General features: G+C 41.0%; 14 protein-coding genes across 15 annotated transcripts; all 14 read right to left on the reverse strand.

Annotated features, from left to right (window-relative positions):
* Positions 1–8,324: 8,324 nt before the first annotated feature.
* LOC103663852 (protocadherin beta-15-like) lies at positions 8,325–11,189 on the reverse strand. The gene is given in 5 exon segments (XM_008691650.2): positions 8,325–9,160; positions 9,163–9,228; positions 9,230–9,297; positions 9,300–9,381; positions 9,384–11,189. Coding segments are annotated over 5 exon segments (2,385 nt in total). The 5' UTR covers positions 11,079–11,189; the 3' UTR covers positions 8,325–8,686.
* A 1,659-nt stretch (positions 11,190–12,848) lies between these two features.
* On the reverse strand, positions 12,849–16,390 carry LOC103663853 (protocadherin beta-15-like). Its single transcript, XM_008691651.2, is given in 3 exon segments — positions 12,849–14,204; positions 14,206–14,839; positions 14,842–16,390. Coding segments are annotated over 3 exon segments (2,259 nt in total). The 5' UTR covers positions 16,349–16,390; the 3' UTR covers positions 12,849–14,086.
* Positions 16,391–18,563: 2,173 nt separating this feature from the next.
* LOC103663736 (protocadherin beta-18-like) lies at positions 18,564–22,121 on the reverse strand. Its single transcript, XM_008691485.2, has one exon. It carries the CDS (start codon positions 21,983–21,985, stop codon positions 19,595–19,597), a length of 2,391 nt encoding a protein of 796 aa, XP_008689707.2. The 5' UTR covers positions 21,986–22,121; the 3' UTR covers positions 18,564–19,594.
* A 6,709-nt stretch (positions 22,122–28,830) lies between these two features.
* On the reverse strand, positions 28,831–31,691 carry LOC103663735 (protocadherin beta-14). Its single transcript, XM_008691484.2, has one exon. The coding sequence runs from the start codon at positions 31,608–31,610 to the stop codon at positions 29,211–29,213; it is 2,400 nt and encodes a 799-aa protein (XP_008689706.1). The 5' UTR covers positions 31,611–31,691; the 3' UTR covers positions 28,831–29,210.
* A 5,828-nt stretch (positions 31,692–37,519) lies between these two features.
* Positions 37,520–40,411, reverse strand: LOC103663737 (protocadherin beta-11-like). Its single transcript, XM_008691489.2, has one exon. The coding sequence runs from the start codon at positions 40,244–40,246 to the stop codon at positions 37,850–37,852; it is 2,397 nt and encodes a 798-aa protein (XP_008689711.2). The 5' UTR covers positions 40,247–40,411; the 3' UTR covers positions 37,520–37,849.
* A 6,913-nt stretch (positions 40,412–47,324) lies between these two features.
* On the reverse strand, positions 47,325–50,838 carry LOC103663734 (protocadherin beta-10-like). The gene has a single exon (XM_008691482.2). The coding sequence runs from the start codon at positions 50,361–50,363 to the stop codon at positions 47,964–47,966; it is 2,400 nt and encodes a 799-aa protein (XP_008689704.2). The 5' UTR covers positions 50,364–50,838; the 3' UTR covers positions 47,325–47,963.
* A 1,575-nt stretch (positions 50,839–52,413) lies between these two features.
* On the reverse strand, positions 52,414–55,301 carry PCDHB16 (protocadherin beta 16). Its single transcript, XM_008691481.2, has one exon. It carries the CDS (start codon positions 55,159–55,161, stop codon positions 52,771–52,773), a length of 2,391 nt encoding a protein of 796 aa, XP_008689703.2. The 5' UTR covers positions 55,162–55,301; the 3' UTR covers positions 52,414–52,770.
* A 5,183-nt stretch (positions 55,302–60,484) lies between these two features.
* Positions 60,485–62,948, reverse strand: PCDHB8 (protocadherin beta 8). The gene is given in 4 exon segments (XM_040621929.1): positions 60,485–61,200; positions 61,202–61,224; positions 61,226–61,265; positions 61,267–62,948. Coding segments are annotated over 4 exon segments (2,391 nt in total). The 3' UTR covers positions 60,485–60,554.
* Positions 62,949–65,966: 3,018 nt separating this feature from the next.
* Positions 65,967–68,563, reverse strand: PCDHB7 (protocadherin beta 7). The gene has a single exon (XM_008691480.2). The coding sequence runs from the start codon at positions 68,502–68,504 to the stop codon at positions 66,006–66,008; it is 2,499 nt and encodes an 832-aa protein (XP_008689702.2). The 5' UTR covers positions 68,505–68,563; the 3' UTR covers positions 65,967–66,005.
* A 9,567-nt stretch (positions 68,564–78,130) lies between these two features.
* Positions 78,131–86,421, reverse strand: PCDHB6 (protocadherin beta 6). Of its 2 annotated transcripts, XM_040622334.1 has the most exons (2): positions 85,895–86,421; positions 78,131–80,787 (listed from the first exon to the last, which is right to left on the reverse strand). In XM_040622334.1, the coding sequence occupies exons 1-2, from the start codon at positions 86,318–86,320 to the stop codon at positions 78,760–78,762; spliced, it is 2,454 nt and encodes an 817-aa protein (XP_040478268.1). In that variant the 5' UTR covers positions 86,321–86,421; the 3' UTR covers positions 78,131–78,759. The 2 variants fall into 2 exon arrangements, with proteins under 2 accessions (XP_040478268.1, XP_008689701.1); XM_008691479.2 differs by lacking the exon at positions 85,895–86,421 and having other exon boundaries at positions 78,131–81,247.
* Positions 86,422–97,232: 10,811 nt separating this feature from the next.
* On the reverse strand, positions 97,233–100,304 carry LOC103663729 (protocadherin beta-5). The gene has a single exon (XM_008691477.2). It carries the CDS (start codon positions 100,117–100,119, stop codon positions 97,729–97,731), a length of 2,391 nt encoding a protein of 796 aa, XP_008689699.1. The 5' UTR covers positions 100,120–100,304; the 3' UTR covers positions 97,233–97,728.
* Positions 100,305–108,504: 8,200 nt separating this feature from the next.
* PCDHB4 (protocadherin beta 4) lies at positions 108,505–112,521 on the reverse strand. Its single transcript, XM_008691704.2, has one exon. The coding sequence runs from the start codon at positions 112,364–112,366 to the stop codon at positions 109,976–109,978; it is 2,391 nt and encodes a 796-aa protein (XP_008689926.2). The 5' UTR covers positions 112,367–112,521; the 3' UTR covers positions 108,505–109,975.
* A 9,702-nt stretch (positions 112,522–122,223) lies between these two features.
* PCDHB3 (protocadherin beta 3) lies at positions 122,224–124,688 on the reverse strand. The gene is given in 4 exon segments (XM_040622335.1): positions 122,224–122,800; positions 122,802–122,836; positions 122,839–122,917; positions 122,919–124,688. Coding segments are annotated over 4 exon segments (2,334 nt in total). The 5' UTR covers positions 124,620–124,688; the 3' UTR covers positions 122,224–122,281.
* Positions 124,689–126,700: 2,012 nt separating this feature from the next.
* On the reverse strand, positions 126,701–130,224 carry LOC103663739 (protocadherin beta-2). The gene has a single exon (XM_008691496.2). It carries the CDS (start codon positions 130,222–130,224, stop codon positions 127,828–127,830), a length of 2,397 nt encoding a protein of 798 aa, XP_008689718.1. The 3' UTR covers positions 126,701–127,827.
* Between the last annotated feature and the right edge of the window lie 13,631 nt (positions 130,225–143,855).

Below are 143,855 nucleotides of genomic sequence, written 5' to 3' on the forward strand. Positions count from 1 at the left end.
AATATGGGGGTGATTTTATTATCAGATTAACAGTATTACCAGAGACTAAAAGGGATGCTTCATAATAATTAGTGTCAATTCATCAAGGAGATAAAATAATCCTACCTATGTGCACGTCTAATAACAGAGCTTCAAAATACATGAAGTTTTAAAAAGTGCTACACCTGAAGGGAGAAATAGACCAATTCACAATCATAATTTAAGAATTTAACATTTTATCTCAGTAATTGTTAGAACAAGCAGGAAAAAATGGTGGGAATAAAGAAAATTTAAAATTATCAAGCAACTTGGTTTAATTGATATTTACAGAACGCTACATACACATTTATTTCAACTACACATGAGAAACTCATCAAGATAATCCATATGTTGGATAACAACAAAACCCAATAAGTTTTAAAGGATTGAAATCATTCAGAGTATGTTCTTAGAGCAAAACAGAGTTATTTTGAATATGAAAATGTTATCTCTGGATATTTGGAAATGAAGCAACATACTTCCAGTTAACCAATAGATCAAATAAGAAATCAACAGAGAAATTATAAGTAAATTCAAACTGAACAGTAAAAAACCACCATGTATCCAAATTCATGAAACGCAGCTTGAGTAATGCACAGAAAGAAATCTTTAAGTTATATATTTATGTATTTTCATCTATAAAAAAAAGCTTAGTGTCAGTGAACCAAACCTTCAGAGAAACTAGAAAAAGAGAAAACTAAACCTAAGGTAGGTATAGAAAAAGAAATAAAAATATAAGAGTGGAAATCAATGAAGCAGAAAACAGAAATGGGAAAATGACAAAGAAAAAGATTTTTTTAAAAAAAGATTAATAAAATTGATACTGATAAAGTAATACTGATAAAGACAAAAGGAGAGAAAATGTATTTTACCAATACCCACAATGAAAGAGGGGTATCACTACAGATCCTAAACAGATTGAAAAGATGATAAAGAAATATTACCAACAACTTCATGTCAATAAATTTAACATCTTAGACAAAATGGACAAATTGTTTAAAAAACATGTTACCAACTGACACAAGAAGAAACAGAAAACTGGAATTATAGGATATCTACTTAAACAATTTATTTGGCAATTCGAAATTTTTCCACAAAGAAAATGTTAGCCACAGATGGTTTCTGTGGTAAATTCTATCAAATACATAAAGAAGAAATAATATATATCTTACACAAACTCTTTCATAAAAGAAAGGAGGAAACAACTGCCAAATCATGTTATGAGACCAGTATAATCCTCAAACTAAACCTGATAAGAGTATAACATGAAAAAAATATATAGATCGATATCCCTCATGAACATAAATGTAAAATTCTCAACAACATTATTAGCAAATTTAATCTACCTAATAAATGTATTTTTCACACAGCTGCATGCCACCTGGAAGAAAAACAATTTGCCTGGTTAATCACAGCCATAGAGGTGCTCTTCTCTTCCCAGTCTGCAGGACTCCAGTTCATTGGATCTCCTTAGATACCTTTGTATTCTTCTACTGTTGCTGCTGCTATCCCATATTCAGAATGGAGGGGGACTTGATTCAGATTTTGGTGGTCAGATTCCAGTTGTGATGGCATCACTAGTACTATAATGACCACTTGAACTTGCAAGTTGGAAACAACCAATAGGACCAGGACTAGGGTAAGGCAAGTGTCTCAGAAGGAAAATTAATGGATCTCTCCAACACTTAGTATTAAAGATAGATACTGTTTAATGCAATATTCTAAAAAAACAAAACTTCATGAAAACAATATATTATGAACTATCCAAATATTAGATATTATATCCAAATATTAGATATCCAAATATTAGATAAAGAAAGCATCTAACCCTATACTTGCACAACTTGGCCTCACCCTAATCCATCCTGATGTCACATCCTGTCACATCCTGATGTCAACTTTACTGTTTTCTGATCTCACTGGGGGGAGAAAACGACCATACCTACAGCATAGTTTCCTCTCCTGGGATGCTCCTTCAAGGACAAGAAGGCTATCAAACATGTAGATTCAACAATGCTGGCATTGTTAAATTTACAAAAAGAAAATTCCTTTAGTTTGCAAATATTATCTCTTCTAGAATATGTTATTAATGCCAAGTTTATTACATATGTTTATGCATTAAAGGAAAAATATCTTTATAATGTGGAAAAGCAATGTTACTCTGGTATATATCTGTGCATGCTGGGTATCTCCACCATCTACTAAAGCTACTCCTTCCCACACATATTCAAATGCACACATATACAAACACACACAGATACACAAACACTCTGGGTGCAGCTGTGGAGTTCTAAAATTGCTCGAGGCATTACCATTAGTGCATCATGGAAGATTTTTATTGCTTTTTCATGACTATGCTGATCGATTGGAAGTAATGCTCTTTTCAAGGCATGCCAGGTCAATTTGAGAAAGACATAAGTATTCATCCTTTGGAGATGGCTTCGAGTTCCACCCTTTACCAGTAAAATATTTGTGAAGTAATAGGGAGAGGAATAACAGATACTAACATGGGGGGGGGGGTCTCTGAGCTTGTTACAAAACACACTTCTGTGTATATTGAGAAGATTGCTAGGAATTTCTGATCCTTCTACCAGGCACATTTTATCAAAACATGTAGATTAATGATATGCTTATGAAGATTTTCAGGACACATATTTTGGCAATTTATTTTACTAAGTAAAATTTTTGGCCCTTCTACTTCCCTGCCTGAGATGGAAATCAGTTCTGGGTTACTTCATAAACAACATAGTCATTTTGTCAGCACGCCCCTCCCACAGGTTTAAAGAGTAGCTTATCAGTTCAACTTTTCATTCTATTCTTCACAACTCAACTTTTGGGTTGCTACTAGCCAGGAATATTCTTTTGAAAGCTCAGTTATTGGGGCACCTGGGTGGCTCAGTCATTAAGCATCTGCCTTCGGCTCAGGTCATGATCCCGGGGTCCTGGGATCGAGTCCCGCATCAGGCTCCCTGCTCAGTGGGAAGCCTGCTTCTCTCTCTCTCATTCCCCCTGCTGATGTTCCCTCTCTTGCTGTGTCTCTCTCTGTCCAATAAATAAATAAAACTTAAAAAAAAAGTTCAGTTATTTGTGTATGTTTGTATTAGCCTGATTAAAATGACTGAATAAAAATATAAAGTCAGCCACGGCAGATCAGAGTATTCATCTCATGGCTGCAAGCTGGCTGCTGGCTTACTCCCCAATACCCACGCTGGTTATGAAAAAGGAAAATGGGCAAAAGACCCTAGGAACATGCCACCTCAGACTAGCCCTTTGAAAAATATTTGCCTTAATTTTACCCAAATTAAAAGCTTTTGCACAGCAAAGGGAACCATCATCAACAACAACAAAGGCAACCTACTAAATGGGAGAAAGACATTTGCAAATGATATATCCAATATGGGGTTAGTATTCAAAATATATGAAGAACTTATACAACTCAGGGCATCTGGGTGGCTCAGTTGGTTGAGCTTGTCACTTTTGGTTTCAGCCCAAGTCATGATCTCAGGGTTGTGAGATGGAGCCCTGGGTCAGGCTCTTGCAGGAATTTCTGATCCTTCTACCAGGCACATTTGTCTTTCTTTCTTTCTTTGCTTGTCTTTCTTTCTTTCTTTCTTTCCTTCTTTCCTTCCTTCTTTCCTTCCTTCCTTCCTTTCCCTCTCTCTCTCTCTCAAAAAACCATACAACTCAACACCAAAAAACAAATAATCCAATTTAAAAATGGGCAGAGGACCTCAAAAGACATTTTTTCAAAGAAGACATACAGATGTCCAATAAACATATGAAAAGACGCTTGACATCACCAATCATCAGGGAAATGCAAACCAAAACCACAATGAAATGTCACCTTATACCTCTCAGAATGGTTGGTATCAAAAAGACAAGAAATAGCAAGTGTTGGCAAGGATGTGGAGAAAAGGGAACTCTCCTGCACTACTGGAAGGAATACAACTTAGTGCAACCACTGTGGAACAGCATGGTGTTTCCTCAAAAAATTAAAAATAGAAATACCATATAGGGGCACCTGCACAGCTCAGTCGGTTAAGTGTTTGACTTCAGCTCAGGTCATGATGTCAGGGTCCTGGGATTGAGCCCTGCATGGGGCTCTGCACTCAGTGGGGAGTCTGCTTCTCCCTCTTCCCCTGCCCCTCCCCACACTTATGAGCTCTCTCTCTCTGTCTCTCTCAAATAAATACATAAAATCTTAAAAAAAAGAAATACCATACAATCCAGTAATTACACATTGGTTATTTACCCAAAGAAAACAGAAACACTATTCGAAAAGATACATGCACCTCTATGTTTACTGCAGCATTATTTACAATAGCCAAGGTATGGAAGCAACCTAAGAGTCCATCAATAGCTGAATGGATAAAGAAGATGTGGTATAAATATACAATGGAATATTATTCGGCCATAAGAAAGAATGAGATTTCATCCTTTGCAACAACATGGATGGACCTAAGGGTATTAAGCTAAGTGAAATAAGTCAGACAGAGACAAATACCATATGATTTCACTTACATGTAGAATCTAAAAAAAAAAAAAAAAAAAAAAAAAAAAAAAAAACCAACGCCAAACAAACAAACCAACCCCAGAAATAAGAAGAGACACAAATACAGGGAACAAACCGATGTTTGCCAGAGGGAATGAGCAGAATGGGTGAAGAAGAGTGGGGAGTGGGAGACAGGATTCCAGTTATGGAATGTGTAATTCATGTGCATGAAAGGTATGGCACAGGGAATGCGGTGGAATACGGTATAGTAGCAGTGTTGTAAGGTGAGAGATGGTAACTACGCTTGTGATGACAAAGCATAATGTAGAGTTGTTAAATCACTATGTTGTACATCTGAAACTAATATAACATTGTGTATCAACTCTACTTCAATTTAAAAAGGAAAAAGAAAAAGCTAAAAATAAAAAAGGAAAGAAACAATTTCCCTTAAGCATAATGCCCCCATTGCACTTTTAAAGCACTAGCAATAGCTGAGTGCTAGGATACTCCGACCTGCAAGAGATTATGGGAACGTGAATATTTTGGCCGAGAGTAGGGGCAGGCAAAGAAAAAGGGGTTCAGAAGTGGCTTTTTAAGAAGTCATTTGTATTCGTTTCTGATCACTGCTATAACAAATTACCACAAACTTTGTGGCTTAAAAACACAAGTTTATTATAATCTTATAGCTCTAGAGGTCAAGTCTAAAATGGGTCTCACTGGGCTACATTTAAGGTAGGGCTGTGTTCCTTTATGGGGGCCCTAATGGAGAATTCATCTTTGCCTTTTCTAGCTTCTAGTGCCTGCCCGCATGCCTTCACTGGAGGCTCCCTTCCATCTCCAAAGTCAGTAAAACATCACTCTGACACGGACTCTTCTGCTTCTACAACCTCTTATTAAGGACCCTCGTGATTACATTGGCCCACCTGGATAATCTAGGGTAATCTCTTTGAGGTCAGCTGATCATTAACCTTTTTTCTATCATCAAATCCAATTCCTCTTTGCCACATAGCAAATGATACATTTCCAGAGATTAGGACTCTGATCCTTTGTAGGACCATTATTCTCCTTACCCGAAGTCCACTCTCCGGCCCCCAAAGATTTACATTCATCCCAGAGATCTCATTCATTACAGTATCAACTCAGTTCATAATTTCATCTAAATTTCATTAAAAACTCAAAATTTCACTATTTATATCATCTAAATTAGGTATGGGTGAAACCCTAGGTACTACTCATCCTGGGCATAATTGCTCTCCATCTGTGGACCAGTGAAACTAAACAAATTTTCTGCTCTCCAAACTATATCATGGTGGGATAGGCACAGGGTAACAGTTAATAGCCATTCCACTTCAAAAACAGAAAATAGAAGTAGAAATAGTCATACGCCCCAAGAAATGTTGAAATCCATCCAGGAAAACTCTCTTTCCTTTCAAGGCCTGGGTTTGGACCTCCACACTCTGGGCTCCAGGCTCTGTCTTATGAGCCATCCTTCCTTTTTCATGAAACGGTAGTATATTTTTTGGCTAGTATTTTTTTTCAATCATTTCTGGCTTATAGAATTGTTCAGTACAATAGGTTTCTTTTATATCATTCTGTCTCTTCAATTCAAGCTGCTAATACTTCTGTTGGTATAACATTCTCAAGAACTTTCTGAGTCCCTTGTGTATGTCACAGGGATTCTCTCTCCTTGACAATAGGTTGCTTCACCGTTCTTTCCTGGGTAATCTCATGTCTGTTCCTGACTTCTGCTGGAATTTCCATGAATCACATGCCTAACCTCTTTAAAGAACCTGCTGTGTGACTGAATGCTCTTTTAATCCTTTCAAGGCACTAGCAGAAGTTTGTCCTATGACCCCTTGGCTTTCAATCTAGAACATACTTTCCTTATTTGAGCCCTTTGTGCAATCTGAATAGTCAAAGAATTTACCACATTACCAAATTCTAGTCCCTTTTAAAAGCTTAACAGTTCTTCCCTCCATCTATTTCATTCCTCTCACATTATAAGCAGCAAGAAGAACCCGGGCTGCACCTCATTTCTGTCTGATCCCTCACCATCAGTGACTTTAACATCCATATTTCTACCAGCATTCTCTTTACAATGATATAGGGGTTTTTTGGGTTTTTTTGTTTTGTTTTTGTTTTGTTTTGTTTGAAGAGAGAGAGAGCGCTGGCACTGGAGAGTGAGGGCAGGGGGCAGAGGGAGAGGGAGAAAAGGAATCTTAAGCAGGCTCCAAGCTCAGCCTGGAGCCTGACGTGGGGCTTGATCTCACGACTTTGAGGTCATGACCTGAGCCAAAACCAAGTCAGACACAACCTACTGAGCCACCCAGGCACCCTGATTTAGGTAGGTATTCCATATGGCAACATATGTTTTCTCCACCATGCTCCTTACTTCCTTTTGAGACTTTGATAGCAGACTTGTTAATATCCATATTTCTACTTTTCAAAGCAATGTATTTTTCCATCACGCTTTTCAAAATCCTCCAGCCTCTACCTACCTTCGAGTTCCAAAACAACTCCTATGATTTTAGTTATTTGTTACAGTAGTAGTCCACTTCCATGTACCAAAACCTGTATCATTTGAGGTTCAACTGGGAAAACAGAACCAGCAGAGATACATAATGAGAGATTTGTTGCAAGGAAGTGACTTACTCAATTGTGGGAGCTGGCTAGGCAAGTCCAATATCTGTAGGACAGGCAATTAAAGGGCTGGCTGGAACTCTGGCACACGAGCTGAAGCCCCTGCCCACAGGCAGAATTTCTTCTTTATTTCAGGGAAAACTCGGATCTGCTCTTAAGGCCTTTCAGCTGATGAATCAGGCCCACACAGAGCATCTGGGATATTCCATTTTCGGGTTAACTAATTAGCAACCTTAATTCCATCTGAACCTTAATTCCCCTTTACAATATGGCTTAATATCTTACAAGTTCCAGGAATTAGGATGCCGATGTCTTTAGGGAGCGTTTATTCTGTCTACCACACCATTCCATAGCATCTGCAAAACTAAGAGGCTTCCTGGAGATAGAGGAATCCTGACAATAGAGCTGATTACATCTTCAAATCATTCAACACCCTCACCAACATATCCTTTAGTAAGTTTTCTTTGGTTAACTAATATTAATTATGCAATATATATTCTTTCAAATCCCTAATAACAAGTACAATGTCATCATCCAAAGGCAAGTAGATATTGGCATGTTGTGCCATCAAAAGCTTCTCTAGGCCTAGAACTTGGAAGCCACTTGAGAACTACTCTGCAATCATAGCAGATAATTGCAAGCAATGCCTTACCTGGCACTAGAGCTGTTAGAATATAAAAACACCGTAAATACAATCTGGGTATCAGTAAATCTATCTGGACTCTTATCAGGATCATAACTTAAGTTACATGTAAGAACCCATATGTTTTTTCAACATGAATTTCTGAGAAAGAATGCATGATAAAGATGTATTTTCATGATGTGACGTGTATCTCAGAATGAAAATCTAATGCTTACAAGTGTGACTTTTTGAAATAAATAGCATGAAAACATACACATTGCTGTCTATTTGTAAAACAAAAATCAAAAAAAGGGCTTGGAAAAACTGGGCATGGGTAAATACAAATTGATTCCACCTCAAACACGTAAGGGGCTATGCAAAAGTCATAGGTGTGTTACTAATAAAACCTAAAAGGCTTCCAGTAATTTAAAAATGAGTATGTAAAGAGAAATCACACATTCTTTCATTTTTAAGTAGGCTCCACACCCAGCATGGAGCCCAACACAGGTTTGAACTCACAACCCTGAGATCAAAGCCTGTGCTGTGATCAAGAGTCAGTTGCTTAACCAACTGAGCCAGCTAGGCGCCCCAGGAATCAGGCATTCTTAAGTAGTGTCATATCGTTAGTAAGATACTTTGAAAATAAGAATTGTTTATTCTGAGAGGTTAATTTTCATATTATTCTTTAGGAACGAGCATGAAAATTTTAATCAGAAATATGAATTTCCTGATATAGAATTTCTACTAATACTACAATAATTGGAAAAATAATAATAGGATAATCAGGCCAACAAACACAGTAAATTTACTATGGAAAAGAAAGGGGGAAAGTACAACTAAAATTACTACTGGATTAAAAAAAGAAACAGAAAGGTGAAGGAGACATAACTGATGGAAAAGTAAACAGGAAAGTTTCAGATACCTAAACTATTCCGGAAGGTTGGACTTCCCTCTGACTTACTCCCAAGGTCCTGGCTCAGAATATTGGGGAAGATAGGCTTCAAGAATTTGAACTCATTGGTCCCAGATCCTTCCCTCAGACACACCTCATACTGGTAGCTGTGGGACAAGGTCCCCGTACCGCTGACGTCCACCAGGTGGCCCGCAAACGGGCCCTCGGGCACCGAGCAGCCGCCCCCCGACGCCGCCCGGCTCCGCCTGCACAGCCGCACCGCCACGAACACCAGCACCGACACCAGGAAGAGCGACGACACCGACGCCAAGGCGATGACCAAGTAGACGGTGAGCGGGTCGGCCCGGGCCTCGGCCGCCGCCACGTCCAGCAGCGGCAGGTAGGGCTGCGAGAAGCCGTCCACCAGCAGCACGTGCAGCGTGACGCTGGCCGACAGCGGCGGCTCGCCATTGTCCTTGACCAGCACCAGCCTGTGCTACGGGCGCCGCGCCGTTCGCTCAGCAGCCGGGCCGCGCGCACTCGCCGCTTGTGCGCCCACACGCCCGAACAGCCCGGGCTCCGTGGCCTTGAGCAGCTGGTGACGACAGCCAGGCGTTCTGGCCGAGTCGCCTCCACCGCCACCACCTTGGTCACCAGGTAGCCCGCCTCGGCCGCCCTGGGCACCAGCTCGTGTAGGGACGCGAGCGCGTTTCTGCAGCGGGTACAGCACGGCGCGGCGCGTTGTCGTTGGCGTCCACCACCAGCACGCGCACCAGCGCCTGGCTGCTGAGCGCCGGCGAGCCGCGGTCGGCCGCGCGCACGCCGAACTCGAACGCCTGCAGCGCCTCGTAATCCAGCGCCCTGAGCGCGAACAGCTGCCCGTTGTCCGCGTTGATGGACACCAGCGAGGCCAGGGGCAGGTGCGGGTCGTGGGGCGGCAGCAGCAGCGAGTAGGTGACCTGCGCGTTGGCGCCCGCGTCTCTGTCGGTGGCGCTCACGCTGCCGATGTGCAGGGCGGGGCTGTTGTTCTCGCGCACCCGCAGGGTGTAGGAGCTTTGGCTGAAGGCGGGGGCGTTGTCGTTGACGTCGGACACCGTCACGGTTAAGTTGTGCTGGGTTTTCAGCTTGGGGGTCCCCAGGTCGGTGACGGTGATAGTGATATTATATAAGGCTTTGCTCTCTCTGTCCAGCGCCCCATTTGTAACCAGAGTATAGAAATTCTCTTCTGATGGTTTCAGGAGGAAGGGGAGATCATCCTGGATGGAGCAAATCATCCTTCCGTTGTCCCCCGAGTCTCGGTCTCGAATTCTAAATAGGGCCACTTCTGTCTCAGGAGAATTTTCAGGAATGGGACTGGTGAGTGATGAAATAGTTATTTCTGGGTAGTTATCGTTAACATCCACTACCTCAATGGAGACGGAGCATCTTCCAGAAAGCCCCCCACCATCAGACGCATCTATTTCCAGCTCATATGAAGATCTTGTTTCAAAATCTAGTTTTTTAATTAGTCGAACTTCTCCTGAAAGATTGTTTAGCTCAAAAGTTGTGCTTATCTCCTGAGAACTATAAAAATAGGAATAAGATATCTCCCCATTTGTCCCAGTGTCTAAATCTCTAGCGGAGACCTTGACAACTAGCATGCCCACAGGGCTGTTCTCTGGAACCTGCACCTGGTAGAGTGTCTTTGCAAACTCAGGGGCATTGTCATTGACGTCCAAGACCAAGATGCGCACCTGCGCGGTGCCAGACCGGGGTGGAGAGCCGCCATCCAGCGCTGTGAGGGTTAATCTGAGCTCCGCCTGCTTCTCGCGATCCAGCTCTTTATCTAGTACCAGTTCTGGGTATTTCCTACCATCCCCCCGGGTGCGGGTAGAAACATGGAAATGAGAGTTGGGACTGATACTGTAATTTTGGATGTTGTTGTTGCCCACGTCCAAGTCCTGGGCTTTTTTCAGAGGAAACACGGTCCCAGGGGGGCTATTCTCTGAGATTTTCAGAGTCATTTCTCCTTCAGGAAACTCTGGAGAATGGTCATTTATGTCTCTCACCAGTAGCTCAGCTCGAAATACTCCCAATGGTTTTTTCAGTAACACTTGGAAATGCATTACACATGGCTCTGTGGGGCCACACATCTCCTCCCGATCCAGTTTCTCATTTAATATCAACTCCCCGGTCCGCAGATCAAGCTGCAAGCGGGGTTCATTATCCTCAGAGACCACCCGGGCTCCTCGCGCTGCTAGCTCACCCACTCCCAGCCCCAGGTCCTTGGCCAGGTTGGCCACAGACGAGCCACTCTCGGTTTCCTCCATCACGGAATAGCGACGAGATTCCCAGCCTGCCAGAGCCACTCCCAACACGAGAAAGAGAATCAGGACTTGCCTTTGTTTAGGAAAGCACTCCCCTCCGGCCTCCATCTTTACTTCCACAAATGCCTTTTCAGAAACAGGGCCCAGTTCTACCTTAGGCAGTGATGGATCTCTCGGTTACCTGTCCGGAAATGTTGGTGAGTAGCACGACGTACTGGTCCTGAACTCTGCGTACAGGCTTTTGTTTTCAGCTATAAATCGGAAGTACAGTTCGTAGCAGTTCCTGGGCTTTTAAAAAAAAATTTTTAAGCCTTAGCCTGCAGCGCCACCATGCGTTGTCTTCCAAAAGAATCGCTACAGTTGTATTCTCTGATAATCCAGGGGGCTATTAGGAGTTTGAAAATGGTTTGAAGGAGGTGATGTAATCAGAAAACCATGTAATTATAATTATTCATTCCTTCACTCAAAGAAGTGTTATTGGTATCTATGTACTCAGTTCTGATAGATCAGTGAACAACCCAAACATGATCCCTACTTTTTACAACCTGTAGTCTGGGTGAGGCACTAGGAAAGTTGAGAAGTGAAAGAAGACAATTGTGATAAATCATGTTGTGAAAATAACAGTATATACCTATGTGATTTCTTAAAATTCCCTCAGCAAAAAGGACGAATTCCTCTAGATTTTCTTTCAAATTCTAGGCAGTGTATGTGACAGAACGGCGGTTCCCATTAGTTGAATCACATCAAAGAAAAAGCTACCAGTTAACTAGTTTATGATATCATTTGACATAAGGTCAGAGAATTATGATTTTATAAGACTTTCAAACTATGGGAAAGTGCATATGAGGGCTTTCCTATATCTCTTACCCTGCTTTTCCTCCATAACATTTATCTGATATAGCATATATGTCCATATTTAATATTTTCTTTTCTGTGTCTTTCTTGTGCTTGAGATCTTTGTTTTGTTCATGTCCGCATCTCCCAACATCTAGAATAGTCCCTGGCACATGGTAGATGCTCAACCGATATTTGTTTAATAGATCAATCAATAAATCACAATTAATTTTAAAATTCTGATAGATGGATTCTCCTCCTAATGTAGGAGCCCCCTTTTTTGCTGGGATCCTAGTACAGTATATGAGCTGGATAAACCAAACACCATGTTTCCAAGTAGCCATTTTCTATGCTCTTTTTTTTTTTTTAAGATTTTATTTATTTATTTGACAGAGACAGCCAGCGAGAGAGGGAACACAAGCAGGGGCAGTGGGAGAGGAAGAAACAGGCTCCCAGCGGAGGAGCCTGATGTGGGGCTCGATCCCAGAACGCCAGGATCACGCCCTGAGCCGAAGGCAGACGCTTAACGACTGCGCCACCCAGGCGCCCCTCTATGCTCTTTTGAAAAGTAATTTGCAATACTTCAGAATGATCTAAATGTTTTTCATTAAATGGCAAAATACTCTGGCATCCCCTATGTAATGGAATAGATTCTTAAAAAAAAAAAAAAAACAGAACATAAATGCCAGGCTATAAAGATCCTAAAGTATACATCTCTTTTAGAACACATTTTACATTGTCAATGTTATTTCACACTAATGCTATTATGACAGTAATAATATTCAAAACTTTCTTACATAGGATAATTTTCAAAGAATTTCCATAAGACACTCAAAAAACTGTAGGGGAGCCTGGGTGGCACAGCGGTTAAGCGTCTGCCTTCGGCTCAGGGTGTGATCCCGGCGTTACGGGGATCGAGCCCCACGTCAGGCTCCTCCACTATGAGCCTGCTTCTTTCTCTCCCACTCCCCCTGCTTGTGTTCCCTCTCTCGCTGGCTGTCTCTATCTCTGTCGAATGAATGAATGAATAAATAAAATCTTTTTTAAAAACTGTAAAATTTTAAAATAGCCATCAGTTCTTCTCAAAATCATATATTTTAACCAAAGCCTATCTATGCTTGTCCCTTACAGACTACTAATCCACAAACTTTTGATCCCAAATAGTATTATACTAGTATAAAAAGCCCAATTTAAAAATCTCCAATGAAGAGTAAAGTTCTATCCATGCAAGAATCTAAACATGCTTTTGACAAGGGAAAAATCCATGTGGTTATCATAATTAAAGGGAGATTTCTTAAAAGCCCACATACTTGTTTCCAAAAAGCCAGGGGAGAAAGCAGACTTGGGAGGGACCTGAAAATCCATAATGTTACTTTTTAGGCATCTCCTTTCTTCTTGTCTCTAAGTGCACTGACTTTCTGTTTTTCCTTCCATGTATTTAGCCAACACGTTACTACTTTCTTGTTAAGTTCCTAACAGAAAATATTTTAGATCTGATTTCTAAAGCTATTTTTTAAACAAAAGAGATTTACTCAGTTTGGATTAGCAATATCATCTTGTCTGATTGTCTGAAGACAGAGGGAAATGGGTCAAATAAAATAAACATGGCTGCAACCATGCACTTCTTCTGAAGAGAAAAGTTTCCTGAAAATTATGGCGTGAGCTAGACAGATACCACAAGGGATCTATCACTTAAATATCTTGAAATAACTAATAATCTTTTGACAATACTCATATATATGGTATACTGAAGGTTGATATAGAGGAAAAGCCCTTAAGTATGGGAGAAATTGTAACCTTTCTATTTAATACTACTGTGAAACAAAAACATGCAATTTTTGCAGACATTTCTCCATTTAAAAATTTAAGACAAGTAGGCTTAGTATCAGATTACACAGAAGCTATACTAATACTTCATTATATTAATATCATGGTGCTTTCTAAGTAACTGCAACATCAAAAATTTAGAGTCTCCATATAACTATCAAATAGAGGATGGGGCTGGGTCCTCTTCAATCAACAGTGCTTGATAATGAAAGGTTGATAAACTCAACACATGTTCATGACTTTTCAGTAATGCAACGAAGTTAAAAATTCTTTGTCTCCATCAAAATAGAAATGATAAAAAGAGAGTAAATATGAGTATATACTCAAAGAATATTTCTAATCGCCTTAATAGGAATATGGAATCAGCAAATCACCCAAGAAATTCTATACTGACCAAAAACAGTAATGGAGACCTATCATATTCAGAAAGAACCCAAATTCCTTCACCCAAATTCCTAACTGAATCCAAACCTATTTACAAAATTTGAGTTTTCCTCCACATTGTTCACAGACCTCTGTTGGGTGGAGACAACAGACTTCAAAAACTTAAATTCCCTGGTCCCAGATTCTCCCCAGACACACCTCGTACTGGTAGCTGTGGGACAGGGTCCCCGTGCCGCTGACGTCCACCAGGTGGCCCGCAAACGGGCCCTCGGGCACCGAGCAGCCGCCCCCCGACGCTGCCCGGCTCCGCCTGCACAGCCGCACCGCCACGAACACCAGCACCGACACCAGGAAGAGCGACGACACCGACGCCAAGGCGATGACCAAGTAGACGGTGAGCGGGTCGGCCCGGGCCTCGGCCGCCGCCACGTCCGGCAGCGGCAGGTAGGGCTGCGAGAAGCCGTCCACCAGCAGCACGTGCAGCGTGACGCTGGCCGACAGCGGCGGCTCGCCATTGTCCTTGACCAGCACCAGCAGCCTGTGCTTGACGGCGTCGCGCTCGCTCAGCAGCCGGGCCGTGCGCACCTCGCCGTTGTGCGCCCACACGCCGAACAGCCCGGGCTCCGTGGCCTTGAGCAGCTGGTACGACAGCCAGGCGTTCTGGCCCGAGTCGCCGTCCACCGCCACCACCTTGGTCACCAGGTAGCCCGCCTCGGCCGCCCTGGGCACCAGCTCGGTGCAGGGCGCCGAGCCGTTCTGCAGCGGGTACAGCACGAAGGGCGCGTTGTCGTTGGCGTCCACCACCAGCACGCGCACCAGTTGGGGGCCAGGAGGGAGGCCAGGGGCAGGTGCGGGTCGTGGGGCGGCAGCAGCAGCGAGTAGGTGACCTGCGCGTTGGCGCCCGCGTCTCTGTCGGTGGCGCTCACGCTGCCGATGTGCAGGGCGGGGCTGTTGTTCTCGCGGACCCGCAGGGTGTAGGAGCTTTGGCTGAAGGCGGGGGCGTTGTCGTTGACGTCGGACACCGTCACGGTTAAGTTGTGCTGGGTTTTCAGCTTGGGGGTCCCCAGGTCGGTGACGGTGATGGTGATGTTGTACTCAGCCTGGCTCTCTCTGTCTAACTCTCGTTCTGTCACTAGCTTGTAGAAATTCTCAACGGAAGGTTTCAGAGTGAAGGGAACATCTTCCTGGATGGAACAAACCATCCTTCCATTGTCCCCAGAGTCTCGGTCTTGAATACTGAAAAGAGCTATCGTGGTCTCAGGGGAATTTTCTGGGATGGAGCTTATAAGTGAAGCCACCGTCAGTTCTGGGGTGTTGTCATTTATATCCACCACCTCTATTATGACAGTGCATTTTCCAGAAAGACCTGCCCCATCAGAGGCCTTAATATCCAGCTCATATGACATAATTTTTTCAAAATCTAGTTTCCTAATTAAGTTAATTTCTCCTGTGAGTTCATTAAGTGCAAATGTCCTACTAATCTCTTCATCGCCATAAAAGAATGAATAGAATACTTCGCCGTTTGTTCCTGTGTCTAAATCTCTAGCTGAAACAGTGACAATAAGAGATCCCAAAGGACTGTTTTCTAGGATCTGCACACGATAGAGTGGCTGCACAAACTCAGGGGCATTATCATTGATGTCCAAGATATCAATGAGGACCAAGGCAGTCCCAGTTTTGGGAGGAACTCCACCATCTACTGCCAGGAGAGTTAACCTAAGCTCAGGCTGCTCCTCTCGATCTAGCGCTTTGTCCAGAACCAGTTCCGGGTATTTTCTGTCCTCACCGCTATTGCGTGTAAAAACGTGGAAATGGGAGTTGGGATAAATGATGTAGTTTTGAATATTATTGATCCCTACATCCAAATCTTGTGCATTTTTCAGGGGAAACACAGTCCCTGGAAGAGTATTTTCCATGATTTTCAAAATCATTTCTGCTTCTGGGAACACAGGGGAATTGTCATTTATGTCAGTAACCAAAAGCTTATACCTATATACCTCTAAAGGTTCTTCCAGTAACACTTGGAATTGCAGTACACAAGGCTCACTGGAGCCACACAATTCCTCCCGATCCAGTTTCTCATTTACTCGTAAATCTCCAGTCTGAAGGTTCAGCTGAAAATATTTTTTGTCATCTGTAAAAATGATCCGAGCCCTCCGCCAAGAGAGCTCTCTTACCGCTAGCCCTAAGTCTTTTGCTAGATTGGCCACAAATGAACTACTCTCTGTTTCTTCAGCAATACGATAATCTTCCTGCTCCGCCCAAGTGTGAGCTAGCAAAACAAAGAGAAGAACTTGCCTTAGTCTAGGAAAGTGCTCCTTTTCAGCCTCCATTTCTCCAACGCCACAAGTCTTTAGAATCTGAATGCCTGTTTGGTCTTTAGGCAGTCCGCTCCGGGAGTCAATTCCTGCCGCAAGGTAATTCCGTAAAGAATTATCCTCCCTTGGATGTTTGTATGACTGCTAGAACAGTAACCATCCGCAGGTCTGTTTTTCGAAGCCTTAGCTTACAGCGCCACCATGTGTTGTACTTAAACCTAGTTTGCTGAATTTGCTACAAAACACACCACGCTTTTATTTACGCACACACAAAAACAAACCACAGATTACATATGGGATGGTTTATAAATAAAATAACTTTTGTTTTCCTGTGAGATTATGGATTTGGAAATGGTGCCAGACACGTTGGGAAAGGATGCAAAAACAAAGCCAACTGTATTTGTTTATTCAACAAATGCTTATCAATTTCATGTTATGTCAGGCACTGTACTAAGTGCTGGGATTGCAAATACCTTCTCTGACCTCATGGAGTTTACAATATAATGTCTACTATGTTGTATAATCTCTGCTGTCCAGGGAAATTGACTAGAAAACGATGTGTAGCTATCACTCTATTCCTAAACAAAGAATATACACAATTAAACTCTTAACTCACTGCCAGCACACGAGACGAACAGATTCATTCACATATTTCAGGAGTATAAACTTAAGTGATAGACCAGCTAGAACTAGTTTACTATGCAAACTCAATAGAAAGCTTAAGGGGTTGTGGATGACTTATTTGTAAATACTGTCTAAGGAGAATATCGCTGTATCTCTGTGAGGATGTTGTATTGCCTGGTTCCATTGTCCAAAACAATTTATAAAGACATCTATGTTTATTACTAAAATAAAGATACTCACATGTTGAAGCAGAGATTCACTGAGATCTTGAAAATTAGGATAGTCAAGATAATAAAAATAAAGGGCTGAAGTTAATAAATAAAGTGCTGAAGAAAATAAGTTGGATGCATCTGAAAGAGCAGGTAAAACTTATCAAGTAAGGAAGATCGCAACTCATTTTTAGCAAGCAACTCCTGTATCCTTTGTGGATAGCTTGAGATCCTGGCACCCTAGCATGAAACTGAAGTTCTTTTACACCTATCTATGGGGAAAATATCTGTAGTGGGGGCCTGGGTCACCCCAGTTGTATCAAACTTTAGCCAACATTTTAACAATGTTTAAATAATAGACAGTATCATGTATTCTGGCACACTAATACCTAGCTAACTAGGAGAACAGCATGCGCCAAGTGTAAAAATTGTGTTGCATTTTAGTTTAACTCTATTAAAGGTACAAATCACTCAAATCGACATTCTATTTTAGAACGTTTTCCTCTGAAACAAATTTGATTATGTAAACTCAAAATATGAGGACACGCTGTTGACAGTTAAAATCTAATAGATAATTTCCTTGTAGGAAGATTTTGGTCATGGAACAGATTATTTATTACGGAATCAAATGTCCAAGAAAATGTGCCCTTAATGTCCATGCATTTTAATATTATATTTAAATATTTAATAATATTAAATTATTAATAGGTAGAAGCTGGTACCTATATCAGTAAGTGAATGGATCAAAATCAGTTTTTCATTCCCATCTGCATCTCTCAGATAAATTTTCTCTTTACTTTCTCTTCCAAGGAGAAAGTTTTAAGCCCATAAACTTGGCAGAAAGCTTGAATTTTTTTTTCCTGAGTGTTCTAGTAATAGAGTATGTGTCAATCAAATTACTATTAATGAAATCATGATTTAACCCATATGATCTATAAATTGGATTATAGATCCTGAAGATTTTACAGTTGATGATAAAATAATTCTGCTCACATTGAACTCAGTTATTTTTAAAAGAGATAATAAAGAGGGTATGATGCATGGACATCCAAACTATAACAATTTCAGTGTTACTTTTTAAAACTAATTCTGGAAAATATAAAATAAATGGAGGGAAACCTGTTAACAAAATATTCCATTCCATAAAATCTTTTGTAGTATCTTTCTGTTGAAAGAGCTCATAAAATGTTTACAAAATTAAGTTTTGTAACAAAATTCTCTAGTATATTTTAGTTATCTCTAAGCTTGTACATTTTTTATTCCATTCATTGATTACATTAATATTAAAAGCCTGCAATAAAAGACCTAGGTTTTATGGTAAATAGTCTAATTGAGTACTCAAGATTGCATGTATGTTTTCTGTCTCTTTTGGTTTCAAGAAATGCCCTTTCCCCAAGGTAGGTTAAATAAAGGAGTTTTATTGTTAGGAAACTGGAGTTTTACTGTAGAGCTCAAGGACAATCAGACAATGGGGACTTAGGAACACTGGAATCAGGAAATGACAGGTCTACAACCAAGTGACTCTTAGTCTCTTCTGTTTCTTGGGCTTCTGCCTCTACCTTTCTACATGCCATTCTGTGCTGCTAACCAACACAAGTGTAAACATGGCTACCTCAGCCCACACTTAATATTTACTTCCTAGTTACAAGCAATCAAGAAAAAAAATAGATGAACTACATCCTAATTACAAACCTAGGGACTTGGAGAATGTGACTATTCCTTCTTTAATCAGGAGTCTATAACTAGACCAATAAAAAATGACCAAGAAAGGTAAAGAAAAGTATAATAAACATATCAGTAGTGATTACTTCCCTTGGGGACTCCCAGGAAGTTCTCGGACAACAAGCGTGGGCTGGATATATATCTTAATCCAAACAAGATTAGAATTTATTTTAATACAACATCTACCAGCAATATATACCGTTCTCAAAATGTTTACAAAGAAAAATACCTCAGGGCAGAAAAATCACTCTGAAGTATTTGGCAGAAAAGTAGAACGGCAAGATTGATTATGCTTTAAAAAAAAATCTAAGTAAGACAATATCTTAGAAACGATGCATGGTTTTCATTTATACCATGCATTTACCTCTATCAGACATATAAAAACTGTTTCAGTGAGAGAATCTAGAGCTCAGAAATTCAAAGAATATGGCTGAGCCTAGTGTGCCATTAAGCTTGAAGGGAAAATGCTGTATATTTGAATAAATTATTTAAGGTAGCATTTTGGAAGAAAGACCAAGCAAATCCTAGCTCCCTTAGTTTTTTCACAGTTAATATAAAAAAGCAGAAAACAGACAAATCATTAAAACTTCTGAAAACAATCTTAAGTAAAATGAAGTTACCCAAAACACTGAATTTTACATTACAATGAATACATTTTACAAAGAAATAGCTCTCATTATAAAAGTTCTGCACAATAATCAAATCCCTAAAAGAACTCAAAGCCATTCAGAAAAGTGTGGCTTTCCTCCTTTTTACGTTCCGGTGGAGGGAGGTTGGGGATAGCGGGTTTAAGGAACTTGAACTCGTCGGTCCCTGAGCCTCCCCTCAGACACACCTCATACTGGTAGCTGCGGGACAGGGTCCCCGTGCCGCTGACGTCCACCAGGTGGCCCGCAAACGGGCCCTCGGGCACCGAGCAGCCGCCCCCCGACGCCGCCCGGCTCCGCCTGCACAGCCGCACCGCCACGAACACCAGCACCGACACCAGGAAGAGCGACGACACCGACGCCAAGGCGATGACCAAGTAGACGGTGAGCGGGTCGGCCCGGGCCTCGGCCGCCGCCACGTCCGGCAGCGGCAGGTAGGGCTGCGAGAAGCCGTCCACCAGCAGCACGTGCAGCGTGACGCTGGCCGACAGCGGCGGCTCGCCATTGTCCTTGACCAGCACCAGCAGCCTGTGCTTGACGGCGTCGCGCTCGCTCAGCAGCCGGGCCGTGCGCACCTCGCCGTTGTGCGCCCACACGCCGAACAGCCCGGGCTCCGTGGCCTTGAGCAGCTGGTACGACAGCCAGGCGTTCTGGCCCGAGTCGCCGTCCACCGCCACCACCTTGGTCACCAGGTAGCCCGCCTCGGCCGCCCTGGGCACCAGCTCGGTGCAGGGCGCCGAGCCGTTCTGCAGCGGGTACAGCACGAAGGGCGCGTTGTCGTTGGCGTCCACCACCAGCACGCGCACCAGCGCCTGGCTGCTGAGCGCGGGCGAGCCGCGGTCGGCCGCGCGCACGCCGAACTCGAACGCCTGCAGCGCCTCGTAATCCAGCGCCCTGAGCGCGAACAGCTGCCCGTTGTCCGCGTTGATGGACACCAGCGAGGCCAGGGGCAGGTGCGGGTCGTGGGGCGGCAGCAGCAGCGAGTAGGTGACCTGCGCGTTGGCGCCCGCGTCTCTGTCGGTGGCGCTCACGCTGCCGATGTGCAGAGCGGGGCTGTTGTTCTCGCGGACCCGCAGGGTGTAGGAGCTTTGGCTGAAGGCGGGGGCGTTGTCGTTGACGTCGGACACCGTCACGGTTAAGTTGTGCTGGGTTTTCAGCCTGGGGGTGCCCAGGTCGGTGACGGTGATGGTGATGTTGTACTCGGCTTGTCTTTCTCTGTCCAGTGGTAGCTCTGTTACCAGGGTGTAGAAATTCTTGAAGGTAGGCTTCAAGAGAAAAGGGAGGTCATCCTGAATGGAGCACACCATCCTCCCGTTGTCCCCAGCGTCTTGGTCTCGTACGCTAAAAATAGCGACCACCATTTCAGGTGACGAATTTTCAGGTATGGGACTGGTAAGAGATGTCATGACTATTTCTGGTGCGTTGTCATTCACATCCACAACCTGAACTAAAATTGCTGATTTTCCGGAAAGGCTACCCCCATCAATGGCCTGAATATTTATTGTATATGACTGAATTAACTCGAAATCCAGAAGCGCTTTTAAATGGATTTCACCAGAAACTGGATGGATTTCAAATGTTTTCCTTATGTCTGTGGAGACGTGGGAAAATGAGTAAGATAGTTCTCCATATATTCCTGCATCCAAATCTGTAGCAGACACCCTGACGACCAAGGAGTCAACAGGGCTGTTTTCTGGTACCTGAACCTCATAGACAGGCCGCTGGAACTCTGGAGCATTGTCATTGATATCTAAAACCAAAACGCGAACCAGTGTAGTTCCAGACCTAGGCGGAGACCCGCCATCCAAGGCTGTTAGTGTTAATCTAAACTCAGGCTCCTTTTCTCGATCCAGAGATTGGTCCAGCAACAGCTCTGGGTATTTTCTGCCGTCATCACTGTCTTGTAATTGAAGGTGAAAATAAGGATTGGGACTCAGTGTATAGTTTTGGACACCATTCTTTCCTACATCCAAGTCCTGAGCACTGTCCATTTGGAATGACGTTCCTGGAGCAGTACCTTCTGAGATTTTCAGAAGTATGTGTTTGTCTAGGAAGGCAGGGGTATGATCATTTATGTCTTTAACCCAAAGTTCAGCCCGAAAAAATTGTAAAGGATTTTCAAATAATACCTGGAAATGCAATATACATGGCTCTGTGAGATGGCAAAGTGCCTCCCGGTCCAATTGCTCATTTAAGAGCAAGTTGCCAGTCTGCTGATCCAACTGTAAATATGGTTTATAGTCGTCAAAGATGACTCTCGCTCCTCGCGAAACCAAGTCTTCCACACCCAAACCTATGTCTTTCACCACATTGGCTATAAAGGAGCCGATCTCCATTTCCTCTGCCACAGAATAGCGCCAGGGCTCTGAACACACCAAAGACCCTCCCAGGAAAACAAAGAAAAGCAGCACTTGCCTTTTCTGCTGAGGGCGAATCTCTCCTGGCTCCATGGCTCCTTAGCCAAAAGTGTTTCTGCAGGAATGTTTCAACTCAGTCGCAAACAGCTCCTAAACTGCTCTCTCATCTATCAGCCTGGACCACTGGGAATCTATAGACTTGTAATCCTGTCACGAGGGTGTTGTTGGCTCCCTAGCTTTCTCTTGAAAGCTTCTTTCCCTTCCTCCGTCTCCTGTGCTCTCGTTCCACTGATTAATGGAGACCAGAGCATTGGATGGTACAAAAAAGTCCCCATCTTATCCTGCAGCGCCACCACGCGACTCTGCAGCTTCTCAGGTTTTAAACAGTCAAATAAGTTTGGGACAAAATATTGATTTATTTTGTGTATTTGTTGATTAATTTAAATTATACTTTCTCCATGTTCTTATTTTCTGAGTTGCATTCTTTGTGATATGTGATGCTATTATTATTCAGTCTTTAACACAATAAATCACAACCTGTTAGGGCTGTGGTGATATAAAAATCATATTTAAAATATAGCCCCAACTTCAAATGAGTTATGATTTCTCTTTGAAGACAATATATAAAACAACTAAAAATAGTTAAGAGAACTCTTTCACATAATTGACTTTGTGAGCAAAATGTTGCCAGGAAAATTGGAAAGGGGAACCAGAGGTTTTAGTCTTCTCTAGCTATCAATAAATACTCCTAGAAAAGACAATAAGAGGGGCGCCTGGGTGGCTCAGTCATTAAGCGTCTGCCTTCAGCTCAGGGCATGATCCTGGAGTTCTGGGATCGAGCCCCACATCGGGCTCCTCTGCTGGGAGCCTGCTTCTTCCTCTCCCACTCCCCCTGCCTGTGTTCCCTCTCTCACTGGCTGTCTCTCTCTCTGTCAAATAAATAAATAAAATCTTTAAAAAAAGAAAAGACAATAAGAATAAGGTCATGCATTTGTAACTGAACCTAGTATATGAAAATAGTTGCTTTGGGGTGACTGGACATTTCAGGCTGGGTAAATAGTACCATTTACATAGGGACACTCCACAGGAGACTCACTGGCAGAAGTAGAAAGTAAATGCTCAATAGTAGTGAATAAAACAAGATATGTCCAGTTTTTGACATAAAAAATATTGAACAAACTAGAACCCAGTTTAGTTGTGGAAAAGAAATCTGTTTTGCAGACCCAGGCCTTCCAGAGGCATAATCATAAACATTTTATTCATCCATTCATTACTCTGACTAGCAAATATTTATTGACCATATACTTTGTGCTAGGAATGGTAACAAGTGTTAGGGATAGAGTGGTAAGCAGTTTCTGTCCTGAGAGATGGAGGCAGAAAAGTGATTACACATTTAAAAATAGAACATAATGAGGGGTGCCTGGGTGGTTCAGTCAGTTAAGCATTCAACTCTCGATTTGGGTTCAGGACATGATCTCAGTTTTGTGAGATTCAGCCCTGAGTCCACTCCACACTGAGCATGGAGCTTGCTTAAGATTCTCTCTCTCCCTCCTCCTCTGCCCCTCCCCACTAAAACTAAAAATAAAAATAAATTTAAACTTAACAAAATAGAACATAATGAATACCATGATAGCAAAAGTTCATGCTATTCTAAGCACATAGATAAAGGTTATCTAACCAGAATTTGAAAGTACAGAAAAGACTTTTCTAGACCAAAAACTGGGTGTTGGGTAAAATTTCCAGATAATCCCAACATCTGATTGTGCAAATCTGAGGTGAGAGAAGTGTTTTTGGAAGAACTGAAATAGGATCAATATGGCTGAGCCATAGAGCAAAAGGAAAGAAATAAGAACTGAGACTGGAGAGATAAGCAAATAATTCTATAAGTCCTCTCCATCAATGGAAATGCAAGATTATTAAAGGCTTTTAAATAGAAAAGGAGAGGACATTGACCTCAACTAGAAATGCAGTAATAAGCTTATATTAAAATGATAAAGATACAAGACGTGGTGACAGATTAGACATGAAGGGAGTGGGATGAGAAAAAGTGAAAAGAAGTGTACTTTTTTTTCAGGCTTAGGAAACTGAGTGAGTGTTGGTGGTATTAACTGATAGAGGAAACAGGAAAAGGAGAAGAGAGGGACCGGTGAGAGTTGGAGAGGATGTTTAGTTTTAAGGTAGGGGCCATTTACATTTAAAACATGTTGAATCTGCATTGTCGATAGAGCAGTCCATATAAGTAGTTATATAATTGATCTCCCATGACATAAACGCAGTTGAGAAAAAAGGTTTGAGTGGCAGAGACAAATCTGGGATTTATTGATATAAATGGTGGTTGAAGCCCTTCAAGAAAGAAGGTAAGTTGTAAATTAAGAGGAGTATGCTTGATGTTGCAATTTCAGAGATGATGTAGCTCTAAGAGACTACCATCTCCAGAAGGTGGCCATGGTCTCAGGTGACTACGACTAGAGTATACGTGAATGTCACCAGAGATGAAGAAGCCTAGAAACAGGATAGGTCAAACTCCTGGACTCACAATTGTGGTAAGGGATAGACAGAATAAAACTGTAGGAGTTATATTTGAGAAATCAAATGTCTTTACACCACTTCTCTCCTATGATCTTGTTTAATTTAAAGCCAAACTGATAGCTCTCATTTGATTCTCTCATTTAATGACTCTTATGTGCAGAGTATTTAAGGCAGGAAGATTTTCTAATCTCTTCCAGCATATTGAAGATATTTTGCTTTTAATTTCCAGTGCTACTGTTGAGAAATTGTCAGCATGGAACATAGCTGTCTGTCTAACTGCTATGTGTTTAAAGATTACATGTCTTTTTCCTATGCCTTTTCATTAAAAAAAAAAAGATTTCTCTTTATTTTTGGCTTTTTGAAACTACACAATGATGTTTCCAGGCATAATTATCTTTTATTTATCCTGTCAGGTTTATTTGAGTCTTCTGAATCTGTTGACATTTTAATCAATTCTGGAAAAATCTCATACCTATATGTATTTTTTTAAGTAGGCTCCACGCCCAACATGGGGCTTGAACTCATGACCCTGAGATTAAGAGTCACATGCTCCACCAACTGAGCCAGCCAGGTGACCCTCCAACATTTTTCAAATATTGCTGCTGATCCTATCTTAAACTTTGTACTCTGTCCTATGTTTCTAACCATCTCCTCCATATTTTTCATCTTCCAAACTCTCTGAGCTGTATGCTAGATAAATTATATTATGACCTTTCACTTCACAAATTATTTGGTTATATCTACTTTCCTGTTAAACCTTTATTCAATTTTGATTGAATTTAAATTTTGGTTATATTTTTTAGTTCTAGGAGTTCTATTTGGTTCTTTAATAATCTATCATATTTCTTATTCTCTTTACATCTTTAAGCATAACTTTTATTTCAATTAAAGTGTTTAGCATATTATTAGATTATGTCTGCTAATTAAAATGTTTAAAGTATATTTCTGTATTCTGTTTTTTTCTGCTGGCTCTCACTCATGGTGTCATGTTTCCTTGTGTATGCAGTTATCTTTGTGTTCAAGTTAAGAATATAAAACTTATTTACATGAATATTTTTAGCCTTAGGGTGAACTTTCTTTTATAGAAAGTCTGCATTTGCCAGGGGTGTACTGTATGGTGACTAACATAATAAAAAAATATTATTATAAAAAAAAAGAAAGTCTGCATTTGTTTCCATCAGAATCTGGAAGCACTACTTTGTCAACAATCATGTTAAATCAAGTTCAGTGCTAACAAATTAAATTCAGAGCTAAATTCCACACAAGGGCGCATCCATTTCCCGTTTACTTTCACCTTAAAGTTGTAGTTCTTAGGGATCCATATTTATTAATGCAAGGGTCTTCTATGAACTTCACTTTGTTATGTTTTGATTTCCTCCTTATTATATAAACCATCAAAATACACTTCCCAGGATTCCAAATATTCTGGGGAAAAAGTAGATTTTAAGCTCGTTTATCTCTCTGGGTTATCCTTAGACATTAATTGTGACCTGATAATATATTAGTGTCTTATTGGCTAATTGTTTTCAGTGGAAGCACTGGTCTACATAATCTGTACCATCCTTACCAAAAATAAGTCTCGATGAGACTTGTCTCGAAATTACAAGTAAACTCTTAGCTTCCTGGAGTATGAGCAATTGACCTCAAGAAGATGGAGAAATAATATGCATTTTTTACCACTTCAGCTGATCAATACTAAAGAGGAGTACTCTATAATGCTGCAATCAACTTAAACAATCTCTTGGAAGAGACAATTTCTGTCATTGACATTGGTATAGCTCCCACTTCTCTCTGCATTCTTTATTCTCCTGTATGTAAATACATCTTCTTTTCTACATCTGTTCCTTCTTCTCTCCTTCCAATATGTTTATTTATATATTTGTACAAATATAAGATATTATGTATTATATGGACATTTACAACACTGTACTCTAAATCTCAGTATCTTTCTTCCTTTTAAAACATTTGGGATTTATCCATGTAGTTGTATATACACCTAGTTCACTCCTTTTGGTAATACTGCATAATACACCTTCAGAAACATTTTACACATTTATCAGTTGCTTTACTGATGGATATGTAGGGTTCACTCCTATTCTTTGTTCCCCCGAGATGAACATTTTTAGGCATCTCATTTGTGAAACTGTGAAAGAAATCTTTGGGCTTATACACTTGAAACTAATATAACATTGTGTGTCAACTATACTTCAATTAAAAAAAAAGAACTTTCTGGCTTATATACCCCAAAGTAGAATTGCTGGATCACAGGGTATGTTCACTTTAAATTTCACTAAATACTATTAAAAATCTCTCAAAGTGGGCTGTACATGTGATTTCCTATTGTTCCACTTGATGTTATGCAAACTTCTCATCTTTACTAATGCTCTGGATATAAAGTAGCGTCTTATTCTAGCATGTTTTTCACCAACTAATGAGGTCAAGCATCATTTCATGTTCTTTTCAGACTTTGCTTTCCATTTTTTGAATTTCCTATTCCTTTTAACCTTAAAAAAACTTACTGGCTCTCTGACTTTTTTATTTTTGCTAATCTGCAACAGTTATGTGAATAATCTGAATATTAATCCTTCTTAGTTAAACTGCTGCAAGTAGCTTCTCCCTGCCTTTTGGCTTGCCATCTTCTGGTTTTGAGGTAGTAATATTTGTCCATTTTTATCCTTATTTTTTATAATTTTAAAGCCTTGTTTAAGAAATTCAAACTGATAGGGGCGCCTGGGTGGCGCAGTCGTTAAGCGTCTGCCTTCAGCTCAGGGCGTGATCCCAGAGTCCTGGGATCAAGCCCCACATCAGGCTCCTCCACTAGGAGCCTGCTTCTTCCTCTCCCACTCCCCCTGCTTGTGTTCCCTCTCTCGCTGGCTGTCTCTCTGTGTCAAATTAATAAATAAAATCTTAAAAAAATAAATTCAAACTGATTGTAGGTTTATAAAGATATTTTTACCTAGGTTTATTATATTTTCTCAATTAAAATACTTTAACTTTGCTCTCCCAAAGAGATCTTAGGCCCATAGAAAGTTTATTTTTATATGGCATAAGATGAGGATTTTCTTTATACAGTGAGCCAAATTTCCCAATAACATTTGCTAAGTGATATGTTTTGCCCCTAAGCACAGTGATTTTGACACCTCCTCTATCACAACCACATTATCTTATATAAGAGGATTTGACTCTGGATTCTATCCTATATGGTAGTCTACAAGTCTCTTCCTAAATTATTCAAATAGGATATTCTGTTCTTATCTATTCTTTTCTTAAAAGATTTATTTATTTTAGAGAGAGAGCAGGGAGGGGCTGAGGGAGAAAGGGGTGAAGCAAGGGGAAAGGGAAATAATCTTCAAGCAGATTCCCTGCTGAGCACAGAGCCTGACATGGGGCTTGATCCCTGGACCCTAAGATCATGACCTGAGCTGAAATCAAAGTCCAATGCACAACCAACTGAGCCACCCAGGTGCCCCTGTTCTTATCTATTCTTATTAGTGCATAATAAGCATAAGATTTACTTCTTATGAGACTGAGGGATTAAAAGGGCCCAAACATTTTTTTTCAAAATTTTATTGTTTATCTATTTATATGAAATTCTCATAGCCAGTAAATAGCTACTGCAAAACAAAATAAAACCAGTAAAAATTTCATGAGGGAAAGAACAAAAAAGAATTCTAGGGAAATTGAAATTTGTTGCACCCATTTCTCAATGTCAAATTCTATTTTATTACACCATCTAGCCTATATCTAATTTTATGAGAAAAATTACAAAAATGCAAGGCACACTAGCTCTATATCCACACTACATTATAGCTATGAAAATACCTATACTCTTCCATTAAACTGTCTACTTATATATTAGAGACATAACCTGTAACACCATAAGATATCTATAAACCATAAATACAGACCCATTCCTTCTTGTGGATATCAGAGAGAGGCCACAAATTATTAAGGATTACAAATCAATGGAAAAGTGAACCTAATTCATTTCCTTAACATTTTGAATTTTCATTTCAATTTAAGAAGTTTTTATACGTACTCTTCTGATAGAGAGTTATTTTGCTCAGAATGATACCTTGACCTACATTCTAGTTAAGTCATGAACAATGTAATATAAACTAGCGAACATGGTATTGAAGAAAACAAAACAGCCATATCAACAAAACACAGGATCTAGAGTTCCTTCCCCACAAAGCATAACAAAAACAACAAAGGAAAATTACTTAAGAAATCAATAATTTTCAATGTGCTCACTTTTATTTTGTCACGTGGTGAATTTTTGAAAAACATTACAAGACAAAAAGCGAGCAAATAGGTATCCTAGTACTAAATATGGAGGGATATCTTTTTTTAACACTTTATGATGAAAACGAGCACAGTAAGTGCAAAAAAATCCAATATACTTCCACCCAGATCCAACAGCATTTTTTATTTTTGCTTTCTGCTTTGATAAAATATCCAGAAGTTACATATACTGTAGCATTCACTCTTAATACTTCAGTTTGTACCTCCAAATAATTAGTACCATTGTCTTGCATAACAATGCCATTATCACATTAAAAATTAGCAACAACTCCATTAATATAACATTTTTGACCAAACAATTGAAAAAAAAACAGACAACACACAGATTATATTTCCACTTCATTATGGCCGCTAATAAAGATTTGTGAGGAGAGCGGGAGAAATGCATGCAGCTGTAGTACAACCTAATATCCGTTAGATTGGCAGAAAAAGAATCCACACGTTGTCAAGAGTAACAAAAGATTCAAAGTTTAAATAAATTATTTTATTGAATGTTGAATCCAAAACTATTCCTAAAGTTCTCATTTCCCCCTATATCTCTACCAGTGTCAGGGACTGGAAGGCTGGGGATAATGGGTTTGAGGAACTTGAACTCCCCGGTCCCTGAGCCTCCCCTCAGACACACCTCATACTGGTAGCTGTGGGACAGGGTCCCCGTGCCGCTGACGTCCACCAGGTGGCCCGCAAACGGGCCCTCGGGCACCGAGCAGCCGCCCCCCGACGCCGCCCGGCTCCGCCTGCACAGCCGCACCGCCACGAACACCAGCACCGACACCAGGAAGAGCGACGACACCGACGCCAAGGCGATGACCAAGTAGACGGTGAGCGGGTCGGCCCGGGCCTCGGCCGCCGCCACGTCCGGCAGCGGCAGGTAGGGCTGCGAGAAGCCGTCCACCAGCAGCACGTGCAGCGTGACGCTGGCCGACAGCGGCGGCTCGCCATTGTCCTTGACCAGCACCAGCAGCCTGTGCTTGACGGCGTCGCGCTCGCTCAGCAGCCGGGCCGTGCGCACCTCGCCGTTGTGCGCCCACACGCCGAACAGCCCGGGCTCCGTGGCCTTGAGCAGCTGGTACGACAGCCAGGCGTTCTGGCCCGAGTCGCCGTCCACCGCCACCACCTTGGTCACCAGGTAGCCCGCCTCGGCCGCCCTGGGCACCAGCTCGGTGCAGGGCGCCGAGCCGTTCTGCAGCGGGTACAGCACGAAGGGCGCGTTGTCGTTGGCGTCCACCACCAGCACGCGCACCAGCGCCTGGCTGCTGAGCGCGGGCGAGCCGCGGTCGGCCGCGCGCACGCCGAACTCAAACGCCTGCAGCGCCTCGTAATCCAGCGCCCTGAGCGCGAACAGCTGCCCGTTGTCCGCGTTGATGGACACCAGCGAGGCCAGGGGCAGGTGCGGGTCGTGGGGCGGCAGCAGCAGCGAGTAGGTGACCTGCGCGTTGGCGCCCGCGTCTCTGTCGGTGGCGCTCACGCTGCCGATGTGCAGGGCGGGGCTGTTGTTCTCGCGCACCCGCAGGGTGTAGGAGCTTTGGCTGAAGGCGGGGGCGTTGTCGTTGACGTCGGACACCGTCACGGTTAAGTTGAGTTGGGTTTTCAGCCTGGGGGTGCCCAGGTCGGTGACGGTGATGGTGATGTTGTACTCGGATTTTGTCTCTCTGTCTAGTGCTTTTTCCGAAACTAGAGTGAAAAAGTTCTTGAAGGTTGGCTTCAGAAAAAAGGGGAGCTCATCCTGAATAGAGCAAACTATCCTCCCATTGTCCCCAGCGTCTTGATCTCGGACACTAAAAAGAGCAACCAGAATCTCTGAGGCATTCTCTGGAATTGACTTTGTAAATGATGAGATGGTCACTTCTGGTGGATTATCATTTATATCTATTACTTTAACCAGAAGAGTACATTCTTCTGAAAGACCCCCACCATCTGTTGCCTGAATACTTATAGTGTAGAACTGTATTACTTCAAAATCCAGGCATGATCTCAAATGAACTTCCCCAGATATTGGATTGATTTCAAATGTTTTACGAATATCTTCTGATGCATGCAAAAAGGTGTATGATATTTTCCCATAATTTCCTGCATCCAAATCGTTAGCAAAAATGGTGATAATCCAGGAGCCAACGGGTGTGTCCTCCAGAACATGAACTTCATAGAGCTTCTGAGCAAACTGAGGGGCATTGTCATTGATGTCCAAGACCTTGATGAGAACCAAAGTTGTCCCAGACCTGGGTGGAGATCCACCATCCAGTGCTGTGAGTGTTAATATGAGCTCAGGCTCCTCCTCATGATCTAATGCTCTGTCCAGGACCAGTTCTGGGTATAACTTTCCATCACTGCTGTCTCGGATTTTAATGTAGAAATGAGAATTGGGGCTAATTGTGTAGTTTTGGAGACTGTTGGTTCCTACATCCAAATCTTGGGCACTCTCCATTAGGAATGTGGTTCCAGTACTGGTACTTTCTGATATTTTAATAAGTATTTGCTTGTCTAGAAACATAGGGGAGTGATCATTTATGTCTTTGACATGCAGTTCAGCCCGAAAAAACTGTAAAGGGTTTTCTAATACCATCTGAAAATGCAGCACACAGGGCTCGGTGGAGCCACAGAGCTCTTCTCGGTCCAATTTCTCATTTAGGAGCAAATCCCCCGTCAGTAAATCAAGTTGTAAGTGCTTTTCATTATCATCCGACACTACCCGGGCTTCCCGTGATGATAGCTCCTCCACCCCAAGCCCTAGATCCCTCGCAAGATTGCCCACAAAAGAACCAACTTCTGTTTCCTCTGCCACAGAATATCGCACAGATTCAGGACCTGCCTGAGATAATCCCAGCAAAACAAAGAGAATCAGGACTTGCCTTTTCTGCAGAGCGAGCTCCCCTTTGATCTCCATGGATCCTTCCAGCAACCTCTTTTGCAGAAAAAAATCTCAGCCCTAATTTTGGGAACTGAAACTCAATTTTTAAAAATAAGAACCCCCTGGAAGGTATATAGCCCTCCAGCAGCTTTAGTAGATGAAGCTCCTTTACTACCTCTCTTTTCATTGGCTTGGAATGGTCTCTGTTCCCCTGAATAATGAAGCCCACAGAGTTGCCCATGCACTAATTTCATCTTATCCTGCAGCGCCACCATGTGTTTCTATGAATTTTTTTCAGTAAAAAAAATTTTTTTCTCTTTGAACAAATAATTCATGAATACAGCAGGAGTATTTTAAAGCAAATCCCAGATATCATATATCTTTACCTCTAAGTACTTGATCACGTATCTCTGATAAAGACTTTAAAATATAACGATACCATTATCAAATCAAAGTAGCAATAATTCCTTGATATAACTTATACCCAGTCTGTATATTGTTTTCCTCATTTTTCTCTAAAATGTTTTTTACTGTTGGTTTGTTTGAATCAGGATCCAAACAAGGTCTATACAGGGCATGTAATTAGTGCTGTTTTGAATGCCGACAAGACTCTATTAAGATGTCCTGAACCAAAGAGGTATGGGAGGGCAGATGCCCTGAACTGAAGTAATAATATTTTATTTAGACCATTTGTTTTTTAAGTAACTTCTTAAAAAAGATTATTTATTTTTTATTTATTTGAGAGAGAGATCACAGAGGGAGAGGAAGAAGCAGACTCAGCGCTGAGCCAGGAGCCGAGGTGGGGCTGGATTCCAGGACCCTGACATCATGACCTCAGCTGAAGGCAGTCGCTTAACTGACTGAGCCACCCAGGTGCCCCAAGTCCATTTCTTGAGAATTTCAAATACATGCTCTCCTCCACTCTTGTAAATACTTTTAAATTCGGTCAATTATAGTTAGTAATGTCATTACTTTTTTCACTTACATATTTTTAAAACACTCATGTAAGAATACGGAATAAATAAGATGTATTTAATCCTTGCCTTTATGAAGCTCACTGGCTAAAAATTTGGCAGACAAGTAATTGAAATATTTCACAATGTATGCATAAGTAAAGAGTAATATAGAATCATCTAGAAGAGCCATCTTGTACCTAGGAGGCACCATAGCCCATGAACATGGATTCTGGAACCAAAATATTTATATTAGAATCCTAGTTCTACTACTCATTATCTTCAGTATTGGGCAAATTATGTAGCGTGTTTCCTTACCTGTAAAATAGGGGTGATAATGGTAGGATTATAAGATTATTATCACAGGAATCTAATGAACTAAAATTTACAAAGTTCTTAATAAGTGCTAAATATCTATTAAAAAATAAATAAAATCTAGCCCAGATTTTTGAACATCAGTAAAAGCTTTCCTAAGGTCATAAACTATAAGTTATGATCTGAAGGAACAAGACAGGAGGAGGAGTGTTTTAGGCAGACATTTTGAGGAACAGAGAGAAGTTAAATATGCCTTAAACTTTAAAGCATAGAAGGGGAAAATTTAAAAATGAGACTGAAGGAAAAAAGCAGGGTGAGGACTTAAATTATTATGCAGGTTGTGTCACAAATTTAAAATTCTATTTTATGGGCAACCAAAATACATTGTAGGGTTTTAAACATTTGATTAACATGATTACATCTGTATTTTTTTTAAATCAGTTTAGAAGAAGTATAGAGAATCAATTTTGGGAGGAATGACTGGAATCAGAGACTCTGGTTAGAAGATAATGGCAGCCCGGTTAAGGCTAATGCTGCTGTGGATGGAGAGAAGAGGGATGATTAGAAAGATACGTAGGATCTGGTGACTGATGGGTTGCATGGGGAGAAAAAGAGGAAAGACACAAGGATGATTAAAACACCCCTGGATTAGACAACTGGATAGATAGTCATGTCATTCACTAAGACAGGGAACACTAAGGAACAAAAAAGATTGAAGTGAAAAAAGAGGAAGTCAATTTTGGATATGCTGAGATTGAGGTAAGTGCCTCTGGGATATATGTATGTGTGTTCACACATGCATGTGCCTATGTTAGAGTTGTATGACATATATAACTGAAGCATAGGATACAAACTGGGGTAGTTATGGACTTTGGGTTTCACCAGCATATATACAGTGGTTGAAACCATGAGAACTCTATGATAACCAAGCAAAAGTATGTCAGGTAACAACTGAAGAGGCTCAGCATAGAACTCTGAAAAAAACACCTTCGTTACAGGAGAGAGCAAATAAAGTATCTTTAAAAAGACAAAGAAGGCCCTGGGTTCAGAATCATGAAGCCAAAAGCAAATAGCACTTCAAGGAGATGAGGAAGATCAATGGTAGTAAATGCTTCAGAAACTGTCCCCCCCCCAATAAACGCTAAAATCGTCGATAGGATTAAGAAGATGGTCATTGTGGAGGATTCTAATAGACATCTGCCAAAACCTGCTCCCTTTATAGTAATAGCATTGCATGCAGGCACACATACAACTACTCATAGATTGCCTGTCCCAGTCTCCCTTGTAGTTATGTGTGGCCAATTGAATGAAGTTCTCACTAATATTATGAATCGAGTTTTTGTTTGCCATTCCCGGGTCTAGAATAGAAGACATCTGGATGGGTTTCCTCCCTCCCAGCCAACTAGAAGCTAGATGTGGCAGTGACGAGGCTACAGTCATGAGGATTATGATACTGCATTAGGGAATGTAGGAACAATTACTTGCAACACAATTTGGTTCTGGAAGGATTGTAATGAGCAAAGCTGGCTCATCTACCCAGTCATTTACACTTGAACTGTTAGAAGGAGATACACACTTTTACAAGCCACTGGGTAGTTATAACCTTACCTAACTTTTACAGAAAATGTCAGTCTCCTTTACAATAGCAGTTTTGGAGTGCTCACAGTGAAATCAGATTGTGCTTGGTTGAAAAGCAAGAAGGATAAAGAAGTAAAAATGACAATCCTTTCAAATTTAGCTAGAAAAGAAATTGATGGTATCTTTAGGAAAATTGAGACTCGATAGGGTTGTTTGTTTTTTTTTTTGAGCCTAGAGAAATTTGAACTTATTTAAAATGCTGATTTGTAATATTCAACAGAGAGGAAGAAAAGTGAGATACCAAAGAGAGGATTAACTCGATGTGAAGCCCCTAGAAGGTGGTTAAAGATAGGACCTGGAAAATAAATGAAGAGATTGGACTTGGGTAGAAAGTGACCACAGCACAGGTCATTAGAAGTACATTTGCCATCCAGTGTGTGGGTTTGGGGACAGAAAATTGAAAGAACTCCCATTTGATAGATTCTATTTTCTCAGCAAGGTATGAAGCAAGTTGTGCAATTATCACCGCAGTCTAATTTCAGAACATCGTGCCAAAAAGAAACCTCTCACTCCTTAGTCACTGTCCATCCCCTACCCTCCCTACAGCTGTAGGCAACCACGTATCTGCTTTCCGTCCCTAGAGATTTGCCTGTCCAGAACATTTCATATAAATGGGATCAGACAATGTAAGATATTTTGCAACTGGCTTCTTTCACTTAGAGTAATGATTTTCAGGTTTGTCCATGTTGTAGTCTGTATTAGTACTTCATTCCACTTTGGTGTTGAATAATAACAATCCCATTGTATGGAGATACCATATTTTGTTTATCCATTCATCAGTTGATGGACATTTGGGGTGTCTCCACTTTTGGTAATATTATGGATAATGCTACTGTGAACATGCATGTATACAATTATTGTGCATGTGTGAACATGTGCTTTTATTTCCTTTGGATACATAGGAGTTGAATTTCCATGTCATAAGGTAACTAGATGTTTAACATTTTGAGGAACTGCCAAGCTGTTTTCAAGTAAATGTGCCACTTCACATTCTTTCCAACAGTGCAGCAATTTCTCTGCATACTTTCCAACAGTTGTTATTGTCTTTTTGATTATGGCTATTCTGGTGTGCACAAAGTGGCCATTTATATTTTTCACCTTCAGTAGTCTGTATATCTTGTCTGGCACGCTGAGGTGCTATAATGCTTTTTATCTTTTTAAGCTAGTGATCACACATCTTTTCCCTACTGAGTGCAGTAAAGACAGAAGGTAATCTTAATACTTTACTTTGATTTATGGATTTTGTATGAATTTTTGTTCTCTATGTAAAGCAGCTTTCACTTAGGGGGAAAGGACTTGCTCCTGGTTCCACTTCTAAAAATAGAAAACTAGAATTTAATTAGCCTGCATGGAGAAACTCCTGTTCCCTCTATTTTTCTTGAATTCAAAGAATAATTAATCACTTCATGCAGTTCAGAACTGGTAGTGAAATCTCAGCTTTCAGAAAGTGCAAACATTAGATTATTTGGGATATGCTGGAGTAAAAGATTCTACTTCCTGACGTTATTAACTAACTAATACCTAGCCCTGCTATAGTGTTAAGATAAAGTTTTTAAATATATTGAAGAGGCACTTTCTGGCATTGATTCTAGTCTATGGTACTAGAGGCAACATTGCCATCATGTTCCTTACCCTCACCCATTTCATCTTTTATGTGCTTACTCTCTCACACACATACTTCCTTTCCTCTATACCCTCACTCATTTTGTTTCTCTACAGTTTCCTTCCACAACATATAGACTTTGGGCTTATTGATGAGATTCACTGGAAAACTCTTGTCCCAATCATGAAGGCTTTTTCTTCTGTAATGTAGTCAGATTACTAAAGTCAAGAGTAGTTGGTTGGTGCCCATGCTACATGAGACAAAACTTCCTCTTACAATGGTTTGAAAACGTTTTAAAAGATTAGAAACTTAAAGGATTCTCTTTGATACTTCTCAATGCTCTATATACACTTACATATATCTCTGAGAAAAGTGTTTTTCAAACTTTGGATTGCTACCCATTAGCAGAGCCATGAAATCAATTTAGTGGATCATAACCACACTTGAAAATTAAAGAGAATGGAATAATATGGGCAATTTAGGCTTCATCCCAAAAAAACTAAGAATTGTTCATAAAACATTTCTATTATGTTCATATATTACATAATATATACAACATAATTTTTCTGTTGGCTGCCATTTTTTAAGTTTTGGGTGCGTTTTTTTTTTTTTTTTTTTGGCTTTTTGGTGTGGTTGTTTTGTTTTGTTTTGTTTTTTTAGAGAGAGAGGAGGGGAGAGTACAAATGAGGGAGGAAGAGCAGAAGGAGAGAGAGAATCCCAAGCAGGCTCCACACTCAGTGCGAGCCCAACAGAGGGCTCGATCTCACAACCCTGAGATGGTGACCTGAGCCAAAATCAAGAGTTGAATACTTAATTGACTGACGCACCCAGGCGCCCCTTAAGTTTAGAAATTAGTGCCTACTATTTCTATTAGGGCCCACTGGGCACTATATCTATGTATTTATATATACATGTATATGTATTCTATAGGCATATATATAATAAGTGTATATACATATATATGTATTTTATATATACATGTAAAATTCTGGGAGAACACAGAAGGTAAAAGTTATAAACATTAGCATACAAGTCCACTTTATGCTATACAAATTATTATTCAGGTAGATTCAAGTGGGTTGCATTATAGCTTTGTAATATCAACAAGAAATCTGAAAAATTATAACTTCATTATCCAAGACTTTCTGGGTAGCTACACTATTTATGTGCCTTCACAATCACTCTACAGGATGAATAAAGAAGAGATGTTAACAAAATTGCCTTCTGGCCCTTTCTAACAAGGTGATTACACTTACAGTTGTATTATAGGACATGATATTTCAGGTGTATTTTCAACAGTGCACATTTTAAAGTGTTAATAAAAATGCAGTGAATTTAACAGAAGAAAAATGACATTTCTGAATAGCAACCGTTACTACACAACAAGAAAAACTGCAAGAAAAACGTGAAATTAAGAAATACTTAAATACTAGAAATACTTTGAAAGTGGTCTGCTTTATTTTACCAAAAGTATAATTGTGGGTGAAATTCAATTGGAGAGAGGGCCATGGACAAAAGTGATTTGGTGTTGTTACTTAAGGATGCAAACTACCCATTAAGACTTGGATTACAGAATAAAGTACCATCTAATTACAACCACAAATAAAGATAACATTCACTTTAAAGTAAAGATGGGTAGAATTTGTGAAAATATAAAAGTACACTGAATGCAATTTAAAATACACACAAATTGGGGGATATAACATTGATTTGGAAGTGGCACAAAAAAAGTGGCATATATAGAATAAGAAACTTAATTGTGGTCTCTACATATTGAACCCAAAGCTATTGTGGAAGGTAGGATTTTCTTCCCTTTCTTTCCCAGGGCACTGGGGTGGGAAGTTGGGGATAATCGGCTTCAAGAACTTGAACTCATTGGTCCCAGATCCTTCCCTCAGACACACCTCATACTGGTAGCTGTGGGACAGGGTCCCCGTGCCGCTGACGTCCACCAGGTGGCCCGCAAACGGGCCCTCAGGCACCGAGCAGCCGCCCCCCGACGCCGCCCGGCTCCTCCTGCACAGCCGCACCGCCACGAACACCAGCACCGACACCAGGAAGAGCGACGACACCGACGCCAAGGCGATGACCAAGTAGACGGTGAGCGGGTCGGCCCGGGCCTCGGCCGCCGCCACGTCCGGCAGCGGCAGGTAGGGCTGCGAGAAGCCGTCCACCAGCAGCACGTGCAGCGTGACGCTGGCCGACAGCGGCGGCTCGCCATTGTCCTTGACCAGCACCAGCAGCCTGTGCTTGACGGCGTCGCGCTCGCTCAGCAGCCGGGCCGTGCGCACCTCGCCGTTGTGCGCCCACACGCCGAACAGCCCGGGCTCCGTGGCCTTGAGCAGCTGGTACGACAGCCAGGCGTTCTGGCCCGAGTCGCCGTCCACCGCCACCACCTTGGTCACCAGGTAGCCCGCCTCGGCCGCCCTGGGCACCAGCTCGGTGCAGGGCGCCGAGCCGTTCTGCAGCGGGTACAGCACGAAGGGCGCGTTGTCGTTGGCATCCACCACCAGCACGCGCACCAGCGCCTGGCTGCTGAGCGCGGGCGAACCGCGGTCGGCCGCGCGCACGCCGAACTCGAACGCCTGCAGCGCCTCGTAATCCAGCGCCCTGAGCGCGAACAGCTGCCCGTTGTCCGCGTTGATGGACACCAGCGAGGCCAGGGGCAGGTGCGGGTCGTGGGGCGGCAGCAGCAGCGAGTAGGTGACCTGCGCGTTGGCGCCCGCGTCTCTGTCGGTGGCGCTCACGCTGCCGATGTGCAGAGCGGGGCTGTTGTTCTCGAGGACCCGCAGGGTGTAGGAGCTTTGGCTGAAGGCGGGGGCGTTGTCGTTGACGTCGGACACCGTCACGGTTAAGTTGTGCTGGGTTTTCAGCCTGGGGGTGCCCAGGTCGGTGACGGTGATGGTGATGTTGTACTCGGCCTGTGTCTCTCTATCCAGCATTCTCTCCGTTTCCAATGTGTAGTAATTCTCAACAGAAGATTTTAGCATGAAAGGGAGATCTTTTGGGATAGAACAAATCATCCTCCCATTGTCCCCAGAGTCTCTGTCTCGGATGCTAAAAACCATAACCACAGTCTCAGGCAAATTTTCCGGAATTGGACTGGTAATTGATGACACAGCGATTTCAGGAGCATTGTCATTCACATCCATCACCTGAATTCTGACTGTTGATTTTCCAAAGAGGCCGCCCCCATCTGTAGCTTGAATTATTATTGAGTATGATTTAATTGTTTCAAAATCCATGGATGCGGTTAAACTGACTTCTCCAGACTTTTGATTAATTTCAAATGTCTTGCGAATATCTTCTGAGGCATGTGAAAAAGAATATGATATTTCTCCATTTTTTCCTGAGTCTAAATCCGAAGCTGAGACGGTGACAATGATTGAGCCCAATATGCTATTCTCTGGAACCTTCACCTCATAAAATGGCTGCTCAAACTCAGGCGAATTGTCATTAGTGTCCACAACCACCACCCGAACCAAGGCAGTCCCCGACCTGGGCGGAGACCCGCCATCCAGAGCAGTGAGGATGAAACTGAGCTCGGACTGCTCTTCATAATCCAGTGGCCTGTCCAGAACCAACTCTGGATATTTCCTATTGTCTGGATTGACTCTCATTTTAATGTGGAAATAAGAGTTGGGGCTTATTGTGTAGTTCTTTAGAGCATTGATTCCTACATCTAAATCCTTCGCGCTTTCTAGTAAGAACACAGCACCAACAGGACTGTTCTCTGGGATTTCTAAGAGCATTTCTTTTTCTAAGAAGACTGGAGAATGGTCATTTATATCCCTGACCTGGAGCTCAATCCGTAAAAACTGCAAAGGGTTTTTCATTAATACCTGGAAATGCAACACACAGGGCTCCGTGGAGCCACAGAGCTCCTCCCGGTCTAGCGATTCGCTTAAGAGCAAATCTCCGGTATTTATGTCCAGCTGCAAACGCCTTTTGTTATCATTAGAGACCACCTGAGCCCCCCTTGAGAACAGCTCACCCACTTCTAGTCCCAGGTCCTTTGCCAAATTGCCTACAAAGCTCCCGCTCTGCATTTCCTCTGCCACCGAAAAGCGCCCAGACTCGGAACCCGCCTGAGACATTCCTAGCAAAACAAAAAGAAGCAGGACTTGCCTTATCTGCAGAGTGTCTGCCCTTCCGTTCTCCATCGCTCCTTTAAGGAAAGCTTCCCGCAGAATCGCTTCAGCTTCTCTTCGCAGTTCTGGGAAACGTGCCTCTGCTAATGTCCACCGAATCTTCGGAGGCCTAAGGATTTTAACCCTGTTAAGTAGCTTGTAGTTCGCCCCTTGAAGGCGTGTTCTTTCTGTCTTCCCACCGCTCTGTGCGCCCTGGGTAACTGTGTCCGGACCATCATCCAGTGTAGTTTTTTACCCCCGCGATGTTATCCTGCAGCGCCACCATGCGTCTCCAAAGATTTTCAGTTTGGTGAAAGCTACCTACATTCCATTAATATCAATGTCCTTCAGAAACTAATGTTGTTTTATCATTGTGTTTAAGTGATTACAAATATATTCTATCTTCCATAAGAACTGTTTTATACTCTTTAAAGTTCCTGATGCTGTTAGTATTGTTTTAAATACACGATGTGATTCCTGGCCCCCAGGAGTTTGTAATCTTTCTGAGAAGATTGAAACCGGAAACAAGATTGCATCACTACTTGGCCTTCATTCGGTTGTAATGGAAAGGGAATGTATACACGAGTGACTTCGGGAGTGCTCTCAGAGGATATGAAATGGGTAAACCGTGAGATGAAACACAGATAGTTGTTACAGGGTGAGAAGGCATCTCTGTAGATTTCCTTCACAGCAGTGAACTGTGAACTTGGGAGAAAATGAAGTAAAATACTGGGGTGGAACACATTAGGCAAAGTCATAATTTAGTTCTAGTTCCTCATAATTTACACAAAGTATTTAATAAGTACACAAACATGTTACTTTCGTTTAAAGCAGGCTTACTCCTAAAACCACGTTCCCTCAGGTTCACAAGATTTATTCAGCTACAACTATGGTCACCTGTTTTCTCTTTCAGCCTCAAAAGAGAGGAATTCGCTTTCCCAGTCATAGAGCAAAAACTTAGTTTTACTCTGATTAGACAATTAAGATCATATACCTGCTTTTGAAGCAATCATTATTTCAAAAGGTATAAAGGTATATAATTATAGGCGGAGATTTTAGTCTCGGAATCCGAAGATCCATCTTTGGCCTTTGCTTTGTTTTAAAACTGTCTGGAACCATCTTTTAAGCTTTGGGGGGTTTGAGTCCTAGCCAAAGTGCAAGGTTGAGGGAAATTGTTTGAAATAGATGATAGAAGCTCACCAATGATGTGAAGTCTCAGTAATGCTCTCAAGAATGGATCGAGGAGGTATCTAAAATTTTTGCATTTAAAAATGGTAAGTTCAAATTACATTTTTAAAAATATAAGACACATTATTGAAAAATTGATCACTACAAAAGGGTAGAAACTGAAAAGTAGGTGGATTGACTACACTCAGTTATCCTCCTTCCTTTTAAAATACTCACTAAATGACAGGGAAAAAAACCCTAAAGTGGTATGAACTCATAAAGACTAAGAATGCACAAGTGAACACCCATAATTTGGATGACAGATATTTTAAAAAAGAGCAATTGATTTAGCAGTTCCAAAAAAACATCTAAAATAAAGTTCCTGCCTTTGAGATATTCACACAAGACTAGTGGGTTTGTTCTATAATATCCCACTTAGGTACAAGATTTAGAAGAGCTAAGCATGAGTTAAGAGCTAAAAACGCTATATGCAAAAGAATGAAACTTGACCACTGTCTCATACCATACACAAAAATAAACTCCAAATGGATGAAAGACCTCGATGTGAGACAGGATTCCATCAAAATTCTAGAGGAGAACATAGGCTGTAACCTCTTTGACATTGGCCACAGCAAATTCTTTCATGACACATCTCCAAAGACAAGAGAAACAAAAGAAAAAATGAACTTGTGGGACTACATCAAGATAAAAAGCTTCTGCACAGCCAAGGAAACAGACAAAAAAAACTAAGAGGCAGCCCACAGAATGGGAGAAGATATTTGCAAATGACACTACAGATAAAAGACTGGTATCCAAGATCTATAAAGAACTTCTCAAACTCAATACATGAGAAACAAATAATCAAATCAAAAAATGGGCAGAAGAGATGAACAGACACTTCTAATGAAGACATACAAATGGCTGACACATGAAAAAATGTTCAAAATCGTTAGCCATTAGGGAAATTCAAATCAAAACCACATTGAGATACCACCTTACACCAGTTAGAATGGCAAAAATCAACAAGGCAGGAAACAACAAATGTTGGAGAGGATGTGGAGAAAGGAGAACCCTCTTACACTGTTGGTGGGAATGCAAGTTGGTACAGCCACTTTGGAAAACAGTGTGGAGGTCCCTCAAAAAGTTAAAAATAGAGCTACCCTATGATCCAGCAACTGCACTACTGAGTATTTACACCAAAGAGACAGACGTAGTGAAGAGAAGGGCCATATGCACCCCAATGTTCATAGCAGCATTGTCCACAATAGCGAAATTGTGGAAGGAACCGAGATGCCCTTCAACAGACGAATGGATAAAGAAGATGTGGTCCATATATACAATGGAATATTACTCAGCCATCAGAAAGAATGATTACCCAACATTTACAGCAACATGGATGGGACTGGAGGAGATTATGCTAAGTGAAATAAGTCAAGCAGAGAAAGACAATTATCATATGGTTTCACTCATTTATGGAACATAAGAAACAGCAGGGAGATCGGTAGGAGAAGGAAGGGAAGAATGAAGGGGGGTAAACAGAAGGGGGAATGAACCACAAGAGACTATGGACTCTGGGAAACAAACTGAGGGCTTCAGAGGGGAGGGGGGTAGGGAATTGGGATAGGCCAGTGATGGGTATTAAGGAGGGCACGTATTGCATGGTGCACTGGGTGTTATACACAAATAATGAATCATGGAACACTACAACAAAAAAGGATGTACTGTATGGTGACTAACATAATAAAAAATTTAGAAAAAAAAGAACTAAAAACGAAGTTACCAGGTGACAGTATGTAAATGGGAGAGTTGACTACTCTGATCCTCTCATCATCCTACATAGACAGGAAAGTATCTCAGAGGCAGAAAATGGGAAGTTAGTTCTTTGGAGAAATTAAATGGGACTCTCCCTAGTTTTGGAGGCCTTAGGCAGAAATGAGTGCAAGTTGAGGTGTGAAACTAAAAAGAGGGAGGTTAAACAAAATTTTGCATCTTGAGTGATGAGATTTCCATATTACCCGTACTATGCAATATTCTCTCGTTGTAGGACACAAGGTATACACCTGACCTTCTCTCTAACTTTCCCTCACACAGAAGATACTGTAGAATTCTAACCTGGAGAATATGAGAAGCTCAGATAAAGACTTACACACTGATATTTGGAGGGGTCAATAGCCCAAGTTAATAGCCCTATCCTAGCATGGTTACATTAGAATGAATTCCTACCATCAAAGGCCTCATGTTTTCACAAAGAGCTGACAGGATGGTATCTCATCAATTTTAAATATGAGAAGATAGCTCAAGACCACAAGACATTTGAGAAAATGCCTACAACATGAGTAGAAACATCAAACCACCATCACCAAAAAACAAAACAAAAAGGAACAGGAAGAAACAGATATAATAGAGAAAACAGAAGAAAGTATTTAAAAATGTCTGATTAATATCCCCGGAATAGTAGAATCTAATAAGAGCTAATACTTATTGAGAATTATTATGTGATACCCATTGTACTAAGTGACATATATGCATTTACTCACCTAACAGTAACTGCATGAAGTATGTATTCTTATTGTAAGATTGAGAATAGATTAGGGCTTAAGTGCCCCTTACTAGCTATATAACCTTGGATGTGTTCTTAACTTCCATGTTACTCACTCTCATTTTAATAATGGGTGTGACAGTAGTTTTTACTGCATAATGCTTCTTTGTATAATGTATTTTAAAATAATAAATTAATTATAGATGAGAAAAGATAATACATTTACAAATCTATAACAGTATAATAAGGAAAACACTCAGAGAACCAAAAAGGGCTCTTAAATATACAGGCTGGGTGATAAAATAAATTGTTCAAAAAGTAGAGCAAGAGACAGAGAAAATAAGGAAAAAGATTAGTGTTTTAGAGTATCAGTCCAAGAGATCCAATATGTAACTAATGAACTTCCAGTTAAAGTGAGAATGTAGAAAATTCAAGGGAGAAATTATGATAAAAACATAACAAGAAAATTTCTCAGAACTGAAACTGAGAGTTTAAACGTTAATAGGGTACACCCTTAAGACCAGATAAATATATAAATAACTGATACTCTGATATTTTCATACTTCCAGAATGAAAAAATGGGGGTGACATTAAAAGAGCTAAGAATCAGAAGGGAGGGGCACCTGTATGGCCCAGTCAGTTAAGCTTCTTTTTTTTTTTTTAAGATTTTATTTATTTATTTGACATAGAGACAGCTAGCGAGAGAGGGAACACAGGCAGGGGGAGTGGGAGAGGAAGAAGCAGGCTCCTAGTGGAGGAGCCTAATGCGAGGCTCGATCCCAGAACGCTGGGATCACGCCCTGAGCCAAAGGCAGACGCTTAACAACTGTGCTACCCAGGCGCCCCAACAGTCAGTTAAGCTTCTAACTCTTGGTTTTGGCTCAGGTCATGATCTCAAAGGTTGTGAGATTGAGCCCAGCTTCGGGCTCTCATGCTCAGCAGGAAGTCCTTGAAGATTCTCTCCCTCTGCCACTTCCTCCACTCATGTGCTCTCTCTCTCAAAATAAATAATAAATCTTTTTAAAAAAGAATCAGAAGGGAATCAGTCTTCTGAACAACAACTCTATATGCAATCAGTAAAATGAACAGTGCTTTCAAAATCTGAGGGAAAATTAGTTTCAAACTAGAATTTTACAGCCAACTATCAATCAGATGAAAAGAAAAACAAGAGACCTTTACCAAACAAGTTTTCAAAATTTTTTACCTCCTCTAAATCATCTTTATGAAACTATTGAGAGATGTGTGTCAGTTAAATAAGGGAGTAAACTAACAAAAAAGAATATATTGGATCTTGTAAAACAACACAAGAAAGTATTAAAGGAAAAAGTCCCAGGGTGCCTATAGAAGACACTGGTAGTGTTGGAAACAATGAAACTAAAAGGCAAACTTATGGGAAGGGAGAAGATATTTGCAAATGACATGACAGATCTGATGAAGACTCAGTATCCAAGGGGTACCTGTGTGGCTCAGTTGGTTAAGTGTCTGCCTTCAGCTCCGGTCATGATCCTTGGGTCCTGGGATTGACCCAGCATCTGCATCTGTCATTTGTTGGGCTCCCTGATCAGCAGGGAGTCCGATTCTCCCTCCCTCTCTGACCCCCTCCGTCATGCGCTCACTGGGGCGTTCTCTCTCTCTCATGAATAAATAAAGAGTTAGCATCCAAAATATATAAAAAAAACTTATACAACTCAACACCCAAAAACAAATTATCCAGTTTAAAAATGGGCAAAAGACATAAATTGACATTTTTCTGTAGAAGACATACAGATGGCCAACAGACACATGAAAAGATGCTCGACATCACTCATCATCAGGGAAATGCAAATCGAAACTACAATGAGATACCACCTCACACTTATCAGAATGGCTAAAATCAACAACACAAGAAATAACAGGGGTTGACAAGGATTAGGGGAAAGGGTAACCCTCTTACACTGTTGGTGGGAATGCAAGCTGGTGTAGCCACTCTGGAAAACAGTATGGACGTTCCTCAAAAAGTTAAAAATAGAACTACCTTATGATCTAGCAATTATACTACTAGGTATTTTACCCAAAGAATACAAAAATACTAATTTGAAGGGATACATGCACGCTGGTGTTCATAATAGCATTGTCAACCATAGCGAAATTATGGAAAGAACCCAAATGTCCATCAACTGATGGATAAAGTAAGATGCAGTGTGTATATATACACAATGGAATATTAGCCATAAAAAAGAATGAAATCTTGCATTTGCAACCACATGGATGGAGTCAGAGAGCATTATGCTAAGCAAAATAAGTCAGTCAGAGAAAGACAAACATCATATGATCTCACTCATATGTGGAATTTAAGAAACAAAACAAAGGATCATGGGGAAAACAGGAGAGAGGAAAACCAAGAAACAAACTCTTTTTTTTAAAAGATTTATTTATTTTAGAGAGACAGCTCGATGGGTGGGGTACAGAGGGAAAGGGAGAGAAGGAATCCCAAGCAGACTCCAACTGGGGATCCCAGCACTTGAGATCATGACCCTGAGATGATGACCTGAGCCAAAACTGAGAGTCAGATGCTTAAAAGACAGCGCCACCCAGGTGCCCCATGAACTCTACAGAGAACACACTGAGGGTTACCAGAGGGGAGGTGGGGGGGGATGGGTGAAGTAGGTGAGGGGGATTTAGGAGTGCACTTGTTGTGATGAGCACCAGGTATTGTATGGAAGTGCTGAATCACTAAATTGTACACCTGAAACTAATGTTACACTGTATGTTAACTGGAATTTAAATAAAAACTAAAAAAAAGAACAACCAGTATTAATGAATCAGAGATACAAAAGGATCTAGGTGAAGATGTGAAATAAATTGATACGAATCTGACATTTTTTTAATATTTAAAAGAAATACTGCTATTCAAATGAAAGAGAGTATGAAAAATTAGTAATAGTAAAAAAAGAAAATGATGCAAGTGAAAATAACGATCAACTCTCAGAATGAAGTTTTTCAAGAAAGGAAATGTAATCATACTAAACTAATGTGTATTTTGAAGTAATCTTGGTAATATAGACAAAAACTACTAGTTTAACTTTAAAAAATGACACCTCTACTGAGAGAATAGGAGAGAGGGCACATGCAATGTTTGGATGTGTGTTAGTTGGAAAGTAAGGAAGTGAAATCCTTTTTATCATAGGAAGAAGTGATGAAAGTATAAAACTGAATGTTATGATACAGCAGTATAAACATATTACTAAGAAATATTTAGAACAATTCTAAAGGAACTACTCTGTAGGAGGGGCCTGGAGATTGAAGAATTTATTGTTTTTCTTCATGACTTTTAGTTCATCTTGATGTTAAACTTTTTAAACAACTAAAATAAATTCACAAAATGAAAAGTGATTATCTTTCGAACAGTCCACCAATATTCTCACACAAATTTTCAAAATGTTTTTATTTTCATTTTCATGCAGATTATTACATTTTCTTGGAACTGTAAGACATGACCTATTTTTACATATGTCAGCAAAAGTGAACACTAGAAAATAGTAAGAGTAGTGTAATTTAAAGGAAATGAAATAATAATATGACTACACAGTATCTTGTGAGTCCAATATCACTCACAAGATGATCTCATTGTGTCATGAGCAGAGTAATACAGAAATATTTCTTTTTAAATGCTAGATGACATGGTTTTTAAAAATATGATTAAATAGAATGTTAGATAAGGTCGGAAGTGCAGGTATGTCTTCTTATATGAAGTAGAAGGTGATTAGGATCAAGAGATTAGTCTATAAATATACTAGAAGAAAAATAAAAACTTGTTTTCTAGATAAGAAATAATAACTAAATCCTTGCACATTTTGAAATGATTAAACCTTAGAACTATTATTTAGAAAAGGGTGCTAATTAAAGCTACTGATGAATGCAAAAAAGGATGAAATAACATTGTAAAATATATACAGCACTTAAAATTAGGCTTGAACTTGCATAATGACTAGGAGTTTTAACATTAAACTAATATGGATATTAGAGTACAGCACTTAAAAGTATATTAAAATATAAAAAGAATTCTTATTGAAAATTAAATCCAAAGCTATTTCGAAAGGTGGGATTTTCTTCACTATTCCTCCCAGAGCTCTGTGCCTGGATATTGGGGATAATGGGTTTGAGGAACTTGAACTCCCCGGTCCCTGAGCCTCCCCTCAGACACACCTCATACTGGTAGCTGTGGGACAGGGTCCCCGTGCCGCTGACGTCCACCAGGTGGCCCGCAAACGGGCCCTCGGGCACCGAGCAGCCGCCCCCCGACGCCGCCCGGCTCCGCCTGCACAGCCGCACCGCCACGAACACCAGCACCGACACCAGGAAGAGCGACGACACCGACGCCAAGGCGATGACCAAGTAGACGGTGAGCGGGTCGGCCCGGGCCTCGGCCGCCGCCACGTCCGGCAGCGGCAGGTAGGGCTGCGAGAAGCCGTCCACCAGCAGCACGTGCAGCGTGACGCTGGCCGACAGCGGCGGCTCGCCATTGTCCTTGACCAGCACCAGCAGCCTGTGCTTGACGGCGTCGCGCTCGCTCAGCAGCCGGGCCGTGCGCACCTCGCCGTTGTGCGCCCACACGCCGAACAGCCCGGGCTCCGTGGCCTTGAGCAGCTGGTACGACAGCCAGGCGTTCTGGCCCGAGTCGCCGTCCACCGCCACCACCTTGGTCACCAGGTAGCCCGCCTCGGCCGCCCTGGGCACCAGCTCGGTGCAGGGCGCCGAGCCGTTCTGCAGCGGGTACAGCACGAAGGGCGCGTTGTCGTTGGCGTCCACCACCAGCACGCGCACCAGCGCCTGGCTGCTGAGCGCGGGCGAGCCGCGGTCGGCCGCGCGCACGCCGAACTCGAACGCCTGCAGCGCCTCGTAATCCAGCGCCCTGAGCGCGAACAGCTGCCCGTTGTCCGCGTTGATGGACACCAGCGAGGCCAGGGGCAGGTGCGGGTCGTGGGGCGGCAGCAGCAGCGAGTAGGTGACCTGGGCGTTGGCGCCCTCGTCTCTGTCGGTGGCGCTCACGCTGCCGATGTGCAGGGCGGGGCTGTTGTTCTCGCGCACCCGCAGGGTGTAGGAGCTTTGGCTGAAGGCGGGGGCGTTGTCGTTGACGTCGGACACCGTCACTGTTAAGTTGTGCTGGGTTTTCAGCCTGGGGGTTCCCAGGTCGGTGACGGTGATGGTGATGTTGTATTCAGCCTGGTTCTCTCTGTCCAGCCCTCCTTCTGTCATTAGGATGTAAAAATTTTCCACAGAGGGTTTTAGAAGGAATGGCAGATTATCTTGAATGTAGCAAAGCATCTTTCCATTTTCTCCAGAATCTCTGTCTTTAATTCTAAAAACAGCCAGTACTGTCTCAGGAGAGTTCTCAGCAACATAGTTGGAAAGTGATGATATGATCAGTTCAGGGGGATTGTCATTGATGTCTAATACCTCCACCAAAACTGTACATGTCGCAGTGAGGCCCCCTCCATCCATTGCCTGTACATTTATTTTGTAAGACTTTACTAACTCATAATCCAGCAACACTATGAGAACAATGTCCCCAGAAAAAGGATTGATTTGAAAGGTTGTTCGTATATCTTCAGAAGCATCGAAAAGCGAATAGGATATGTCTGCATTAACTCCAGAATCTACATCTCCCGCAGAGACTTTTGCAATAAGGGACCCTACTGGGCTGTTCTCTGGGGCCTGGGTCTCATAGATTGTCTGAGAAAATTGGGGGGCATTATCGTTGATGTCCAGGATCACAATTCGTATTGTGGTGGTCCCAGACCTGGGTGGAGACCCACCATCCAGTGCCGTGAGTGTTAAAGTGAGCTCATGCTGCTTCTCCCGATCCAGTGCCTTATCCAACACTAGCTCTGGATATATCATGCCTTCATCACTGTCACTAATTTTAATATGGAAAAAAGAGTTCGGGTTGATGGTGTAGCTTTGGATACCATTAAGTCCTCCATCTGCATCCTCTGCTCTTTCTAGTCGAAATGCAGTCCCTTCAGCTGTGCTTTCTAATATTTTTAAGACTGTCTCTTGGTCCCGAAACATTGGTGAATGATCATTTATGTCCCTGACCCTCAGCTCAGCCCGGTAAATCTGAAAGGGGTTATCCATTAAGATTTGGAAATACAGCACACAGGGCTCTGTGAGGCCACACAGCTTCTCCCGGTCCAGTTTCTCATTCGTGAGCAAATCTCCAGTCTGAGAATCCAGGAGCAGGTGTTGTTTGTTATCATCGGAGACCACCCGGACTCCCCTTGCAACCAACTCCTGGTCCCCCAGCCCCAGATCCTTTGCCAGATTGACCACAAATGATCCTCTCTCTGTTTCCTCTGTTACCGAATATCGTCCAAACCCAGAACCTGCCAAGGATACTCCCCAAAACAGAAAGAGAAATAGGACTTGCCTTTGTCTTGGGCGACACAACGTTCCAGCCTCCATTTTTTCTTCAGAACACGTCTTTTGTCAGTGTTGGTCTCAGTCACTGCTCCCAGCATAAAGAACCAGCAGTAGCAACCCCCAGACCTACGCCATGTATAGCAGGCGTCTGGGTTTTTTCTTTTCCCAGTCTTGGACCACTACAGGTTTTCTCCCAGCTTATCTGGCCGGATCTTCCTTTTCTGTTAATGACTTCCGCAGCATTCCCAGTTCAAGGTGGGTTCGTTTTTTTTTGTTTTTGTCTCTTTAGCCTGCAGCGCCACCGCGTGGCCTCCAACAGACTCAATCGGCTATACCCAATGTGCGTGTGAATATTTGGAATTTTTTTCTTTAGTGACTCGTTTAAATATTTTGTTTTCCTTTTCTTTTTGTTTATTTTGTAGAAAGCATTGTTGAGATAGAGTACTGTCCACATTGTTGAGATTATTCACTGCTTCATAGAAAAAGTTAAAAATTCAACACTTGGAAAATGTCTCTAGCAGTTAACTGCCCATCTCATCATGCAACATTTAGTTCTGTAGTAGGTCTTTCACTCCTGACACTACTCCCATGCAATGTCATGAACCAAAGGGAAAATAGTGGTGACGTCTGGGACCACCAACATAACAGATTTTACTTTTCTAAAAACACAGGGCATAAAACAACAGATTTTACTGTTCCAAAAACATTGACCAAAACTGACAAAAGAAACTTGTTTCACACATTCTTCAACAAATTTTTTCAACATCTAATTACATTGCCTAAGTAGAATCATTTGGAAAGAAGAATTTAGGCTGTCCCTCCTCTGTGATCCCGTAAAAACTTGTGTAATTGCCCTGTAAATATTATTGCTTCCTGCTTCATACCAATTTGTCCCTTCTTCAGGCCAATCTGTCCCTATGTAAGGAAGGAAACTATGTCTTAGTCATCTTAGGTTTGCAAATCAGACACTCAGTGCTTGCCCTATTAAGGCATGGATAAATAAACTCTACTTAATAGGATATGAAACAACTTTCAGTGCCTTAAATCCTTACCATTTGAAAATTATTCTTTCACTCACTCATTCTTAGCAATTTGTTTCCTTTCTTTCACTTTGTTTCTCTTATATTAGATTTAAAATTACTTACAGAATTAAAGAAGAGACTGATCTTTATTTTAAGCTCCCTCTTAATTAAAATCTAGTGGGATCTAATTTGTGCCAAATAAAAGGGAGGAGAAGAATAGACTATCCCAATGCCTATCCAAGCAACAGCAAAAGTAAGAACAGCAATGTGACATCTGCCTCATAGAGAATTGTATTCAAAGGCCTAATATCTAGAAAGAAGCTCTATTTTTCCCTTAATAAGCTAGGAATACAGATTAAATTGAGGGATATTGTACAGGGAAAGGGCTAGATACTGCCAAAAACTCTAATTGCTGACATAAAAGCCACACCATACAAACTTCTGACAACTTCTGTATGTTTTTTTTTTTCCAACTGAGTGGGACTCTGTTGTTAGCCATTAAAAACTTAACAGGGAGGGGCGCCTGGGTAGCGCAGTCGTTAAAGCGTCTGCCTTCGGCTCAGGGTGTGATCCTGGTGTTATGGGATCGAGCCCCACATCAGGCTCCTCTGCTATGAGCCTGCTTCTTCCTCTCCCACTCCCCCTGCTTGTGTTCCCTCTCTCGCTGGCTGTCTCTCTGTCACATAAATAAATAAAATCTTTAAAAAAAAAAAAACTTAACAGGGAGCTCTATTTTTTTATACAGAATTTAAAACAACAAATATATTAAATATTTCTATACGATGCTATTGAACACCTAAATTTTCCACTTTTTTGTCTCCAAACTTAAACACATATATACACACTCAGTATCTAAGGTGTTTCTTCTTATTTTAGATAAGACTTATTAGAGATTTATATATATCACACAACAGAAGTATTTTAAATATGAAGGTACCAATACAGGGAAAGTGGAACTTTTTAAAAAAGGAATAAAGGTGTTAAAAATGGCTATAATAAAAACTGAGGTTGATAAACCAAAAAAAAAAAAACCTACCAGTTATAAAAGGAAAAGAGAAGAAATATCAAATAATAAATACATAGATCAAGGCAGATTATTTTAATAACTGAACAAGTTCTAGAACACTAAAATGAGACACATAAGTACAAAGTCAGTAAAGACTCCTATAAAGTGGAAAAACTGTTAATGATACCATGATTGAAGGTAGAGCCTATTTCACTTATTGGTATTACACTGAAAAAAATACTTCATTAGGCTAAAATATGAGAAAGGAAATTTGTGAAGTTAGGCATAAAATTGGAAATTGAAGATGAACCAAACAGAGAAAATTAAACACCTTATTGGTGGTGGTGGGCATAAACGATTTGGTTAATCAAGAAAAAATATTAGAAGTTAATGTGTTCATTAAATAGGTTCCTAGCAATAATTACATCCCAAAACTATTTCTGAAGGGGGAATTTTCTTCCACTTCCCTCCCTGTGCTCTGAAGCTGCAGATTAGGGATAATCGGCTTCAAGAACTTGAACTCACCGGCCCCTGAGCCTCCCCTCAGACACACCTCATACTGGTAGCTGTGGGACAGGGTCCCCGTGCCGCTGACGTCCACCAGGTGGCCCGCAAACGGGCCCTCGGGCACCGAGCAGCCGCCCCCCGACGCCGCCCGGCTCCGCCTGCACAGCCGCACCGCCACGAACACCAGCACCGACACCAGGAAGAGCGACGACACCGACGCCAAGGCGATGACCAAGTAGACGGTGAGCGGGTCGGCCCGGGCCTCGGCCGCCGCCACGTCCGGCAGCGGCAGGTAGGGCTGCGAGAAGCCGTCCACCAGCAGCACGTGCAGCGTGACGCTGGCCGACAGCGGCGGCTCGCCATTGTCCTTGACCAGCACCAGCAGCCTGTGCTTGACGGCGTCGCGCTCGCTCAGCAGCCGGGCCGTGCGCACCTCGCCGTTGTGCGCCCACACGCCGAACAGCCCGGGCTCCGTGGCCTTGAGCAGCTGGTACGACAGCCAGGCGTTCTGGCCCGAGTCGCCGTCCACCGCCACCACCTTGGTCACCAGGTAGCCCGCCTCGGCCGCCCTGGGCACCAGCTCGGTGCAGGGCGCCGAGCCGTTCTGCAGCGGGTACAGCACGAAGGGCGCGTTGTCGTTGGCGTCCACCACCAGCACGCGCACCAGCGCCTGGCTGCTGAGCGCGGGCGAGCCGCGGTCGGCCGCGCGCACGCCGAACTCAAACGCCTGCAGCGCCTCGTAATCCAGCGCCCTGAGCGCGAACAGCTGCCCGTTGTCCGCGTTGATGGACACCAGCGAGGCCAGGGGCAGGTGCGGGTCGTGGGGCGGCAGCAGCAGCGAGTAGGTGACCTGCGCGTTGGCGCCCGCGTCTCTGTCGGTGGCTCTCACGCTGCCGATGTGCAGGGCGGGGCTGTTGTTCTCGCGGACCCGCAGGGTGTAGGAGCTTTGGCTGAAGGCGGGGGCGTTGTCGTTGACGTCCGACACCATCACTGTTAAGTTGTGCTGGGTTTTCAGCCTGGGGGTCCCCAGGTCGGTGACGGTGATGGTGATGTTGTACTGGGCTCTTTCTTCTCTGTCTAGTGGTCTCTCTGTTACCAAGGTGTAAAAGTTCTTGGCTGAAGGTTTTAGAAGAAAAGGAAGGTCACCCTGGATAGAGGAAATGGTCTTCCCGTTGTCCCCAGAATCAGGATCTGAAACACTGAAAACAGCAACTACAATCTCAGGTGAGTTCTCTGGGATGGGACTGGTAAGTGCAGACATGGTCACTTCTGGAGGATTGTCATTCACATCCACTACCTGGAGGAGAAGAGTGCATTTTCCTGATAGACCTCCGCCATCAGTGGCCTTGATGTCTACTTCATAGGATAAAACTGTTTCAAAATCTACTTGCTTTTTCAGTCGAATTTCTCCTGTTACAGGATTTACTTCCAAAGTTTTGCTAATATCTTCTGAAGGCTGAAAGAGTGTGTAGGATATTTTTCCATAGATTCCGCTGTCTGAATCGCTGGCAGAAACAGTGACAACGAGGGAGCCTACCGGGCTGTTCTCAGGAATATGCACCTTGTAGATGGGCTGCCCAAACTCAGGGGCATTATCGTTGCTGTCCACCACTTCAATGCGCACTTGCGCTGTCCCATACCGAGGTGGAGAGCCGCCATCCAGCGCCGTCAGGGTTAATACGATTTCAGGCTCTTCCTCCCTGTCCAGCTCTTCTTCCAACACCAGCTCGGGGTACATTCTGCCATCACTGAGTTTGCGGGTTAGAACCCGGAAATGGGAATTGGGGCTGATTTTATAGTTTTGAACATTGTTGCTTCCTACATCCAAGTCCAGAGCATTACTCAGAGGGAATGCAATTCCTAGAGGACTGTTTTCTGGTATTTTTAGAATCATTTCTCTTTCAGTGAACACGGGAGAATGGTCATTTATGTCTTCCACCCTCAGTTCAGCCTGAAATACCTCTAAGGGTTTTTCCATTAAAAGTTGAAAATACAGTAAGCAAGGGTCAGTTGAACCGCATAGCTCCTCTCGATCTAGTTTCTCATTTATGAGCAAATCCCCAGTCTGAACCTTGAGCTGCAAATACTCTTTGTTCCCCTGAGAAATGATCCGAGCCCCTCGGGTGGACAGCTCTGTCAATCCCAACCCCAGATCTTTTCCTAGATTTGCCACAAAGGAGCCTATTTCCATTTCTTCCGCTACTGAATAGGGCTCTAACTCGGCACCCACCCCAGACATGCTCAGCAAAACAAAGAAAACAAGGACTTGCCTTTGTCTCAGATAATGCATCCATCCAATCTCCATTGCTCTTCATGAAAATTTCATTCAGAGAAGCTTAGTGCATGCCCGGGATCCTGGTAGCCTGGCACTGCAGTCCAGATATCAAAACTATGCCACTGAATAGAGTTTTAAAGAGATTCCAGATTGACTTCTGCTGTGGCTAAGAAAACCGTTCAGAGCTTCCGGGCAGTGTGAACTGTTTGGCTGGATACTGAAGCTGCATAGGCAATTCTGTTTTCCATCATTTAACCTGCAGCGCCACCACGTGTTCTCATGGAATTCTTTATTTTCTACAGAATTCTCCTAAATGTACTAAATAAGTTGTGTAAAATGTGTTCTGTACTATAAAACAATGAGCTCTATTTTCATATGGTTGTGTGTGTGTGTGTGTGTGTGTGTGTGTGTGTGTTCAGCTAGAGCTCTGTGTTGTTGCCCAGGAGGAATACAAAGAGCAAACTGTCACTTACGTTACCATTTAAAACCGTTGAGGGTTACAATAAAATAACATTTCGGTTGAAAAGAATCTAGGAGCAAAATGTTTTCTAAGTAACATGGGAACAGTTTCACAAGTACATCGTTTTCATGGTACATATCATAGAATTACAAATGAGTGGACACTGCAAAATTGCAATTAGTGTCAGTTCTAAAGAGAGTATTTAACCAATGCCTTATTAAATTACATACTTCCTCTTCTTTACAATACCTAAGCCTGAGAGCTGTGAAATTTTGCAATTTTCAATTTATTGGAAAATTATTTCCCAAACAGGAAGTAGGTAGATCGCAAGGTTAGGCCTGCCTTGCTTTTGGATTTTTTTTTTTTTTGATTCGTTTAAAAAAATGACAAGAATTATTTGTTTCACTCCTTTTTAAAAGTTTTAATGAGATATAATTCGCATACCATACATTTCATTCATTTAAAGTATACAATTCAGTGGCTTTTAGTATATTCAGAGGAGTAAATCCATCACCACAGTCCATTTTATTTGAGAGAGAGCACACACGTGAGAGAGAGCACAAGCCGGGGTGGGTTGGGTTGGGAGGGGCAGAGGGAGAGGAGAAGCAGGATCCCTGCTGAGAGGGAGCCTGAAACAGAGCTCTAACCCAGGACTCTGGGGTCATAACCTGAGCCAAAGGCAGATGCTTAACCAACTGAGGCACCCAGGCGCCCCACCATAGTCAATTTTAGAACATTTTCATCACCGCACAAAATCCATACCCTTTAGCTACCACCCTATTCCACTATCCCTCCTGTGCTGAGCCCTACTCAATAACTTTCTGTCTCTGTAGACTTCCCTACTCTGGACTCTCATATGAATGGATAATATAATATGTGGAGTTTTGTGACCAGCTTTTTTCATTTAGCATGTTTTCAAGGTTCATCCAAGTTGTAGCATGTATCCGAACTTCATTCCTTTCTATGGATGAATAATATTCCGTTGTATGATATATCACATTTTGATTATCCATTCATCTGTTGATCAACATTTGGGTTGTTTCCACCTTTTGCCTCTTCAGAGTAAAGCTGCTGCAAACATTCATATACAAGTGTTTGTGTGGACATAAATTTTCATTTCTCTAGGAGTAGAATTGCTAGATCATATGGTAGCTCTGTATTTTCCAAAGTGGCTGCATCATTTTACATTCCCACTAAATATATATCAGCATTCCAATTTTTCCACATCCTCCCAACACTTGTTATCTGACTTGTCAAAAAACTTTTGTGTATTTATTTATTTATTTATTTATAGACAGCATGCATACGCACACGCATAAGTGAGCCAGGGAAGGGCAGAAGGAGAGGGAGAGAGAGAATCTCAAGCTAACTCTGCTGAGTATAGAGCCTGAGCAGGGCTCCATCTCACCACCATGAGATCATGACCTGAGCAGAAATCAAGAGTCTGATGCTCAGCTGACTGAGCCACCCAGGAACCCCATGACTTTTTGATTCTAGCCACTCTAGTGGGTATGAAGTAGTATCTCATTATGATTTTGATTTGCATTTCTCTGATGACTACTGATGTTGGACTTATTGTCTATTTGCATATATTCCTTGGAGAAACATCTATTCAGATCTTTGACCATTTTAAAACTGGATTATTTGCCTTTTCATAATTGAATTGTAAGGATTCTTTGTATATTATAGATACAAGTCCCTTTAAGATTGTATTCATTTGTTCAGGTTTTCCATTTTTATAATTTGACTCTAACTGTAGTAAGGTTAATATCTTTATCAATTCGATGTTTTTCTTAATGTTAAATACTTTGGGGTTAAAGCATCTAATCAATGAGGCCTAAACTACTCTTATAAAGGCCTTTATTTGCCTTCCTTTGGCCACCAGTGGTACTGCTAGACTGGATAATTTTCTTCCAAGCAGCCAATCTGTGGTAGACAAGAATAATGGCCATACACACGAAGACATCCTAATTCCCCAAATCTGTAAATATGTATCTTACATGGCAAAAGGGAATTTATAGGTGTAATTAAGTAGAGGATCTTATGAAGGAAAGGTTATCCTGGATCATTTCGGTGGGACAAAATTTTGCTAGCTGTGGTCAGAGGTAATTATGAATATGGAAGAATTGGTTAAAGAGATACAATGTTGGGGGCCTGGGTGGCTCAGTAGGTTAAGTGTCTGCCTTCAGATCAGGTCATGACCCCGGGGTCCTGGGATCAAGCCCCACTTTGGGCTCCCCTGAGCAGGGAGCCCATTTCTCCCTCTCTCTCTGCCACTCCCCCTGCTTGTGCTCTTTTATGTTCTATCAAATAAATAAATAAAATCTTTAAAAAGAGAGAGAAAAGATACAATGTTGTTGGCTTTGAGGATGGATGAAAGGGGCTATGAGTCAACTAATATAGGTAGCATCTAGAAGCTGGAAAACACAAAGAAACGGATTCTTGTCTAGAGCCACCAGAAAGATATGCACTCTTGCCAACACTTTTAGCCCAGTAACACCCATATCAGACACCTAAAAAACTATAATACATTTTTTTGGTTTAAAGCCACTATGTTTGTGGTAATTTTTATAGCAGCAATGGAAAGCTAATACATAACACAAGGATAGATGTACATGCATCCAGCTGTGTCAACAACATTTATCACCCTACAAGAAAAGTACTATCATGGCATTTGCTGGAAAATGTCTGATTCAGATCTGGTGAACCATCCTTTCAGAATAAAGTCATTAATGACCCCCTAAATCTTTTTTCAACATAATTTTTGAGGAGTTGCCAAAGACATGTGATTAATTTTAACAGAAAATAGCTAGAGCCTATCAGTTTCTTACTAAATTCCCAGTCTCTAAATTATTTAGTGAAAAAAATTCCTCCACACCATTGCCCATGCTTTCCTGAAATTAGTCGTTTCATTTAAAATTAATACTAGAAATATCAATTGCTTTCAAACAATAGTGTGCTAAAATGAATTACAGTATATTTAAGTTGAATTAGAGACTTAGAAAAAATATATAATAAAGTGAATTTCAACTTTCTAAAGAAAATGAAAAATTTATATCAGGATTGACAGAAAAGAGACTGAAGGCATAGTACAATAAATTTAAGAAATATAACCATAGGGTAATTCTATTCCTTATTCAGGGCATTTGTTTCTGCAATAATGAATGTGGTATGTTGAAAAGATAAAGGAAAATTATCAGATTGCTTTGCTCCTAATGAAGATTAATTCTGTTGTCTGACCCAGCTTACTTAGGTCAGTGCTTTTATAAGAACTTTGGATCTACTGGTCCAGAGTAGTGTTTTAATCTATAGTAAAGAAACAAGTACAAACTATACACGCAAAGTTACATTTCTGCCTAGGAGTTCAGTTCATGGAATAGATGGATTTCATTTTGCTTAGTTAGGAAGACAATGCTACCTCCCGGGCATTATAACACATGGGTTAAGAACTGGAGTATTCCATTCAAATAGACTTAGAATATATTTCAAATTTTTCCTTTCATTACTTTGGAATTGTTAGCAAGTTTCTAACCTTCTAAGCTTCAGTTTCCTCATCTGTAAAAAAGGGCAATATGCCAACTTCCTTAGGGTTTGGCATAAGATTAAAAAGAGAATGAATGTAAAGCACTCTGTACTCTACTTTTAACTAAATTAGAAATCAAGAATAAGAGCTTTAAAAGATCAGTTATATCAACCCATACACTTAAGATCTGTGCATTTTACTATAGTGAAGATCATTTTAATACAAAATCTTACTGTTAAAGCTTTAGGATTGGATTCCACTGGAGGCAGCACAAAATCTAAAATGATGGTGGCTTAAATGAGATAGAAGTTCCTTTACTTCTCTAGTACAAAACAAAACAAAACAAAACAAAACACCTCAGAAGTAGGCACTCCAGGGATGACATGATGATTCCATAATTACCAGAGACTCACATCTCTTTTAAGTTTATTCTATACTGACTTGTCTTTGTACATTATTTCCATCCTTAGTTTTGCTTTATGATGCAACATGGCTAATTGTGTTCCTGCTATGACTTACACATTCCTAGCTGTAAGGAGCAGTTAGAGAAGGACCAAAAGGGACCTCGACCTTTAAATAGCCTTCATGAAAGTCTCCTACAACATTTCTATATACATTCCATTGGCAATAACCTAGTCAAGTGCTCCATTCCAGCTGCCAAGGTGGGATAATGTACTCTTTTGACTAAATATACTACTGCCCTACATGAAATTCGGGACCTGTTACTTAAGGAAGGAAAGATGAATGGATTTGGGTGGCCAGTACATTTTCTGTCACACATGCTCAATGTTTCTCAAATAGAAAAAGTCCATTTTGTGACTCTGCTATTTCACGTCACTGGATAAACATGATGTTAACAGCAATGACACTAAATGGAAGGCAATAAAATAATTACATTAAAATTAACATCTACTATATTAATGAGTATATTAATGAGAGGAAGTGCAGTTAGTATAATATTTTTAAAAGAAAACAATTATCAGAGTTAAGGGCTATGAGACCAGAATAAAGCAAGAACCAGATTCTCACTGTACCAGTTATTTCCTTCCCCATTAGGCATTCTTCGTGTGTTAGTGTCTTACTGCTCTTATTTACCTAATGATTTAAAGTAAAAACTCAAGGGGATACAACTGATCATATAGAATTAAATTTTCACTGTTTTTCCTAATCTATTCCTAAGCCATTCCACAAGAATTTGTACAACTACTGACTTCATTAGTGTTTTGAGGGCAAGATTTAGAGCCATTCATCTTCTTATAGTAATGAAAAAAAAGGATACTGTTCTTTAAAACTATTCTTTAAAAAAGGATACTATTCTTTAAAACAAACAATATAAGAAATTGTGCAGGCAGTGGGATTTAAATGTTCTTAATAGGTTGCCAGAAAATCCATATCTTGAACTTACCAATTTTAAATAGCTGTAAGATGAAAAGAATACAGTCACTGAATACTAAAACCGAAGTCATTCCTAAAGTTGGGGTTTTCTTCTACTGCTGGCCCAGGGGAGTGGCCCTGGAAATTGGGCATGATCGGTTTGAGGAACTTGAACTCGCCCGTCCCTGAGCCTCCCCTCAGACACACCTCATACTGGTAGCTGTGGGACAAGGTCCCCGTGCCGCTGACGTCCACCAGGTGGCCCGCAAACGGGCCCTCGGGCACCGAGCAGCCGCCCCCCGACGCCGCCCGGCTCCGCCTGCACAGCCGCACCGCCACGAACACCAGCACCGACACCAGGAAGAGCGACGACACCGACGCCAAGGCGATGACCAAGTAGACGGTGAGCGGGTCGGCCCGGGCCTCGGCCGCCGCCACGTCCGGCAGCGGCAGGTAGGGCTGCGAGAAGCCGTCCACCAGCAGCACGTGCAGCGTGACGCTGGCCGACAGCGGCGGCTCGCCATTGTCCTTGACCAGCACCAGCAGCCTGTGCTTGACGGCGTCGCGCTCGCTCAGCAGCCGGGCCGTGCGCACCTCGCCGTTGTGCGCCCACACGCCCGAACAGCCCGGGCTCGTGGCCTTGAGCAGCTGTACGACAACCAGGCGTTCTGGCCCGTCGCCGTCCACCGCCACCACCTTGGTCACCAGGTAGCGCCTCGGCTGCCCTGGGCACCAGCGTCGGTGCAGGGCGCCGAGCCGTTCTGCAGCGGTACAGCACGAAGGCGCGTTGTCGTTGGCGTCCACCACCAGCACGCGCACCAGCGCCTGGCTGCTGGCCGCGGGCGAGCCGCGGTCGGCCGCGCGCACGCCGAACTCGAACGCCTGCAGCGCCTCGTAATCCAGCGCCCTGAGCGCGAACAGCTGCCCGTTGTCCGCGTTGATGGACACCAGCGAGGCCAGGGGCAGGTGCGGGTCGTGGGGCGGCAGCAGCAGCGAGTAGGTGACCTGCGCGTTGGCGCCCGCGTCTCTGTCGGTGGCGCTCACGCTGCCGATGTGCAGGGCGGGGCTGTTGTTCTCGCGGACCCGCAGGGTGTAGGAGCTTTGGTTGAAGGCGGGGGCGTTGTCGTTGACGTCGGACACCGTCACGGTTAAGTTGAGTTGGGTTTTCAGCCTGGGGGTCCCCAGGTCGGTGACGGTGATGGTGACGTTGTACTCGGCCTGGCTCTCTCTGTCGAGTGGTCTCTCTGTAACTAGGGTGTAGAAATTTTCCAAGGAAGATTTCAGAAGAAAGGGTAGATCATCCTGAATGGAGCAATTTATTTTCCCGTTTTCTTCTGAATCAAGGTCTGAAACACTGAGAACTGCAACCACAGCCTCAGGCGAGTTCTCAGGTATGTGCCTAGTGAATGCAGACAGGGTGACTTCTGGGGCATTGTCGTTCACATCCATCACTTGAGTCAGAACGGTGCATTTTCCAGAAAGGCTGCCAGCATCTCTGGCCTCGATATTGATCTCATAGAAAGGTATTCTTTCGAAATCAAGTTGTTTTTTCAGTCGAATTTCTCCTGTCTCAGAGAGGATCTCAAAAGTTTTGCAGATCTCTTCAGAAGCCTGGAAAAGTGAATAGGAAATCTCTCCGTTGACTCCTATGTCTTCATCCGTAGCAGAGACCGTGACAATCAGGAAGCCAACGGGACTGTCCTCAGGAACCTGCACCCTATATAGAGGCTGCTCAAATTCAGGGGCATTATCGTTGATGTCCACGACCTCAATGTAGATCTGAGCGATGCCAGATCTGGGTGGAGAGCCACCATCCTGAGCTGTAAGGGTTAACCTGAGCTCAGATTCCTGCTCTCGATCCAGCGCTTTGTCCAGCACCAGTTCGGGATATTTGCTGCCATCGCTGCGTTTGCGGGTAAGGACCCGAAAGTAAGAATTGGGGCTAATTACATAGTTCTCAATATTATTCCGGCCCACATCCACATCCTGAGCATTCTTCAGTGGAAATGTAGTTCCAGGTGGACTGCTCTCTGATATTTTTAGCAACATATCTCTGTCTATGAATACGGGGGAATGGTCATTTATGTCTATTACTTGTAACTCAGCTTGAAAAAACTCTAAGGGATTTTCTAGCAACACCTGGAAACTCAGCACACAGGGGTCTGTGTGACCACACAATTCCTCCCGGTCCAGTTTTTTAGTTAGCAACAAATCTCCAGTTTCCCAATCAAGCTGCAAATGTAGTTTGTTCCCTTTGGAAATGACCCTAGCTCCCCGCTTGGAGAGTTCGCTCTGACCCAGACCCAGGTCCTTTGCTAAATTGGTTACAAATGAGCGCCCCTCAGTTTCCTCCACCACAGAATAGCGCCTAGGTTCCAAGCCCGCACGAGATAAGCCCAAGAGGAGAAAGAATAAAAGGACTTGCCTTTGTCTGGAAATGAGCTTCCCGCTGGTCTCCATTGTTCTTGTCTGGTAAAGCCTCCTTCCAGGGTGGTTCTGCTGAACTGTAAAGACTTCAGAATCCAAGACTGTGGCTCTTTCCCAAGATACCTCAGAAATATTCCAGTGGGTGGTCCTATCAGAGGACCCAGTCCTCTCTTCTGTGGCACCCAAGCTTCCCGCCGGCTTCCATGTTCTGCCGCTTAGTTTTGTCTGTTAATGGAGCCGCAGCTGCAGTGCTGATTTGTACCTTCTTATCCTGCAGCGCCACCAGGCGTCGTCATAGAATCATACATTTTCCGGGATGAAAATGGATGCAGTATTCAGAACTCTTGCCTGTGTATATTATACGGAGCCTTACCTTTACTATCCCTAGACTTTACAGTGTAGACAATTGTCTCAGGGCCACAGAAGAGAAAAAAAAACACTAGTAGGGACTTCCTGCTTTTCTACTTTCAGGAAAAATAAAATGTTTATGTAACAGCCTACCTAAGAATAAATATATACAGAAAATTCTTTAAAATACACAGTTGGAGTCATATAGAAAACTTTGAGAGTTATATACTTTTATTGCCATGCACTATGGAAATAATTAATAGCTATGAACCTTGGACAAATTATTTAAACTCTGTCTCAGTTTCCTTACCTGTAAGGTGGAGATATCTACCACATAGGGCTACAGTGAGTTTCCCCACCTTACAGATGAGGAACTGAGGCAGAAAGATATTAACCATGCGTGTGTGTGTGTGCGCGCACACACACACAGAGACACAGACACACACCAGGCATGTAATTTGATGCCATCAGGTAGCAGAGCTTACATGAGTCCATTGACTAGAAAAACACCCAAGATTCAAGATTCATGTGGTAGAATGCATGAGCAGGATTATTCAGATAGAAGTTACCATGTCAAATGATGAAACAAGGAAAGGCTGGAGAGTTTGTCTAATAGAGGTATCATCTGTAACTGCAGTGGTGATTCTGTATCTCAGAAGGATGTCCTAATTTTTTTAATTTTTTAATTTTTTTATAATTTATATTTTGTTATATTAGTTACCATACAGTACATCTCCAGTTTGTGATGCAACGTTCTATGATTCATTATTTGCGTATAACACCCACTGCGCCATGCAATATGTGCCCTCCTTAATACCCACCACCAGCCTATCCCAATCCCCCACCCCCCTCCCCTCTGAAGACCTCAGTTTGTTTCCCAGAGTCCACAGTCTCTCATGGTTCATTCCCCCTTCTGTTTACCCCCCCCTTCATTCTTTCCTTCCTAATTTTGTTAACTCCTCTTCTTACATTTGTAAAAAACTTGTTATTATAAGAAATCCAAACCCCATAAAGAAGAATAGTATGATGAATCTCCAGGTACTCATAACTAGCTTCAACAATTACCAATATTTTGCCATATTTGCCCACTTTATCTGCCTATCATTTTTCCCATCTCAAACTAAGTTTTCACCCATAAATACTTCATTATACATCTCCAACTTTTAATGACTCAAAAAACCCCAACTACAATGCCATTCCTATACCTAAGAAATTAGGTTAACATTATTTAATATCCACCTAGGTTCAAATTTCTCCAATTCATTCAAAATTGTTATGGTTGTTTGAATCAAGACCCAAACAAGATCCACCAAGCATTATATTTCCTTAGTATATGTCTTAATTTCTTTCATTGTGTAAAATTCCATCCTCCCTTTCTCCCTTTCACCAATTTGTTGGGAAAACTGGATAATTTTATCCTAACATTATGAAAACAATATAAGATTTTACTGCTATGAGGGTTTTTTCTTTTGCCCTTAGACTATATCCCATTAATAATTCACAGTAATAGTACTATTTTAAGAGTTACCAGTACTTCACTTATAATACATTCAGAATACGGTTATGTAAAAATTATCTGGGTAATTGTTAGAGAAAAAGCAGTGAGATTATTATAACAAACAAAGCTTCTCCTTAATTCTTCAGAATCTCTAAGCAATTTGATAAATTGTTTCTTTAACATGGCATATTTAAACTATTCTTATACTTTCCCGATTCAGCAACTGCAACATATTGAATAGGAACGTTTTTTAAAAAAAACTTTAAAATTAAGGAAGGAAATGTATTTTAAAAGTAGGAAGGGACCACTGTAGAAGAATTACTGCAAAGTAAGAAAAAATAAACTAATAAAATAATCAAAATTATGTATTATGTCTATTCAGGGCCATTAACTTTTCTGTGAAATGAAGGTCATGTGTTCAGATAACAAGGAAAAAGCACAGATTGATCTTCCAATATTTTTTTACTTAAGCTTTGGTCAGATCACAGCTTTAATAATAATAGTTGAATAATTGATCCAGAAAAGCCGGATTATGGGTATATAAGAACATATGACCACAGACCACTACATACATTATTATTTCCAAATGTAGAAAAGACTGAACAGGGATATTAACATGAGAAGATTTCTTCTCCTTAATCAGAGAGAAACTTGCCAGGTGATATCTAAAGACAAAACAATATAGCATCACAGCAAGTCCTCAGAGTCAGACCTAGGAGAGATGCTCAAGTCTACCATTTATTAGCTGGTGACCCTAGTGAATTCACCGGACCTCTCCATAGAGGTCTATTTGTTCATTTCTAAGAATACCTCATAGGTTCACTTCTAAGATTAAAAGTGTTAACATAATGTATGATGCATGGTAAGTGCTTTTTGAAAAGCTTTAAAAGATACTCTACAACCGATACTTCTAAAATTTAGTACAACACTCCAACTCAGAAAATAAGAGTAGCAACAAACTTTAAAGACAAAACCAATTTACAACATCTCAAACAAGATTTATCATGTAATAGATTGCAAACAATGTGAAATTGTTTGAGATGATTTACAAGACATATATATTCCATGCTTTGTGGAAGTTTCCTAGGGCTAAAGCTGGATCCGTGTCTCTGTGAATAAATTTGTTCTAGGACTTTAACAATATTTGAAAAATATGAAAGCACTCCTCTACAGGTACTCGGGATGAATTACATAATAAAAATATATTTACAGACACAATATGAGCATTTATTTTTCATCCTTTATCAGAAACCCAAATCATTCTGACATGAGGGATACTCTTCCACTTCCCTCCCCGTGCTCTGAAGCTGCAGATTAGGGATAATCGGCTTCAAGAACTTGAACTCACCGGCCCCTGAGCCTCCCCTCAGACACACCTCATACTGGTAGCTGTGGGACAGGGTCCCCGTGCCGCTGACGTCCACCAGGTGGCCCGCAAACGGGCCCTCGGGCACCGAGCAGCCGCCCCCCGACGCCGCCCGGCTCCGCCTGCACAGCCGCACCGCCACGAACACCAGCACCGACACCAGGAAGAGCGACGACACCGACGCCAAGGCGATGACCAAGTAGACGGTGAGCGGGTCGGCCCGGGCCTCGGCCGCCGCCACGTCCGGCAGCGGCAGGTAGGGCTGCGAGAAGCCGTCCACCAGCAGCACGTGCAGCGTGACGCTGGCCGACAGCGGCGGCTCGCCATTGTCCTTGACCAGCACCAGCAGCCTGTGCTTGACGGCGTCGCGCTCGCTCAGCAGCCGGGCCGTGCGCACCTCGCCGTTGTGCGCCCACACGCCGAACAGCCCGGGCTCCGTGGCCTTGAGCAGCTGGTACGACAGCCAGGCGTTCTGGCCCGAGTCGCCGTCCACCGCCACCACCTTGGTCACCAGGTAGCCCGCCTCGGCCGCCCTGGGCACCAGCTCGGTGCAGGGCGCCGAGCCGTTCTGCAGCGGGTACAGCACGAAGGGCGCGTTGTCGTTGGCGTCCACCACCAGCACGCGCACCAGCGCCTGGCTGCTGAGCGCGGGCGAGCCGCGGTCGGCCGCGCGCACGCCGAACTCGAACGCCTGCAGCGCCTCGTAATCCAGCGCCCTGAGCGCGAACAGCTGCCCGTTGTCCGCGTTGATGGACACCAGCGAGGCCAGGGGCAGGTGCGGGTTGTGGGGCGGCAGCAGCAGCGAGTAGGTGACCTGCGCGTTGGCGCCCGCGTCTCTGTCGGTGGCGCTCACGCTGCCGATGTGCAGGGCGGGGCTGTTGTTCTCGCGGACCCGCAGGGTGTAGGAGCTTTGGCTGAAGGCGGGGGCGTTGTCGTTGACGTCGGACACCGTCACGGTTAAGTTGTGCTGGGTTTTCAGGCTGGGGGTCCCCAGGTCGGTGACGGTGATGGTGATATTGTACTCGGCCTGGCTTTCTCTGTCGAGGGGGCTTTCTGTTACCAGGGTGTAGAAATTCTCTACTGATGGCTTCAGGACGAAGGGGAGATGATCTTGGATGGAGCACACCATCTTTGCATTGTTCCCCGAATCCCTGTCTCTAATCCTAAAGACAGCTACTACTGTCTCTGGGGAGTTTTCTGCAATTGGGCTAGTAAGTGATGACAGGAGCAGTTCCGGTGGATTATCATTTATATCTGTTACTTGGACCACCACAGTACATTTTCCAGAAAGCCCTCCACCGTCTTTGGCCTGAATAGTCAATGTATAAGTTTGTATTGCCTCGTAGTTCAATTCGGCTTTAAGATGAAGATTGCCAGATGTTGAGTTGATTCGAAATGTTTTGAGAATTCTTTCAGTAGCGTAAAAAAATGCATAGACTATTTCTCCATTACTTCCAGCATCTAAATCTCTAGCTGACACAGTGACAATCAGGGAGCCAACAGGGCTGTTCTCAGGCACCTGCACCTTGTAAAGCGACTCTACAAATTCAGGGACGTTGTCGTTTATGTCCAAAACCAGGATGCGTATGAGGGTGTTTCCAGATCTGGGCGGAGAGCCGCCATCCAAGGCGGTGAGGGTTAAAATGAGCTCAGGAACCTCTTCACGATCCAGCACTCTATCCAGTACCAATTCGGGATAAACATTCCCCTCCCCACTATCGCGGACATTAATATGGAAATAGACATTGGAGCTGATGGTGTAGTTTCTCAGGTTGTTGATTCCAACATCTGAATCCTGTGCACTTCCTAGGAGAAATGTTGCCCCTGGAGCGGTACTTTCTAAAATGTTTAAGGTAATCTCTCTATCTAGAAATACTGGAGAATTATCATTGATGTCTGTGACCTGTAGTTCAGCACGGAAAATCTGAAAAGGTTTTTCAAGTAACAACTGGAAAGGCAGCACACAAGGCTCTGTGGGGCCGCACAGTTCTTCTCGGTCTAATTTCTCGTTTAGAAGTAAATCACCAGTAAGCGGATTGAGGAGTACAAATCGTATGTTCTCATCTGAAACGATTCTAGATCCCCGAGCTGACAGTTCCCCCGCCCCCAACCCCAAATCAATTGCTAAGTTGGCCAGAAAGGTCCCTCTCTCCGTTTCCTCTGCCACAATATACCGAAGCGGTTCTGCACCAGCCCAAGACACTCCCAGAAACACATAAAGAAATAACACTTGCCTTTTCTGCGCTGCACGCACCACTCTGGCCTCCATTCTTTGTTTATGCAATCTTTCAAAACCACGTTCACTCGGACTCAAGCAGCTCTCAGAAATGGCAGAAACCGAATCCTTAGAAATGAGCTGGATAATAGCAATACTCATGGGGAAGAGTCCCACTTTTCCCCAACTCCATCACCACAGTTTCCTTTCCTCTATTTTTCTTGTCTGGCCAGCTTTCCTCTGAACACTGGAATTTATAACATCCTTTGTGTGAATATTTTCCCCTCTTTTTAGCCAGCAGCGCCACCTTGCGTTTTGTGGATGTTATTCCCGTTTTCAAGAATAGAACGAAAAGATGGCGGATCAAAGGAACTGCAACAGGAGTGACTTTTTTACCCCCAAGTGTCTTTGCGGTTTTATTACAACTTTTTCTTCAAATGGTCACAGTAACGTTAGTAGTTCACATTGCTTTTTTCTCTGATAGTCTGAATTTGTAGAAAAATAAAGTTGTTTTCCTTAATCTGGGAACATGCAATTAAACTCTGGCTTCCCACCAGGATTAAATCTTAAGAAAACTTTCTCCAGTTTTTAAATGAGTTGGTTTTGTGGCTTTGCTGGTGGTATATCTATGACTGTATTTCCCATTTTACTTTTGGTTATCAATCTGTCCAGGTTTTGTTTACTTTTAAAGTAATTTATGTTTAATTTTATAAGCTATTCATTTTTTCTAGGTTTGCAAAATTCGTTTTTTTTTTATCTTCAGGTATATCCCTATTATTAGTAATGTTTAATATTTTGTCTTTCCTTTATCCTTGGGGAGACTTGCAAGGTCTCTATTCTGCTGATCTTTTAATATGCATTTTTCCCCAAAATAATATATGAACTTGGTTCAAAATCAAATATTACTAAATGGCTTAGAATAAAATACAATAGTTTTCTGCCCTTTGTTTCTTCACTTTCCTAGCTCCTTCCTAATAGCAAGCCACTTTAATCTCTTTTAGTTATCTCTTCTGCTTTATTCTGTATTCCATATTTTGATTAATTTTAGACATGATCAATTGACTCCTTACTATGTTGGGACTAGGTTTTAGCTCTTGTATACTTTCAAGGCCCATTCTTGCCTTCCTTAAGTTGCAGTATCATTGGGAACATTGTTGTGTACAAATTATATTTTCTCACTTTTTTCCTCAAAGTTAATAATTTCCTTGCTTTTTCATTTACTTGATTTTCTTTTTTTTTAGATTTATTTATTTATTTATTTATTTGAGAGAGAGAGAGCACAAGCAGGGGGAGAGCAAGAGGGAGAGGGAAAGGAAGAAGCAGACTCCCCACTGAGTGCAGAGTGGGAAGCTGAGCTGGATACCAGGATGCTGAGATCATGACCTGAACTGAAGTCAGACGCTTAAGTGACTGAGCCACCCAGGCGCCCCTACTTGATCTTCTTTATATTTACCACTTGTTCTTCCCATACTTCCCACTGCTTCCCAGTACAATTTTCCACATGATCATTCTCATATCTTTTGAGATAGCAATTTTCTTTCAATTGGGTGGTGGTTCTCGAAATGTGTTGCATTGCTATCATCCTGCAACATTCCTTTGCTGTTGTGCTTGGAATTCTCTTTGCCTTTTATTCTGGTTGGATTTCCTATTTTGAGGGTTTTATTTCTTCCGCCTTTTTCGTTTACTCTATGACTTTAATAGATCACATCCTATAATACCTATAACAGTTTCATCTGATTGAAGAGATGTCAGGGGACTTGCTGATGATATCCTCCAAATGACTGTCTCTTGAGTTATACAGCTTCAAATTGGACTACTTTGTCCTTGAGACACAGTTGTCATCATGGGATCATCCTTGAACATCATCTAGAGATTCATTTCACTTCTTTTTTCAAAATTGTCTTTTGTTTCTTCTGACTTCCTCTCTCTTGGACTACTCTAACATTTTGATAGATATCTTCTAGTAGTTTCCAGAGAAGAGTATATGAGAGTTAAATTTTGTTGTGACCTTGAGTATATTAAAATATCTTTAGTCTACCCTCAAACTTGATTGAAAATTTGATTATAGAGTTCTAGGTTGAAAATATTTTTTCTTCAGAATTTCAAAATATTTTGTCAGTGAGTTCCCTAAACCAATGTATTTATTAAGAACTCTAAGGCAAACCTTATTTTATATCTTTCTATATGTGACCTGTATTTTTATTTCTTTTTTTTTAAAGATTTTATTTATTTATTTGACAGGGAGAGCCAGCAGAGAGGGAACACAAGCAGGGGGAGTGGGAGAGGAAGAAGCAGGCTCCTAGCGGAGGAGCCTGATGTGGGGCTCGATCTGAGAACGCTGGGATCACGCCCTGAGCCGAAGGCAGACACTTAACAACTGTGCCACCCAGGCGCCCCTGTATTTTTATTTCTTGTAGTATTTAGTCATTGCACCAAACATTTTCAAATTAAACACTGATGTATTGTGGTTTGAGTTTATGTTCACCCACTGACAATTAGTAAGACCTTTATACTAAGAAACTAATTTCCTTCAGCTCTTAGAAATTTTCTTGAATTACTTCATGGATAATTTCTCTCTCTCTCTCTCTCTCTCTCTCTCTCTCTCAATTACTACAAACCAGATGTTGGGCCTCTACGATCTCTAATTTCCTTATTTTTTCTCTCCTGTTTGTCATTTTAAAATACTTTCTGCAATATTTCCTGGAATATTTTCTTAACTTTACTTTCAAGCTCTTCTTGAGATTTTCATTTCGTTATGTTCATATTTTACAAGAGCCCTACTTTTTCAAGAGAGGCCTCTGTACTTATTTCTCAGATGTAACAGCTTCTTTTCTCATCTGATGATATTAATTATAGTTGTTTTTTCAAGTCTTCTTCTCTGCAAACGTTTTCTCCAATTTACCTTCTTTCGTCTTTGCTTGCTTTTTGTTTCTGTTTTTCTTTTTAGAAATTTTCTTCAGGTGTCTCATTCAGGTGTCCGTTCTTAATCTAATTTGGTAGACTAAGTAATAGCTCTGAGCATGTTGGCAGGACTTATTCATTTTTAATGTGTACTAAGGTGAACCGAGAGCACTCTTAGTTGGAGAAACTCCAGTGTTAGTCTGATTAGGTTTTTCCACTTGGACTGGTCAGATTGCCCAACTCTATAAAATCTCCTACCCAAAAGAAAAAGGCATAGATTGAAAAGGTAAAGAATTGATGGGAGAAGAGGAGTGGAGATCTGCATCACTCAGGATATGCTAGGTAATGCTTCATTATCAAACAACTCCAAACTTCAATGGCTTGAGACAATGAAGGTTGATTCCTTTCTTATACTACATGTCCTATACAGTTCAGCATGGAGCCCATATAGTGGTCAGTCAGGGATCCAGGCTTCTGGAGACTCCAACTCCACCTATGCTTTCAGGATTACTATGTTGGAGAAAGTAAATGTGTTAAACCATGCACAGTCTCTGAAAGCTTTAGCCCAGAAGTAATATATATCATTTCTTCTCACGTTTTATTGGCCAAAGGAAATTACATGGTCATACATAATTTAAAGAGGAAATAGAATTAATATTCTGCCAGGGGTGCCTGGGTGGCTTAGTCAATTAAGTATCCAACTCTTGATTTCAGCTCAGGTCATGATCTCAGGGTCATGAAATCGAGCCCTGAATCAGGCTCCGCACTGAGCATGGTGCCTGTTTAAGATTCTCTCTCCCTCTGCCCCCTCCCCCCACCTTGGTGCACCTACGCTTTCTCGAAGGAAGGAAGGAAGGAAGGAAGGAAGGAAGGAAGGAAGTTAATTCTGCCATGTGTCTGAAAGGAGAACTGAAACATCTGTAATTGGTCCCAGTGATTATCATAGCATTTTAACAATCAGTCAGCATTCAATGTTTAGATGGTCACTTATTCCCACTACCCATATTACACTGCCCTCAATTTTTTTTTGCCAGTGGAACCTCTAATTTAATGACTCTCCTTTTTGCTGTCACGAGAAATCAAAACTCCAGGATCAGAGAAATAGGTTGCTCACTGACTGCAGTGGGGAAAAGTTATCTGTTACAGATTTAACCATTTTTCAGGCAATGATGATGACCCTCCATATTTGGCACCCCATCATCATTTCCAGAGTCTCCAGGGCTGACAGCTCTGATGCCTCTGAAAATCCTGCAGTCTAAATAGGATTGGTTCTCAGCTTTCCCACTCCAGGACTGGTAGTTGTTTTGTCAGTCTACTACGTCATTCATCTACTTCCTAGCTACTAAGGTTTTTCTCTGTTGTCTTCTATTTTATTCTTTCCATTCTGTTAAGTTTATGTTTTTGAAAATAGCTCTTCACTTTTATGTTAATGCATATTTAGAGGAAGTCATATTAGAGATATATCTCCAATCACCAATTTAACTCAAAATAAATACCCTTGAATTTTTCAGAGAAATAGACTTATGTTTAAATCTTCTATGGTTATTACTCTTTTAATTAATTTATGCTTTTATACTTAGAATCAGTTTCTTTTATTTTCTTCATTTTAAAAAATTATTTTTTTTTAAATCTTGGGTTGTTTCCTTTGCCTATTCTCAATAAACCTTGATTATTTTCTTTAATCATGTTTTCTTTAATCATTCTTTGGTTCTTTTTTTTTTAAGATTTTATTTATTTATTGGACAGAGATAGAGACAGCCAGCGAGAGAGGGAACACAAGCAGGGGGAGTGGGAGAGGAAGAAGCAGGCTCCCAGTGGAAGAGCCTGACGTGGGGCTCGATCCCAGAACTCCGGGATCACGCCCTGAGCCGAAGACAGACGCTTAACGACTGAGCCAGCCAGGCGCCCCCATTCTTTGGTTCTTATCTTAAATATCACTTTGTTAAAGAAGTTTACTATATCAGCCGGAATTATGTTCTATAATATCTATGTATAAATATGTCCTCTGTAATTTCAACCTATTATAGAAGAACCTATAATGACAATGGCTAGCACAAAATAGAATTTTATTTTCTCTCATAAAAGGCTAGTGGCTTGAAATGCATTCAGTGTTATCTCTGATAGTCACTTTCCATCTTGTTTCCATCTTCAAATCATGGCCTTTAGTTTATAGTCCAAGAGAGCTGGTTAATATTCACCCATTAGATCTCCATTCAGACCAACAAATGGGAGAAAGGGAAGGTTTTGTCTTCCTTTTTAAAGACTACTTCCATGAAATAGTCCATGGCACTTGTACTCCTATCTCAATGGCCATAACTTAGTCACAAGACCAATTCCAATCACAACAGAAGTTGGGAAATACAATCTATAATCCACATATCCACATGGGCAACTAAAAATGAGAGGTCTATTAGTAACAAATAAGGGAAGAACATATATTTGGGTGAAATGAGTAGTTTATGTCATACCCACTCAGACCACACCTATAGTTCCCACTGCCCACCAGGAGCAGATAGGGTCAACTAAATTGCCTGTTTGGATTGATTATTAGAGGAGCATATGATTGCATTGCTACATATTGGTGGTGTGATCTGTAGCCAAAAGAATTCTTATTCCACAGAACACTTAGCCCCAAAGCAATAAATGACTTCAATTGCTGGGACAAGATTCTCTTTGAACTAATAATGCTTCCCCAGTGTGCTACTGGCAACTGTCATCCATTTCTACTTCCTTTTATGATTTTTTAAAAAAAAACCTTGGGTCCAGAAATCATAAAACTCCATTTTAAGGACTCCTTTGAATTATTCTGGATGCAAATTAGGCTTTACCAGTGAAATGCCTTCAGATGAGCCTGAGAAGACAGGCAAAGGTCATCTACCCACTGTTGTTCCTGTTGACCAGCAAGGTCAGAGAGATGTGCATGCTTGCAGCCAAGCCAGCATTTCTGTGTCTAGCCATCAGTTTCAGAAAGAATTGGAGGCCATTGTGGCAGCAACACACTAAGTTTCTGGGCATTGTCACTAGTTTTGGAGGTGATGGTGGGAGAGGACATTGTGGGAGCAACAGTTTTGGCAGTAATAACGGCTTCCTGATTTCTGTACTGCAGCAATAGGAGAATGCCTTCAAAACTCGGAGTTCAGTGCTGGTTCTCTCAGTTTTGCTTGTCCAGTTCTTCTGATTTTGTAATTCCTTCTAGTAAGGATCTTTTTTTGGTTAGATATACATAGAGCGGCTTCTGGGTTTTTTTGTCCTGAAGTCTGAATAATTCACCTAAACTCAAAATTGTACATATTCACTCAAATTATAAGGAATAGGAGCTTCTCAATTAGAGTTTGTAAAGGAAAAGAAGTAAAGTATAAAATCATCAAGCAGTTAAAGCACTATTCCCTTAAGCTAACACATCTTAGTTGGTTTAAGAATATGGAAAAATAAAAAAATTACAGGTGTATTCCTGAGAAACCAAGGATGAAAATGTTTAATAAATTTAATATATATTTTTATATTTAAGATATATTTAAATGTAATATATATTTAAATGTAATATATATATAAAGTATATATATACATATGTGTATATATATATATATATATATATATATATATATATACTTTAAAACAGACCATCGTCTGAAAACAGTCATAGACACTTTCTTTCTCCCCTTATGTGTAACACAATAAGTTTAAAAATTTAATTATTTGGAGCACCTGGGTGACTCAGTTGGTTAAACGTCCAACTCTTGGTTTTGGCTCAGGTCATGATCTCATGGGTCATGAAAAGGAGCCCCCTCTTGCTCAGGCTCTGTGCTCCGTGGGTTGTCTACTTGAAGATTCTCTCCCTCTGCCCCTCCCACCTCTCTCTCTCTCTCTCAAATAAATAAATATATATATTTAAAAAATTTCAGGGGTGCCTGGGTGGCTCAATTGGTTAAGTCCCTGACTCTTGATTTTAGCTCAGCTCATAATCTCAGGGTCGTGGGATCTGAGTCCCAAGTAGGGCTCCAGCTCAGGCAAGGAGTCTTGGGATTCTCTCTCTCCTTTTCCCTCTCTCTCTGCCCCTCCCCCCTCTCTCTCCAAAATAAAATTTTTAAAAAACTTCATTGTTTGTGAATAAATAAGAAAAGTGCTCAACATCACATCATACAGTTTAAAAGATGATAGTTGGCTCACTAGGTGATAGTCTAATGATATTCTAAATGATAAATTGTTAGGTGAACAAAGCAAATATCAAATAGTGTAAATAGTACATGAGCATTTTATAAAAATAAATAATTTTGTTGTAGTTTTTAAGTTTATAAAGCCAGATGATAAAACACACTGAAATTCATTAATTTATTCAACTCTCATTCATCTATATTTACTGCAATTTGTATTTTCCTAAGCGTAATAGAAAAAGAGCCCACTTTATGAGGAGATTAAACTTTAGTGGGGAAAGATCATTTGTCTGGGTGGAGTGCCCAGTGACTGGAACATTGACTTCAAAGAAAAATAGACTCATATATCATCGGAATGATGGCAAAACTGAATCTTCAAATTGAAAAGATGTTAGGCAGAGCTTCTCATTTCTGAAATTGATGGTATAGATAATATGGATGACCCTCACATAGAAAATAATAAAAAATAATCAACAAGACTTTTAAAAAACATTAAAAATATTGAAGAGCCAAAAACAGTAGAAAACATAGTGAAAAGAAACCCCAGTTTTTGATGGAAGCCTGCAACGGAGGGGTAAACAATGTATCAGAACAATGAAACTTATTATTCCTTCAGGGCATTTAAAAATATCTGCCTTTGGGCTTGATTTGATGCTATTCATGAGATTAAATAAATATCAACCAAGGCTCAAGGCCAAACTAATTTGCAGCATGTCATACAAAGATCCTCCCCATTTTAAGGGACCCCCAGGGCTACACCCCATACACACACACATACACACACATATAAATGTTTATGCAATGTAAACATTAACAAATCTAAAGATTCTCTCTTTCCCCAACTCCTAGGAATTATATAGAAGCCCCCCTGATGTCAAGTACAGCAAAAGAAAAAGAAAAGATGTCTGGGAACCGGTAGCTACAGGTTGGTCCTCACGTGTGTTTATATTTTCAATATGCACACCTTGGGTTGTGAGAAACATCAAGCCTTAAACTTGGTTTGCAGTGGTTCCCTACTGATTGATAGCGTTTCAAGGGTCCTAGCTGAAACCAATGAAAATACATTATGAAGGATGAAACATACAACCGAGGCTTTGAGGGCATCCTACAAATAAATTTTCAAGGGCAATCAACCATATGAGTCACACAAAGAAACAAAGGTAACATGCATGCGAAGCATCAGCAACAATACAGCACAAATAGACCCATACAGACTTCAGCTATCAGAAGTATCAGATAGATTTAAAAAACAATCATGCTTCCCATACATAAGCAAATAAATGATGTGCTTGAACATTTGCATTAACAGACTGGAAAGGTACACTGACTTTTAAACCATAAAGGGTCTAGGGGCACCTGGGTGGCTCCATCGGGTAAGCTTCTGCCTTCAGCTTGGGTCATGATCCCCAGAGTCTTGGGATGGAGCACAGCGGCTTGCCTGGCTTCGGGCTCCCTGCTCAACAGGGAGCCTGCTTCTCCTTCTTCCTCTGCCACTCCCCCTGCTTGGGCTTTCACTCTCTCTCAAATAAATAAAATCTTAAAAAAAAATAAAAGGTCTAAACAATTATGGGGATTATCTTTTAAAAATACATCGTAAATACTATAAACATTGATAAGGTACTATATATAACAAAAAGCATAAAGTAAGGTGAGGAGAGGAGGCAGGATGTGTAAGAATGTTTCTTTGCTCATTTTCAGCAGGCAGTTAAGTGATGCCAATTCTTAATATGCATCATATTCTTTTTTTTATTGACCTTATAGGGATTATTTATCTAAGCTTTGCAAGATCTATAGTTTCATATAATTTTGTTTTTTATATTCAAGTAAAACATGATAGCTTTAATTATGAATCTAGCAATTTATTATAGATCCATTTTATGAAATGATTTTCATCTATTAACTTATTCTTATGTGCATCCATAGAAATATTTTAAGGATATTGACAATAATTATTTGAGTGGTGAAATAATTATGTTAATTTCCTATGTTTTCCAGTATGGGGTTTCCTCAAAAAGTTAAAAATAGAACTACCCTTGCATCCAGCAACTGCACTACTGGCATTTAACAAAAGGATACAAAACTATAGTTTTGAAGGAGTACATGCACCCCAATGTTTGTAGCATCATTACCAACAATAGCCAAACTACGGAAGGAGCCCAAATATCCATCGACTGATGAATGAATAAAGAAGATGCGGTACATACACACAATGGACTATTACTCATTCATCAAAAAGAATGAAATATTGCCCTTTGCAACAATCCAGATGGAGCTAGAGTATATTATTCTAAGTGAAATAAATCAGAGAAAGACAAATACCACATGATTTCACTCGTATGTGGAATTTAAGAAACAAAGCAGATGAACATATGAGAAGGGGGGAAAAAAGAGAGAAGGAAACAAACCATAAGAGATTTTTCATGATAGAGGAAAAACTGAGGGTTGATGGAGGGAGGTGGGTGGGGGATAGGTTAAATGGATGATGGGTATTAAGGGGGGCACTTGTTATGATGAGCACCGGGTATGTAAGTGATGAATCACTACATTCTACCCCTGAAACCAATATTATACTGTATGTTAACTATAATTTAAATAAAAATTTGAAAAAGAAAACAATTCCTTTGTTTTCTCTTCATATTGTGTTTGAATCATGTAACCCTATATCATATATATATATATATATATATACATTTTTTAAAGAATGAGAATCATTATTTACATACCCAAACCATTTATTATGAAAAAATAATCATCAGTCCACTAACACCTTTTCTACTTTTTCTATTTCACAGGGATTGAATTCTTTAAAATCTTATCAGAGAGTCTTGTTCAAAGATATCAATTTTGAAAGAAAATACTCAATTCAGGAAACATCCAGATAAAATACTAGTTCCTTTGAGAAAAGACAATACTGTTTTCAAAACAACACTACCAGAAATCCAACCATTTCCAAGGTAAGAAAAATTTTTGTATAAATGAGAAGTATTTTTAAAGTTGAAAGCCATCATTTACAAGACACTATGCTGATAATAATCAGAAAACACAATTCTCTTAGTCACAAGAAGCTATCGGTGAACAAGCTCAAACATCAGGCATCTGAAAACATTTCCCGACCCCCCAAAACTGAGAAACACCATTTCTCCACTATTGTATGAACATGCAAAATGTGACCTGGCTAAAAACAACAACAGCAAAAGCAACAAGCACCCAGAGATTCAGAATGTAAAATATTTAAACAAGCTGAAATAACTGTAAATATGACAATAATTATTAATGTATGAATAAGTAGCTCTTTATGTGAAAAAACGGGTTGCGAACTAATCATACATTAATGTTATCATTTATCTCCTCTTAAGGTGAGATGCCTAACTGAACCCAAAATGATTTCTAAAGTGAGAGTTCTCCTCCGTGCCCCTATCAGCCCCTTCACCCACGAAATTTGGGATAATGGGCTTGAGGAACTTGAACTCGCCGGTCCCTGAGCCTCCCCTCAGACACACCTCATACTGGTAGCTGTGGGACAGGGTCCCCGTGCCGCTGACGTCCACCAGGTGGCCCGCAAACGGGCCCTCGGGCACCGAGCAGCCGCCCCCCGACGCCGCCCGGCTCCGCCTGCACAGCCGCACCGCCACGAACACCAGCACCGACACCAGGAAGAGCGACGACACCGACGCCAAGGCGATGACCAAGTAGACGGTGAGCGGGTCGGCCCGGGCCTCGGCCGCCGCCACGTCCGGCAGCGGCAGGTAGGGCTGCGAGAAGCCGTCCACCAGCAGCACGTGCAGCGTGACGCTGGCCGACAGCGGCGGCTCGCCATTGTCCTTGACCAGCACCAGCAGCCTGTGCTTGACGGCGTCGCGCTCGCTCAGCAGCCGGGCGGTACGCACCTCGCCGTTGTGCGCCCACACGCCGAACAGCCCGGGCTCCGTGGCCTTGAGCAGCTGGTACGACAGCCAGGCGTTCTGGCCCGAGTCGCCGTCCACCGCCACCACCTTGGTCACCAGGTAGCCCGCCTCGGCCGCCCTGGGCACCAGCTCGGTGCAGGGCGCCGAGCCGTTCTGCAGCGGGTACAGCACGAAGGGCGCGTTGTCGTTGGCGTCCACCACCAGCACGCGCACCAGCGCCTGGCTGCTGAGCGCGGGCGAGCCGCGGTCGGCCGCGCGCACGCCGAACTCGAACGCCTGCAGCGCCTCGTAATCCAGCGCCCTGAGCGCGAACAGCTGCCCGTTGTCCGCGTTGATGGACACCAGCGAGGCCAGGGGCAGGTGCGGGTCGTGGGGCGGCAGCAGCAGCGAGTAGGTGACCTGCGCGTTGGCGCCCGCGTCTCTGTCGGTGGCGCTCACGCTGCCGATGTGCAGGGCGGGGCTGTTGTTCTCGCGGACCCGCAGGGTGTAGGAGCTTTGGCTGAAGGCGGGGGCGTTGTCGTTGACGTCGGACACCGTCACTGTTAAGTTGTGCTGGGTTTTTAGCCTGGGGGTGCCCAGGTCGGTGACGGTGATGGTGATGTTGTACTCAGCCTGGCTCTCTCTGTCGAGTGGTCTCTCTGTAACTAGGGTGTAGAAATTTTCTACACTAAGTTTCAGAAGGAAGGGAAGATGGTCTTGGATGGAACACATCATTTTGCCATTTTCCCCAGAGTCTGGATCTGAAATTCCAAAAATAGCGACCACCGTGTCGGGGGTATTTTCTGGAATATCACTAGTGAACACGGACATAGTCAGTTCGGGTGTGTTGTCGTTTACATCCATCACTTCTATGGCTATAGTGCATTTTCCTGATAGTCCCCCGCCATCTGAGGCCTCAATTTCCATACGATAATATTGAATTTCCTCATAATCCAACAGTTTTTTTAATCGAATTTCCCCTGTGACTGCGTTTATTTCAAAGGCCTGCATCACTTGATTTGAGGACTGGAAAAATGAGTAGGAGAGCTCTCCGTGGGTCCCAGCATCTAAATCTCTAGCAGTCACGGTGATGACATGGGAGCCTATGGGGCTGTTCTCTGGGATTTGCACCTTATAGAGCAGCTGAGCAAATTCAGGAGCATTATCATTTATGTCCAAGACTACAATGACAACCTGAGACGTTCCAGTCCTAGGCGGTGACCCACCATCCAGGGCCGTGAGCGTTAACCTGAGCTCTGACTGCTCCTCCCGGTCCAGCACTTTGTCCAGCACCAGCTCGGGGTATCTCCTGCCATCGCTGTGATTTCGAGTGAAAAGGTGGAAATGGGAGTTGGTGCTAATAGTGTAGTTCTGAACTGTGTTACTGCCCACGTCTAAATCTTGAGCTATTTTCAAAGGAAATGCAGTCCCTGGATGGCTGCTTTCTGAGATTTTCAGGAGGATTTCATTTTCCAGGAATTCTGGGGCATGGTCATTTATGTCTCGTAGCTGTAGTTCACCTTGAATAAACTGCACTGGGCTTTTTAGTAACAACTGGAAATGCAGTATACATGGATCTGTGTCACCGCACAACTCTTCCCGATCCAATTTTTCTTTTAGGAGCAAATTCCCACTCTTCTGCTCGAGCTGCAAATACTGTTGATTCCCTTTGGAAAGAATTCGAGCACCCCGCTCAGCCAGCTCCCCCAAGGCAAGCCCCAGATCTTTTGCGAGGTTGGCCACAAAGGAGCCGCTTTCCCTCTCTTCTAGAACCGAATACTTAATGGTCGTACTGCCCACTTCCCACAGTATTAACAGTATTAGGATAATAATGGCGGTCACTTGCCTTTTCCGCGGCGCTTTGGGTACCGGTGTCTCCATCGTTCCTCGGGGTCCAAAAGATGCAATATTTAATCACAAATTAATTGCTGCGCACCCAACTCTGCTATCTTGATTCAATGATCTTGAGTTAGTTCCTAACATTGACTGACATGGGGATAGCGGCCTCTCTGAAACCTACTATCCCTCAATAGTGAAAAACGTTTCCTTTTCAAGTAGCCAGAAACTGCTCAGCTGTTATGGAGACTGCAGAGAGTTTTTCACTTTCTTAGCTTGCAGCGCCACCAAGCGTCCTGCTTTACAACTTCAGTTTTTAGTTTTTTCGTGGTTTTTGTTGTTGCTGTTTTTCATTTCAAAGCATCATGCAACAGTTAAAACAAATAGAAAGCCTTTTGGGATATAAACTTCCCTCCACCCCATCGTGCAGTATTCTTCAGGTAGCTAACAACATTTGTGAGAGCAAAAGTAATACTTATCTATATCTATATGCATTTTCCTTAAAGGTACAAGTTCAGGACACAAAACTGCTCAAGACAAATTCATTTATTCATTTAACCAATATTTCTCTATGCAGGCATTTTTCTAACTTCTAATGGTAAATTAAACACAAAATTCTTGCTCTTGGGTGCTTGCATTCAATTACAAAAATAGTAATTTGCTGTGTTGTGTTAGAAGTTATGAATTTTAAAATCCGCTTTCTACTCCCAAATTGCAATGTGCCTGTACTCCTGAAAAAAAATTTAAAATGTGATTTCTTATCAGTCTCTGGGCTAGATACCTTTGGCAATTTTTTTCCTTCATAAATTCACTCTGTGTAATACTCAGTAAGACTAAGGGGAAATGGCCATTTGTTTTGTTAAAAATCAATGTAAGTTCAGAATTCAGACAATGTTTCTACTACAAACATGTAGAAGGCAAAAAAATTCAGTGGAGTCAAAGATATACTTTCTTGGGAGGGGTTTTGACCTGTCAATATTGGACAGTGGCCCATCCCAGTGTACATCCCCTGGGACTATGGAAATGAGTATTTTGAAAAACACCACAGCACCAACTAAAGTCAAGTGGTTGCAGTGACACGAGCAGGAAAAGTAGTTTCCCAGAAAGAAGAATGCTTTTCCAAGGAGGAGGAGATAAGTATCTAAGAACACAAAACAGTAAGTGTTCCCTATACTCATTGTACCAAATGGTAATCATCTATGACAATTCACTTATTTGGACACAAACCTCAGTGAAATATAATTTAGTTAAGGCTAGTTCCATTTTAATTAAGGATAAAAACAAAGTGTTCATTCAGCTATCAGTTTAGTATAAATTACCTGACTTTGATGGAGAGTTGAAAAGAGAAATTTTTCTTAAAATACTACAAATAAGACACAAGAAAATATGGCCTAAACTGTGAAAGTAAATGATTTTATGATCAATAAGATAAATGATACTTTCACAGCACTTTATTTATGACATTACCTAATAACCTGCCATTAATACATACTTAGTTCTTGGCAGATACCACACATGAGAAACTAGGAGGAAGAGTTTGAAAAATATAATTTGGATTTTATTAAATAATACATTTTAAGGAGCACCTGGGTGGCTCAGTCAGTGAAGTGACTGCCTTCAGACTATGTCCTAATCCCAGGGATCGAAACCTTTAGCCTGCTTCTCCCTCTCCCTCTGGTTGTTTCTCCCTTTCCCTGCCTCTCCCCCTGCTTGTGCTCTCTCTCCCTGTCAAATAAATAAATAAAATCTTTAAAAATATACATTTGAACTTTCAAATTGGTTGACAAAGACAAGGAGATAAAATATACTCTCAACATTTTATATTCCGTAATAGAGTTTAGGGTGTGTGGAGGGTGGTTTCTGTTTAGGAAGAAAGTAAAAGAATGATATTTAATTTCACTTATTGACAAAGGTACCACATTGTAGAGAGAATATTAGCATTTTTCTGTATTCCCTGAAATTAATTTTTAAAATTCACTGTTGGAATGTTAATAACATTCATCAAATATTTATTATGCATTTAGAATTGGCTTGGTATTATTAAAAATACTATCATATGCTTACGTGAAGCTTACAAACTGGAGTTTAATTTATTGACACTTTTGCAAAGTTTATATGCATAGAAACATGTATTAACTATTATGGTATATTGAAATACACATAAATATGAATGGCTATCTTAGCATTTAGCCATCTTTAGTGTTTATCACATTGTAGCCATTACTCCAAAATGAGACTTACACTGGCAGATTAAATAACATCAAACACTCACATTTTATTCTTTTTTTTTTTTAAAGTAGACTCTATGCCCAGTATGGGGCTTGAACTCACTACCAAGATCTACAGTCCCATTCTCTACCAACTGAGCCAGGCAGGCACCGCCAAACATTCACACTTTAAAATTTTCCCTACATGGTAATAGTGATGCTAATTGTCACCAATAGTTAGATATACAATCTTACCTAAGGTCTTTGTATTACAATTTTTCTAAAATGAATAGATGATTGAATTTCAAAAATTTTAAGCTATGCAAATAAAAATTTATTTTATTCAGATTGTCAAATAAAGTTGACAGTAATACAAATCTACTAAGTATGATATAGGGAAAACACTGTGTATACCCAGTATCTGACTTTTTTTTTCAACCTAAGTAGGTGTAGTAAAATAATTAAAAAACAGACTATCAATAACATGTAACTAAGTTAAAAGAGATTTTCAAACTTACTAAGTAGGGCTTAATACGATAATCCAATACTTAACTGAATAGGAAACTATCCCGAACGGTGGGGTTCTCCTCCATTTCCTTCCCAGTGCCCTGGGGAGGGAAGTTGGGAATAATGGGCTTGAGGAACTTGAACTCGCCGGTCCCTGAGCCTCCCCTCAGACACACCTCATACTGGTAGCTGTGGGACAGGGTCCCCGTGCCGCTGACGTCCACCAGGTGGCCCGCAAACGGGCCCTCGGGCACCGAGCAGCCGCCCCCCGACGCCGCCCGGCTCCGCCTGCACAGCCGCACCGCCACGAACACCAGCACCGACACCAGGAAGAGCGACGACACCGACGCCAAGGCGATGACCAAGTAGACGGTGAGCGGGTCGGCCCGGGCCTCGGCCGCCGCCACGTCCGGCAGCGGCAGGTAGGGCTGCGAGAAGCCGTCCACCAGCAGCACGTGCAGCGTGACGCTGGCCGACAGCGGCGGCTCGCCATTGTCCTTGACCAGCACCAGCAGCCTGTGCTTGACGGCGTCGCGCTCGCTCAGCAGCCGGGCGGTACGCACCTCGCCGTTGTGCGCCCACACGCCGAACAGCCCGGGCTCCGTGGCCTTGAGCAGCTGGTACGACAGCCAGGCGTTCTGGCCCGAGTCGCCGTCCACCGCCACCACCTTGGTCACCAGGTAGCCCGCCTCGGCCGCCCTGGGCACCAGCTCGGTGCAGGGCGCCGAGCCGTTCTGCAGCGGGTACAGCACGAAGGGCGCGTTGTCGTTGGCGTCCACCACCAGCACGCGCACCAGCGCCTGGCTGCTGAGCGCGGGCGAGCCGCGGTCGGCCGCGCGCACGCCGAACTCGAACGCCTGCAGCGCCTCGTAATCCAGCGCCCTGAGCGCGAACAGCTGCCCGTTGTCCGCGTTGATGGACACCAGCGAGGCCAGGGGCAGGTGCGGGTCGTGGGGCGGCAGCAGCAGCGAGTAGGTGACCTGGGCGTTGGCGCCCGCGTCTCTGTCGGTGGCGCTCACGCTGCCGATGTGCAGGGCGGGGCCGTTGTTCTCGAGGACCCACAGGGTGTAGGAGCTTTGGCTGAAGGCGGGGGCGTTGTCGTTGACGTCGGACACCGTCACGGTTAAGTTGTGCTGGGTTTTCAGCCTGGGGGTCCCAAGGTCGGTGACGGTGATGGTGATGTTGTACTCGGCCTGGCTCTCTCTATCTAGCGCTCCTTCAGTTACCAAGGTGTAGAAATTCTCTACTGATGGTCTTAGAAGAAAGGGCAGATTGTCATCTATAGAACAAAGAACCTGTTGATTTTGTCCAGAATCTGCATCTGACACAGTGAAAACCGCTACTATGATTTCTGGCAGGTTTTCGGGGATGGGACTGATGAGTGACGACATGGTCAATTGAGGAGCGTTGTCATTTACGTCCAGAACCTTGATGACTAAAGAGCATTTTCCTGATAGTCCCCCGCCATCTGTAGCCTCAATATCCACGTGATAAGATTGAATTTCCTCAAAATCCAAAGTCTTTCTCAGTCGAATTTCTCCTGTAATTGCGTTTATTTCGAAGGGTTGATTAATGTCATCTACCTGAAATAGGGCATAAGATACCTCCCCAAAGGATCCTGCATCTAAATCTCTGGCTGAGACAGTGATAATCAGAGAGCCCAGGGAACTGTTTTCAGGGATTTGTGCCTCATAGAGCTCCTGAGCAAACTCGGGAGCATTGTCATTGCTGTCCAAGACCAGGATCTTAATCTCCGTGGTCCCAGACCGGGGCGGAGACCCACCATCCAGCGCTGTGAGGGTAAGCCTAAGCTCGGGCTGCTCCTCGCGGTCCAAGGCTTTGTCCAGCACCAGCTCCGGGAACTTCCTGCCGTCGCTGCGATGGCGAGTGAGAACGTGGAAATGAGGATTGGAGCTGATTATGTAGGTCTGAAGACTGTTGCTACCAGCGTCTAAATCCTGTGCCATTTTCAAAGGAAATAGCTTTCCTGGTGTAGTAATTTCTGATATTTTAAGTAGCATTTCTCTGGCTGGGAACTCCGGGGCGTGGTCATTTATATCTCTGACTCGTAAAGCAGCCTGAAAAAACTGCAAGGGATTTTCCAGTAACACTTGGAAAGGTAGCACACATGGCTCAGTGGAGCCGCACAGCTCTTCCCGGTCCAGTTTCTCATTTAGCAGTAAATCATGGGTCTGGGGGTCAAGCTGCAAATGCTGTCTGTTCCCTTTGAAAACAACCCGGGCACCCCGCGCCGCCAGTTCTCCTCTCCCGAGTCCCAGGTCCTTTGTCAAATTGGCCACAAACGTGCCCCTTTCTGACTCCTCCAATACAGAATATTGAATCGATTCTGAACCGGCTTCCCACAAAAGCATCCATATAATGAGAATTGCCACTTGCCTTTTCTTGCGATGTACTTTTGTTCGCGCCATCTCCATTATGTCTGATCCCAGAGGAAAAAATCCTTTTCCAGTCCCCATCAGCACGTCCACCATCTACCCTCCGAAATGTCTTTGCTGCTGAATTTCGAATTCGTCTTATAACTTGTCTGGTGACGACTGCCTTCCTGAATACGTCTATCTTAGCTTTAGCTGTAAGTGTGCTCTGTTTTGGGGGCGGGGGCTGGCTTCTGAATAAAATGGAGTCCACCGAATCCGCGAGCTCTTATTCACTCTCTTAGCCTGCACTGCCACCACGCGTTCAAATTAATAACTTCAGGAGGTGTGTACAGGCAACACTATTTCCAAAATCTGAGCCTTATAAAGACTTTCAGGTAGACTCTATTTCTCAAATTGTAGTGTGTGAACCATATGCATAAATAATTATCCGGGAGTCTTGAGTTGTTTTTTTTTTTTCAAGGTTGACTCCTGGGGTTTCCTCCAGACCTTGAATGAAATTCTCTGGTGGTGCTAAAGGCTGAAATTCTGCACTTCAATCTCTCTAAGTGATTCTCATGCATACTAATGTTTAAGAATCACTCCCTCAGAAGCTTTTTATCTTGACGAAGTCCCACAAGTTCATTTTATCTTTTGTTCCTCTTGCTTTTGGAGATGTGTCATGAAAAAGATTGCTGTGGCTGATGTCGTAGAGGTTGCTGCCTATGTTCTCCTCTAGGATTTTGATGGATTCCTGTCTCACATCGAGGTCTTTCATCCATTTGGAGTTTATCTTTGTGTATGGTGTGAGAGAGTGGTCAAGTTTCATTCTTTTGCATATACTGTATGGTGACTAACATAATATAATAAATATTATAATAAAAAAAGAAAAAAAAAGGAAAAAAGAATCACGCCCTCAGGTAATGTAAACTTCCTACAATCAATTTTTATTCTTTGACAGTGAAATTTATCTCATGAGTAGTGTGATTTGTGAATCCAAGAAGTACACTATTTAATCGTCCCAACAAACAAGTCAATAAACTATACAAAATGTAAAAGTTGGTTAGCAACACCAATTATAAAACAAACAATTGTTTCTCTAAGTTATATGGCTCATAAAATGGCATGAACAACAGACCTAATTTATTTTATGGTTACACCTGCACAGTAAGGGGAACAATTAGGCTATTAGGAGGAAAATTGAGGCCAACACATACTTATGATAGGAGTACCAAATCAATTAAATTATTTAAAAGAGGAACTAGCAGGGCACCTCGGTGGTACAGTCAGCTAAACCTTGGACTTTTGGTTTCAGCTCATGTCATGATCTCAGAGTTGTGAGCTAGAGGCCCCAGATGGCTCTGAGCTCCCTGACAGTCTGCTTAAGACTCTTGCCCTCTCCCACTGCCCCTCCCTGCTGTGCTCTCTCAAATAAATAAATAAATCTTTAAAAGAGGAACTAGCAACAATCAGTCTGTCTTAAGTAGGCATTTTAGGATTTTATTTCATTTTGTATGGGAAGAATTGGTCATGATTTTATTAGGTTTGTTCATTTTATTATAACTTTTAAATCAAATTTCCCTCCTATATTAATTAATCAAGGCCCAAATATATTACCATATTGTAAGGACATAATGCAATGCAGAAAACAAAGATTCAAGAATCACCTCTACCATCCTCTCACAACAAGGATGACACTAGTTGCTATAAACACCAAATAAGGTAGTGAATTACATTTGAGTGGCTTCCACAGAATTCAATGATGGTTCATCATGGCTATACCCATTTCTATCTCACCAGTTTCTGTTCAGATAAATAGGAAAATATGTCTTTAAATATCCTCAAACTATATGAAATGGGTCAGTGCACATATAAGAACACAAAATGTGCCAAACCTAATCTCATTTCAGATTGATTTCAGATTTCTTGGGAGGTGAAATCAATTGAGTTCAACCAAATTTCACTTCAGGTAAGAGCCAGAATGATGGAAGATTAAAAATGAGAATCTTTTTCAAGATGTTTCAACTCTACGTAAAATAAGTAAAGCTAAGTAAATCTAAACTCTGAACAGATGAAATAATTTTGTAGTTAAGAAGCATCTCTATCTACCCAGAAGGATAAAAAATAAGATCACTGTGACCAGTCTCCATGGTTCACTTGATAAATGTTACTGAGAATAGACTTCCTTGAGAGTATGAATGACAAAATAAACTGATGAAGTAAAACCAGCAATCATAAACATATGAGATGGGTTTAGTTTCTTTTTTGAAACAAAGTTATTTCCAATTCAATCCTAAGTGTTTCCTTCCTTCGTTGGGCATTCCAGTTCCAGCTTGACGCCCTCCCAGGTGTCTGTGTAGTCCTTCGTGCACTCTCTTTGCCTGTGGTGCCACCAGCCATCTTCACATACAGCTTACTGACTTATTTTTCACTTTAAAGCAAATTTTACTAGCAGGACAGTATCTGTGAAACTCAACTGAAACATTGAAGTGTCTTTGAGAATGTTGCTTGTTATGACGGAGAGGAAGAGGATAATATCTTAATGTATCATCCAAGGCTATCAGCTGGTATGTGAAGACACTGCCTTTTTATGGAAATGGATTACTTCAGATTCTTTCAGAAGAATGCTTCTCTGTGTTATTCTCTTTTGCTTTCCTTTGCTAGAGTAGAACTGAATTGACATTTATAAACTTGTCTCACAAGTAATAACTCACTAACGTTTGTGCGAAAAGTTCAACACATACAAAGCAAACAGCATAACTTCCATGTACACATCACCCCGCTTCACAACGTCTTCATCTATACCTTCCCCTCCACTCTCCACTTCCCACTTTTGAATCTTTTCTTAAGTTAATGTTTACACAAATTGAAATGCACCAATCTTAACTGAATAAATGGATCCATCCATGTCACCCACAGCTCTTTCAAGATATAGAATATTTCCATCATTCATTGGGAATCTTCTTAGTCATGGTTTCCAGCTTAATTTCAATAATTAGGTGGCAAAACCTTGGTCTTCTCTGGACACAACATGGAAAGTGTAAACTGTAAGAAAACCACCATGCCCTAGGCTCATTATGTGCATGTATGCTTATGTAAAGTGACATCATTAAGAGTAATTTAACTGATTATTACCAGTAAGCTGAAATAATACTTTGATGAAACATTGTAAAGTGAATTAAACTTAATTTTATTTAGTTAGCTTATAATTATTACGTAGCTGATCAAGCTGGTTTCCATTTTTATGCTATAAATGTTTGTTTTCCTCTCATTCCATTATAAATTTTTAAAATTATTTAAGTTCTAAATGTGAGAATCCATCAAAATCCTAGAGGAGAACACATGAGAACCTCTTTGACCTCGGCTGCAACAACTTTTTCCTAGACATGTCTCCAAAGGTAAGGAAAACAAAAGCAAAAATGAACTATTGAGACTTCATCAAGATAAAAAGCTTTTGTACAGCAAAGGAAACAGGCAACAAAACCAAAAGACCTACAGAATGGGAGAAGATATTTGCAAAGTCTTATTGGATAAAGGGTTAGTATCCAAGATCTATAAGGAACTTATCAAACTCAACACCCCCAAAATAAATAATCTAATCAAGAAATGGGCAGAAGACACGAACAGACATTTCTCCAAGGAACACATACAAATGCTACCAGACACGTGAAAAAATGCTCAACATCCCTCAGCATAAGGGAAATACAGATCAAAATCACAATGAGATACCACCTCACACCAGTCAGAATGGCTAAAACTAACAAGTCAGGAAATAACAAATGTTGGTGAAGATGTGAAGAAAGGAGAACCCTCTTACACTGCTGGTGGGAATGCAAGCTGGTGCAGCCACTCTGGAAAACAGTATGGAGGTTCCTCAAAAAGTTGAAAATAGAGCTACCCTACAACCCAGCAATTGCTCTACTAGGTATTTACCCAAAGGATACAAACAGTGATCCGAAGGGGCACCTGCACCCCAATGTTTATAGCAACAATGTCCACAATAGCCAAACTATGGAAAGAACCCAGATGTCCATCAACAAATGAATGGATGTGGATAAAGAAAATGTAGAATATATATATATATATATATAATGCAATATTACTCAGGCATCAAAAATGAAATCTCACCATTTGCATTGACATGAATGGAACTAGACGGTATTAAGTCAAATCAGAGAAAGACAATTTTTATATGATTTCACTCATATGTGGAATTTAAGAAATAAAACAGGATCATAGGGGAAGGGAGGGGAAAATAAGATAAATCAGAGAGGGAGACAAACCATATGAGACTTTTAACTATAGGAAACAAACTGAGGGTTGCTGGAGGGGAGATGGGTGAGGGATGGGGTAACTGGGTGATGGGCATTAAGGAGGGAACATGATGTAATGAGCACTGGGTGTTACAGGCAACTGATGAATCACTGAACTCTACCTCTGAAACTAATAATACACTATATGTATAATACACTAATTGAATTTAAATAAAATTTAAAAAAACAGAAAATTAAAAAATAAAAATTCTTCAAGTTAACTAAAACTGAGAGACAAAGACTAACCTTTCTTCCAAATCTTCTTTTTGTTATGAATCTCTTAAAAATCTTATTTAATTTAGCTATATCCAAGGAAAAACAATAATTCAGGGCAAAGATGGAAATATGTAAGCAATCACTTAAAGAACTCTCTGAATTGATGGGAGAAATGATGCAGAAACGTTTGAAAATATAAAGGATTTTTAGGGGTTCTTGGGTGGCTCAGGCAGTTAAGCTTCCAACTCTCGATTTCAGCTCAGCTCATGATCTCAGGGTTGTGAGATCATTGAGCTCCGGGGCATGGCTCTGTGCTGGGCATGGAGCCTGCTTAAGATTTTCTCTCTCTGCCTTTCTCTCTGCCCCTTCCCCTCTAAAAACAAAAACAAACAAACAAACAAAAAAAAAAACAAAGAACTAGCTTTTTATTTCATTGATTTTCTCTCTTATTTTTATTTTGTATTTCAGTGGTTTCTTCTATTATTTTTGTTATTTCCTTCCTCCTGCTTCTCCTGCTTGCTTTGGGTTTATTTTACTGTACTTCTTCTAGATTCTTGCGGTGGGAGATTAGACAATTGATTTGAGACTTTTCCTCTTTTCTAGAATGTATGCATTTTTATTGATGTCCCTCTCTGTACTGCTTTAGCTTTGTCTTACAAATTTTAATTTGTTGTCTTTTCATTTTCAATTCAGCTTGGTATATTTTTTATATCCCTTGAGACTTTGTCTTTGATCCAGGGATGACTTAGAAGTGTGTTGTTTAGTTCTCAAGTGTTTGAAGATTTTCCTGTTATTTTTATGTTGATTTTATAGTTTGATTCCTTTGTGATTGGAGAACACACATTGTACGATTTCAATTCTTGTAAATCGGTTGAAGTTTGTGTTATGGCCTTGTTTATGTAGTTTATCTTGTATATTTTCTGAAAGCATTTGTAAAGAATGTGTATTATAGTGTTTTGGGCTAGGAATTTCATAAATATGGATTAGATTCTGTTGGTTGATGGTGCTGTTTAGTTCTAAGTTCTTGCTGATTTTCTATCTAGTTGTTCTATCACTTGTTACGAGAGGGTGCTGAAATATCCAACTTTGATCATAGATCTACTTTTCCTTTCACATCTGTCAGTTTTTGCTTCACATAATTTGCAACTTTGTTACTTGGTGTATACATACTATATGTATGGAATACATAGGAATGCTTTGTCTTCTTTTATCATTATATAATTTCCTACTCTGTCACTTTCTTCCCCACTTTCTGGTCAACTCTTCCCTCTGAAGTCTACTTTATCCGATATTACTATGGTCACTCCTGATATATTTTTATTAACATTTGCATAATATATTTCCCATCTTTTTACATTCAATCTGCCTATTTCATTATATATGAAGTGAAGTTTCTTGTAAGCAGCATACAGTTGGACATTTTTAACCCATTCTATTAATCTCTTTGCTTTAATTGATGTGTTTATAACCATTTACATGTAATGTGATAACTGATGTTAGAGCATAAGCCTAACATTTTTTTTGTTGTTTTCTATTTGTTCTCTTTTTTTTTTCTTTTTTTTTTAAAGATTTTATTTATTTTTATTTATTTGACAGAGAGAGACAGGCAGTGAGAGAGGGAACCCAAGCCAGGGGAGTGGGAGAGGAAGAAGCAGGCTCCCAGCAGAGGAGCCCGATGTGGGGCTCGATCCCAGAACGCCGGGATCATGCCCTGAGCCGAAGGCAGACGCTTAACAACTGTACAATCCAGGTGCCCCATCTTTTTTTGTTTGTTTGTTTCTGTTTTCTTTTTCCTGCCTTCCTGCGGGTTATTAGAACATTTTTTAGAATTCCACTTTGATTTATCTATAGTGTTTTTTAGTGTATCACATTGTGTAGCTTTTACATTGGTTGCTCCATACATAACTTATTACAGTTTACTGGTATTGTCATTTTACCAGTTCAAGAGTAGGGTAGAAAACTTAACTCCCTTTATATCCCTTTGCCATCTGCATTTATAATCATCTTAAAAATTTCTTCTCTATATACTTAGAACTGTATCAGACATAATCAAATATAATTTGGGATTTAACCATCAAACATAATTTAGGAAACTCAAGAGAAGGAAAGTCTATCACGTTTACCCATATTTTTGTTTACTGTGTTTTTCTTCTTTACTGATGTTCCAAGATGCCTTTTTTTAAAAAGTAGGCTCCATGTCCAACATGGGGCTCGAACTTATAACCCTGAAATCAACAGTTGCATGCTCTCACTGAGTCCCAAGATTCCTTTCTTTTTAATTGATTCCTTTCCATTTGGAGAACTTCCATAAGCCACTCTTTAGGGTCGGTGTACAAATTCTCTTCCTGAAGGGTATTTTCACTAGATATAGGATTCTAGGTTAACATTTCTTTTCTCTCAGCACTTGAAAAATATGTGTCCTTCTTTCTGACCTCTATGGTTTTTGATGAGAAGTCTACTGTCATTCAAATTGTTATTGCTTTGTGAATAGTGTGTCATTTCTCTTTCTGCTTTCAAGATTTTTTCCTTGCCTTTAGTTTTCAGAAATTTGACTATGATGTCTTTTGGTGTGGATTACCAAATATGATGTCATGAGGCTTTCCCCCTATGTTTTCAGCATGTTGCTCCTCTGCTGTGAAGTTGCCAGGATCCCCCTGCTTCCTGTAGCAACAAATAACAACACTTCTCCTAGGGGAAGAAATAGAAATACTCAAAGTACAGTGAGGGACTCACTTTAAAAAGGGATGGAGAAGAAAAACCAAAAATGTAAAATAAAAGAGAAATATAAGAAACATAGAGAAATAATTGAGAATGTTCAATATCTGACAAACACGATTCTCAGAGGAAAAAACAGATAAAAATAGGAATACAGTTTTTAAGGAAATAATAGTAGAGATGAAATAATCCCAGATATGAAAAAGCATGAATTGTTAGAATATATAAGACATTAAATGACATACATAATACATATCAATGAAGTGTAAGAGAAAACTAAATGCATTTTCAGACATGGAGAGACAAGAGTTTATTTTTCATGTACCCTCTCAGGAACCCACTTGAGGATATACTGTAGCAAAGAGAGGGTTTTTTTAAAAAAGGAGATAAGTAATATATCAATGGACTTAACTAGGAGAGGTATGAAGTCAAGATGATAGTTTTGTCCACATTTAGAGATAATTTAGTCCATAAAGAAGCAGAAAGATAGAGGGCTTCAGGTAAGAAATACGGGAACCTGAATTATTGATTTAAAGATATTTGAGGATATGGTAAAGCCAACTGATGGAGTCTAAAATGGTGAATCTACTTGATCTTGATTCTAGGAACACTCTATTTTCAATGACACAGGAAACACAAGAATAGATCAAAGGAGCAGAAAACATAGTCCTTACCACTAAGTAATATGGCTCTGCAATGAACAATGTATTTTATTGTAGTTAAAAATATAACATAAAATTCACCATCATAACCATTTTTTGGTATACAGTTCAGCAGTGCTAAATATATTTACATTGTTGTGAAACAGATCTTAAGAACATTTTCGTTTTGCAAATCTGAAACTCTAAACCCATTAAACAAAACTCCCCTGTTCCTCCTCCCCCCATCCCTGGTAACCACCATTCTACTTTCTGTTTGTATGGATTTAACAATTTTTAAATACATGATTTAAGTGGAATCATACAGTATTTGCCTTTTTGTGACGATCTTATTTCACTTAGAATAATGCCCTCAAAGTTCATCCATGCTGTAGCATGTGATAGGCTTGCCTTCCTTTTTAAGGCTGAATAATATTCCATTCTTTACATATATATACACACACACCACATTTTGTTTATTCATTCATCCATATGTGGGTATTTGGGTTGCTTCCATCTCTTGCCAGTTGTGAATATGCTGCTATGAATATGGGTGCACAAATATCTCCTTGAGACCCTGCTTTCAATTCCTTTAGATATCCACTCTGGAATGAGATTTCTGGATTATATAGAAGTTCTCTTTTAAACTTTTTGAGGAGCCTCCATACTGTTTTTTTAGCAGTTGCACCATTTTACAATCTCACCAACAGTGCACAAAGGTACACGTTTCTCCACATCCTTGTGAACACTTGCTATTTCCTGGTTTTTGATAGCAGTCATCCTCGTGTGTGAGGTAATACCTCATTGTGGTTTGGATCTCCATTTCTCTGATGATTAGTGATGTTGAGCATTTTTTTCATATTTTTGTTGGTCATCTGCACATCATCTTTGGAGAAATGTCGATTCAAGTACTTTGTTCATTTTTTAGTGAGGTTACTTGATATTTTGCTGTTTCTGTTGGGTTGTAGGAATTCTTAAATGTTATGGACAATAACCTCTTATCAGACAAAAGATTTGCAAATATTTTCTCCCATTCAGTAGGTTGCCTTTTTACCATTGACTGTGTTCTTTGATGCATAAAACTTTTTAAGTTTGATGTAGTGTCATTCGTCTATTTTTGCCTTTGTTGCTTTGGTGTCATATCCAAGAAATCATCGCCAAATTCAATGTCATGAAGCTTTTCTCTTGTGCTTTCTTCTAGGAATTTTATAGTGCAATGAATATTTTGAGAAAGAGAAAATCAGCCTCTTATAAATAGGAACTGGCCTAGCACTCACAAATAGGCCATGATCTTCTCCTGTTGAATATAAACAACTTCACAGAATGACATCATGAAAGATCATTGTGATAAGATAGAACCATAATAAGACGATATCATGATCATGCTTGAGCAGAGACAAAAACAAGAACATTGTAAAAACAAACCAAAAAAATGACCAAAGTCCTCTGTCCTGGCTTATTATGAATGAATGCTGGCTTTTAAAAAAACAATTACAGCTTTAACCTCACTTTGTTCTTCTCACCTCCTAAATAAAATTCAATAAGAGACCCTATAAGAGAATTACTGCCATTCACTAAAAGCACCCAATACCAGGGCTACTTCCTTGAACCCTATGCAAAATCACCCAACACAAGCCCAAAACCTATAGCTCCTTTTTAAGGCACTATTACTAAGGTGACCCATGCTCTCCCAGGGTGTGCAGTCTCCCTCATTACAACAAGTCAATAAACCCAACTTTGTTCTGATACAGTGTGTTCCTGGTGATCTTTGGCTGCGGGGCATTCATAATTTATATGTCATTAAAGGTGAAGTTTTAATATTGGTTTTCAGAAAATGGATCTACAGACAAAAGGGGAAATTCTTGGCTATGGTTGTAGGGTAAAAAATATCATCAGCCTTGGCAAAAGTAAAAGTTAATTTGATAGAGGTCTGAAAGTTTAAGGGAGAAAGAGGTAAGAGAAAAAAATAAAAATTGTATTCTATTCTGTTATACAAGTAAATGCAAAGGAACTGTTGTTAGTAGAATAATCAATGAAAGGTTTCAGTTTGTGCAGGGAAGTATTGGAAAATAGTGACACGGCCAATGTGAAGGATGGATGAGAGAAGTTTTAAGTGTGCTAGGTACTAAAGAACAGCAGAAAATTGAGGAAATTATTTAGTTTATTTTAAAAAGTTACAAACACATTCTTTAGTAGAAAAGCAATGAATATAAAAAGAACTAGAAATAAAAGGTTTAAAAGTACTTTCCAATGGGATAAAATGAAAAACAAATAATACCAGGTGTTGGCAAAACTGTGGAGGACTGGTACACCCAGACCGTACTGACAGCAGTGTAAATTGGTTCCACCAGTTTGGAAAAAGTACATGTTTTCATGTACTTTGTAAATGAGCCGCAATTTCACTCCTAGGTATATGCCAACATAAAGGCACATACATGTTTGCCATAGGACATGTATGAGAATGTTCAAAGCAGTATTATTCAAACAGTCAAACCTTGCACCAACCCAAATATCCACCTACAGTAGGATGGGCAATAAATTGTGAAATAGTCACACAATGGAATACTATACAGCAATGAGAATAAAAAGCTAAAGTTAAAAGCAATATCATGGACAAATTTCATAAACATAATGTTCAGTGAAAGAAGCCCAACACAAAACAGTTCATACTCTACTATTCCATTGATATAAATTCAAAACAGGCAAAAACTAAAACATAGTATTGGCAATCAGGATATTTCTTATACTTGGGCTGGTAATGACTTTAAGAGGTAATTTGTGTGCCACCTGAAATGCTAGCAATGTTTCATTTCTTCATCAAGATACTGGTACCAAGTATGTTCACTTTCTGAAAACACATTGAGCCAATGTTAGGATTTGTTCCCTTTTCAAGTGTATAATTCAATAAAAAATGTTTGTTTAAAAAAAATGTTTGCCAGTATGGATCAGAGCTAGGAAAGAAGAGTAGAAGATTAAAACATAGAAGATAGAAAACATTACAAAGAGTAGACATAAAAAGCATTCACATATTTATTTGAGAGAGCGAGGAGGGGGGTGAGAAAGGGCAGAGGGAGAGAGAGAGAAAATTTCAAGCTGACTCCCTTGAGCCCAGAGCCCCACACAGGCAGATCCCCACCCTGAGATCAAGACCTGAGCCAAAATCATGAGTTAGACGCTTAACCCTCAGAGCAGGTGCCCAGAATATGGTTGCCTTTTGTCAGGTTTTCTCACATTTACATTTGTTATCATGTGCCTGTATTCCTTTGAAAACAAAATTATGCAAACACATTTTTATTTTTGCTATTTAGCATCAAAAAACACTTAGAGTGTGATGAAACAACGGACAGAATACAGAGGAAAACAATATTTGACTTCATTAAAATAGCTCACCCTGACAAATACCATCAGGAGCAAACATTTCAGAAAAATCAAGAGCATGCATAGATTTGGAGTGGCACTGGGTAAATAGATGCAACGACGCAGAATTTGGTTTTTCAAAACTAGACGAGATAAAGTTCAAAGGATAAATTAGCTACAAAAGGGAAATCATACCTGAGGGTAGGGTTTTTCTCCACGACGCTCTCACACTCGGTATTTGGGGAAATTAGAGATAAATGGCCAAACACACGACATTACGATCAGATCCCTAATTGAATCCAAAGCTATTCCGGAAGGTGGCGTTTCCCTCTATTTCTTCGACAGCGCCATGGGGCGGAAATTTGGGGATAATAGGCTTCAAGAACTTGAACTCACCGGCCCCAGGGCCTTCCCTCAGACACACCTCATACTGGTAGCTGTGGGACAGGGTCCCCGTGCCGCTGACGTCCACCAGGTGGCCCGCAAACGGGCCCTCGGGCACCGAGCAGCCGCCCCCCGACGCCGCCCGGCTCCGCCTGCACAGCCGCACCGCCACGAACACCAGCACCGACACCAGGAAGAGCGACGACACCGACGCCAAGGCGATGACCAAGTAGACGGTGAGCGGGTCGGCCCGGGCCTCGGCCGCCGCCACGTCCGGCAGCGGCAGGTAGGGCTGCGAGAAGCCGTCCACCAGCAGCACGTGCAGCGTGACGCTGGCCGACAGCGGCGGCTCGCCATTGTCCTTGACCAGCACCAGCAGCCTGTGCTTGACGGCGTCGCGCTCGCTCAGCAGCCGGGCCGTGCGCACCTCGCCGTTGTGCGCCCACACGCCGAACAGCCCGGGCTCCGTGGCCTTGAGCAGCTGGTACGACAGCCAGGCGTTCTGGCCCGAGTCGCCGTCCACCGCCACCACCTTGGTCACCAGGTAGCCCGCCTCGGCCGCCCTGGGCACCAGCTCGGTGCAGGGCGCCGAGCCGTTCTGCAGCGGGTACAGCACGAAGGGCGCGTTGTCGTTGGCGTCCACCACCAGCACGCGCACCAGCGCCTGGCTGCTGAGCGCGGGCGAGCCGCGGTCGGCCGCGCGCACGCCGAACTCGAACGCCTGCAGCGCCTCGTAATCCAGCGCCCTGAGCGCGAACAGCTGCCCGTTGTCCGCGTTGATGGACACCAGCGAGGCCAGGGGCAGGTGCGGGTCGTGGGGCGGCAGCAGCAGCGAGTAGGTGACCTGGGCGTTGGCGCCCGCGTCTCTGTCGGTGGCGCTCACGCTGCCGATGTGCAGGGCAGGGCTGTTGTTCTCGCGGACCCGCAGGGTGTAGGAGCTTTGGCTGAAGGCGGGGGCGTTGTCGTTGACGTCGGACACCGTCACGGTTAAGTTGTGCTGGGTTTTCAGCCTGGGGGTCCCCAGGTCGGTGACGGTGATGGTGATGTTGTACTCGGCCTGGCTCTCTCTGTCGAGTGGTCTCTCTGTAACTAGGGTGTAAAAGTTCTTGAATGTGGGTTTCAGGAGAAAGGGGAGATCGTTCTGGATGGAGCAAACCATCCTACCGTTGTCCCCGGAGTCTGGATCAGAAACACTGAAAACAGCCACTACGGTCTCTGGTGAGTTTTCTGGGGTAGAGCTTGCGAGCGTCGACATGGTAAGTTCAGGGGCGTTGTCGTTCACATCCACAACCTCTATAGCTACAGTGCATTTTCCTGAAAGGCCCCCGCCATCTGTGCCTGCAATTTCCACATTATAGTATCGAGTTGCCTCAAAATCCAATGCCTTTTTCAGACGTATTTCTCCTGTAATTTCATCTATTACAAATGGTTGAGTAACTTCATCGCCTTGGAATAGAGTGTAGACTACATTCCCGTATGTTCCTGAATCTAAATCTTGGGCAGAGACAGCGACAACTAAGGAGTTTAGGGGGCTGTTCTCGGGGACCTGTACCTCATAGAGGGACTGTAAAAACTGAGGGGCGTTATCATTGATGTCCACGACTTCAATGCGGACTGCAGCGGTGCCTGACCTGGGCGGAGTCCCACCATCCAGCGCCGTGAGGGTTAAACTGAGCTCAGACTGCTCCTCCCGATCCAGAGCTCTGTCCAGCATGAGCTCTGGGTATATTCTGCCATCTCCGCGATTACGGGTGACAACGTGAAAATGGGAGTTGGGGCTGATTGTGTAGTTCTGCACAGTGTTGATACCTACGTCCAAGTCCTGAGCTATTTTCAAAGGGAATACGGTCCCTGGCTGAACGATCTCTGGGATTTTTAGGAGCATTTCCTTGTCTAGGAACTCTGGGGAATGGTCATTTATATCCATAAGCTGCAGATCAGCCTGAAAAAACTGCACAGGGTTTTCCAGTAATAACTGGAAATATAGTACACAGGGATCTGTAGCCCCGCACAGCACCTCCCGGTCTAGTTTTTCATAAAGCAGCAAATTCCCGGTTTCTATATCCAGCTGCAAGACCTGTTTGTTTCCTTTGTAATGGATTCGCGCGCCCCGAGTTGGTAGCTCCCCCACCCTGAGCCCCAGGTCTTTTGCCAGGTTGGCCACAAAGGAGCCACTTTCTGTTTCTTCTGGCATGGAATACCTAATCGCATCAGAGCCAGCCTCCCACAAAAGCAACAATATAGCAAGAAAGATAACTTGCCTTTTCTGTGGCGTTTTTGCTAGCGCAGTCTCCATTGTTCAGATCCAATTCAAGAAGGTGCAGTTTCTTCAACTCTGTATACAATCAACCCAGATGATTTGGCTAAATAACCTCGATTTAGATATTTCTGACTGACTTGCCCTAGAATGATGTCCCCTCTGAAGATATCTGCCCCTAGATCTTACTAAAATGCTTCCTTCTTTTAGGAAGCCCTCCTCGTTCTGATTCCCAGCTTAATGGCGTCCGGGACAGCCACAGAGCCTTTCATTCATACTCCTAGCCTGCAGCGCCACCAGGCGTCCTTATTTACTATGGCATGTAGTATTTGCCATTTCATTCCAAATTATCACCGGTATACTATCAAAGTTCTCTTAATTAAGTCACAGAAGTGCGCCCGATCGTAACTCCAGTTCTTAGGCATTGGAAATTCTAAAGAAATATTTGTTGAGTTAACTTTCAGTGCAATAATACTTTTCAGAACAAACTAAATGATATATTAGTGTTCTTCATAAAATACATTTTGAGAAGAAACCTTCTCTTGTTGGGTTTCTTACTTGATTACATTCAAGAAATAAGTGACACCTGATGTTTACAAAAGTTTACCATTTTACAGAAGTTATTTTTATTTTGAAATATAACATATCAGAAAGGGTACAAGTGATAAGCGTACAACTCAATACATTTTCAGGAAGTGAACACACTCCTGTAAGTAGAAACTAAACTAAAACTAAAATGTTACCAAAACTGTAGAAGCTCCCTTCTGTTTTTGTTTGGTAATTACTCTTTCCCCTAAAGGTAAGCATGCTTCTTATATTTATTATCACAGATTTTTTTCTTTTTTTTTTTTTTGAACTTTTATACAAATGGACTTATGTAGTATTTCTCTTTTATGTTTGGCTTCTTTTACTCGACATTATGTTTTTAAAAATTCATCTGTTATGTATTGTCCTAATTTATTTTATTCTCGGTGCTTTATATTATTCTGTTGTATGACTGTACTACTATATATCTGTTCTCCAGTTGATGCACATTGGGGTTTTCCAGTTTGGGGATATTTTGGATAGTGCTGTTACCGACATTCTTGTTCTTGTCTTTTGGTTTCTATGTGACCATTTATGTTGAATATATTCCTAGGAGTTAGGCTTCTATGTGCAAAGATGTGCACATATATTTAGCTTTAACAGATATTGCAAAAGTTTACAAATGTGGTTTTACCGAAACCAGCAAAAAAAATGACAGTTCCAGTTGCTCCATGTCCTTGTCAACATTTGACACTGTCTTTTAATTTTAACCACTCTGATGGGTGTGTAGTGATACTATATTGTAACTTTAATTAGCATCTCCCTAATTAAATTGAGCACTTTTTTCACATGTTTAATGGCCATTAGGGTACATTCTTGTGAAGTGCTTGTCTTTTGTTTCTCTTTCTATTTATGGTATTTGATTTTTTTCCCCATCAATCATTAGAAGTTCCTTATATATCTGGAGTATAAATGCTTTTTCAGAAGTACGTATTGCAAATATCTTCTCCCACTCTATGGCTTGCATTTCACCTCTCTTCTGCTATCTTTGATGAACAAAACTTCTTACTGTTAGTCTAATTTATCAATATTTTTCATTTATGGTTAGGGCTTGTGTTCTCTTTAAATCTTTGCATATATCCCAAGATCATGAAAATATTCTTGTATATTTTTTAAATCAATTGCTTTACTAATTTCACATTTAGAGCAATAATCATCTTGAATTTGATTTTTTTCATGTGAATGAGGTTAGGGTTACATTATTTTTTCATAAAAATATCCAAATGACTTTGCACTATCTACTGAAAAGAAGATCCATTCCCTATTGTTTCTGAAGTGTCATTTTGTTGTAAGTTAGGTGACCATAGGTCTGTTCAAGACCCTTTTTTCAATTTTTCTCTTCATTTATCCTGCAATACCATATTGGCTTAATAACTATATCTTTATAATAGGCTTTATTATCTGATAGGTAAATCCTCCACTTTTGGGGGGCTTACTATTTATATATGACAAATACCCACATCCAAGATCCTTTCCAGAAGTTCTTTGAAACGACTTCGGCATTGGCCAGTTTGAGGATGGAGTCATCTGACTCACCCATTCTGGGAATGGCCCCGCAGATGGCATAGGTTTTAAACTGGCCATTGAACCTGCCTGTCATCTTCTCAACCTTGGCCACGTTCATCTGGGTGGATGTGTGGTCCTTGGCGCTGACGATGCGGTTGCTGGCGGAGCGTTTCCGCGGTACTTAGAGGTGCAGGAACCGTCAGGGGTGTGAGCACAGAAAGAAGTCCTCCACTTTTATTCTTTTTCTTCAAGATGGTTTTGGTTCTTATTATCCCTTTGTATTTCTATATAAATTTTAGATTTGGCTTGTCGATTTTCACAAAGAAATCTGCTGAAATTTTGTTTAGAATTGTATGCCATCTATAGATTGCTTGGGGAGAACTGCCATATTCCCAACATCGAGTCTTCCAATTATTGAAAATTATATATCCCTCTATTTTAGGTCTTTAATTTTTCTCAATATTTTATAGTTTTTCAGTATATAAGTCATACACACGTTGTTAGATTTGTTTCTAGATATTTGGTATTTTTTAAACTATTGTAAATGATACTCAAAATCTTAAATTTTATGATTTTTGTTGTTACCAGAAATACAATTTATATTTGTATGCTACTTTATATCCAGTGGAATTGCTAACTTAATTTATTAATCCTAATCATCAATAGATTCCTTATCACTTTTTATATCTAAAGCCATGTCATTTTTTAAAAAAGACATTCTTATTTCTCCCCTTTCAATCATTGTGCCTTTTATCTTTTCTTTGCCTTATTCCACTGGTTAGGATGTATGGTATAATACTGAAATGAAATAGTAAAGGCAGGCATCCTTGTCTCATTCTTGTTAACTAAGGGAAACTTCAATAATTTACCATTAAAGATAATTTTTCCTGTAGGTTTTATTTTTTTTATTATTATTTTTTAAAGATTTTATTTATTTATTCGACAGAGATAGAGGCAGCCAGCGAGAGAGGGAACACAAGCAGGGGGAGTGGGAGAGGAAGAAGCAGGCTCATAGCAGAAGAGCCTGATGTGGGGCTCGATCCCAGAACACCGGGATCACGCCCTGTAGGTTTTAAAATACAGTTGAATGTTCCCTTCTATTTTGAATTTGCTGAATACCATGAATGTGGGCTGAATTTTATCAAAGGACTTTTTCTGTATTCACTGAGATAATCATATTTTTCTTCATCTGTCCATGTAACTAATTATATTAATTTTCAAATATTAAATTGGATTTGCATCCTTAAAATACCACATTTTCTCATAATTTATTATTTCCCTTTCATATATTTCTGAATTTTATTTGCTGATATTTTGCTTCGAATTTTCCCGTCTATGTTTATAAATGAGATTGGCCTCTGCTTTTCCTCTCTTATAATGTCTTATTCAGGTTTGGATGCCATAACCCATTGAAGTTATGCTAGCACTGAAATGATTTGAGAAACATTTCCTATTTTTCTATTCTCTGAAAGAGTCTGCAAAAACTGGTGTTAGTTCTTCTATAAGTATTTTGGAAGAATTCACAAGTGTGAATTGGACTGGCAAGGTTTCTTTAATAACAAGTTTAATTTACTTAATAGATATGCCTAATCAGATTTTATATATCTTCTTGTTGCAGTTTTAGTATATTGTGTTTTTCAAATATGTTTTCCATTTTAAATAGTCAAATTTATTGGCATAAAGTTATTCATAAAATCCCTTTTTATTTTTTTAATGTCTGTGAGATTGGTAGTGATGTTCCTTTTCATTCCTGATATTGATAGTTGGCGTTTTATTCTTTCTTGATTAGTTTTACCTAGACGGTTTTTTAAAAAGATTTTATTTATTTATTTATTTATTTATTTATTTATTTATTTATTTTTGAGAGAGAGGAGAGGGTCAGAGAGAGGGGCAGAGGGGGAGGGAGAAAGAGAGAGAAAGAATCCGAAGCAGACTAGGGGTTGAGCATAATGACCCCAAGATTATGACCTGAGCCAAAACCAAGAGTCCAACTCTTAACCAACTGAGCTACCCAGGTGCCTCATAAGAATTTTTAATTGTATTAATCATTACAAAGAGCTAACTTTCAGTTTTGTTGATTTTCTGTTATTTGTCAGAATCTATTTATGTTTACATATGTTTTCTTCCTTATTTGTATTTGTTATTTTTCTAGCTTCTTCAGAGGAACTCTTGGATTAGTGATTTTTAATATTTTTCTAACATGCACATTTAAAGTTTTTAAATTTCCTTCTAAGACCTGTTTTGATGCAGCAAATCTTAACATTTACCCAGTTCAAAATATATGGAAATTTCTGCTATGACATCTTCTTTAACCCATGGATTATATTATTTACTTTTGAAGCATTTGGGGATTTCTTGTTATATTTTTATTTTAAATTATATTAAATTAAATTTATTTCATTTAATTTCATTTTATTTCACTTCAAGTAGGCTCCACATCTAGCATGGAGCCAACATGGGGCTTGAACTCACAACTGCGAGATCAAGACCTGAGCTGAAATCAAGAATCAGACTGAGCCACCCACGTGCCCCTTAGTTACATTTTTAATTCTGTCCTAATTCCACTGTCAAAAAGTATACTCTGAGTCATTTCAATTATTTTAAAATTTTTGATGTTTGTCTTTGACCCAGAATATGGATAATTTTGATATCTTTCAAATGCACATAAAATATCGTGTATTCTCCAGTGTGCTGTGTATGTCAGTTTATTCCAATATGATTATTGTGTTGCTCAGATTTTGAATATTCTTGGTATTTGTATGTTTGTGTGTATATGTCTTCTTTTTCTACCAGGAATCAAGAGAGTTGCATTAAGTCTACTATGACCATTTGTGTATTTTGTGTATTTTTCATTTATATTCTCTCAGTTTAACTTCTATATTTTGTAATTATCTTATGGGCATATATTCAGTCTTAGAACTGACATAATACTGGTAGATTTACATCTTTATCATTATGAAACATCTCTTTTATCTCTATGCATGCAATGCATCTTTCCTCAAAGTCTCTTTGTCTTATATGACTACAGCTACACTAGGTTTATTTTGGTTAGTGTCTGTATTGTATCTTTTCCTATTTTTTTAAACTTTCAACCTTTTTGTTATATCTCACACACACATTTATATGATACCATATACAATAGTTGAAATATTCTTTTTTTTTTTAAAGATTTTATTTATTTATTTGACAGAGAGAGGGATAGCCAGCAAGAGAGGGAACACAGGCAGGGGGAGTGGGAGAGGAAGAAGCAGGCTCCCAGCGGAGGAGCCTGATGTGGGGCTCGATCCCAGGACTCTGGGACCACGCCCTGAGCCGAAGGCAGACGCTTAATGACTGAGCCACCCAGGTGCCCCAATAGTTGAAATATTCTTATACCTACTCTGAAAATTTTCAGTTGTATAATGGGATCATTTAATCTAATCACAATAAATGTAATATTTGATAATTCTCTATTTATACTTACCATCTACTTTTTAAATTTGTCCTTAAAGTTTTATTCTTTTTTGGATTATTCATATATTTGTTATTTTTCATTTTCCTTCAATTAGTTTTTTAGTTAATCTTGTGGTAATTATCCTACACATTAAAGCATGCATCTTTTATCTAGAAGAGTCTAATATATATATTTTTAATTTTACTGCTTCCATGATAATGCTTAGAACTAATTAACTGTATTTATACCATCTTCCTTGTACATTATTGTCATGAATTTAAATCTTATATATATTTTAAATCCTTTAAGAAACTTCTATTTTTGCCTTCTATAGCCAATATTAATTTATATTTACCCTTCCTGTTACTCTTCATTTTTTCCTGCAAGCCTGATTCCTTTAGGACTGTTTTCCCTCTGCCCAGTGAATTCCACTAAAAGTGTTTCTTTTAGTGCAAACATGACTATGTTTAATTCTCTTGGTTTTTATTTGTCTGAAAGCTGTATTTTTGAAATATATATTTTCTGGTAATATAAGAGTGCTAGTCTGTTTTAAAGGCATCATTTCCTTGTCTTTTGGTTTCATGATTTATGTGGAAAAGTCCGCTATTTTATTGTTGCTCCCTTAAGAGTAATGTCTCATTTTTTGGTGGTTGCTTTTAAGGTTTTCTCTTTGACTCTGGTCTTCAGCATCTTTCCTATGATACATCTAGGTGTACTTTGTATTTTATTTCTCTTCATTGGGTCTCCCCAAGCATCTTAAGTGGTGAAGGATTTTCACAAATTTTGGAAAATTCTTGGCCATTATCTCTTCAAACATCGCTTATTCTCTATTTCTAACATCTCCTCTCCTTTTAGGATTACAATCATATGTATGTTACAGTTTTTCATTATATCCCACATGTCAGTAATGTTCTTTTCTGTATTTTTCATTATTTTCTCCTATGCTTCTATTTGGACATTTTATATTGGCTTGTCTTGCATTCACTAATCCTGTATTCCTGTATATCTACTAAGCTATAAACTACCGAAATAGTTTTTAATTTCAGATTTTATTTCTTTCAGTTCCATAATGAATTTCCATTTTAAATTTCAGTTCTGTGGTGAAATTCTCTTTTATTTCTTTCCTCTATTCTTCATTTGTAACCTATTAGTCCCACTTATTTTAACATCACTGTCAGTAAGTTTTAGTATCTGTTTCTTCTTTGGATCATTTGTATTGTCTGTTTTTTTCCTCTAGGTTTTACTCATGTCAACCAGTTTTTTTTGTATGTGTGCCTAGTAGTTTTTAATTGAATGCAGAATATATACGTAAAAAGCTGCCCAGGATCCAGATGATATTATCTTTTTCCAAAAAGAGTTCACCTTTTCAACTCTGTTAACTTGATAGAGTCATGTCTCATCAAATTTCCTTAATCCAAACAGGCTCTGTGCTTAGTCAAGGTGCTTTGCAGTCCTGATAAGCACCTAATTCTCCAGAATTATCAGTTGAGAACTTAGTGTATTTTCCACAGTCCCTTCTCATGACAGGTTTTAAACCCTAGTCTTTATGTATCAAGACTATCAAAACTGACTCTGCTATTCAGAGATTTTTTTACTTAGGCTTTTAGTCTTCTTCCTTCTCATGACAGGTTTTAAACCCTAGTCTTTATGTATCAAGACTATCAAAACTGACTCTGCTATTCAGAGATTTTTTTACTTAGGCTTTTAGTCTTCTTCCTTGGACTGTCCCTGAGTTTGACTGAGGGGAAAAATTGGCCATGAGCTTGACTCTTCCAGTCTGCCAAAGGCTACTGAAGTTGCTCTAGCCCATAGCAGGAGCCTTTTGTCTGTTCCAAGACTTAGCAAATTTCTGCAGGTCAAACTGCAGAAGTCAGTTCACAACTCCAAGAAATCTTAGCCCTTTGAGTTCTTATTATATTATCTGCTGTCTGTTGTGTCAAACAGATAATTTCTGAATTTTAACAAGTTTTTATGCTGTTAGGTAATCCATCCATTCTACCTGGAAGGAGACTTCCACCAAATAACTACATAACTTTTAACCTTCAGTTAAAGTTCTGCCCCCAAAACAGCATATGTTCAACTCACTATGTGCTGTGCCTAAAAAAATAAAGGAATTGTAAAAGATGTATATCTCAGATGGATGTTAGCTAAACCTATTTTGTGTGGTAGTCACTTCACAATATATGTAATTCAAAGCATCATGTTGTACACCTTAAATTTGCACAGTGATGTATTTCAATTATTTTTAACTAAAACTGGGGGGAAATGTACATATAACAGAAGCATGTAAGAAAACATAAGATTGAAATGACCGTAATTATCAAGATATTTGGCCTCCATTCTTTATTTTTGTTTTGAAACAATGGAACTGGCCTATTTTTCATAAGGTATGCATTTTGTAGAAGTTATTTGGGTCACATTTACTATTAAATTCAAATTATTGAATTTCAAAATATTGACCCATTCTACACCAAAGTCTGGTGTACAGAATGATCCATGTGTTATGGTAAGGAATGGTCTGTGCTTTATGAATATACACAGTAACCAATAAAATAATACACAAAGTAATTCACAAATTTACACAGAAATTCATAAAGGTGGGTTTGGGTGTTTATTTGGCCAGTCTCATTTGGGCAGTTACACAAATTGGCCTTTTCTGGCATAAACAAAAAAAAAAAGGGAACTTGGATTTTCATAATGTTGCAATATACTGGTGAAAACTTCAGTCAGATTTCTTATCACATATAAAAGCCATTCATTTAAATTGCTAATAAATGGAGTAGTCATTAAAGTTGACTACCATATTTTTGTCTAAATATACTTGTGTTTAATTTTGTTCTCATTTTTGTCACTTTCTCATTTCAATTTTTAGACTGGATGAAGACTAAAAATTATGTTTCAAGAATAACTTAACCAGTAATTTTCCTTTTTTATGTCATTATTATATCCTTAGGGAAAAAAAGTAATTCAGGGTTAAGTACAAATAATTAAATGCCAGTATGATCCTGATATTTAAAAATAAATATTTAGATTATAAAGCACGCTCTTCAATTGATCACATTGTGTCAAAAGTTCAACTAAGAGGTTTTTCACTTATATCCATATAAATTTAGTTGGACACCACATGATCAGCTTACTTTGCTTATTGAACATGACATAAAACAATTATACTTCAGATAAGTTCATTTCTTAATTAATTGCTATTTCTATTCTATTGTCCAAAATGACAACATAATGCTTATTTCTTATCAATGAAAGTTTAGCATAATTGATAAAGTAAATTTACATAAAACACCTCAAAGCTCCATTGAACAGAAGATAACTTGGACATCAAAAATAAAACATTATTTTGTTGATAAAGGATGTTCATGTCTGCAAAGTACTTTAAAGTGAAAACCTCCTATCACCCAATAACCTTGAATAGGCCTGAACAGAATAACCCAAATTCAGAAGAAATTCTCTGACTCTTTTGAAAAGTGGGGAGAAGCTGCAAGAAAACCAAAAGAAACATATACATTAAATTTCACTTGAACTTCTATTTATAGGGCAAAAGGAAGGACAAGGAAGATATGATATCCTTCATATCTTGAATCCTTTGAAAGGATTTAAGGTTCATTTAAGGTCTGAAATTGCTTTAAAGGATTTTATCAATCAGTGATTTAGTTTTGGTTAGTGAGCATGATGCCAAATGATAGATTTTCAATTATTACTTATAAATGAAAGTAATTTTTTAAATTTAGTATTAGTGTTTACAGAACACATACAGTGTGCTAGGTAAGTAGCAATCAAAAATTTTTAAAAAATTCTAGCATGTATGGTGTTCACATTAGGAAGTCACAATTTTAGTGTTTTAATATTTTAATCAAAGTGCATGTTCATGTACAATTTCAGAGAAACAAGTAGGTTAAGTTATATGCTCATGGCTTTCCAGGGGCATAGACTGGAGAACAGTCAAAAAGGCCTAGGTAGCTAAAACAAGTTCAAACACTCTAAAGATAAAGCTGATGGTAAAGACAAACACCACAAATACATAGAAATGCACAATTACATAAAAGCTTTAAGACAGTAAGGAGTGGATGTAAATAAAAATTTCTTCTTAAACTACTTGAGTAATTTATAGTTATGGACAGATTAATCATGAAGAAAAGGTCAAATATGGAGAATATACATACTCCATAATCAGTGTAAGTGAAAATGCTAAGTTCAATGAATATCAATAAAAGGAGGAAAATTTAGCACAATCAGGGACATGCATAAGTTTGGAATAGAGATATACATATTTAGACAACAGAATTTCTTAAAAGAAAGGCATTGCAAAGGGAGTTAGGTTTGCCAAAATTAAGGAGAGGCTGACTTAACCAAATACACTCTTTAACTGAATACAAAGCTATTCCTGCAGTTGGGGTTTTCTTCAATTTCTCTCCCAATGTCCTCAATCAAGAGATTGGGAAATACTGGCTTCAAGAATTTGAACTCACCAGTCCTAGGAACTCCCGTCAGACGCACGTCATACTGGTAGCTGTGGGACAGGGTCCCCGTGCCGCTGACGTCCACCAGGTGGCCCGCAAACGGGCCCTCGGGCACCGAGCAGCCGCCCCCCGACGCCGCCCGGCTCCGCCTGCACAGCCGCACCGCCACGAACACCAGCACCGACACCAGGAAGAGCGACGACACCGACGCCAAGGCGATGACCAAGTAGACGGTGAGCGGGTCGGCCCGGGCCTCGGCCGCCGCCACGTCCGGCAGCGGCAGGTAGGGCTGCGAGAAGCCGTCCACCAGCAGCACGTGCAGCGTGACGCTGGCCGACAGCGGCGGCTCGCCATTGTCCTTGACCAGCACCAGCAGCCTGTGCTTGACGGCGTCGCGCTCGCTCAGCAGCCGGGCCGTGCGCACCTCGCCGTTGTGCGCCCACACGCCGAACAGCCCGGGCTCCGTGGCCTTGAGCAGCTGGTACGACAGCCAGGCGTTCTGGCCCGAGTCGCCGTCCACCGCCACCACCTTGGTCACCAGGTAGCCCGCCTCGGCCGCCCTGGGCACCAGCTCGGTGCAGGGCGCCGAGCCGTTCTGCAGCGGGTACAGCACGAAGGGCGCGTTGTCGTTGGCGTCCACCACCAGCACGCGCACCAGCGCCTGGCTGCTGAGCGCGGGCGAGCCGCGGTCGGCCGCGCGCACGCCGAACTCGAACGCCTGCAGCGCCTCGTAATCCAGCGCCCTGAGCGCGAACAGCTGCCCGTTGTCCGCGTTGATGGACACCAGCGAGGCCAGGGGCAGGTGCGGGTCGTGGGGCGGCAGCAGCAGCGAGTAGGTGACCTGGGCGTTGGCGCCCGCGTCTCTGTCGGTGGCGCTCATGCTGCCGATGTGCAGAGCGGGGCTGTTGTTCTCGCGGACCCGCAGGGTGTAGGAGCTTTGGCTGAAGGCGGGGGCGTTGTCGTTGACGTCGGACACCGTCACGGTTAAGTTGTGCTGGGTTTTCAGCTTGGGGGTCCCCAGGTCGGTGACGGTGATGGTGATGTTGTACTCGGCCTGGCTCTCTCTGTCGAGGGGGCTTTCTGTTACCAGGGTGTAAAAGTTCTTGAATGTCGGTTTCAGAAGGAATGGCAGATTATCTGGTATAGAGCAAATCATCTTTCCATTGTCTCCAGAGTCTCGATCTCGAATTCTGAAGATAGAGACTACAGTCTCAGGAGCATTTTCTGGTACGGAGCTGGTGAGTGAAGATATGGTAAGTTCAGGGGCGTTGTCGTTCACATCCACCACATCTATGACAACGGTGCATTTTCCAGAAAGGCCTCCTCCGTCTATAGCTTCAATTTCCACGTGGTAAGATTTAATTTGTTCAAAATCCAGTTTCTTTGTCAGTCGGATTTCTCCTGTGACTCCATTTATTGAGAAAGTTTGTTTAATTTCATCTGATGCCTGGAACAAGCCATAGGAAACACTCCCGAAGTTTCCAGCATCTACATCTCTAGCGGAGACACTAAGTACTGGGGAGCCTAGTGGGCTGTTTTCCAAGACCTGCACCTTATACGGGGTGTGCACAAACTCCGGAGCATTGTCATTGACGTCCATGATCAGGATCCGCACTGTGGTGGTGCCAGACTTAGGTGGAGACCCACCATCCAGTGCAGTGAGGGTTAAGCTGAACTCAGGCTGCTCCTCTCGATCCAGCGCTTTGTCCTGCACCAAATCTGGGTATTTCTTGCCGTCACTATGATTTCGAGTTAGAACATGAAAATGAGAATTGGGGCTGATAGTGTATTTTTGAAGACCATTGCTGCCCACATCCAAATCCTGAGCTAATTTCAAGGGAAACAGAGTCCCTGGCTGGCTGTTTTCCAGTATTTTCAAGAGCATTTCCCCAGTCGGGAATACCGGGGAGTGGTCATTTACGTCCTGGATTGATAATTCTCCTTCAAAAAATTGAACCGGCTTTTCTAGGAACACTTGGAAATGCAGTACACACGGTTCAGTAGGGCCACATAGCTCTTCCCGGTCTAGTTTCTCCCTCAAAAGCAAATCTCCAGTCTGACGATCCAGCTGCAAGCGCTGCTTGTCATCGTCAGACACCACCCGGGCCGACCGGGCGGCCAGGTCCCTGATTCCCAGGCCCAGATCCTTGGTCAGATGGGCTACAAAGGAGCCACTCTCTGTTTCTTCCATCACAGAATAACGAATAGGCTCAGCAAGAGCCGGAGACAAGAACACCATCAAAATAAAGACCATCACTTGCCTGTTTGGTTGAATTCTCTCTAGCGTCTCCATGTTGGAGACCCGGTGCTTACATCCAATCCCTTCTGGCACCGACAGAGGTATTAAATTACGATTTCTTGTTTGGTAGAGTCCTCACAAAGTTGCCTTGAATCTTAAAATTCGTTTAGTATACCGCAGTCCAAACTCGCTGGTAACCCAGCACGGCTGGCAAAGCTCCTCTCGTGTATTTTTGATTCCTTTTGCAACAAAGGAATACGCGAGCTTTTTAGGGCTCTGTATTCACAACCTTAGCCTGCAGCGCCACCCTGCGTCTTGATTGAGAAATTAATATTCTCAAGTCAAAGTATATTTTGGAAGTGTCCAAAGTTAAGCTACTTTTTAAAGTGTATAGAACTTTCACAAACTTTTTAATTCCATTAACTTGCATAATTTATAAGGTTACTTCTTCATATTGCATGAGCTACAGTAACTGAGCACAAATCAGGAGGATAACCTGGTCTCCCCACACTCTAATCAGTGGAACTTCAAAGAACTCCATTTCCCCTTTATGTAATCTAACCAGGGGAGATAAATTCTTATAAAATTATAAATCATATTTGTTTATTTCCAAGTATGTGAAGAATTTATGATGATGCAAAAGTTTGTTAAGGTGCTCGCTATCACATGGTCTCAGGGAGACTATTTTTCAAAGAAATTTTCTCTGTCCCTACAAACAGTAGTATAGTTGAATGAAGAGGCATCTTGCTTTGTTATGAGTCCTTTTACAGTGTAAATCCGCATTAAATTTAGAAGGAAATCAAACATATTAGAGTCAGATTCTTAGACTGGAGAGCAAATGCCAGGGGGTTTACAGACAAGGAAACTGAAGCTCAGAGGGTGATAGGACTTGATTAATTGACTATTATCAGAATAATATAAAAACAAAATCAAGTGAGTAAAAATCATAAAATTTTGTTAAAGTAAAGGCTTTAAGATTAAACTTATTTAGAGCAAGTTTACTTCTTACTGCATTCATCCTTTGTATCCCAGATACCATATTCTTCAACCAGCTGATTTGGGCAAAATAAGAAGCCCTGATTTAAAGCATTTTAATCTGTGAGCAAAGGGTGCCTCAGGCCTTGTCTATTCATATATCATAAAGAGGAGAGACTTATTTATAAAATGGATTCCAGCACAGTGTGCAGCCATTGTGATTACCCTGATATAGTAAGTTAACTGAGATACAGTTAAGCAGTTTCTCGGTTACAATTAGTATATTGAGTGTATTGAGTAGAGTACCATTTATCTTGGCACATACAGGATTTCCCCTCTTTAAATATCTTGCTATTTTATTTAATTACTTAGTTAACTTAATAAATTATAATTCATGTTGAATGAATTATTTTAAAAGCATTAATATTTAAATTCTGAGAGTGACAGAACGTATTAGAAAAAATATTCTTGAAAGAAGCTTGGATTATGGTAGTCATTAAAAAATGTCAAACAAATAAATAAATTAATCCATTCTAATGATCATGTTTCTATTTATATATGAAGATTACTGCCAGATCATATATTCAGCCATAAACATGTCTGAAAATAAACAGAATTCTCAGAGTATAATACATGCTAAGTACTATTCAATTAAATTTACTTTGATTCTAGTTCTAGTAATTAATTCCTATAAGAGTCATAGCAATGGCAATAATAACATTAATACACTTTAGAATTCTTTCACATTTAAAGCAAATCAGAGGTGAATACAATATATATGACCATTAAGTGAAATAAAAAATGATAAAACACTGAAAAGAGCAAAAGGCAAAACTATTATTTTAGATATAAATGGAAAACAAATACCCTGGGCAAAACAAAAGAGCAAACTGTTTATAATATAATAACCAAGCTCTAGTTAGATTCAAGTTGAGGTGTTCAAAACAAAACTTAAACTACATTTTGTTTATTTATTTATTCCTATATGTTGACGTTGAAATAGTGTTGCAAATCAGCTCTTTTCAGTTTTTTTGCCAACCCAAAGCAAATGAAATTTAGATAATATTAATGCATATGTGCAACTATATGCTAGATATTATTCTAAGCATTTCCACATATTAGTTCATTTTATCCCCCAACAATCCTACAAGGTAGACACTCTTATTAGCCACATTTTATAGATGAAGAAATTGAGGCATAGAGAATTTAAATAACCTGCCCATAATCACACATCATATGAAATGGTAGAGCTAGGATTCACACCACTACAGTGTGGCTCCAGAATCTATTCTCTTACCCACATAAGTGGAATTGGAGAAGTGAACAACTTTTTAGATAATTTAGATCCAAACTTCAGCCTTGCCTTGGTTACAGAGATATCACAGGTGATATATTTGTGTTCAAGTTTGCAATTAATATAAGAACCTTTAAAATGGTCTGTCTGCCTTTAGAGATAGATACCAGCAAAACCAGGTGCTTACACAACTTTGAAATCGGAAGGGAAACTAGTAGTGTTTTGTTGAGATCATTAATTAGGTAAAAATAAATACAAGAGCGATATATATCATGAATTCCCTGTAGCCTTGATTACGGAAGAAAAAAATACCTATGTATGGATCTTTTGGAATGTTATTAGGGTATAAAGTTAAAAACAAGAAAAACAATCCAAGAGGGCAGTCTTACATCATGGATTATTCCCCCCCCCAAAAAAACTGCTAAACTTGGAAAAAATACCTCTTATGTTGTACCTGCATGGAGGAAGAGTTAATGATATCGAGGATGATCACCTGAAAAACCATTCTATTCCAGTCAGGAAAGCTGCATTTTCCACTCTGAAGGACTCATACGACTACAATTTACACAATTTTCACCAGACCTGAAGCATGACATTTAAAGTATTTTTTTCCATGTTGAATATACAAAGAGAGAGAGAATAGTTTTGATTCCTCCCTGGTGTAGTATAAGCAAGAATTTTTAATTTCCTTGAAGAAAAGATAAAAATCATTTTAAAGGAATTTAATACAAGTAGGCCAGAAGTTCAAAATGCAAAATCCATACTCTGAAGTTTTGAATATTCTCACTTGTTTAAAAAAAAAGTGAACGAATGTTTTTTAAACCTCATGATGACTTGAGGGCTGTTTTGTTCTTAATGTGAAGAGGGAGAGTAGAGGGAAATTAAACCAATTGTTGAGAGAAAGATTAATTGGTGAAATAGGAATTAGATTTTAACTAGTATTTTTAGTTCCTTAAATCACACTTCAATAGTATTATTTCAAAATATTAAACTAACATTAACAATCGGTTCATGTTGATGGCGTGTGGATTTTGTTAGAAATTCTTACAAATTTTTGAGTTCCTCTACTAGACAGATAAATTAGATACATCAGGCTGGCCATTTGAGTGCAATAACTATAAAGCAAACGATACTGCTCACTGGTGAAAGCAAATTAAATTTAATATCAGTTAAAATTTCAAACTAAACCTGTAGGATATTTTTAAAAATCACATTTATTGGGACACCTGGGTGGTCAGTCGGTGAACATCCAACTCTTGATTTTGGCTCAGGTCATGATCTCAGGGTCCTGAGTTTGAGCCCAGCACTGGGCTCCATGCTAAGTGTGCAGCCAGCTTAAGATTCTCTCTCCCCTCTCCCTCTCTCCCTCTGCTGCTCCCCATTCACAGTCTCGTGTTCACTCTCTCAAATAAATAAATAAATAAATAAATAAAATCACATTTATTGAAATGCAAATTTTGAAAGGAGATATCTGAATGATGAGAATTTGGCTAGAGAAATTTATGATGGCATCTAAGATAATTTCTAATAATTTCTTGTAGAACATTCTAAATGAAAAGAGTATTTGTATGTTTAATGTATCGAAATGTTCAAAATCTAATGTCTAACTTTAAACTCAGGAAGTATGAGTCCTCCAACTCTGGTGTTCTTTTTCAAGATTATTTTGGCTCTTCTGGGTCCCTTGCATTTCCATATGAATTTTAAGGTCAATTTGCCAATGTCTGAAAAAAAAAAGCCTGCTGGGATTCTGATAGGGATTGCATTGAATCTGCAGACCAGTTTGGGAGGTATCACCATCTCAACAATATTGAGTCTTTCAATCCATGAACACTTTCCATTTACTTAGATCTTCTTTAACTTCTTTCAGTGATGTTTGGTTGTGCTCAGTGTAAAGTCTTGCACTTCTTTTGTTAAATTTGTTCCTAAGCACTTTATTCTTTTTGATGCTATCACAAGTGGAATTGTTTTCATTTCAGTTTTCGATTGATTTTTAAAGATTATTTATTTATTTATTTGGAGAGTGTGTGCATAAGCAGGGATAGGGGTAGGGGTGGGGGAGGGGCAGAGGGCGAGAGCAAAGAAGCAGTCTCTCCACTGAGCCAGGAGCCCTATGTGGGGCTCTATCCCAGGACCCTGAGATCACCACCTGAGCTGAAATCAAGAGTTGGATGTTCAACCAACTGAGCCACCCAGGCACCCCTCTTTAGGATTTAAAATTTTTATGCAAGATCATGTCATCCACAAATATACTTTAACTTCTTCATTTCCAATCTGAACTATTTTCTTTTTCTCACCTAATTGCCCTGGCTACAGTTCCAGTACAATATTAAATAAAGCAGTGAGAGGAGACATCCTTGTTCGTTCCTCATCTTAGGGAGAAAGTCCTTCACCATTAGATATGAAGTTAACTGTGGGTTTTATAGTTGTCCTTAATCAGGTTGAGGATATTCCCTATTCTTCCTGGTTTATTGAGTGTTTTTTTATCATGAAAAGGTATTGGATTTTGTAGTGATTTTTCTGTGTTGAGATGGTAATATGGGTATTGCACTGATTGATTTTCATATGTTAAACCAACCTTTAATTTCTGGGATGAATTCTACTTGGTCATGGTATATAATCCTTTTTATATGTTGCTGGAGTTAGTTTGCTAATGTTTTGTTGAGAATTTTTGCATCTATATTCATAAGGGATATGGTATATTATTTTATTTTCTTGTATTATCTTTGTCTGGTTTTAGCATCATGATAATATGGGCCCCATAGAATGAATTGGGAGATGTCTCTGGTCCTCTTTTTACAATTGGATTTGTGAAGGACTGGTGCTAATTCTTTAAACATTCAGTAGAATTCTAGTCCTGGGCCTTTCTTTATGGAAAGTTTTTGATTACTGATTAAATCTTGAATAGGATAAGACATTTAGGATGAAAAAATCCATTTCCCTAAAGATAAAAAAATTTAGGTAAAACCCCTCCCACCTCAAAATGACAATATTTAGACAATACAGTTTTAATTTTTTATAAACCACCAGTCGTTTTAGAAGTTGAGTTTCTTATCAAAGCTCTTCCTCATAGTCAGCCCATATTAGCTGGAGACAACTGACTTCAGAAAGCTGAACCCATTAGTCTCTGACATTCCAGTCAGAAACCTCTCACATTAATAGTTCTTCAACTAAGTCCAAATGATGTTGATATCCCCCAAATGCTCAAAAAAAATGGCCTTATGAGCAGTAGTCCACTGAAGGTTCCCTGTTCATCCTCCACAACTGAACATCATTGAACAGGAGCAGAGAATCGAAAGAGGAGGATGGCCGGGTCATCTCACTGCTCAAGAGGACAGAGAACCTGCCAGCTGAGTAGACATCTGTGGAGGTTCAGTGAATGACAGGTCAGGTGGGGATAGGTCCTAGACCCTGTCAAATAGAGGTGACCTCTAGTCTTTAATCATAGCAGTAGCTTGTGCCTGGCTGTGCCTGTGACTTTGGAGCCTAGATATGCTTCAGCGCTCTGATAATTCCAGGTTGTGGGCCCACTTGCTAAACATCAAGTACTATGAAGCTTTGAATCATTGATGAAACAGTCCTGAGTTCTACTCAGATTGCCATCCCGGTTACCACCTTGTCTGTGTGGCACCAGCTCAGTGCATAATATAAGATAGCTCCGCAGCACATTTTCTTGGTCATCCAGCACTACCATGTGCAACACTGTCACATATTAATCAAGACCTTGCTTTTTTGTCCTGTAGGGAATCCCCATGTATCAATTACTTCAGTTACAACTCGATTTTCCTCAAAACCGGCTTGTTTACTCTGCAAATTAGAAAGTAAAAAATGTCTCCACTAGCTCCCATGTCTACAGCCTCAGCCATCACCATGACAAACAAGAGGCAGAGGGTGACCTTCTCTGTGATTTTGCCTCACGGAGCAAATGCAGAGCAGGACCGTCCAAGGGAGACTGGGACCCAGACCAAATACATCATTAGGTGTTGGTCTCAAACTTCTCCCTGTGTGTGACAGAGCTGAGCTAAGCTTCTTCATTAAGGCTTGGATTTGCAGAGCCTGGGGCTGGAACCACCCTGAGACTCCTCCTTCCTCCCTTCCACAAGACTACCAATACCAGTACTGGCATGAGGGAAACCTCCAGAAGGGGATGAGTTGTCAATAAAATATCACCAAGCAAATGAGGAAGAGTAACAGAGTGAAAAATGGACTCAACAGATAAAAGAATGTATACACAAGAAACAGAGATTCAGAACAATATGGAAAGAACTTAAGAGTAAAAGACATTTACTTTCCTCAAACAAAAAAGAAGGAAATAGCAATTGTGAATAGAAAAAACAAGTTGTTGTGAAAACTGACCAAATGGAAGTTAAAAAAAAACTAAAGTTACTGAAACAAAAACAATCAGCATATTGGGTAAATCTCAGGTTGGGACCTAGCAAGTACCAGCACATCAAGAATAAAGAAAAAATATATTAAAAAAAAAACAACAGAGTAAAGGCGGGGCACCTGGCTGACTCAGTGGGTAGAGCACAGGACTCTTGATCTTGGGACGTGAGTTAGAGCCCCATGCTGGGCATAGAGATTACTCTTAAAAAATAAAGAAGTTTACAAATAAAAGAATGACAACTATACTGATTTCATACTTTTGATCAACAGTGTTGAATACCAAAAGAACAGGAGGAAAATTGTTTAAATTCAAAAATCTATATTCAACCAAACTATAACCAAGCTAAGAATATCAGTATTAGACATAAAAGTAACTTTGAATTAAAACTAACAGACTTCTAGCTTTAAAATATATAGCAAACTACTCTGAAAAGCCAGTATAAATAAAGAATAAAAGTAGTGGGATATGCAGAAAAACTGACTTTTTTTTAAAGTCCTCATTTACAAGGCAGCCATATTTAAGGAAGAGAAATTAAAATGGCCCCTCCCCCCAAACATACTCATGCAACAAATGTTATTCAAGCATCTACTGTGTGTGACACATTGTGCTATCTGAATAAAACAGAAACATACTCTACCGACAAGTTCCTTAGAGTCTAGTCAGGTTATTTAGTGTGTTTGGGGGGAGGGGCCATTTTAATTTCTCTTACTTTTTGAAAATTAGAATATTAGAGATCGATTTGGAAATAATTCACAGTAATGAACTTATTAGTCCTCATAGAAGACTACTAAAAATTATCATTAGCACAGGAAGTCATCCCTTTTACCCTGTACCAGACTTTCAGTATGGGAATTCCAAAAAGTGGCCACAATAGATAGTACTATACATATGGTGCCCTCTTTGTCCTGTACTTAATATCCAGATAAAGAGGTTTTTGAACATTGTCTTCAAATAAAAGAGTAAAAGGTCTTCAACAGCCCAGAAATAAAAGCAATTTTGAAACAAGACTAAGGTGTAATTACTTCTGATCTTCAAATTTAGTTCAGAGGATCTTTTCTGGCTTTACTAAATTCTGTTCACTTTCTCAACAGTATATGAATTCAACGGATTGACCAACTAAGTTATTAATAGTATCCATTCTTTTGTGTTCTGGGTATAAATGAATGCTCAGCATTTAGCCCCTCCAACTTTAGTCCTAGATCGTATACCATAATGGAAAAAAAAAAAAACCTGCCTTCTATACCTTACAGAGAATACTTCCCTAGCTCTCACACTACCCAGGACTAAGCCTTTTTCTTCTCTTACTGAAAATTCAGCTACGTATGAAAAGAAGAAAAAAGATCTGACTAAAAGAGCCAGATTCAAACATCTCTATAAAGTGCTTCATCAGTGAAAGGAAATATTCTCTTTCCCCTGGTTAATAGGATTCATACATTTGATTCTCAGTTATATAAAATGACAGCATTTATAACTACACTTTAATGTATGATTGAAGGCAAGTCAATCTTAAATTCTTTTTCTCTTTTGGGAATTTTCAAAATCATTGAGAAACTTTACTTTCTTCTAGTCATCAGTTTTCAGTTCTTGGAAGTTTCTATCCATTTGGATGAGAAAATGCCTCTGAGAAGAAAACTGATTTTTTCCTAATCAACTTCTCTAATTGGGAACTAAATAATTTGTCACTTAAATATAAATTTTTCTGTTTCACCCAAAATAGCCATAAAATGTGTTTTGGTTGCTTCCAGATTTTATCCATAGGTGTAGCTAATTTAGACTTTCACAATGATACTGCTCTCTCTTCTTTAGAACTACCCTATTCTTGGACATCTTTTAATTACATTATAGGGGGTAGAATGCTGATGTGGATGGACAGTTTATCCCAGAAGGACCATATATAATCCTGAGTCATGACAGATTGAAATCAGGAGGAGGGAATCAAGACAGGAAACAAAAAATACATATGTATTTCCCTCATATATCACCATCTAAATGCCAGTGGGTATTAATTTAAATGGTTCTTCTTAAAAAGATTTACTCATTTATTTTAGAGAGAGAGAATGGAGGCAGGGTGGGGCAGAGGGAGAGGAAGAGAGAATTCAAGCAGACTCCAACTGGAGCACGGAGGCAGGGCTCAATCTCCTGATGCTGAGACAGGACTGGAGCCGAAAACCAACAGTCAGTGGCTTAACTGACTGGGCCACCCAGGCGCCCCTAGGTATTAATTTTAAAAGTAGGATTGGATGGGACACCACTTTTACCATAATCCATTTAGAGGTCATATATGCATGTGCTTTCTTGAAAATTTTTAAAAATGACGCTTAGGTTGGATTACCTGGGTGGTCAGCCTGTTGAGCCCAAGACTCTTGGTTTCCCCTCAGGTTGTGATCTCAGGGTCCTGAGATGGAGCTAAGCATGGAGTCTGCTTGAGAGTCTCTCTCTCTCTCTCCTACCCATCTCCACACTGTCTTTGAAATAAATAAATAAATAAATACATAAATACATAAATAAATAAATAAAACCTTTTAAAAAATGACTCGGGTTGATAACATTTATATCTCAGAATTTACAAACTTAATTGTCATTGCATCAGATGCCTCACTAAACAACGTTTTCGTGCAAAATGGAAAGGCACAATGTGTTGTTCAAAATGCTCTAGGTTTAATTTTTTTCTTCAGACATCATGAGAATACTCTAGGCAAATCCAAGAGTAATTTGCCTTATAGCCTATATTTTGTGTTCATTTTTGTCAATGTAAATGCATATAATATTGAAATATTAATTGCAAATGTCAAAACAGAAACTGAACTAAATGTATTACTTTCGTTTGATTACTATGTCCTTAAAAACATGTTGTACCTTAAATAAGGTGCATCTTAAAACAAATTATATCTATCCACAAACTTCATTAACTACGAAGCTGCTTTAAGTATATTGCAAAGAACAATATCTGACTGTATTCAACAAGGTAAATTATAAGATCGCTGGTGTGGAACTCTATCTACATTGCTCTGGATATAGAATTTGAGATGAGTTCCTTAAAGTAAACCTGTTAGAAATCATCATTAAAACAAAATGAATGTATTTTTGCTCACCTATTAGAAAAGGAAAAGGAGGCATTAAGACTGCATTAGTAAGAAAGGAAGCAGATGAAAAAAGAATATGCAAGGATTAACAAAGTAAAATCAATATATAAACAAAAGGTTATATCAACTAAAGATTCTTGATTTCAAAAGAAGAACATAGTCAAACAACTATCTTTATACTATTCTGTAAATGAAACCTAAACTATCCTTAAAATTGGAGCTTTGCTTTAGTCTCACTCAGTGTCTTGAACCAGACCCATGGGCTTGAGGAACTTGAACTCGCCGGTCCCTGAGCCTCCCCTCAGACACACCTCGTACTGGTAGCTGTGGGACAGGGTCCCCGTGCCGCTGACGTCCACCAGGTGGCCCGCAAACGGGCCCTCGGGCACCGAGCAGCCGCCCCCCGACGCTGCCCGGCTCCGCCTGCACAGCCGCACCGCCACGAACACCAGCACCGACACCAGGAAGAGCGACGACACCGACGCCAAGGCGATGACCAAGTAGACGGTGAGCGGGTCGGCCCGGGCCTCGGCCGCCGCCACTTCCGGCAGCGGCAGGTAGGGCTGCGAGAAGCCGTCCACCAGCAGCACGTGCAGCGTGACGCTGGCCGACAGCGGCGGCTCGCCATTGTCCTTGACCAGCACCAGCAGCCTGTGCTTGACGGCGTCGCGCTCGCTCAGCAGCCGGGCCGTGCGCACCTCGCCGTTGTGCGCCCACACCAAGCCCGGTGGGGCTCCGTGAGCCATACGCTGGCAACGACAGCCAGGCGTTCTGGCCCGAGTCGCGCGCACCGCCACCACCTTGGTCACCAGGTAGCTCCGCCTCTGCGCCCTGGGCACACCAGCTCGGGTGCAGGGCGCCGAGCCGTCTCTGCAGCGGGTACAGCACGAAGGGCGCGTTGTCGTTGGCGTCCACCACCAGCACGCGCACCAGCGCCTGGCTGCTGAGCGCGGGCGAGCCGCGGTCGGCCGCGCGCACGCCGAACTCGAACGCCTGCAGCGCCTCGTAATCCAGCGCCCTGAGCGCGAACAGCTGCCCGTTGTCCGCGTTGATGGACACCAGCGAGGCCAGGGGCAGGTGCGGGTCGTGGGGCGGCAGCAGCAGCGAGTAGGTGACCTGGGCGTTGGCGCCCGCGTCTCTGTCGGTGGCGCTCACGCTGCCGATGTGCAGGGCGGGGCTGTTGTTCTCGCGGACCCGCAGGGTGTAGGAGCTTTGGCTGAAGGCGGGGGCGTTGTCGTTGACGTCGGACACCGTCACCGTTAAGTTGTGCTGGGTTTTCAGCCTGGGGGTGCCCAGGTCGGTGACGGTGATGGTGATGTTGTACTCGGCCTGGGTCTCTCTGTCGAGTGGTCTCTCTGTAACTAGGGTGTAAAAATTTTCTACGGATGGTTTGAGCACGAAGGGGAGATTGTTCTCGATGAAACACATAATTCTCCCATTGTCTCCAGAGTCTAGATCAGACACACTGAAAACAGCCACCACAGTCTCTGGCGAGTTCTCAGGGATAGGGCTGGTAATTGAGGACAAGGTCAGTTCTGGTGGGTTGTCGTTCACATCAACCACCTGAACTATCACTGTGGTTTTTCCGGAAAGGCCTCCGCCATCCTTAGCTTCTATGTCCACTTCATAAGTATTCATAACCTCATAATTCAAATATTTGACTAGCTGGATATCACCAGTAATTGGATTTAGCTGGAAGGTTTTGCGAATTTCTTCAGAAGCGTGAAAAAATGCATATGATACTGTCCCAAAATTTCCTGTATCTAAGTCAGAAGCTGAGACAGTGACAATAACAGAGTTAATGGGGCTGTTCTCTAGAATTTGAACCTCATAGAGTGACTGTGTAAATTCAGGGGCGTTGTCGTTTATGTCTAAGACCAGGATGTGGAGCTGGGCGATTCCCGACCGGGGTGGAGAGCCGCCATCCAGCGCGGTGAGCGTCAAAATGAGCTCTGTCTGCTCCTCGCGGTCTAGCGCTTTGTCCAGCACCAGTTGTGGGTACTTTCTTCCGTCCCTACGGCTGCGTGTGAGAACGTGGAAATGGGAATTAGGAGTGATAGTGTAGTTGTGGAGACTGTTTCTTCCCACATCCAAGTCCTCAGCATTTTCCAAAGGAATTATGGTTCCTGGTGGCGTGTTTTCTAAGAGTTTCAGCTGCATTTCATTTTCAAAGAATACCGGAGAATGGTCGTTTACATCTATGACCTGAAGCTCATTTGTAACAAACTGCAAAGGGTTTTGCAGTAATATCTGAAAATGCAGTATACATGGCTCCGTGGGGCCGCATAGCTCTTCCCGGTCCAATTTCTCATGCAGGAGCAAATCGCCGGTCTGATGGTTGAGCTGAAAATGCTGTTTGTTCCCTTTAGACACAACCTGGGCGCCCCTCACAGCCAGTTCCCCTACCCCTAGCCCTAGATCCTTTGCTAGGTTGGCTATTAAATAGCCCCTCTCTGTTTCCTCAAACACAGAGTAGCGTCTTGAGTCAGACCCAGCCAGAGACCCACCCAGAAAAACAAAGAGAAATAGGACTTGCCTTTGTCTAAGAAAACGCTCCCCTCTGGCCTCCATTGTGCTTTCGCCACGTTCTTCCCGGATATATTGCCAAACTAAGCCTCCGGCAGTGCTAGCAAACGCAGCCTTTTGCCTTCCAACCTTTGAAGAAGGTCTAGCGAATAATCCTTTCCTGGGCTCAGATTTGCTTGCTTAAAAATCTGCCCAGGCTCACAACCCCCTAGTTTACCGAATTGGATCGGTGCCTTAAAGAGTGCGCACAATGCCGGTGGTTTAATTCGCCTTCTTAGTCAACAGCGCCACCATGCGTTCGCTGGTAGCTTAAAAATCTTAGAGAAGGTGTTGGGGCCGGAGCGGCGCAGGGTGTTTTGATTTTTTAATCGCTTATTCCCCTTCTCAAACCCATTTGACGCTACTGGAGGAGGTTCTTGTGTTAAATGAGTTAAACAAACACAACCTAGGGAAATGAAATGTCCCCTTAAAAAAGAACAACCACTGTCTTTGGTAAGAGTCCTCATTTACATGTTTTTGCTGATTTATATGATTTCGCTGATAGAGCTACTCTTCCTGCCCATCTGCAATTATTATCCATAAACTTTAAAGGATTTTGCTCTAAATGATGATATGCTTCATAGCCTACTTGCATTTTTCTCTTATTTTCCAGATTTTGTAAAATGTGCACGAATTGCATTTATAATCAGGGAAAAAATGCTATGAAAAGATGACCTCATGCAAGGTGATAAAAATTATAATAGGTCGTGTCAGGGTGTATACTCAGAGGTCACAAATGCCCAATTCCTTTCAAATCTTCACACTCAGGGAACATAGAGATTTCTCCTCTTCATATTTCACAATAATTTTACAATTACTGGTTTCATCTATATGAACTGTATTAACTGTTTCATCTATGTAACTGTAACTTATCTGTGGAAACACGTATTTGTTGAGTTTGTAGAAGTTAGGCATATAGTGGTAACAAGACAAATCGTGTCTATCTTGTACAGTTTTCCATCTAATGGGATGAACAGACTTTAAATATATGTTCAAACAAACTGTGAAAAGTGCTACATAGGAAATATACTGAGCACACTGAAAGTATGCAATAGGAGGACCTGACTCAATGGGTAGTGGGTGAAAAAGGTTCCATCAAAGTTGTGCCACTTAATCTAGAAGATGAAGGATAAGATGTTTGTCTTACAGGCCAAGTCTTACAGACTAAGACTGTAAAATGGGAAGAATACATATATGAGAAACTGATACATAAAGGCTGGCAATGGTAAATAATAGCCATTATAGATGATAAAAGGGCAGGGTACCCAAAACTTTGTGTCTCAAGAGTAAGTGGGAAGAGAAGGCCGGAGAGATAAACTGTGGGCAAATAACAGATGCTTGGATTTTATTCTAAGAATAAAAGGAAGACATTGCAAGGTTTTAAGCAGAGAAATGAAACAATTCAAATATCAACTGTTCAATCTAGCATCTTCACAATTATCAGGAATGTAACAGGAAGGATCATCTATTAGGATTGCTCTTAATATTAGTAATACTAACAGCACTTATACTTGTATATATATTATCTCATTTGATCATAATTTCAAGATATAGAAATAGCTGTTATTAGCATTTTGGGGGAACAGAAATTATGTGACTTATCCAAGATCCTACTAAGGATTAGCAGTGCTCTACACTGCTAATCTCAAAAGGAAACCTTTAGAATTCATATAATTTTAATAGCACAGCTCATGCAAATAAACATAAAATGATATAAGAATTTAAATATAGGCTGAAGAACATTAAGAATTAAAAATGTGTTTTAATGTATGGATCTGAAATTGCACTGCAAGAAATAAAGTTGGATGAATCATTTAGGGAATTACACAAGGAAATTTAAATTATAAAATCAAAAACACAATTTCCCCATATATATCCCTTAAGCTAGAAGGCAGGAGAGGAGACTCAAATTAATCAGGAAGAGAGAGAGACACCAGAGACTGATAACTGCATAATCTTTCAATAACAGTAATCAGGTTAATTTAGTAACCAAAAATTATATATGTAATTCCTTATGCATCAGAGAGCATTTAATTCCAGCAAAATTTTGTTCTCTGAGTATTTTAGTGTCTTTAAATATCAGAATATCACAGGGTGAAATAAAGACACTTTCTTTCAATCATTTATTCAAAACTTTTATTAAGAACCTATAATCCTCCAGTTACTGTGCTAATCATACAATAAATGGGGAGCTATTGAGAAACATATTCAAGAACCTAAAAAGAAAAAAAGCTTTGAAAACCATAGGAAACCGAAAAGGGAAAAATAGAAGTAGTCACGGGCTTATTTCCAAAGGAATCATAAATGCTCCAAAATTTTTGAAAAATGCAATGCCAAACTAATATTTGAAGTTTCTAAAATTTGGTCAAGAACAAAGACTTAGATTTATTTCCTCATATCTCTTGGATTTTAAGGATGTGCTCAAAGTTAACAGATGGGTTGTAATTTGCTAAAACTGGTAACTTTTAAAGGGGAATTGAAATGAGCAGATGTTTAAAGAAAAATTTTTTTAATAGAAAGCATGAGGAACTACATGGCTTTAAAAACAACTGGACACATGCTATTTATTTAACTACATTTGAGAATATTAGTAGTTGACTGAGCACTTTTGATGTGAATGGTTTGTAGAATCCAGCAGTCAAGGTTGTCACAATCTCTAAGGAATCATAATCTTCACTTATGGACTCTTTAAGGAAGTACATATTTAGAAAAATGTGAGATGTTGCTTTGTTATTGATGAATACGCATATATTAATGGTTTTAGTCAACATGAGCAAACAGAATAGAAGTTATACTAGTCTAAAAGAACATACAAACACAAATATTCTGGGTTGGAAAAAGAATAAGCTTGTGTAGCGATTGCAAACATTTAAAAAGATGTTTTAAATTTTAAGTTCTGCAAAATTACCTAGGAACTGTGCAAGATGAGTTTGGAAAAAGGTGGTCTAACTTAAAAATTAAAGACTTCCGAAAATACAAAATTTACTTTCACACTTTAAGTTGAATTAAGTTACACTGAGACTAATCGACAAAAAGAAAACAAAGGAAATTTGCATTCCTTATACCACAAATGAACACCTTTAGAAACACCAGTAACATGCACTAAATTGGAATAGGATAGCTACTTACCAAATAGAACCCCAATGACCAAGGCAGTAAGAAAGGACTTTCCACAAATTAACTGAGACTAGGCTCAGTAGACCCGTATTAATACTTAATTGAATTCAAAGTTATCCCTGAAATTGGGGTTTCCTTCACTAATCCTCTCCTCACCCAGACCAAGGAAACTGGGGATAATGGGCTTGAGGAACTTGAACTCGCCGGTCCCTGAGCCTCCCCTCAGACACACCTCATACTGGTAGCTGTGGGACAGGGTCCCCGTGCCGCTGACGTCCACCAGGTGGCCCGCAAACGGGCCCTCGGGCACCGAGCAGCCGCCCCCCGACGCCGCCCGGCTCCGCCTGCACAGCCGCACCGCCACGAACACCAGCACCGACACCAGGAAGAGCGACGACACCGACGCCAAGGCGATGACCAAGTAGACGGTGAGCGGGTCGGCCCGGGCCTCGGCCGCCGCCACGTCCGGCAGCGGCAGGTAGGGCTGCGAGAAGCCGTCCACCAGCAGCACGTGCAGCGTGACGCTGGCCGACAGCGGCGGCTCGCCATTGTCCTTGACCAGCACCAGCAGCCTGTGCTTGACGGCGTCGCGCTCGCTCAGCAGCCGGGCCGTGCGCACCTCGCCGTTGTGCGCCCACACGCCGAACAGCCCGGGCTCCGTGGCCTTGAGCAGCTGGTACGACAGCCAGGCGTTCTGGCCCGAGTCGCCGTCCACCGCCACCACCTTGGTCACCAGGTAGCCCGCCTCGGCCGCCCTGGGCACCAGCTCGGTGCAGGGCGCCGAGCCGTTCTGCAGCGGGTACAGCACGAAGGGCGCGTTGTCGTTGGCGTCCACCACCAGCACGCGCACCAGCGCCTGGCTGCTGAGCGCGGGCGAGCCGCGGTCGGCCGCGCGCACGCCGAACTCGAACGCCTGCAGCGCCTCGTAATCCAGCGCCCTGAGCGCGAACAGCTGCCCGTTGTCCGCGTTGATGGACACCAGCGAGACCAGGGGCAGGTGCGGGTCGTGGGGCGGCAGTAGCAGCGAGTAGGTGACCTGGGCGTTGGCGCCCGCGTCTCTGTCGGTGGCGCTCACGCTGCCGATGTGCAGGGCGGGGCTGTTGTTCTCGCGGACCCGCAGGGTGTAGGAGCTTTGGCTGAAGGCGGGGGCGTTGTCGTTGACGTCGGACACCGTCACCGTTAAGTTGTGCTGGGTTTTCAGCCTGGGGGTCCCCAGGTCGGTGACGGTGATGGTGATGTTGTACTGGGCTCTTGTCTCTCGGTCCAAAGCTGTGTTTGTCACGAGGGTGTAAAAATTCTCAACAGAAGGTTTAAGGAAGAAAGGAAGATCATCTTGAATGGAGCAAACCATTCTTCCATTGTCTCCCGAGTCAGGATCCGAAACCCTGAATACAGCAATTATGGTCTCCTGCAAGTTTTCTGGGATATGATCGATAAATGTTGACATAATCAGTTCCGGAGGGTTGTCATTCAAATCCATCACTTGGACAAACACCACGCAACTTCCAGAAAGGCCTCCACCGTCCTTCGCCTGAATATTTAATGTATAAGTCTGAGTGGATTCGAAATCCAGTTTCTGTGTTAAAAAAAGTTTTCCTGACTTTGCATTTATTTGAAAAGTTTTGCGAATATCTTCAGAGGCTTGGGAAAATACATAAGATATTTCTCCATAGGTTCCAATGTCCAAATCGCTAGCAGAGACTGTGGCAACCAGGAATCCAATGGGACTGTTTTCCAGAACTTGAACCTCATAAAACCGCTTTGCAAACTCGGGCGCGTTATCATTGACGTCTAAGACTTCAATGCGAACCAAGGCAGTGCCAGTCCTGGGTGGAGTCCCGCCATCGAGCGCTGTGAGAGTTAACCTGATCTCAGCCTGTTCTTCTCGATCCAGTGCTTTGTCCAGCACCAGCTGTGGTAATATGCCGTCAGGACTGTCTTGTAATGTAAGACGGAAATGGGAATTGGGGCTGACTGTGTAACTTTGGAGACTGTTGCTTCCTACATCTAAGTCCTGGGCGCGTTCTATTAGGAATGTAGTTCCAGGAGTGATACTTTCTGAAATTTTCAAAATTATTTCTTTATCTAGGAAAACCGGGGAATGATCATTTATATCTCTAATCCGTAGCTCGGCCTGAAAAAACTGCAAGGGATTTTCCAATAACACCTGGAAAGGTAGCACGCATGGCTCGGCAAGGCCGCACAGCTCCTCCCGATCCAGTTTCTCATTTAACAACAAATCCCCTGTCTGCCTATCAAAATGCAGACGCGTTTTTTTCCCTTTGGAAATGACCCGAGCCCCCCGGGCAGCTAGCTCATCTACTTCCAGCCCCAGATCTTTTAACAAATTGGCCACAAAGGAGCCACTCTCCATTTCCTCAGCCACTGAATAGTGCCTAGGCTCGGTAGCAGCCTGAGCCATGCCCAGCAAAACAAAGAATATCAAGACTTGCCTTTGTTTCAGAAAGCGTTCTTTTCCCTCTCCGGCCTCCATCGCTTTCCCGTATCCCAGCAAACGTGACCCAGTTTCAGCTCGTGTTGTGGCGGACTCTTATCATCTAGTGTCTCGCAGGTACTGGGTAAGTGGAGACGCCCAAGGTCCTGATTTCCCGGAGCAAACACCTTAGAAAGCCTCCCCTTCCTGCTTGCTTCTTTAGCAGAGCATCTGGCTTAAGGAGCGCCCGCTGGTAGCTTTCTTCGTTCTACTTTTAATGCTGCAGCGCCACCCTGCGTCCTTTCCGAGTGTTTATTTTATCCAAACATTACATCCTATTCCTTTCTTTTCAGACCGATGGCAATCTAAGTGGAATATTTTCACCTAGTGTCTCAACGTCTTATCTGCATTTCCAAAGACTTATTTTCATTGCATTCATAAGGACCATGGCAAGCATTGACAAATTTCCATTCCAGCTTTCTCACAGATCGAAGGGGCTCGTTTTAAATTGGAAAACATCGACTTCAGAAACTGGAAGGGAGTAACTTCAGGCTCAGGATGAAAGAAGGCTTTGAGTAGGCAGTTCCCAGTTTTTAGTTAGAGGTGGTGATTAGGTTACCATCCTCACATTCAAGAGAAACCAAAAACTATACAAACTCAGGGAAATCACACTATTCAAGTAACAACATTCTCATGGACTGTGAAATATTGTTCTTATATTATCTCTCCTGCACCACTCTCACTTCACATTTCCCTGAAATTTGACACATTTGGGCCACATGAAAATCTCCAAAAGTAGCTGGAAATTTTCTTCATGGGAATGTATCAACGTTTTTATTTTCTTTTCTAACTGATAAGGGCATTTTTTGTATAACCTCAAATCAGTTATCACATCTAGCAACGCTAATAATTTCATAATATCAAATATTCAGTAAGTATTGAATTTACCCAGTTATCTTTTTTAAATGTCTTTTTAGAGATAATTTGTTAAATCGGGTGCCAAACAAGATATACATGTTGCAATTTGTTGTTGGGTGTTTAAAGTTTCTATCTTTTTGTTTTTAAAATATTTGATAAGGGGCGCCTGGGTGGCTCAGTCAGTTAAGCACCTGCCTTTGGTTCAGCTCATAAACCCAGAATCCTGGGATTGAGTCACCTCCCCGTGATGGACTCCCTGCTAGGCCAGGGAACCTGCCTCTCCCTCTCCCTCTGTCTGCCGCTCCCCCTGCTTGTGCATGCATCCGCTCTGTCTCTCTCTCTCTCTCTCTCTGTCAAATAAATAAAATCTTTTTAAAAAATAAAATACTTGGGGCGCCTGGGTGGCACAGCGGTTAAGCGTCTGCCTTCGGCTCAGGGCGTGATCCCGGCGTTATGGGATCGAGCCCCACATCAGGCTCCTCCACTAGGAGCCTGCTTCTTCCTCTCCCACTCCCCCTGCTTGTGTTCCCTCTCTCGCTGGCTGTCTCTATCTCTGTCGAATAAATAAATAAAATCTTTAAAAAAAATAAAATAAAATACTTGATAAAAAGAAGTCAGTTATCAACCCAGAAAAAGACATGGGGGAAATTTAAATGCATATTGCTTAGTGAAAGAAACCAGTCTGAAAAGGCACATACTCTATTACTTTCAACTACATAGCATTCTGGAAAAGGCAAACGTAAAGACAGGTTAAGAAGATTAGTAGTTGTCAGATGGAAGGAGGAGGTGAATTAACAGGTAAAACACAGGAGATATGGGAGGTACTGAAACTTTTCTTTATGATAATGTAATGGTGGATACATGACATTATGCATTTGTCAAAACCCATAAAAAAACACAAAGAATGAACCCTAACATAAACTACAGACTCCAGTTAATAATAATGGACCGATATTGGTTCATTAATTATAATAAATGTACCACATTAATGCAAGATGTTTATACTAGGGAACACTATGAGTGAGAGAAAGTGGGTATATGGGAAATCTTTGTACTATTTGCTAAATTTTCTATAAAATCTAAAACTGGTCTAAAATTTTAAGTCTATTAATTAAATATTTGGGGGCACCTGAGTGGCTCAGTTGGTTAAGTGTCTGACTTTTGATTTGGGTTCAGGTCATGATCTCAGGGTTGTGAGACTGAAACCCATGTGAGGCTCCATGCTGGATGTGGAACCTGCTTAAGTTTCTCTCTTTTCCTCTCCCTTTGCCCCTCTCCCCCACTCATGTGCTCTCTCTCACTCTGAGAAAATAAATATTTGTATTGAGAAATGTTTTAAATATATAGAAAAGTTAAAAGAATTATACAAACATAATTCTACACTCCATCCAAATTCAAAGCTTAATTTTTACCATATTTGTTCTATCTATATATTTTTTATTCTACACACAAGTATCCCTTTTTTTGCTGACCCATTTGAAAGTGACTTGAAGATATCATAACACTTCACCTCTAAATATTTCAGCAGGCATCACCTAAGTATAAGGACATTGTCCTATATAATCATGATCCTACTAGCACACTTAACAAAATTAATAATGATTCCATAATGGTACCTAAAATCTCATTATATTTCCATTATTCCTCAATTTTCTTAAATTTGGTAAGAATTCATATGCACTCCTGAGTTCCTTTTACAAATGCACCTTTTAACCACTTGTTATAAATAATGTCTTGGAAAATTTGTTTTTTAACCAAGTTTCATGATTGTATTAGGTGTTGAATCGATTTATTCTAGAACAGTCTCCTGTCTTTTATTGAATTCTTTAAAGTATCCAGACCTGTTGTCTTGTAGGATGTTATACATTCTGAATTTGTCTGATTGTTTCCTTGTGGTGTCATTTAACCTGTTCCTCTATCCCCTGTATTTCCAGAAAACTGGAATAGATGATTTATTAAATGTAATAACGGCATAACACTTTTTTAAGCCCTCATTTATTTTCTGTAATTAGGTAAAAAAAATACTGGGCAATCACAGATTCCTTTTCTTAACATTTAGAAAATAAATGCCTACTTGTATTTTGATATTATTTTTATCTTTTCATGATTATGTTTATATTAATATTATAATCAAACATTTTAAATTCATTTCATAGGGAGTGTTCTGGCACTTATCTTACAGTGGAAATTGTGGGCCTGTGGTAACACTCAAACAATTTGCTTTTGACTCTATTAAGGATACAAACAACTAAGTTTTTTCATAATCTATCAAGATATTTATTTCACAAAGCTCAGGCAAGCAGGATTTCAAAATAAAGGTGACTCAGGCAAGGAAAATGAAGATGCCACTTGCTTTCCGCAGAACGAATATGCAACTAATGGCTTGAAAAAGGACACTTGCATAAGAATTTTGGCATTTTTTGTTTCATGAGAATCATTATAGTCTATTAGTACAAACTGTTCCCCTGAAAAAAATCTTGACCACACATCGCCATGGGTTCTAGCCTGCCTTGAGTATATATTGGATTGTCTCTATTAAAATAGGCTAAAACTTGTATCAGGTTTTGGTAGTCTGGTAGATGATTGCATTTGTACTAAAAGCACAATTAAAAATTCATTTTATTTGTTTTTTTATTTCATTTTATTTTAATTCCAGTATAGTTAACATACAGTGTTATATTAGTTTCAGGTGTACAATATAGTAATTTAACACTTCCATGTATCACCCAGTGCTCATCAGTACAAATGCCCTCCTTATTCTCCACCTACTTCACCCATCCCCCCACTCACCTCCTTTCTGGTAACCATCATTTTGTTCTCTATAGTTAAGTCTCTTGGTTTGTCTCTTTCTTTCTTTTTAAAATTAATTTATTTCTTACTTGACATATATTTGACATATGATATTAGTTTCAGGGATACAACATAGTGACTCAACATTTATACACATTACAAAACAGTCACCACGATAAGTGTACTTACCATCTATCACCATACAAAGTTATTACAGTATTACTGCCTATATATTCCCTATGCTGTACTTTACATCTCCATGACTTATTTATTTTATAACTGGAAGTTTGTACTTCATTCCCTTCATCTGTTTCACTCAACCCCTCACCCTGAAATTTCTTTTTAAAGAGAAAATGTGCCTAAGTGTTTTTTAACTACTAAATACAACACAGAATACAAATAATGAAGAAATCTACAGATGTAGGGAGGGCAAAGAATGTGTCAGGGGGAAAGAAACCTGAGAAAATAACTGACAACCAACAACTTTCCTGGTGAAGACCAGTGCAGACCTGGATCTGGCCAACAGTAGTGACCATCCAATATTGTTATTGTTAAATTAAACTCAACCTATTTCTTTCCACTGAGAAATATGCCATTCCAGTTCTGGATATTTCTTGCCACCATTGTCGTGGCAGTTGTCAAGAGTAGACATGGGAATTGGGATTCAAGGTATACTTATGAATGCTACTATTTACATCCAAGTCCCGCCATCTTTATGGACTTTGCTACAGGAACGCTCTATTGGATTTTTGGCAGCATTCCCAAGTCAAAGAACACGCCGGTGAATAATTATTTATATCCATGAATCTCAACTCAACTTGGAAAAATGCAAAGGATTTTACTTTAGCCACTAAAAATCCAGCATCTATGCCTCAGTTTGTCCACCAACTCTGGATCCAATTTCTATTTATCTATTTACTTGGAGAGCAGAGAGGGGCAGAGGGAGAGAGAGAATCTTAAGCAGGCTTTATGCCCAGTGTGGAGCAAAATGCCAGGCTCAATCTCACGACGCTGAGATCATGACCTGAGCCAAAACCAAGAGTTGAACGCCTAACCAACTGAGCCACCCAGGTGCCCCCTAATTTCTACTTAGTAGCAAATCCTGAGTCTGTAGTTTGAAAATGCTGTCTTTTATCTTTAGAAATATTATTTACCCCCTCATATCCATGCCCCCCTAGGCAGCAACTACCACCAATAGCTTTCCCACTCTCAGGCACAAAATATCTGTGAAATTAGCAATGAAGGAACTACTCTACAGTGCCTTTGGAACAGAATTCTGCAGGAGTCCAGTTTCCTCAATGGTATATGTTAAGTAAAATAGAGTAAGTTTGCCTTAGGTTAGGCTTTAAGTATTCCATTATTCCTTCTTCTAACTCCTTAGCAAATATGGCTTTGCATGATCAAAGTTTTATTACACTAATATTTCTTTCTATTATTTATACCACCATAGTCTCAGGCTTCCAATACAACTTTCAAAGTCAGGGTAGTGTAATATGGAGCACACAGTACTATATTTGCAGTCGGGTTGCTCTACCATCTAAGCCTTCAGTGTCATTATCAGGCCTCTCTTAGTTTTTCAAATTCTCTGGAAAGTAGAAAAAAAATTAGAAAGGCAAATGGAAATACCAACTATTTTGTATTTATGTAATATGCTTATTATCCAGTGTATTGAATAATGTGTATTTTATTTTCTCCGCAACTATTATGTATACATTAAAAATCAACAATTAGATCTCATTTTAGGTATGTCATGCTTTTGTATCCTCTGCCTTTGATTATTCTAAACTATATCGGAGAATATTAAACATTGATGCAAAGAGAAGAAAGATGAGTTTGTTTTGCCACTCCATATTAAATGGCATTTCCTTTTAATGTATTGGAGATGCTGAGACATTAATTGCTACATATTCATAAGAAAACAGCAAAAATGAACAAATACAAATTAGCATAGTAATAAATAAGCTACACAGCAACTCAGTGGATTACACCTTAAATAATGAAAGAGACATTTATTTCTATCTACTTTTTTCCCTGTATTTGACTTTGTCTCACCAATGTCATCAAAATAAAATGACTTTATTTCAAACAAGAAGTAAAAACTACATAATAGTAATCAAATAGTTATTTGAATTTAGGAGCTGTACAGCAGTCTGGCTGAAAAGTAGGCTATCACAATTTATGGGCCATCACCTATGAAATATCAAGAAAAGCAAAAAATGACAAAATACATAGGCTGGCCTCCACTGGAAAGACTTCCCTCTTGAAGATTATCATTTTATGGATAGATTGGGATGAGTTTCCTTGTCAAGCATTCGGACACCTCCTAGGATAGTCTACACAAAGTTTTAGGGATAACTTCTCTTTGTGAAAGATCAAAGGAAATTAGGCCTGAGGAGAAAACAATGCATGCTTTTTCTGTACTTAATAAAGAGGCTACTGGCTTCTAAACCCAGACCTCTGTGAAGTAAATAAAAAGATAAAAACAGCTAAGTTATCAGTACTTGTTGACTCTGAATTAACATTAGCTATGCTTCAGAAGAAAAGAAAATACCACTAAAGTAGAACCATAAAACAGCAACTATGCTATTCAGAAAAGCGATATCTTCCTCTACTTTTTATCCAGAGCCCAAAAGCAAGAATACCAAGAATCATAGCTGTATCTACCTAATGTCTTATTTTCAGCTTCCAAGAACTTAATGTCACTGAAGATAAAGTGATGTTGCATGCATCTCTCTCTCTTCTCTTTGTCCTGCATTAGATTGGCAGAGTAGGGAATATTTTTAACATTCAATGGAAAAAAAATTCTGGAAGGAAAGATCAAGGCATTTTCGTTTTAGGCCAGGGTGTTCAGACGATGATTGTTAAAGAGGTGAAGTCTGTTTCTGGAGGTTTTTCAGGATGAGCAGGCAAGCGTCAACATGACCAATTCTATGGAATTGTCATCCAACAGGCGGAGTGTCATCCAACACCCTTCACAGGGAAAAAGATTTCTGAAAGTATTTCTGCTGTGAATTTCCTGAGTTTTTGCCACAGAGCCCTAAAATTGCCTGCTATTTTTCGCGCAGTGCATATTTATAATGTACAGATATCAGCAGTAATTAAAATGTTTGGTGACGGGGCGCCTGGGTGGCACAGCGGTTAAGCGTCTGCCTTCGGCTCAGGGCGTGATCCTGGCGTTATGGGATCGAGCCCCACATCAGGCTCCTCCGCTGTGAGCCTGCTTCTTCCTCTCCCACTCCCCCTGCTTGTGTTCCCTCTCTCTCTGGCTGTCTCTCTCTCTCTGTCAAATAAATAAATAAAATCTTTAAAAAAAAAAATGTTTGGTGAGTACTTTTCAGTGGTTGGAGGATTTAGTGAGCCTGGAGAATTCCGCGAGCCATTTCTTAATGATTTACTAAGACTACATCTTCAGCAGAGACTTCTGACAACCAGGCTGCCTAGCGGCCTGCATCTCCAGGGTTTTCACTGGTTGTCACCATGTGGACCTAGGAGGTCCCAAACTAGTGCTGATTACTACCACTCCTTTCTGTGATAGTTAAACTTACCTTGGATTATTCTTCAGCCAGCGATTTTTTCCCACGAATGAGCAAATTACTTATCCCACTATTGTATCGCACTTCACCGTGAGAATGGAAATTGAACTGATGGTGTAGTTTCCAATGATGGAAAATTTACCTAAATCTCATGCATGTTCCCGGTGCACATTCTGCAACGTTCAGAAGAATTTTTCAAAGAGGGAACATTCCAGACTCCTACCTTTTTCTCAGAAAACCAAAAAGAAGTTTACAGGTTTGGAAATGCAGAGCTCCTGCAGGTCTGGTTTCCTGTTCGGGAGAAAAGGCTCTTCTTTGGGTGGATCTAAAATATTCTTGGATCTTTTTCGAAACCACCCTGCTCCCCACCCCCTGTCCTCCCACAGGTGCGCAGACGCTCCCTTTCCCGCAGCCGGCGCCAAATCTCTGAGACCTCTGGCCATGAATAGCCGCCTTCCTTTTCCAGGTCCGCCGGCAATACGCCCCGGAAGAAAAGGAAAACTCACCACTTGCCTTTTCTGCCAGCTTTTCTCTCGCACAATTTCCTGCACACCCTCTGAGTGCGTTGTCTTGAATGAAAGAAGGATTGGGAAGTCTTGTAAGAGGAATAACTTCAACTGATGTCTCGTCCTCATTCATTTGAAGAAAAGTCTGAAATCTGAGCTTGCAGCCGACACTTCCCAAGCCGCGTCCATCCCCAGTACCTTTCAGATTTTGTCTTTTCTAAGATGGAGTCTGCTGAAATGCCAGGCTCCTCCTCCTACTTTTTAGCCTGTAGCACCACCAGGCGTCCGAACTGAAAACCTGGAATATACAGCGGTTTCCGCCAGAAACTGTCAAAATCTGTTCATCGTCACGTAGTCTAGTGACGTAGTTCTTAAATTATTTCTTCATATTACTTCTCTGATTTTTGGTTTAACCAGTGTGGACAGAAACAATTGATAGCGTATGGTTTTATTATCATATGTCCAATTATCAGTTATTTTATTGTATTATCACAGCCATACAATTTGAGAGTAACTTGAACTGGATTTCTGCCATTTCAGACAGGTCACCCATTTGGCCATGCAACTGTTGAATTTATTAATTCATCAGCAGGTGTTTGTTTGGGATTATATTCAAGTCCTATGAAAGATATTGGGGATGTAAAATTGAATAAAGCCTGGTGCCTACACCCCAGGAAGTTACAGCCTAGAAGAGGGACACAGAAAAAGAGACAATTATGATGTGGGAGGTAAGTGCTAAGATAGAGATTTGCACAGGCTCGATGACTACTCAAAAGGGAAATATAAGTAAGAACAGAAATGGGGTATCAGGAAAGATTCCCAGAGGACGTGAAGTTTGAGCTAGTTGCATTTTATGGTATCAGCTTAAACAAAAACCCATTGAAATTATTTTTCTACTGCAGATGAAGTACTTGTGATTTTGTGAGAAATGAGATTTTCTGAAAAAGATGAGGTGGTCATGGCTTATGTGAAATGCAATGCAGTCTTTCAGTCAACAGCACAGAGCCTTGCATGAAGTGTTATGGGTGACAACTGAAAGTCTAGGGATGAACGCTTTTTTCCAATTTGATTCGGTACAGATAAACTAATACTCAATTTAAAGGAGGGTCCTGCAGTTTGAGTGTGTGCATGTGTGAGTAGTTCGTTGTGTAAGAACATCATTTTTTAAGTGGTGATTAAGAGTATGGGCTTTTACGTCAAGGGACTCAAAATCCTGGCTCTACTACTTCATATATTTTATATTAAGAAAATCACTTAATCTCTCCAAACTTCAGTTTCCTGGTGTGAGAAAACGTAGATATAATAATGTTACCTGCTTCTTGAAGTTGTGAGAATTAAGTGAAACAGTGCTTATGCAGCATTTTTTTTTAAGGAGGTCCTATGCCCAACCTGGGGCTTGAACTCAAGACCCCAAGATCAAGAGTCACATGCTCTACAGACTGAGCCATCTGGGCACCCCAGTGATACAGTGCTTATGAAATGTTCTGCCTAGTGCTTGGAACATCACAGTGTTTCATAAATGCTAACAGTTATTAGTGGTAATACTATGAAAACAGGAACCTACCGATAGTCCTGCTTACTCCTTCAAACAAATATAAGCCTAAATGATCCCTAAAAGGGAACCCCTGTGCACTGTTGGTGGGAATGTACATTGCTACTGCCACTGTGGTAAACAGTATAGAGGTTCCTAAAAAATGAAAATAGGAGCCTCTGGCTGGCTCAATTGGTTAAGTGTACAACTCCTGATTTCAGCTCAGATCACGATCTCAGGGTCATGGGATCCAGCCCCAGGTCGGGCTCCGTGCTTAGCCAGGAGTCTGCTTGAGATTCTCTCTCTCCTCTCCCTCTTTCCCTTCCCCCCACTTCCTCATGCTCTCTGCCCCTCAAATAATAAATAAATAAATCTTTAAAAAACAAAAATAGAACTACCATATGATCTAGCAATTCCACTTCTGGGTATATATTTGAAGGAAATGAAACCACTATCTCAAAGAGGTATCTGCACCTCCCTGTTCACTGCAGCATTATTCACAAAAACCAAGACATGGAAAAACAGTAAGCATCATCAAGGGATGAATGGGTAATGGTATACATATACAAGGGAATATTATTCAGCCATAAAAACGAAGATGTTCCTGCCACTTGTAAAAGCATAGATGGGGCAGGGGCATTGTGTTAAGTGAAATAAGTCCAACAGAGAAAGATGATTACTGTAGGTTCTCACTTATTCATGGAATCTAAATAAGCCGAACTCATAGAAACAGAGAACAGGATGGTGGTTGGCAGGGGATGGGAGTGGGGGAAACGAGGAAATGTCAAAGGGTATAAACTTCCAGTTATAGGATGAGTAAGTTCTGGGGATCTTATATATGGCATGGTGACTATAGTTAAGAATATTATATTATGTACTTGAAAGTTTCTATGAAAGCAGATTTTAAATGTTCTCACTGCACACACAAAAACTGGTGATTATGTGAGGCATAAAAAAAAATCCTTCCGGTTATTTTGATCAGACTTTGATGGAGGGTATGGGGAGTGGAGAGAGAGATTTTAAAATTACAAATTCAGGGGCGCCTGGGTGGCGCAGTCGTTAAGCGTCTGACTTCGGCTCAGGGCGTGATCCCAGCGTTCTCGGATCGAGCCCTACATCAGGCTCCTCCGCTAGGAGCCTGCTTCTTCCTCTCCCACTCCCCCTGCTTGTGTTCCCTCTCTCGCTGGCTGTCTCTGTTAAATAAATAAATAAAATCTAAAAATAAATAAATAAATAAATAAATAAATAAAAATAAAATTACAAATTCAATTTCCTTAAGAGTTATAGGGCTATTCAGATTACCCATTTCATAGTGGGTGAGCTATTGTAGTTTGTGTTTTTTTAGAAATTATTTTTTATTTAAAAATTCAATTAGCCAACATAAAGTACATCATTAGTTTTTTATATAATGTGCAATGATTCATTAGTTGCGTATAACACCCAGTGCTCATCACATCATGTGCCCCCCTTAATGCCCATCACCCAGTTATCCCATTCCCCCACCCTTCTCCCTATCTGCAATCCTCTGTTTCCTGGAGTCAAGAGTCTCTCATGGTTTGTCTCCCTCTCTGACTTCTTCCCATTCAGTTTTCCCTTCTTTTCCCTATTGTCCTCTGCACTATTTCTTATATTTCAGATATGAGTGAAACCATATGATAATTTTCTTTCTTTGCTTGACTTATTTCACTTAGCATAATACCCTAGAGTGCCATCCATGTCGATGCAAATAGTAGGTATTCATCCTTTCTGATGGCTGAGTAATATTCCACTCTATATATGAATCACACCTTCTTTATCCATTCATCTGTTGAAGGACATCTCGGCTCCTTCCACAGTTTGGCTATTGTGGACACAGCTGCTATGAACATTGGGGTGCATGTGCCCCTTCTTTTCATTACATTTGTATCTTTGGGGAAATGCCCAGTAATGCAATTTCTGGGTCATAGGGTAACTCTATTTTCAACTTTTTTAGGAACTTCCATACTGTTTTCCAAAGTGGCTGTACCAGCTTGCATTCCCACCAACAGTGTAAGAGGGTCCCCCTTTCTCCACATCCTCGCCAACATTTGTTGTTCCCTGTCTTGTTAATTTTAGCCATTCTAACTGCTGTAAGGTGGTATCTCATTGTGGTTTTGATATGTATTTCCCTGATGGCAAGTGATGTTGAGCATTTTTTTATGTGTCTGTTGGACATTTGTAGGTCTTCTTTGGAGAAGTGTCTGTTCATGTCTTCTGTCCATTTTTTGATTTGATTACTTGTTTTTTGGGTGTTGAGTTTGATAAGTTCTTTATAGATACTGGATACCAGCCTTTTATCTGTAATGTCATTTGCAAATATCTTCTCCCATTCCGTGGCTTGCCACCTAGTTTTGTTGACTGTTTCCTTTACTGTGCAGAAGCTTTTTATCTTGATGAAGTCCCAAAAGTTCATTTTTGCTTTTGCTTCCCTTGCCTTTAGAGATGTCCCTTGCAAGAAGTTGCTGTGGCCAATGTTGAAGAGGTTACTTCCTGTGTTCTCCTCTAGGATTTTGATGAATTCCTGTCTCACATTGAGGTATTTTATCCATTTTGAGTTTATCTTTGTGTATGGTGTAAGAAAATGGTCCAGTTTCATTCTCCTGTATGTGGCTGTCCAATTTTCCCAGCACCATTTATTGAAGAGACTTTTTTCCATTGGATATTCTTTCCTGATTTGTTAAGGTTAGTTGACCATAGAGTAGAGGGTCCATTTCTGGGCTCTCTATTCTGTTCCATTGATCTATGTATCTGTTTTTGTGCCAATACCATGCTGTCTTGATGATCATGGGTTTGTAATATAGGTTGAAGTCAGGCATTGTGATGCCCCTAGCTTTGGTTTTCTTTTTCAGCGTTCCCCTGGCAATTCAGGGTCTTTTCTGGTTCCATACACATTTTAGGATTGTTTGTTCCAGCTCTGTGAAAAATGTCAATGGTATTTTGATAGGGATTGCATTGAACGTGTAGATTGTTCTGGGCAGCATAGACATTTTCACAATGTTTATTCTTCCAATCCATGAGCATGGAATGTTTTTCCATGTCCATGTGTCTTCCTCAATTTCTTTCATAAGTGTTTTGTAGTTTCTAGAGTATAAATCCTTTACCGCCTTGGCTAGGTTTATTCGTAGGTCTCTTATGGTTTTTGGTGCTAGTAAATCGAATCAGTTCTTTAATTTCTCTTTATTCAGTTACATTGTTATTGTATAGAAATGCAACTGATTTCTGTGCATTGATTTTGTATCCTGCCACGTTCCTGAACTGCAATTTTGAGGTGGAGTCTGTTGGGTTTCCACATAAAGTATCATGTCATCTGCAAAGAGAGACAGTTTGACTTCTTCCTTGCCAATTTGAATGCCTCTTATTTCTTTTTGTTCTCTGATTGCTGAGGCTAGGACTACTAGTACTATGTTGAACAATAATGGTGAGAATGGGCATCCTTGTTGTGTTCCTGACCTTAAGGGAAAAGTTCTCAGTTTTTCCCCATTGAGAATGGTATTCGCTGTAGGCTCTTCATAGATGGCTTTTATGATATTGAGGTATGTTCCCTCTATGCCTATACTTTGAAGAGTTTTAATCCATAAAGGATGCTGTATATTGTCAAATGCTTTTTCTGCATCAATTGAGAGGATCGTATGGTTCTTGTCTTGTCTTTTGTTAATGTACTCGATCATGTTGATTGATTTCCAAATGTTGAACCACCCCTGCATCCCAGGAATAAATCCCACCTGGTCGTGGTGAATAATCCTTTTAATGTACTGTTGGATCCTATTGGCTAGGATCTTGTTGAGTATCTTGGCATCCATGTTTATCAGAGATATTGGTCTGTAATTCTCCTTTTTGATGGGGTCTTTGTCTGGTTTTGGGATCGGGGTAATGCTGGCCTCATAGAATGAGTTTGGAAGTTTTCCTTCCATTTCAATTTTTTGAAACAGCTTCAGTAGAACAGGTATTATTTGTTCTTTAAATGTTTGGTAGAATTCCCCTGGGAAGCCATCTGGCCCTGGACTCTTGTTTTTTGGGAGGTTTTTGATTACTGTTTCAATTTCCTTACTGGTTATTGGTCTGTTCAGATTGTCTATTTCTTCCTGTTTCAGTCTTGGTAGTTTATAAATTTCCAGGATGCATTCATTTCTTCCAGATGGCTTAATTTGTTGGCATATAGTTGCTGGTAATAATTTCTAATAATTGTTTCTATTTCCTTATTATTAGTTGTTATCTTTCTCCTTTCATTCATGATTTTATTGATTAGGGTCCTTTCCCTTCAATGCATTTTATTTTATTTATTTGACAGAGAGAGAGGCAGCGAGAGAGGGAACACAAGCAGGGGGAGTGGGAGAGGGAGAAGCAGGCTTCCCGCTGAGCAGGGAGCCCGATGCGGGGCTCGATCCCAGAATGCTG

This window comes from Ursus maritimus, unplaced genomic scaffold, assembly GCF_017311325.1.
Source record: "Ursus maritimus isolate PB19 unplaced genomic scaffold, ASM1731132v1 scaffold_5, whole genome shotgun sequence".
Taxonomy (NCBI): Eukaryota; Metazoa; Chordata; class Mammalia; order Carnivora; family Ursidae; genus Ursus; species Ursus maritimus.

Bases quoted from the DNA above. Each gene is read 5' to 3' on its own strand.
- LOC103663736 (XM_008691485.2), bottom strand. From the start codon at position 21,985: ATGGAGCCAGGAGAGATTCGCCCTCAGCAGAAAAGGCAAGTGCTGCTT.
- LOC103663735 (XM_008691484.2), bottom strand. From the start codon at position 31,610: ATGGAGATCAAAGGGGAGCTCGCTCTGCAGAAAAGGCAAGTCCTGATT.
- LOC103663737 (XM_008691489.2), bottom strand. From the start codon at position 40,246: ATGGAGAACGGAAGGGCAGACACTCTGCAGATAAGGCAAGTCCTGCTT.
- LOC103663734 (XM_008691482.2), bottom strand. From the start codon at position 50,363: ATGGAGGCTGGAACGTTGTGTCGCCCAAGACAAAGGCAAGTCCTATTT.
- PCDHB16 (XM_008691481.2), bottom strand. From the start codon at position 55,161: ATGGAGATTGGATGGATGCATTATCTGAGACAAAGGCAAGTCCTTGTT.
- PCDHB7 (XM_008691480.2), bottom strand. From the start codon at position 68,504: ATGAGTATTGCTATTATCCAGCTCATTTCTAAGGATTCGGTTTCTGCC.
- PCDHB6 (XM_040622334.1), bottom strand. From the start codon at position 86,320: ATGGTGGACGTGCTGATGGGGACTGGAAAAGGATTTTTTCCTCTGGGA. The intron at 80,788-85,894 runs GTCAGAGATATA...GGTGAACTACAG, and splicing joins TTTTTCAGGCTGCTTTACGA to CTACGAGACATAAATGACCA.
- LOC103663729 (XM_008691477.2), bottom strand. From the start codon at position 100,119: ATGGAGACTGCGCTAGCAAAAACGCCACAGAAAAGGCAAGTTATCTTT.
- PCDHB4 (XM_008691704.2), bottom strand. From the start codon at position 112,366: ATGGAGACGCTAGAGAGAATTCAACCAAACAGGCAAGTGATGGTCTTT.
- LOC103663739 (XM_008691496.2), bottom strand. From the start codon at position 130,224: ATGGAGGCCGGAGAGGGAAAAGAACGCTTTCTGAAACAAAGGCAAGTC.